Raw genomic sequence first — 109751 nt, 5'->3', positions numbered from 1 at the left:
TTGTTTCGTAACATAAAGCTTGCAAAATTATATGAAAAATCATGAACATGCTTATACAATTTTATAAGAACTAACCTAGAACCAAGGACAAACCTACATGCATGTAAGGGGGCAATTGCCCCCCTAATTTTATTATTTTTTTAATACAAAAATACCTTATTATTTTTTTCCTTTCTCACTAATGTTCATGAGCTTAACTTCCCAAAAAAAAATAAATAATAATAATAATAAAAAATAATTGTTCATGATTTGACCCGGAGCTGTAAGTAAACAATTACTACTAAATACTAATCGTGTGCAGTTCAATCTTTGCCAACCTAATTATTATCTTTCATTTATTTTCTTGTTTGGGCATTGAAATGAAAGAGAAGAATTTTACAAACAGGTCAGGATGGCCGAGTGGTCTAAGGCGCCAGACTCAAGTTCTGGTCCTCGTGAGAGGGCGTGGGTTCAAATCCCACTTCTGACATTATTTTCCTTTTTTCTTGTGTCTGCTAGTTATGGACTTAAGCAAAAGAAATGTCATTGAACAATTGAATATTTTAAACTTGAAATAATTTTCTGCCTTTTTATTTTTTTTTATTTTTTATGGTTAGATGCAATGTCAGTGTTCAATCATTTACATAAATTAAAAAAAATGTCCTTGTGCAATGAATTAATAATCCCCATCACGAAATGGCACATATATGCCATTCTGAACGTGAGGAGGTATTATGCATTGTTACCCTTTCAACAGTAACAACAGCGACCAATAGCCAACATTTCCGACATGCAAAAACACAGCAATTTCTTTGGTCCCCATGACTAACTTGTCTGCACAGTCTTGCTTGTGTTCCAAGGTAAGCTCTCAGCAGTAGAAATTTCTCTCATGAGACAAAATGTTCATTATCATCCTGTTAATTGTGAGACTATATATGACACATAGTGAGTCTTAGTGACTGTTTTCATATTGCCTTGAATCTTAGAAACTCTTTTCTCAAGTGATATAAATAGAGAGATTGGGTAAAGATCTAACCTTTGATAATATTTATAGATAAATTATATAGATGTACCAATTGATGTGACAATTATTTAATGGAATACATAAAGATGAGAGAGAGTTCATTCTTATCTTTTACTGAACAAGAGTTCTTGTTGGATTCTATTCATAGAAATCCCAGCAAAAATTGCTCCATTTCTGCATCATTATTCTTATATTAAGTGATTGTTCTCGAATTCAAACTTATATTCTCATGCTACATTACCTTTTATAAAAAAAAAATATAAATAAGATTGAACTTTTCTCATTGCATCAAGTAATGAATGCTTATATATCTAATTACGATCTGGACCATTTTTGTTTGTGATGAATGGTAACTTAGGAATATGTTCATGGACAAAATATTTGATGCTATGGTATGAATCAAGCAATCTTATCCCTAGCTAGCCCCAAACTCAGACAATTAGCAATCCATGGGGTCCAAACATGCACTTGGAAGTTTGAGTCTTGTCTGAACCCTCCACATAGGCTAGAACACAGTCAAATGAGAATGCAGATATGTTCATCTCTAAAGGTTAGTGTTTAACACAAAATTAGATGGTTGGTTTAAAAAATATAGCGATGTAATTTATCTCTAGGAATAATGCTTTTACGCCAAAGAATTTGAATAATTCAATGAATATACTCGATTCTCAATGGATATGGGGCTCTCCATATCTTTCAAACTCGGCGACTTTAAAATCACTATCGCATCTCTTATTGCATGGCCCTCCGTCATGAGTTATGACTCACATATAGCCACATTATATGAAGCACCATTGAACCTACAAATTAAAGGGTGTTGACATATGTTGTGGGTCGCGACAAAGAATGGAAGGACAGTAGCGGGGACAAGTAGGATGTCTGAGTGGGCTGGTCCCCTCAACCTAAGCTAACCTCTTAGCTACAATAGAAACACAAATTAATGTGGTACTCATAGTATATAAAAACAAAGAGGTGATCCTATCAACAATGTTTTTTTCTCCTATCAAATGTTGTCCATGTCCCCCCTGTTGTCTTGCTTGTTCACTTGTGACCAATTCAGGATTCTCTCTCTCCCTTTCTCAATAATACATGAATTTCTCTTGTTTGTGGAATTCTCACATCTCGATCAATAGCAATATTTCTTAACAAAGAGCAGCAAAAACAGTAATTAAAGGAATACTGCACCAACAACAATAATACGCAACGTGTCTGGATCCTTTGCTGTAACGAAGTCTTGTTGTAGTGTGTTGAAACATAGAATAAACATGTTAAAAATGAGTTTAAATGTGTTGAAAAACGCTACATTACATCATAATAATAAAAGAAACTTCACCAAGTTTATCCCTTTCACAACCATGTTTTGCAAATAATAATTCATTGGTTTAGATGTCACTTCGGCTGACCTCCAGTATATAAAATGGTCGGAGCAGATGGCGTGGTCCTTCAGCAAAAAATGGGATTTCACGTCCTACTCAAGCTGTGGACCTGGCATCAAAACAAGGTGAGTAGCTCCTTAAAATGGCACAAAAATTCACACAAAAGAACAAAAAGAGAAAATGAGAGCCATGTGAGGGCCCTTCAAAGTCCAATATTACCACCAGGCGAGGCTACAACAAGCCAAGAACTCTTTCTTCATCATACCAATGCGATAAGGTCCTTATCTTTCATTAACAATCACCAAACATAACAGCGAGAATAAAAAAAAATTTTTGAGTCCTAGCCTTAAAGGGTGTATGAAACTATAGCATTTCTGCAAAAAAAAGAAAAGAAAAAAAGAAAGCATTTCATCCTCTGTTTTCAGTTTGAAATTATGAAGTTTCTGATTTATATATTGATAAACTTAGGTAACAACTAACAAGTGAACAACATTCAAATTGAGGGGTCTTGAACAAACACAATTGAAAAGTTAAATAAAATAAAAGGACAGAGAGAGAGAGAGAGAAAGAGAGAGAGAGAGTTCTCTTTACAAAAGATAAGACAAGTATAATCAAATTTATATTTTAATATCAGAATCTCCACAGCTCAGATTTTTGTAGCTTATCTTTGTTTTAAAAGACAAAAATTTACATATAAAACTGTGAAAAGAAAAAGAACAAAAGGACATAGAAATGGTTCTGGCTCACATCATCTTGATCTCTTCTGATGCATCCTCTCGTTTTTCTGAAAATTGAGGGGGAAAACGGTAAAAATAAAACTTTAAAAAATTCATCACTAATAATCAGACGATTGTGAGAACGAATATAGCATAAACATACCAATTGATCTTTTGCAGTGGAGAATTGCCTCGTAAATTGAGCTCTCGATATCACACCAATCACCTGTAGAACAAGACGGACCTTGTTGTGGAGATGCTTGTGGTGAATTACTCCAGCTCTGAACTTCCATCAACACCCTCGCAGTATTGCTAATGCCACACTTTTTGCTCTCCATATTGCATAAATCACTAGCAGAATATGATGTACTCAGTCGACGTGGAGATGGTTGTGGTGTACTGCTCCAGCTCTTCACTTCCCACTCTTTCCTATCAATGTCATCAACTCTAATACACTTCCTTGATCCTAGCTTCCTCCACAAAGGCTTGAGAAATCCAAAATACTTCTGCAATATTAACGTTGATGATTTTCGCCACTTTTTGAGGGAATGATAACGGATGATCATATTGGATTGAGTAACAGGTTTCGAAGGAAGTGAAGATAAAGGTGTGGTAGGAACTGAATTTGATGGACTGAAGGATTTGATATTTGAGGGCATGATGTGTCCATTAGAGAAAATTTCGTCGGCATGGACCAAAGCTGCAGGAGGCTCACAGATGGGAATGTCAAAGTAGAAATTTTGGTCTTCTTCGATGTATGTATTTGATGTTGTCATCTTAAATTTAGCTTCTTCGGAGGTGGCTTCAGTGTAGCAGTTGGCAGATGTTCTGAGGAGTTTATCTACGCCATCAAATGAAGTTTTTCTGTTTATCAACCACCTATATGAAAAGCTTTCAATGGCAGGAGGTTGTGAGGTTTCCATGGTTGGTTAGCAAATGTTGACTTGAGAGAGAAAATGAAAAAACAAAATGGTTATATAGTCACTAGTGGAATGGGACTGACATGAGTAGGAGATAGAACGACCATAATATCATGAATATCAATTACTGCAATGTTTTTCCATTCAATCAAGTCAAGCAGTGACAAATGTAACACCCACCCCAAAAAAAAAAAAAAAACTGATATATATAAAATTGAAAATGATGTTCTAGAAGTATAAATAATATATAGATTAATTTTATATAGGAATTGAATGAGGTGCAAGAATAGGTTCCGAAATAAATTTTCTATGTTAAAGATATTTTTAATGTAGCATCTAATTTTTTTAATACCAATATTAAAAGGCCAATTTGACAAAATAGTGAGCTGTGAAGCGTGCTTCAAACAGTGATATTCCGTACTTATAATATTGCAGCTATATCTTCTCTTCAGGGGATGAAACACAAAACAAATAAGAAAAACAAAGAGGCTTAAATTCAATTAATTAAATTTTAAAGGTCGGCTAGAGAGCGTCAGCAAGTCATAATATTTTCAATTTGCAGGACCAAGGAGTGTTCACACTAAAATGAATGAGCAGATTAAAAAAAAAAATCTAATTTTAGTTGACTAAACAGAGTTTGGGCTGTCTCAAATCCTAATGTTTGGTAAAAGTTCTAAATTTGCATGGAAGACAAAGTGACCTCATTACTTGGTAAAACTGACCTCATAAGTTCGCATTACAGCTCCTATATATATACATATTAAAAAAAAAAAAAAAGGTTTACAAGAAAAGTGAACCCACTATGTTTTGTGCTTTTTTAGTCTCAGGTGTAAATCATTATACAAGCGCACATATGCATTTTATGTCTTGTGTCCTATAATGCAATACATCAGTTAAAGAATACAACCGAAATAGAGAAAAAATCACAAATTATCCAAGGAAATTTCAGGCTTTTACATCCACTAACTCTGTAGTGGTTGCAAGTTTGAATCGTCATAAGGTTTGCCAAGAGAAGGTCTTGTTCTTTTCACTGAATATGCAAATAACTAATTATCAAAATATAAAAGAAAAAGAACAAAAGAAGCAGACAGCGGTCCCCTAGCTGGTCGGAAATAGAAGTGGACATCATAATGTCATTCAAGAACATGCACAAGAATTTATTTCTTCTCATAAATCTAGAACTAAAGCCTTCTGTTGGATGCATTATGTGTGTGAGTGCGTGTTTGAGGCTTTGAGCACACCGTGGTGCTAAAGATTCCAAACTTGTGCATGCTAACCGTTATGCAAGAAGTTCCATAAGCTTATGTAATTAATTGAGAAGGGAATTGAAGGTTTGTTTCAATCAATACAAAGGTGACACTATAATATACTTCAGTCATCTCAAACAACAAGCAGAGGAAAACCAACTCACCAGTTATATCGTCTTCCTAGAATGGCAATGGCATTCCTCTGTACCACCTAGAGGTTTGCGAAGTTGTTCATCAAAAATCAGATATGGATCGTAACTGATTGAAGAATCTAAATCAAACAACGTAAACTGTCAGCTGTTGATAATAAGCAGCATTACACAAGACCCTAGCATTTGATCAAAATAATAACAACAAATTCAATCTACAATGGCTTGATGAGAAGTTATAAAGTGACAGCAAGGTTCTGTAAAGCTATTTTAAGGCCATCATTAAGAAAAAGTGGATATAAAATGCCTTTTAAATAAAATGAATGTCGTTAAGCATATACCTTAGTTTGCTAGCAAGGACATGATGCTCCCATCTGATCCTTGTTTAGCCTTGGTCTGGTCTCAGTCACCTTCTTGTTTGTTTTCTTTTATTGCCCAAAATGACCTGTTATTTGGTTTTGAACCACATATATATATTTAATACATATTTAAAGATATATCTTGAATGAACTATATTTTGAATGCCAATGTACAATCTTCATACACCATAATCAAACAGAGCGCTCACTAGTTTCTTGATTTGTATGTCATTGAGATCCTAAAATGTTCCGAAAAAAGCTATGCACTCTACATTGTATTCGATGTTTCATATGGTTTATACATTTTTTTTACTTATAAAATCTATATATGTGCAAATACACGACCTACAAACACTATACTCCAAAAAGAAAAAGAAAAAGAAAAAGAAAAAGGCATATTTGGAATCAAGACGCCAGACAAAATCAACCACCAGCCAAAGGACAGTGTTGAGCTAAATCCTATAGTTCCTTGAACTGAATTAAAAGTTTTTAATTTTTCACCACATGTACTGTAAGGATAGCCTTAAACGTCCATACATCAATCCACTATTACCTACCTGGCAATCTAAAGAAATCACATCTTCAGAAATATCCAAGGTGGGGTAGTACAAATACAATAGATAAAGATTTGTTTTCCACATATAGCATTGGACAACCGTTCATAACAAGTCAAAAGATTAAAATTCAAAATTTCAATTTTGAATTTTCTAAAATTTCTAACATTTGATATTACAAAATATAAAAATTGAGAGAATTGAGGAGATGTGTTTGTCAAGGAATTACAAATCTCTCATCAAAAACCAAACATGCATACACATCCACATGAAGAGAAATACTCAGACAGAATGGAACAGCAGCAGAGGAATTCACCGTTGATCATAAACAATAGACATATGGCATTGGCACTGTTGTGATTGGTAGTGACCACGGGTCATTAGAAATTCAGGGGTTTGATTAGAAATTCAAAGGTAATAATATAGCTCTCAAGTTCTCGTATTTGGAATTAAAAGAGAATAGGAAAAAAAATGCAATCCAATTTCAGATTCATTTATCGGCAGCATAGGATGGACATACTTGATGCTCCATATGAATGGCACAATTACTGGTTGAGGTTGGAGTAACAGTTTCATACTTTCAAAGATTCCAATTTTTCTTTTCTTTCTGCATAACTTGTGAGCAATAATAAAATGGAGTAATCTTGATGCATAAATGAACTAATGTCTAAATCTAGCTCTCCAAAAGACATCAAAGTTTATAATAAAATCAATGTTTTAACTCACCATTGCCAAATAAGCCCCAAACTGCACCATCATAAATAAAGGAATTACTTTATTATTTCCTTATAATGACCTGAAACTCAAAAACCTATAAACATCATTCCTAGTAAGGTTCAAGCTAACAGTCCGGGAGCACTGGAAAACATGGCACTGGCACAATAGTCTAGATTTTTTATTTACGAAAATCTTGAGACAAAGAACTTTAATGAAATAACAAAATCTTAGTATTTGTTTTAATTGCATAAATCTCTACCTTTTTAAAAGTTTTTTTCCCCCAGGTCTTACAATATTCTATATCATCAAAAGAACGACATTTTCCAGATAAATGTACTTGTCCAACATGTTTTCGATACCATTGAGCAACAACAGGTTAATTTAGGAATCTATGTTATAATATGCAAAGTAAGACTGAATTCAAGAACATATTACCTCACAATGGCATTTGCTTGAATCCTTCTACACAATGCTTGATTGATCCAATTCAACACTCCAGAAAGTCTTTAGATGGCTTGCATAAAGCTGGACATGAGGGAGTCTGAAGAAGACCTTTTATTTTTAAAACTTTCCATGACTGTGAAATAGAAAACAATCTGAATCTAGATAATGTGAGAAAAGTAAGAAATCACACTTTTACACGCACATTTCACAAAATGAAGCCTTGAACTCTGAGGAGAGGTTGTACCATTGGACTAATGACTCGTTGGTAAGAAGTCACACTTTGAACAATAAAATTAAATAATAAAAACAGTTAACCCTAGAATTGAGTCTGATGTCCTATTCTAAATCCAAATAGCACATAAAACAATTCTAATCAATACCCTATATTTTTTTTCCTTGTAAATCAATACCCTATTTCATTGCCGATGAAATTTTTGTTTTGGTAATTATATATTATTAGTTTTGGGAAGAATTTTTTTTTGAAATGAAGAGCCTTTGTATTCTTGAATCCTTTAGATTTAAACTTGGGATTCACAGCCAAATACATGTCAGTTTGCTTCGTCTGCGAGAAATTCTTTTTCCTTCTTTTCGAAATCCAAATTCACTCCCTAATAACATTCAAGTTTCGAACTGTAAATTCACTCCTAACATTTTTTTTTCTCAGCAACCAAACAGTGATAAACAGCAAAAAGCAATACGAAGAAAAGGGCGTAAAAAGCGTTGAACTTTAACCTGGGCAAATTAATTGGGAACTAAAACGAAAAACCGGTAATAGAACAAAGAAAGAACTGATCCTCTGTTTGGCTGCTCGGAAAATGGATTACAAGAAAAGAAAAATAAGATTTTTTCCCTAGACAAAGCCACTCATTTGAATTAAGCACAGTTGAGTAGAGGTCTTCGTTCGATCGTGATCAGAGAAAGCAAAGAAGCTTGATCTGTAACTGGGTAGCAAATAGCAATATTAGCCGTTCTAGAGACGACGCCGTTTTCCAATTTTATTTATTTATTTATTGTTCTGTGACCAATTCCAAACAAGGAAACAACCTATTTTGGAGTGCCCACATTTGATCACCTCCAAATCCGCAATTGCAAGAATCTCATACAATTGGCCCATATAATAAATTTATATAGAATTTTTGTTAATAATGACATGTCTCGTAGTGTTCCAATCAGTTCAAAATAAGAGGACCTTTAATTGATACTTGATTTCAAAACAAAAAACCTTATAAAAATGTTGTGCCTACAATTTATTACCCTTCTATAATCTTTCCAAAATTTTGCATTTTTGCACTCAAAATTCTGAAATGAATCATTTTAGTAGTAACATAGGAGTTTTATGGAATGGGTTCAAAACCTACCATCTATCTGAAGAAGCTTTTGAACTCTTAGGGTTGATAACAACCCTAACCAAAACTGTTTTGATGTGTTCAAAACCTATCACCCATCAAAAGAAGCTTTTCAACTCTTAAGGTTTGGTAGCAAACTAGCAACCTTAAGCAAAACAGTTCGGATGGAATTGACTTGTTCAAAACCTAGGATTCTATTGTCAAGAGTTTAGGTTCGGTGGACATAAACTAAGAGACAATGATTCCATTTTGTAAGTTCTGCCGTCTACTCAAAGAAAACACCATTGATAAAAATCCTGAGACATAATTCCATTGAAGCTAAGCCACACTTTTAAGCATAAGCACAAAATACTAGTAGTTAGAGTAGGGACACCATTTCTCTTATAAAAGCATGCCTCCATAGCAGTACTCTCAGCACAGAAAAAACCATAGTTTTTAAGTGTATAAGCACCTAGCTAGCCTGCATTAGAATGGCTAATCTATCTGCAATATCCATATCATTGCTATCTTTAGTAATGTTGATGCTTTCGAGGGGTTGCAATGCCGGTGAAATTGCTATTTATTGGGGTCAAGATGGAAACGAAGGCACACTAGCAAAGACTTGCGCCACCGGGAATTATGAATATGTGAACATTGCTTTTCTGGCAACTTTTGGCGATGGTCAGGCTCCGCTGATCAACCTTGCTGGTCATTGCAATCCCTCCAGCAATGGCTGCATCGGATTGAGTTCTGATATCAAATCATGTCAAGCAAAAGGAGTAAAAGTGATCCTTTCTATTGGAGGAGGAGCCGGGAGCTACTCTCTTACCTCTGCTGATGATGCTTGGCAAGTCGCGACTTACCTTTGGGACAACTTCTTGGGGGGAAAAGCATCTTCGCGGCCTCTTGGTGATGCTGTTTTGGATGGAATTGACTTTGATATTGAATTAGGAACGGATCAACACTGGGATGATTTAGCGAGGTTTCTTTCTGCATATAGTTATAAGGGCAAGAAAGTGTACTTAACAGCAGCCCCTCAGTGCCCTTTTCCTGATGCATTGGTGGGAGGTGCCCTTAAGACAGGTCTTTTTGACTATGTTTGGGTACAATTCTATAACAACCCTCCTTGCCAGTACAGTTCTGGTGATGCTAGTGACCTTCAAAGTGCATGGAACCAGTGGACTTCTGATATCCCAGCCACCAAGATCTTTTTAGGCCTACCTGCAGCTCCTGAGGCAGCGGGAAGTGGCTTCATTCCTACGAATGATCTCACTTCACAAGTGCTTCCTGCAATCAAGGCTTCCGACAAGTATGGAGGAGTGATGCTGTGGTCAAAATTTTATGATGATCAAACGGGATACAGTTCTTCTATTAAGAGTGATGTTTGAAAGTCTAAACCATTCTCTATTAGCTGCTTGCGAATAAATTTTTTGTCGTATGATTTCTGTACTTATAGATGTACTTAAACTCTCTACTTGTATAACAGTTCCCTATAAACTTATGTTGAAGTTTTTGTATTATTTCTACATGTCTCCATTTTTTCTGTTTTCCAAAAATGCAATGCTAATAACCATCAAGATGGATAAAAAAGATAAGCAGACTTGCCGTCTCATGAGGATCTCAGAATTATAGGGTAACCACTGAAAAGGATGAAAACTCTTAAGCAAGAGCAATCCATTAATCTCACATATAGCGATGAAAGAGCAAAAGTTTCCAATGATCCAAGTTTAAGTCTAAGGAGAGCTTTCCCGTTATCAAGCCCTGTTCATCAAAGCATGGTGCATTTAAATCTAACCTATTGCGAAATTTAAGAAATAGCATAAAAGCATGGATTAGTTATGAATGGTTGGTTTCATCTAGTAATCAAACTGTATCCAATAATTTTGTAAAGCAGATATAATTCCAAGCATGTGGCACAGAATTGTCTTGAAAGTTCAACATCTCATTGGTACAAAAATCAATTAGTAAATGTTCTTGTGAATTAAGTGTAAGGATATGAACTCTGACGGTCAACCCCAAACAAAGTTTCCATGGAATTATAATGGAGTCTCTACCTAAATCAGAGAAGAGATCAGCTCATCTTAAATATATTTAAGACCACCAAAATACTAGTTGGTAGAAAAAATTAAAGTTTGTGCTTCCGAAAAAAATATTAGTTACGCAAACTTTTTCATGCACTGAGTTTGCCCATATAATAAATTTATATAGAATTTTCATACAAAATGACATGTCTTGTATGGTTCCAATCACTCCAAAACAAGAGACCCTCTAATACAATACTTGATTTCAAAACAAGAGACCTTTTTTGAAAATTGTGTGTCTAAAATTTACCCTTTTATAGTCTGTCCAAAATTTTGCATTTTTGCACTCAAAATCCTGAACTAAAGAAATTTAGTAGTAACATAGGAGTTTATGGAATGTGGCTCAAAACCTATCAGCTATTAGAAGAAGCTTTTGAACTCTAAGGGTTGGTAGAAACCCTAAGCAAAACAGTTTGGATGGAATTGAATTGTTCAAAACCTATCATCTATCATAAGAAGCTTTTGAACTCTTAAGGGTTGGTAGAAACCCTAAGCAAAACAGTTTGGAAGGAATTGACTTGTTCAAAACCTATCATCTATCATAGAGAGGGTGTGTAGAAACAAAGTTTAGGTCCAGTGGACAGAAACTAAATGACAATGATTCCATTTTGTAAGTCCTAACCTGCCGTCTGCTTAAAGAGAACACCATTGATTAAAATTTTGAGACACTGAGTTATAACTGCATTGAAGCTAAGTCACCCTTTTAAGCATACGCACAAAATAGTAGTAGTTAGAGTAGGCATACCCATCTCCTATAAAAGTATGCCTCTATGGCAGTCTTAGCACATCTGTAACAATTATATTCAAGTGAGTGTATCAACACCTAGCAAGCCTGCATTACAATGGCTAATCTATCTGCAATACTCATGTCATTGCTATCTTTGGTAATGTTGATGCTTTTTAGAGGTTGTAATGCTGGTGGAATTGCTATCTATTGGGGTCAAAATGGAAATGAAGGCACATTAGCAGAGACTTGTGCCACCGGGAATTATGATTTCGTGAACCTGGCTTTTCTGGCAACTTTTGGCAATGGTCAGACTCCGGTGATCAACCTTGCTGGTCATTGCGATCCATCCAGTAATGGCTGCATTGGATTGAGTTCCGATATAAAATCATGTCAAGCAGAAGGAGTAAAAGTGATACTTTCTATTGGAGGAGGGGCCGGGAGCTACTCTCTTACCTCTGCTGAAGATGCTAGGCAAGTCGCAACTTACCTTTGGGACAACTTCTTGGGGGGACAAGCATCTTCGCGCCCTCTTGGTGATGCTGTTTTGGATGGAATTGACTTTGATATTGAACTAGGAACGGATCAACACTGGGACGATTTAGCGAGGTTTCTTTCTGCATATAGCAATCAGGGTAAGAAGGTATACTTAACAGCAGCCCCTCAGTGCCCTTTTCCTGATGCATGGGTGGGAGCTGCCCTTAAGACGGGTCTTTTTGACTATGTTTGGGTACAATTCTTTAACAACCCTCCTTGCCAGTACAGTTCTGCTGATGTAAGTAACCTTGAAAGTGCATGGAACCAGTGGACTTCTGATATCCCAGCCACCAAGATCTTTTTAGGCCTACCTGCAGCTCCTGATGCAGCGGGAAGTGGCTTCATTCCTGTCGATGATCTTACTTCACAAGTGCTTCCTGCAATCAAGAGTTCTGCCAAGTATGGAGGAGTCATGCTGTGGTCCAAATTTTATGATGATCAAACAGGATACAGTTCTTCCATTAAGAGTGATGTCTGAAAGTCTAAAACCATTCTCTATTAGCTGCTTGGGAATAAATTATTTGTCATAATATTTGTATACGTATATATGTATGTAAACTCTGCTTGGAAAACACTTACATAATCTTATGTGGAACTATTTGAATTATTGCTACATGTCCCCCCATTGCTCCTGTTTTCCAGAAATCCAATGCTAATAACCATCAAGATTGAGAAAATATGTTTAAATGTAACATCTATCGATGAAAACTCACTGAAAAGGATGAAAACTCCCAAGCAAGAGCAATCCATTAAATCTAACATATAGCAATGAAAGAGCAAAAGTTTGAAGTCTAAAGAGAGCTATTGCCAAATCTAAAAAATAGCATAAAAGCATTGGTTAGTTATGAGTGGTTGGTTTCATCTAATAATCAAAATGTATTCTAGAGATTTATAAGTAAAGATAAATTCCATGGCCTCAAATCCAACTCACAAAATTTTCTTTTGGTTTATGGTAGATATAATTCCAAGCACGTGGGACGTGGCACATAATTGTCTTCAAAGTTCTAGATCTTCGTTGGTACTAAAATCGAGTAGTAATTGTTTTTGTGAATTATTTGAAAGGCTCTGAACTCAGACCGTCAACTCCAAACTAAGTTTCCAAGGAATTTTAATGGAGCCTTTACCTAAATCAGAGAACCAAGATCAGCTCATCTTATACATGTTCAAGACCACCAAAATACTAGTTATTTGAAGAAATTTAAGTTTGTGCTTCTGAAAAAGATTAGTTGTACTATTGTGCTCCTTTTACGTTCTGGCAGCCAAAGTGACAGAGGTAAAGAAAATAATATTTGGAATCACATGGAAAACATTTCATGGCAAGATCAAATTTTACCATGGCCTTGTATAATTTCTGAACCACTCTTTATTGGATATCTCTTCAAATGGGCAACAAGATCAAATTTTATTCTATCCTAGATAAAGTTGACCAGTCTTGCATTAGTTTATCCCTAACATGCTATGCCAACAAGTTGCATTGTAGTTAACATATTACAGATAGGGCTAAAAGAAATAGGACTGTCATCTTATTTGAAAAACATTCCAAATATTCTTTTCCACATGGTCGTTAATTAGGAGAATAAGAGAGCACTCTCAAATCTCTATATGACCTCATTGCAAAATTTTCTCTTTTGCTCATGTATTCTTGGCAATCTTACAGATTAACTCAGATTTAATATCACATTTTTGTGTTTTACTTCAGCAAGTATTTTTTTCTTTCTTTCTTTTTTTTTTTTTTTTTGGTTGACATTGAAGCATATTATTATGCTAGAGCTATGAAGCTTGCCTAATTATAAAAGAAAATGAAAGGGCTTTTAAAACAAATTTCATCATGCATCTTTAAATTTGATTTTGTTAGTTTCACCTTTCCTCCTCCATCTCTGTCAATAACCAAGCATTTTGATTTTCTTTCTTTCTTTCTTTCTTTCTTTCTTTCTTTTATTTTTATTTTTACTAAATCTATGCACCATTTTTTTTTATAACTAAATTTATGCACAGAAAAAGGTGAAAAATTTACCTTGTTTAATGACTACAAGGTGTAAAAGATTAGTAGAAATGAAATTGGAGAGAGCTAGATATACGCTGTTTTGGCAAATTCTTAACTAGGTTAAGCTTTTGTGCAAGTTGTTGATTAACATTGTATTGTCTCAGAGCCTTAATTTTGTCATGGTTCAAGTGTCTTTCTTTACATTTACACTCTGTTCTATTTGTCTGACATGTGCTAGAGGTCATGATAGCTTAATTTTATATGCACTTGTTGGCTCATTATATGTTTCCCAATGGTTTTAAGCTTTTGGCATAAATGGTTGTGTACAACAAGAAGAGACAGAATATATCTCTTATATAAATGAAATGTATCTACAGAAACCTATTTAAAACATGCATTGACCCACTGTATATAAGAACACATACTAAAGACAGCAGTGATAGGGACTGTTTTAGCTCTAAACATCCACTTTCATGATGTTAACCATATCCTGAGTGCATGTCATAAATAGATAGAGGTCAATATACAACTAGAAAAGAGCCAATAGCAATAATATATATATTAAAAAAATAATAATCTTTCCACACCCCGTATACGCAATACCACTTATGATTGAGATTTAAATCTAAAAAACTGGAATTAATTTTAAGCTACGCACCAAATTAGGATAAACAAAAACATGTAAACATCATAGCAGGATTGCCCTCTCCTATAAAAAGCAAATAATCTAGCACTGATGGTAACAAGATCAACAAAGCTTGAGTGAATTCTATACCAATTGTCAGCAAAATGGCATTTAAATCTGCTATTTCACTAGCATTCCTACTTTCAGTAATGCTAATACTAGTGGTAGGTTCAAATGCCGGTGGAATTGCTATCTACTGGGGTCAGAATGGAAATGAGGGCACCTTGGCCGAGACTTGTGCCACTGGCAACTATGAATTTGTCAATCTTGCATTCCTTCCAACATTTGGCAATGGACAGACTCCAATGATCAACCTTGCCGGTCACTGTGATCCCTACAGCAATGGCTGCACTAGTCTGAGTTCGGACATTAAATCATGCCAAGCAAAAGGCATCAAGGTAATGCTGTCCATTGGGGGAGGGGCCGGGAGCTACTACCTCACTTCCTCCGCGGATGCTAGGCAAGTTGCCACTTACCTTTGGAACAACTTCTTGGGAGGACATTCGTCCTCTCGCCCACTAGGTGCAGCTGTTTTGGATGGAATAGACTTTGACATTGAGGGAGGAACCAACCAACATTGGGATGACCTTGCAAGGTTCCTTTCAGGATATTCTAAAAAGGGTAAGAAGGTGTACTTGACTGCAGCTCCTCAGTGTCCCTTCCCGGATGCTTGGGTTGGAGGAGCCCTTAAGACAGGACTTTTCGACTATGTTTGGGTTCAATTCTATAACAATCCTCCCTGCCAATACAGTTCAGGAAGTATTGGTAATCTTGAGGATGCCTGGAAGCAATGGACTTCTGATATTCCGGCCACGAAAATTTTCTTAGGACTGCCTGCAGCTCCCGAGGCAGCTGGAAGTGGATTCATTCCGGTAGGAGACCTCACTTCTAAAGTGCTTCCAGCCATTAAAGGTTCTTCCAAGTATGGAGGTGTGATGCTGTGGTCTAAATACTATGATGACCAAACAGGATATAGTTCCTCCATTAAAAGCCATGTCTAGAAACTTTATTTAGTCATTGCATTATTGTGTGTGTACAACACATACCTCATGTAATGTCACTATCTATTTTATGTGTATTTATTTCATCTATAAATTTATGACATATGCAGTCAACCTATATAAATTTATGAGCTTGTGAGCTTGTGAAGTTCTCTTGCCTAATTACAGAATACAAGCCTGAGCAGAGCAAACATCAATCACTTTTAGCATATATGAAATTAGGACATGACCCTACCATATATTTTACATTACATAGTGCTTAGGCAAATTATTACAACCTTGTTTGATTATTATTTTTAATTTTTTTTACCATGCAAGAAACTCACACACCAAAAATAAAAATAAAAATAAAATTCACCTATTCACCCCTAATAATTTGCAGGCATATGATCAAATGGGCTTTTGGACAATGCTAAATCTTAGCATCAACCAACTCATAGAATTGTCATTAATTGCTTGATTAATCAGTTGCTTCTTAATTGATATCTTGGTGGCATGGAGCAATTATCCATTTTAGTAGGGGCTGAAGATGCAATTATGATCTGGATTAATTCAGACTTAACTTGAAGATCCATACCCCACACATTTATATACATATACAACTTGAAACTCCTTACCCTACACATTATATATATATGTACATCAATATACACCATTCATTTAATATTCATTTTTTGAAGACCATTTCAATTATTGTTACTATTTTACTTGTTGGTGAATGAGGTAATCTAATTTGAATACATTTAGAAGTACATTTGCATAATTCAAACTGAAAGGAAGATATTAGATATTTTTATCCAGCTCAGGTGCCAATTGAAGTTATATAATAAGATCTCTGCTATGTTTTTTTGTGTGTACATAGCAGGTTTCTTCTTATTTAAATCATCAAAACACAAAGTATACAGACCCCAAAAAAGGAAATAAAAACTAAGAGCAGAAAAATCAACTTTACATTAAAAATAACCAAAATAATCCTATTATAGTACAGTATCTTCCAAAGCAGGTTTCTAATTAAAGAACGGACAAAAGGCACAGCATTGGGAATTACATTTAACGTTTGTCATTTACACCCATGACAGTTATACTAGATGCTTATTATGCACAAACAATTAAAATAAATAATTAAAATAATAGACTACTCCAAAACAGGGCATTTAAGGCCTTTCTATACTAACATATGAAGATGTGGGAAATGAGTTGATTAAATCAAATTAGAATACCAAACCTAACAATTAGAATAGTCATTCTACCTGCATGTTTGGGCACAAGAACAGCATAGCTCGCAAAATTCCAGCTAGATATACTAATTAAAACTTTAGCGGACTAAGTTCAAGTAAGTATCTCGATTCGAGAAAGTATATCATATCCCGGTACTTGACATGTGATACCCTTTTTAATGAAAACTCTTCATTTCTTTTTAAAACTCTCCCTCTCCTCTATTATAAAAGAAAATAAAGAGCTTTTATTAAAAGAGTATCACGTGTCAAAATACCTAGAGTAGTTTATACATTCTCAATTATAGAGATACCCTCCTATAAAGAGTACCACATATCAAATTACAAGAGCAGCGTCCTTTCGGATCAACAATATTTTTAGGATCATTTTTCCCGAAATTAACTATACTTAAAAAAACTCCCCAATACTCTGTTGGTCTTAACCAGGCCTCTGCAAAATTCTCTGAATCTATGCCAATCCATCTTATGTACTATAACAACAGTATGTCATTCCCACCATTGAAATTTGGTTTCGGTCCATAGTGAATTTGGTACTGGTCTGTGCATCCCACCAAGTAAATTAATTGTTCCTTTCCCAACATAGCAAACTAGGTGTTTCTATGTATCTCTCTCCAAAGTTGGCCTCCATGCATCCACCTTGTATATCAAACTTGGTATCAATTTCCCAATATGAAAGCAAACAAAGCAATAAAAAAAAAAAAAGGCAATCAAACAAAAAGGGAAAGGAAGAAAAAAAACACAGATTTTTGTTTCCAATCCCAAATTCTCTAAATAAGCTCAAGGAAATATAAAAAACACTTTATAAGTTTTTTAATTTAATAAATAGTTATTTAATTTTGCTGAAAATCTAAGTGAAAGAGAGTCGAAGAATTACAAAGTACAAAATTTTAACAAATATTAACAGTTGAGAGAAAAAAACTGAGGTAATTAAAAGAAACTTATATTAACAGTTGTATTTATTTGGTATTTAATGTAATACACAAAGCATAAATAATTTATTAATATATATATATATATATATATATAACACTGACATAAAAAAACTTGTATTGACTAATATTTATTACCAGGCATAAATAATTCATTAATATATATTAATAAAAAACTAATATTAAAGAAATTTGTATTAACCAATGCAAGAGTAGATGTATTTATTTGGTAATTTATATAATACACTAAGCATAATTACTTAATTTAATTAAATATATAATTAATGAGATATGAAGTCTCTTCTTCTATTTACTCTGTTTGGTAGGAAATAAAAAAATTGGATGGAAGGGACAGAAAAATGGATGGATGAGACATCCCTAGAGATGTATATTTCTTCTTTTTGTTTGGTTGGATAAAAAAGAAGAGAATAAAATCATAATTTACCATGTTTGTTGTTGATAGAGAAGAAAAGAGAAAGTTTTAATTATTTTTACCATTATATTTAATAATATTTATTATATTATAATTTATAAAGGATAATATTGTAAAACTTGTATAATTTAGGATAGTATTTAATTTAAAATTTATATAATAGTTTACTTGTCTATCACCTTTTCTTCCGACCATTTTGGAGATAAAAATTTGTAAAGGTGGAATGATGAGTCAAAATTTATATTCTTCTTTATTTCTCTATATCATCTCTAACGAACAAACGAAGTTTCATTTCTTTCTATATTTTCTCTACACCTCTTCATTCCTACATAATATAGCCGCCCTACAAGAGTAAAAAAAGTAAAAAATAAAAAGATAAAAAAATTTTTATGTGATTTTTGTAAAGATATAAATCAACCGTCTTGAATCTTGATTCGAAGTTAATTTGGGTTAATTTATGCAAGTTGATTATATGAATTATTATTCTTTTCTAATCTACAGTTGATTATTTTACTCACTTTTTAACCAACTTTAAATAATTGTGCAATAACTAAGCGAAATCTCTTATGAATTTCTCCATTTAGGAGACGAAATCTCCTAATAACATTCATTATTTCATTTAAAAAAAACATTATATATAACATAAGTATTTTTTTTACGGACTAGAATATTTGTTTGATTGAATGAAAACCAAATAACCAACTAATGCAAATTATGCAGGTATTAAGCAAAAAAAGAAATCTTTACACACGAGTGAAAAAATAAAATTGTCAATACTTTAGTCCTTTTTTAACCAACTTTGAATAAATGTACAATAGCTAAAAATGAAATCTCTCTTAATTTACTATGTCAAAGCGAAAAAAATCTACATCCATTATACCATTTGATAAAAGACTAGATAAGTTATTTTTTTTCTAAACTTTTGACGGTCTAGCACGCATTCTTTTTATCAAGTTGTTTGGTTGAACCGAAAAGAAAGGCAAACCAATGAAAAAGTAGTCATGCAAATGAAAATCTTTACACAGAGGAGAAAGTAATCATGAAAAAAAAATATCTTTATACCACTGTACGAGAAAAAGTTAAAGAGAGAAAAAAAAAAAAAATTATTTTTCTATTTTTGATACTTTTGTCATTTTAATAAGTTACGAATAAATATAAAGAACTGATATTTACACGGAACACTTGTACTGAATTAAAAATTAGTTATTTATACTAAATATAAGTAAAGGGTTCTATTTTCTTATTTATTGTATAATTAACAAATTAAAAAGATAAATTTAGCAATCTAGTACCATTATTCGGTGCAAAAATTACCTCTTTTATACACCTTTTTTATTTTTTTGGGACAGAGATAGTATTTTTATTTTTTTATTTTGACAAATAATAACAGAAAAACAATGGAGATAGAGGGATTGATCGACCCACCACGAGGTAGACTTTTTTTTTTTCTATTTTTGGTTAATGGGGTTAAGACTTCGTTTTCAGTCGGTCGTCCGTCTAGAAGTGTTGCATGAGTCACGATCAACTTTGGTAAGTATTGTTGTGCACCGTTGGATAAAATTCCGATGACACACCCAATCTCCGGATTGGATCGTACGTTAATCTCCGTAATAGACCACCAAAAGACGACATTAAAGTCAAGAAAACTCGTTTTAAAGAACGAACACCTTCGCCACTTGTTCCTAAAATATGTAGCCGATGTTATAATGACTTTTAAGAGCAGATAGCTACACAATTTGCGCGTCGATATTTCTATATCACCTGTGTTGGATCTTCATCACCGCCGTTAATATCTGCCTATCAACCAAGTGACTCACATGTGATTGTGCCCAGACTACCCTCTTCATTCGTTCGTACCATCTTCGCGTTGGGACAGTAATTTACAAGATTACCCTTTTCTACACCGTTATCTTGTCATGTTTGGACAGTAATTTACAAGGTTTCAAAGACAGTCAACCGCAAGTGACTCTAGTTCACCCTGGTGTTTCTTAGCCCAGTCCATCCTGGTGTTTCTTAGCCCAGTCCACAAACGGCTGTTCTCTAAAAACGTGTAGCCGATTCGCTGTCAACACAACTTCAAAACTTCTGGATTATATATATACACGCCAACAACACATGGTGTTTTCACATCAAGCCGCTCTCTCTCCTCTCTCTCTTACAACTTATTTTAAGTTCTCTTGCTTTCATCAGAATCACCCCCAACAATATCTATCTCTTTGTGGGTAATTTGATTTGATTCATAAGTTTTGGTTTGGCTTTGATACTTTGGTTTGATTTATTTGAAAATACATACATATATATATATATATATATATATATATATATATATATATTGTGGGTGTGTGTGTGATATTTGTTTTTGACAATGGTGGGTGAAGAGAGAAAGTACATTTCAATTGAAGAGCTGAAAGAGCACAACAAAGCTGGTGATTTGTGGATCTCAATCCAGAGCAAGGTCTACAACGTGACGGATTGGGCGAAAGAGCATCCGGGTGGGGATATTCCTCTCCTGAATCTGGCTGGGCAGGACGTGACTGATGCGTTCATTGCTTTCCATCCAGGTACGGCATGGCAATATCTTGACAAGTTCTTTACTGGGTATCATTTGAGTGATTTTGTGGTCTCTGAGGTGTCCAAAGATTACAGAAGACTTGCTTCTGAGTTTGCCAAATCTGGTATGTTTGAAAAGAAAGGACATGGTGTGATCTATTCGTTTTGCTTTGTTGCTTTGATGCTTGCTGCAACTGTTTATGGTATATTGTGTTCAAATAGCTTCTGGGTTCATATGATCTGTGGTGGGTTGTTGGGTTTTTCATGGATTCAAGTTACTTATGTGGGTCATGATTCTGGGCATTATCAAGTAATGATTAACAGTAGATGTAATAGATTTGCACAAATCCTTACTGGGAATTGCCTTACCGGAATCAGCATTGCTTGGTGGAAGTGGACACATAATGCCCACCACATCTCTTGCAATAGTCTTGATTATGACCCTGATCTTCAACACCTGCCTGTTTTCGCGGTGTCTACAAAATTCTTTGATTCGATCTCGTCTGTCTTTTATGGTAGGGAGTTGACATTTGATCCACTGGCTAGGTTCCTAGTGAGCTATCAGCATTGGACATTTTATCCGGTGATGATTGTTTCTAGGTTTAATCTTTATCTACAAACTTTCTTGTTGTTGTTCTCCAAGAGGAAGGTGCCTGACAGAGCTTTGAACATATGTGGAATCCTTGTGTTTTGGACTTGGTTTCCTCTTCTTGTTATGTGCCTACCCAATTGGACGGAGAGGGTGTTGTTCGTGCTGGCGAGCTTTGCGGTTACCTCAATTCAACATATTCAATTTACTTTGAACCATTTTTCTGCTGATGTTTATGTTGGATCGCCTAAGGGGACCGACTGGTTTGAGAAACAGACGGGTGGGACAATTGACATCTCATGCTCGAGATGGATGGATTGGTTCCATGGTGGGTTGCAATTCCAGCTAGAGCACCATTTGTTCCCCCGATTGCCCCGATGCCATCTGAGAAAGGTCTCTCCTATTGTAAGGGAACTTTGCAAGAAGCACAATTTGCCTTACAGGAGTTTTTCCTTCTTTGAGGCCAATGTGAGGACAATCCAGACTCTTAGGGCTGCGGCCCTGCAGGCTGATGATCTCACCAAACCTCCGAAGAATTTGCTCTGGGAAGCTTTTAATACTCATGGATAAGGTCTTGATATGGCCTGGTAAGATGTCACTTTTGCCTTTGTTTGAGACCACCATATTTTATGGGGGTCATTTAGTTTGTTTCATTTGGTCAGGACACTTGGTATGTAGTTGTTATTCCATAGTGGCCTTTTTTTTGTTGCAATCTGTTGTTATATTTCACAATCTGCCTCTGATTCAATATCTGATCGGGATATGTTTATTTATATCTTTGACATGAGCTAGTGCACAGGGGTTAACTACATGATAAATAATATTTCATTCTTCTTGGACTTGAGTATATATGTTAATCTTCAGGCAAATCTTTCCTAGTTGATGAATTGAGGTGCATAGTTTCACAAGGATTTGTTTATATATCGTTGGGGAAAAATTAGAGTATATATCATTTTTTTACTAAATTAAAAGAGATATGATGAGACAAGGGAGGGAGATGATCAACATCTGTCATTTATCTTCATCGTATATGTGAATGAATTTTGTATGCATGGAGCTAATCGCTTGAGTAGTTATGTGTCTGCACACACACAAAAGCACAGAGATAAGAATGCATTGCATATGGATGGATTTGTTATACTGCAGCTCTAAATTCCTCTGCCTGCAGCTGTAAATTGTGATTCAGATTATAAGCATGGCCTTGTTGGAAATGCTATAATCAATGACATTATCGTACATGGATCATGAAGTCACATCTCCATTCTTTTTGGAAGCCCAACGGCTGGAAGCACTTTTGAGGTTCCAGAGAGCAGAGGCCCTTAATTTAGCCATACCCCTTTTAAAGTACTCACTGCTTTTTATTAAATATGGTATTAATATTAGCTAAAATTTGTACAAGCCAACAATATGTACTACTTTATTGAAAGAAAATACACGTGGAAGGTATAGAAGCTCTGTAGCTTAGACTTTTATCACACGGAGCAAATTTTAGACATTGCTTTTGGGAAAAAGAATACATGTGGAAGGTATAGAAGCTCTGTAGCTTAGACTTTTATCACATGGAGCACATTTTAGACATGGCTTTTGACGGAAGAACTTTCACCAGTTTGATTGGAACATAGCATAACCCTGCATACTTGGCAGAGCCCTTAATGGCTGGAAACACTTCGAAGTGGGATCGGCCACGGAATGAAGCCAGTTCTAGCTGCATAAGGAGCAGCAGGTAGTCCCAGGAAAAGTTTGGTAGCTGGAATAGCAGAAGTCCATTGCTTCCATGCATCTTTGAGATTGTCAAGATTGCTGGTGGAGTACTAGCAAGGAGGGTGGTCTATAATTGGACCCAAACTTATTAAAAAACACATCTTAAGGGTGCCTCCAATACAAACATGAGGTAATGGGCATTGAGGGGCCGCAGTAAGGTAAACCTTCTTGCCATGTTTTCTATATCTAGCAAGGTACCCCGTACCTGGCAAGCTCATCCCGAGTGTACCCCTCCAATATCAACATCCACAAGGTTTTGTTAACAATTTAGATTCCTCCTCATTTTGCAGATTTACTTCTTGTGGAGTTGTGGTTCTGCTCTGCCCTGCTGATCTGCAAATTGGATTTGGCTGATGTATTCTGTTGGCTGATGTTTCTTGTTGCCTTTTGTTTTGGTTCTAGCTTAGTTTCTATAATTGGTTTAGATTTGCTTGGTGTTTTCTTTGGTTGTTTGCTTGGCTGGTAGTTTAATATATCAATTGGGTTAGTTATTGTTGTTACTTGGGTAGTTGTTTTGGAGGTCTTGCCTCTTGGATCCTTGGTTTTTGTACACTTTCCATCTATATGAATTAATTTATAAAATCATAGTTCCCTGTCAGCATCACTTCATTAATGAGAGGAGAGCTGGCAGACTTGTTTCCTTAAATACCATTGCCTGCTAGGATTCAATTATCTATTGAATTGAAATTCAGTGTCCTATTCTTTTTCTTGCTCAACATGCTAAGTGAGTGGCTGAACAGTCCCTTAGCCCCACATTATTCTTCCAGCATTGCTTTGAGATTTCTGTTGTCTCTCTTAGCTGTTGTCCATTTGGGTTGTGACCTATCAAAATCTTATTGGTAAAGTCATAACTCAGGAAGTGGTTATATAAGGGAGCTATTGAATGTGAATATTTGCCTGCAAAACTTGTAATAACTCCGCAAACAGAAAAGTTCTTAAATTGGTTTCTTTGAAAGACGGAAATTATTTTAGGTGTTAAACACAGTTTTATCAGAATGAGAATGTCATAGTTGATGTTCCAAATGAATTTCTGAATATGATTGGAATATGCTTTTAGCATAACTAGTAATTTTATACACATTATTGAATATCCCTAGGCAATTAGCATGACAAGCATGGTTTCGTCTGAACTCCGCCCTTGTCGTTATCTTGCCTCGTATAGTGATTTATATGCAACAGGAATTGTGATTCAGTAGGCTCAAAAAAGTGTTAAGAAGGGAAAATTTGCTTGTTGCTTTAACAGAGCTTAACTTGTATAAATGCATATAACAGTGCAATTTGTTACTGTAGGAGACATTTTTTTATTGCTCTTGATCTTTATAATTGATCACTGATTTTATGACCAGGTGACAACTTCCATAATTGGGACATGGGGTGAAAAGGGCAGTAACAGGGTTTGGAAAGGCTAACTTCAATACAAACTTTATAGTCCAAATTATATTGCACAGAGTAGCCAATGATTAACAATAAAATTTCACTTCAAATGAAGAAACTAGAGGCTAGTTTATATATATTTATATGTATGTATAGATATATGCATGTGTAAATGTGTGTGTGGGATATTCTGAAGTTCTGCCTGCATCATATACATATGTAACAATACACGGGTTAAAGAACCAAAACAATGATGGAGTAGTAAAATATAGTTTAGAGCCGTTGGTCAACTGGCTAGACAACTCTGTCTGATAGAGACTCCCTTTGAACAGAAGCAGCATCAGCAGGGGACAAGCTTGGTCACACCATCAACAAGCTCCCATAGTGAATTTCTAAGTCACCCCAGTAGAAGCCGACTGCAATCCCCTGTCACAACTAAAATTGAATAATTTTTTCTGCAGCACTTTTTTTCTGGCTTCCTCATAGCTCAACTGAAAAAGTTATAGACCATCCTGCTGATCAAAATTGTAAATGCTTTATTGGATTAAGCCTACTTGTATATTTCATCTCATCAGTTTGTAATGAACTTGGCACTTCTTGGATCTGTCACAAACTGAATACCATTTGTGCTCTGTATCCATTGGAATTGTAGCCAATATGCTTAGCAAATACCAATTGGGTAATTTATGTTTCCTTAAGAACATGTCTCAGTAAAAAAATAAAAAATAAAAAATAAAAAGGGGGACAAAATGACAGCTAGGGATGACATGTAATCTGATCTGAAACAATTTCGACAGTTAAATTACTAACATCAAAGAGTAGAAGTATCCCCCATGTCGGCTCCAATCACATCAAATAATTGAATCAATCTTCACTAAAAACAGTTAGTATCAAATTAGTCTACCTCAACTTTCACTCACATCAAATAATCCTATTAATTCATCCCAATATCAATTTGTCACGGAGGGTCCAAAAGCGACTTGTCTAGTTGTCACGTTGGTATACAGATGATTAGATATGTGAAATATGCTCTCCAACTACCTTCTTTTATTGATCACAATCACAATAAATACGACGTCATTTTCACTTGCTATTAACTCCAGAAAAATTAAGTTACCAACGCACTCCTCGAGATTGCTTCTACTACACACACTCTAGCTATCTCTCTCTCTCTAACCTCCCAACTCAAAATCTAACACAGCCATTGATATATATATATCTATATATATATATAATAACTATTGTCAATTGTTCTAAATATTGCAGTTAGGGTTTCTATGAATCTCAGTGGTTGACCATTTCAGAATTTTCACAAGGCGGCCTTGATTGCGTGTGTGTGAGACAGTGAGAGAAGAGAGAGAGAGAGAGATGGAAATGGAGAAACCACGACCTGACGTTCCGGCGATGACCTTCGACGAGGTGTCCATGGAGCATAGTAAGAGCTTCGTCAAAGCCTTGCAGGTTTCAGATCTCTTCGTTGCGCTCTCTTCCTGTCTTTCACTCACTCCATACATATAAATTATTTTCTAAGTGCTGCTGAGAAACCTGAGGAAAAAGGAACTGAAATGAAACTTTTGAATCTTACATCACATGTTGGCTTATTAGCTAAAAATTGGAAAGAATGGCCTCAACGTAGCAAAGGCATTGTTGAATAGGGGCTTTTGTTTTCTCTGGTTTCCGAAAAATGCAAGTTCTGTGATTTTAAAAGCCGAATTTCATTTCTTATGCTACATCTTCTCAGCTACCAAATTGAAATTTACTGTTGATTGATAATGCTTCAGTGCATTGCATGTTTATAGTTCTGAATATAAAATACATTGAACTGAGTAAATTACTTCACTATGATTTTTGTGTATGTGTGTGTGTGATTGCTATTCTTTGCATTCTTATTTTCTTTTTCTCAATGCTATTTGTGATGATCTTTATGGAAATTTGATTTAGTTTTTCCCAGAAATTATGGACTATACTTTTATCCCTTAAGTTCGAGGTGGACCTTCTCAAGTCAGTATGTAATAATGTTGAAATTCAGAACTGTTTTATGTTTTTGGACTGGTACAAGGATGCATATTGCTTAAGGACCTAGTTTTTTGGGCTGTTAGCTATCAATTCCTAAGTTCCTTTACAAGCTATAGATAATTGGATATTTTGGTTCTAAGATATTAATGTTTTATGGATGATAATATTTGATAAATTTACCAATTTTAACTTAACAAAAATGAGTTCGTCACTCTTTTTTGCATAAACGAGGAGAAAAGGTTATGATAGCAAAACCACATGATAGGTACTATAACAAGCTGCTAATTTTAGTGCAATCTATTAAGTTGGATATTGTTAATACTATGAAGCATCTTTTTGAAATATATGACAAGAAAAAAAAAAAATCATATGTTTAGTATTTTATTCCAATGCAATGTAACTTTACCCTTTCAATTTGACCAATTAATTTTATAAGTTGTTGGAATCTATTCTTATTCTTGATTGTACAATGCTCGTGCTCACATATGTTTTGCTGCCCTGCATTTTCCTTAATGTTTCTCTTTTATGAGAAGTATGCAGTTTGATGGTGAATTGTTGCACTGATTCCAATCTGAACCATAATTTTTAACTTTCAGGAGCTGAAGAACTTAAGGCCTCAACTTTATTCTGCTGCTGAGTACTGTGAGAAGTCTTATCTCCACAGTGAACAGAAAGAGATGTAAGGCTTCTGCAATTAACTATGAATTACTACATGTAATTATTCCATTATTTGATGGTTGTAGCAAATCACAGCAAACTTCTGAGTTGTTCTCCATTAGTTTTATAAGAGAAATCCGAGTGATTATACACCCTTGTGCTGTGTAGGCTATAGAAGCATTAGGGAATTGATTGATGTTTTCACAATTTAATAACGATGTAGCTTTAACATCATATAAAAAATGAAAAATGAATATTCAATTTTTTTTATGTTTCATATCGTATACATTTGTTCTGGAAATTGAATGTTGGGGTTTTAAATATGTGGCTCTTACCTAGATGATCAAGTTTCCGAACCATTAGGAGTGGTGGGTTTTAACCATATAATTCAAATTGGTATGTAGCAGTAAAAATGATTTTGGAAAAAAAAAATGCCCAAAGGTTAATGAATATACAAGTACCACTACTACGTTGGATTCCTTCCTTTGTTTGCAATCAAGCTGTTCATTAAAATAATTTGTAAAATCCTGTGAGTGTGTATTCATGCTCAAGATCTTACCACTAAATAGAGTTTGTTTTACACTATAATTAGGCATGTAGAACATGTTAATCTAATGTAACTGGTTGACCACATCAACCAAGCATATTTATCACCCAGGCTCCACTAGGCATCTTGATACTTGTGCTTTCAATTACCAATTCTCATATTAAGTGCAACGGCATCATGCTGGACTTTTGTACCTTCAACATTCTTTTATGCAATTGGAGTTGGTGAGACTTATATGTTAATTGATTCATTTGCATCTGTCCATTGTGTGTGGATCTTAAGCATTCTTTCTCCGTTCTTAACAAAATTTAACATGGAACTATGTATTAGGGTGTTGAATAATTTAAAAGATTATGCTGTGCGAGCCTTTGCCAATGCTATTGACCACCTTGGCACTGTCGCTTACAAGTTAACTGACCTCCTTGAGCAACAAACCTTAGATGTCGCAACAATGGAGTTAAATGTTTCATGCTTAAATCAGGTAAGTTTTTTACAATTATCTAATTGAAATATTATGTGGATAGAATGAATTTTAACATGGGTAGAATCTGAACTTAAACCTTTGTTATGTAAGCAAATTATAACATGCCAAATATACATGGATAAAGAAGGTCTCAGGCAGCACCAGTTGTTAGCAATCATCCCGAGGCATCACAAGCACTACATTTTGCCAAGTAATACCAAATTTTACTACTGCACTCTTTTAGAAGTGCTAATTGCATTATGAGACACACAACTTTCTCCCTCTTTCATTTATTTTTTATTTCTGATTTGACACCCCAAGCTAGATTCTGTCAACAAGAAGGTGCATTTTAGCCCCCACACACAGACAGATGCAAGAACTCGTCTTTATTCTTCAGGTATCTGTTTTTCTCCTTGATAGGCGTTTATAAGCTGTTAATGATGTAAGAATATTTTTGAAAACTCAGTTTACTTGATATGCTTATTTCTTATTCAACCCGTTGAATTTAGGTACCCCTGTTTCTAAAACTCTGTCTTGGCACATAGCTTCTGAAACAAAGTCCGCAGTGAAAAGGACTCCGTGTGCTTCAATAAGGCTAGTCCATGAACTTCAGCATATAATTCTGAGGAAAGAATAACTAGCTTTTGCTTGTGTATCTAATCGGTTGCTGAATATTTGTTTATCTTTGCAGCAGTGAAGACTCAAAAACTTTTGGAGAAACATCTGGGGTCTTCCATTTGTTGGGTATGCATAGATCTTACTTCCAGCTGTGCTGTTAGTTACGGTGAATGTTCATTGCAGAAAAATAAAAACTATAATGGTCCCCGCTTTCAATTTTTATGCTTGTAGATGCTGAAGAGAGTAAACGGCCAAAATCCTCAGCAGTTCATGTTCAGATGCCCAGTGGAGGGCCTGCATCGAGTGCCGTTAAGCAAACACGTGGTGTCACATGGAGGGTAATGTCGAAAGCATCAAGAACTCAGACTTGCCCAACATTCTTCTAAATGCATGCCTGATTATTTATTTATTTTTTAATAATGAATAACTAAACATGAACAAACATGCAATTGAAACTGAAGTTTATAACCCTATCCAGTCAATGTTTTGGCATGAACCTAGGAATCTACCCATTTATGAGACAAATCGATATTACACAATTTGAACAACGAATATATATATATATATACGTGTGTGTGTGTGTGTGCGAGTGTGTGTGTGTATGTATATGTGTCCTGCAATTCTACTGAAGTAGAACCTTTAAACCTAATTGTCCTAGGAGCCATTTCCATCAAGTGCATGGACTGATTGGATGTACATTAGATGTTGAAGCTTCCTCCATTTATTCATTATTCTTTCATCCGAACCTCATCCACAATAAACAGCTTTGATTTGAATGGTAAAATAACTTTCAACAGCTAAATATAGTTCCTCGATTAACACATAATAATGGGCCTGCATTTAGTTCCCTGAGCTCCGATGCAATGTGAGGCTTACTGGGCTAATAAGTTGAATCAACGCAATGAGTTGAAGATTTAAAACTGTGAAAGATACAATAGAAGCTTAATGGATGATATGCACTGTGATCTCCTATAACTCCAACTTTGCTGATTATGGATTTTCACTTGAAGCTCCATTTATATTAAAAGTTCAAATCCAGTTGGATGCATTACTCAGATTGCGCGTAACCAAACTTTGAAGAATGTATCCGTCCACAAAATGATGCTGTTTAGGTTATCCCGTCCTTCACAGTTATAGGGATCGACAGTCATCAGTAGGAGAATTTGTCTCCAGAAGCTATTTAATGTTTCATGGAGTGAATTCTTTTGTGGGCGCATGAGTAGATACCTTATAGTTCTTTGGTTTGGATTAGTGGGGGCGGTAAAGAATTGTAGGAATGAATGAGCTATGGCTTTGATTTTGTTCTTTGTAGAATGCTTCCAGCTTTGATCCTGATTTCTGAGACACATGGAGAGGGTTTTGCAGAGAGAATAATGCAGTGAGTTGTCGATGGAGTGGCTGAGGCAACAAGGGCTATGACCTATCTTTTGAGTGGGTTTGGGAGGTGAGGGGAAGGGTTGATTGGTTGCAGCCAAGGATGGTAGAAATGATCTCCTTTGGGACTTGAGTGTGCTCCCCAGTGGGAGTATGAATGGTGGAACGGTGCAAGGCACGGCTTCGATTAGGGTGCTATGTCATTGTTTGTTGGAGCCATGGGAGCCTTTCTGCCAACAATAGGACCTGCACTAATTCTAGAGATTGTTTTTTCTTTGCATTTTCCACCGAACTGTTGGTTTATGCTGCAAAGCAGCAGTATGACAAAATGTGATAAATTGCACTAGAAAGATAGCCACAACACAATGCTTTGGTGTACATGCTATTTGGAAGATGGCTAGCTTTTCAGTTTACTGCAGTGGGTTGTGCAAGTGTTAATCTACCACATTAAAGCTTCAAATATGAGATGGGAGATTCTTGGTTGTTCTGATAAAGTTTGATATTTGGATCTTAGAAACTGTCTCTCTGTGTAGACTCCAGATGCGAAGCATATTGGTCCATGAACAATATTTCCTGGACAGGAACTCCTTGGAAAGCTTTGGAAGTGAATAACAGGCATGCTAAAGCTAAAAAATTTTGTGGAGGGGCATTACTCACATTAGTAGAAGATATCTTGGTTATAAATCTGGTACTGTTACTTGGTCTATAATTATTATAGGTTCCGACGTTAGTTAAAATTTATAGTTAAAACATTTGTGGTATTCTTGACTTTTGATAGATTCGATATATATACATATATATATATATATAGATATATATATATATATATATTTATCTGATAGATCAATTAGGAACTGGTTTACAACACTTGTGTTCCTCATTTTTATGTATTGCAAACTTTTAGCGGATTAGCTTGGTTACATGACCGGACTTGGTTGATGCACTTATTACTGGTACCTGTACATCATTAATGAAAGGACTTTGGTTTAGATTTTATTATTGCTGTGCATCCCACGAGTGTAGGAATAAATATATGTTTTATGCATGTTGTGTTCTAAATTACTGTTTGTCCTCCAATATCTAATCTGTCTTAAAAGACAACGAAACAGCAATCAGAAAGCTGATGATGAAGTGTTCTTTTGCAGGATTTTCAGGAGGGCAACAAACTATCAACAGGATTCAGGTCGTTTGACAACCCAACACGGCGTGAGATTGTTCGTCCACCTGTTCGTAGCAAGAGCATGCTGTCGGCTTTCTTTGTAAAACAAAGACACCAAAACTGAAGACCAGCACTGCCTATTGAATCCTCATCCAAGCAAGTTAAAGAGGCCACCCTCTGAACCTCCACCATCATGTGGGGAAGTTGCTTATGGTTGTTTCCTACACTAGTTGAGGATGACCATTTTTTAAGGTCATTCATTAGCTGATCGAATCAAATCATCCTCAATTTTTCAATCCTTTTATTTGGATGCTTAGTAGGAGGCAGGAATGTACGTACTCTGGTTGGAAAAGAGAAGTGGCAAGGGATTATCTACTCGTTAAGTGAATTGTATGTATTAGTGATGCATAAAATGCCTTAAATGGCCATTGAATTTCATATTTTGAGTTGTCTCGTGCTTTTTTAGTGTTCATATATGCACGCACATTATAGTGTTTGATAGTAATTAGTATTACTGTGAAGATGCATTATATTGAAAAAGCCTCGAAAAGGTAGGTTGTATACTTGTGTCGTCCCAACTATAATGGTTAAGAACATCTTTTAGGAATTATACGAGTGTCAACCAACCGAATGAAGGGCAACTTGTAGTCAGCTTGATTGCAGATCATATATAGGGTTTGGAATACAAATTTGAGCATTCGAACACGGTCTCTTAAACACGAGAACAACCATACTTGAGCAATAAGATACGGAGATTGTGCAACATTGCACTTGTCAACAATGACTATGGTAAATTATTCGTATGTGACTTTAATCAGTAATTATCATATGGCAGATAAACTTTCAATTTATTAAATGAAATATTAACAATGTCATTTTTTTTTTCCTGCTGGTAAAATAAATATCAACTATATATTTCCATATTCAGATTTTTGGAGGCCTTAATATATCTATTTTATTAATTTCATTGATAATATGCATGATATTTTTTATAATTATAATTTAATTTTAAAACAATATCGGTATTTATTTAATTTTCTCAGCGAGTCACTTTTAAGTTTTAAGTAACTCGCGCAGTGAATCTTCCGAGAAAAACAAAAAAAAACAAAAAAAACAACAACAACAAACCTCGCGCATTGAAGCTCTAATCTATTCGTCTTCTTCGAGATCGGAGATCGAGACTCTAGAATTTCATCACAGCTATGACAGTGTCAAATTGAGGTCAATTTCAAAATTTCTATGTTACTTCATATATCACTCTGTTTGATTATTTTCGATTGAAATAGTAACCATAAAACAATGTCATCGTCTCTACATCAAAGGCCAATGCCCAACAGTCTCTCTGAATCTAACCTATTATCTCCTCATTCTTCAACTAATTACCGAAAACCCATCACCATTTTCAACCGAACGGGCCTCTTAGTTCTTCTATCTCTACTGATAATTTTGGGAATTTTCTTTCCGTGGATTAATTTTCCTGTAAAAATCTTTACAAACTCTAGAGTTTCTGAATTGAAATGGCGTGAATACACTTTGGGGGAGGCGGTTTTGAATGTGGCGAAGAATGGGACTGTTATAGTTTGTGCTGTGAGTGAGCCCTACTTGCCCTTTTTGAATAACTGGTTGATCAGCATTGTGAGGCAAAAGCATCATGAGAAGGTTCTTGTTATCGCTGAGGACTATGCCACGCTTTACAAAGTGAACGAGAAATGGCCTAGTCATGCTGTGCTCATCCCTCCTGCACCAGATGCCCAAACTGCTCATAAGTTTGGGTCTCAGGTAAGCTTACTTGTTTGGGTCTTCTTTTGTTATGCAAATTTTAATTTAATCATCAATGTGAGGGATTGCTAGAAGCAATATTGTGACTGCGTGCACGTTTCCTTGAACTTTCGGCCAAAATAAAATTTAAGTTAATTGAATTGGATTGTTGTAAGGAGGTTTTCTTTTGTGTTTGTTACATGAATTAAAACTTGTTTTTTTAATGTGTTGATTGCTATTTGTTGCACCGGGAAATACTGGTTATGGATTTGATATATTCCAGTCTGGAATGGAGACCTAAAAAAGGGATCACCGGGTTTGTAATTATGTATCAAGTCAAGTCCCACGTAATAACCTTCTGTCTGTAGCTACTTTCAGCCAAGTTAAAGGACAGCCGATGGGAACAACCGAAAGCTGGGAATTTGGTTTCGTATTTCGTAATTCAATGGTTGGCGCGGATTTTCTAACTCAAATGCATGATTCAATTCCAACTGGAAGACCCAGTCCTGACAACTAAAATGCTATTCATAGTTGTAGGCTTGTAGCACGAGATTCCTTCTTGTCACTTTTGTTAATTCTCCATTATTTGTTAAGCTCGGTATAAATGAGGAAATTGAAATATAAGTTTTGAACAATTCTTGTAACGTCACTTTGCAGCATCTTTTTTTTTTCCGAAGTTATGTATGATGAAGTTAATCCTTCTACTTTTTCAAACAGTATTCTTTCCAGTGATTGTTTTCCTATGGTTTTCAGAGTTAAATAAATGAGAATTTTTTCCACCGGCATCTCCATTTGGGCTTTGTGGAAAGCAACTCCCAAAGAAATATTTTAACCCCACCTTAATTTTGTGATCATGAGTTGGGGCACAATAATGTACTAGGTCTGTTGTTGGCAAGTTTGCACCTTTTTTTTTCTTCTTCAAAATAAGAAAATTTACTTCCTTTTTTTCTAATTATGGGATGTCAAATTCCAAAGGTTGCATTATTTATCTTGCTTATGGTTCTTCCTTACTGTAGCTTTCTAATTATGGAGAGGATTTTCTCTCCATTCGCTGCTAGATAAGTACATTTTTTTCCTGATATATTTTACATCAACAGAGATAAACCTTAGTTTTGTTTCTTCTTAATGATTTTATAACTATATAACTAACTTTATTAGCTTATGAATATAACTTCATATAGTTTCTGTTTACAGGGATTCTTCAATTTTACATCCCGAAGGCCTCGCCACTTGCTTCACATTTTGGAGCTTGGTTATAATGTTATGTACAATGATGTTGATATGGTCTGGTTAGCAGATCCATTTCCTTATTTGCAAGGGAAGCACGATGTGTACTTCACAGATGACATGGCTGCAGTATGTAGGCACTTCTGGCTTCAAATTTACTGAAGTATAAGTTTCAAATTTGTGCCTTTTATGGTTAAGTAGAAAACACAATGGTAAATATGCTGCACATGAGCTGTCTAAAAGACAAGTTCAAAATTAACTTGCAAAAAGAAGAGAAAAAGTGGGAAAAATATTACTGTAGAAGTTATTCTTTCCTTGCGGGTGCATTCTTGGCTACCACTTTCTCTCTTTTGGGATGACCAGGTGAAACCTTTGAACCACTCCCACGATTTGCCACCTCCAGGGAAAAAGGGGCGGACTTACATTTGTAGCTGCATGATTTACCTGCGCCCAACTAATGGAGCAAAGCTAGTTATGAACAAGTGGATTGAAGAACTTCAAGCTCAGCCATGGTCCAAAGCAAAGAAATCCAATGACCAGCCTGCTTTTAACTGGGCATTAAACAAAACTGCAGGACAGGTGTGCACTATCTTGCCTTTTCATTACATTGCCTTTAATTATCACATGAAAATATTTATGGGAGTGGAACTTCAATTTTATCGTTACAAACAACCTCTGAGAAGGCCTGTGAGGATTCACCTCAATGGTCGCCATGAGGCTAGCTTCAAATATATGACATAAAGGCTTAATGCAGGATTAATCATAAGTATCTGAGACATATGTTATATACATTAGCATGAGGTATATGCCTCATCCGTTAGGTTAAGATAGGTTCTACACACAAGAGTACATGGTGTAATAATATTTTTCTTTCACAATCTCTCTCTCTACCCCTCTTTATTCTTTTGGGACTAGTAGTGGCCGTATAGGGTGAATATTACGTAGTTGCTTGCATTATGAGGTAGTTTTCCACCCATGTAATTGCTGAATTCCTATTTCCAAGCTAATGAAGGGGACTCGTATTTTTCTCGCTAAACTCATTGGAGAAATTAAATCTTTTCCATTTGGTGGTGACAATTTGTCCAGCACTTCACTGTCGGTGGTGAGACTCCATTCCCTTGGTTGAGAAAAACCATGATTGGATTTCTGATTGCCCTCTCCTCCTTCCATTTCTTTTTCTTGATCTTCTCCCATTCTTTTATTCCTTTCGCTGTGAGGTTCACAACAAATGTTTTGTGGAGTCTCTATTTAAGCTTTTGACTTTTCAAACACAAGTTGGAAGTACTTCTGTTCAATTGAGGTTATGCGTAGAAAGGTGTTGGAAGATGTACTTTGTTCAATTGGTATTGTCCATACTAGTAGGGGTGGGCAATTAATCCGTGAATCTGATCCGAGCGGTTCGGATTGCTACACCTATGGATCGGTGGTGGATTCAAAAAAATTGAATCCCTAGCTCACAGATCGGGTCACGGATTGGACTATTAAAAACAGATCCGATCCATGAGTCCGATCCGATCCATGAGATATATATATATATATATATATATATATATATATATATATATATATATGCAAGAAATGTATTAGTTAATGATCATTTAATGGATTCTAAGAATGTATTAGTTAATGATCATTTAAAGATATGAATTAATATTAATAAGTTGAAATTTTATCTATTGGGCTATGGTTAAAAAATAAACAATATTGGACTATCTAGGAAAAACCCCAATCCGCTCCGTCATTCCACGGATTGGTGGCGGATTCAAAATTTTCTAATCCGTTGGGAGCGGATCGGATTAGGATTGATGCCTAATCCAATCCTTGGCCACCCCTAGTCCATAGAGCCTTTCTACTTCAAACTAACAACAGTTATGTTTGTCCTTATGATTGAGTTTCTGATGAAGAAACTTGAGTTCTGGTGCTTTCTTATGTCTGAGCCAAGTACCATGCCTCAATGAGCTTAGCTAGAATGTTAGAAGGTATTTAACGCGCGCGCGCGCACACAGAGAGGGTATAAAAGAGTATTTCACCAACGGTGCAGGAATTGAAGAAATAATTTACTTCACCTCTTTTCTTAGTCCTGTTTCTAAACCTCTCTAATATTTTCTACCACTCACACATTATTGGATGGCCTTCTACATTGGTGTTAGAGAACCTTTTATTTGAAGGAAAGATTCATATATATTCTGTTTCCCTCTTTTCTTTTCTTTTTTTCCTAATGATTCTGGCCCAAGGAATGGGTGAACGTTTCAAGAAAGTAGAGCAGAAGAGTCAGCCAATGGGATGCCATATATGTTGGGATTTGGCTAAACAAAATGTTTTTGAGTGCTTCCATTTTACATATTTTAATAATTAGGTTCATATTTGTTGATCTACACCTGTAGTAATTAGTTATCGGAAATTGCCGCAGGTGGATCTGTATCTGCTCCCGCAGGCAGCATTCCCAACGGGGGGGTTATACTTCAAGAACCAGACATGAGTTCATGATACCAAGAGAATGCATGTTATCATTCATAACAACTACATTACAGGTTTTGACAAAAAGATAAAGCGTTTTCATGATTTTGGCCTCTGGTTAGTTGATCATCATGCCCCGGAGTCCCCACTTGGCAGACTATAGCAAGTTGCAAAGACATTTTTCAGAATGGTAACATATAATCTGCTGATGCAGAGCGAATCATGGGTGCAATTTACTTGCTAATTAGCTCATTTTTGGGCTCACAAGCTTTGGTCAGGCATTGGAGGATGCCAATTACTGACGTCTAATCAAATTCCCCTGAACTGATAATGTTCCACTCTGTTCAAAGCTTGTCGAAATAGTCTGCACATATTGTCCCCTTTGTTTTGATGCGGATTCATTTAGCATGATGAATGAATTCCTTGTAAGTTTATTAATTAATTTATTTCCAAATGACTATTGATATTATTTTTTGAAAAAAAATCAATATTTGAAACTTCTCAAGCAAGTTATTCATTCAATTATGCCAGTCGGATTGATGACTTTCGGGTGTTCCTTCACTTGGTGCTCCAATTTTTTTTTTTGTAAAGTTAAAGCAATTGACTGATGGAGTTGGGATTCGAACCTGGATCTTTGGCCACAAGCATCACATACTCTACTATTGGGCTATCACACCACATCCTGGTTCTCCAAATTGTTACGTGCGGAGTTTTGATTATTTATTTATTTTTTCATCAAGCAGTGCGCACTTTATGTTGCACATCTTATTCTGTAATTTTTGAATGAATTTTATGTCATGTATAGCATTTCAAGGTTTTTCTAATCATTCTAAATGAAAATTTAATTATTCGTGAAATTTTCAAGCCTTTGGACCTATATGATATTGAGCAACTGATATATGTACAGTTACACACAACACATACATATATACACTACTCTTCATGTCAGTGAAGAATCATTGAAGAATACAAATTTTTCATCTGGTTGGAGGGTGTTGAATTATAACATGCGTAGCTGTTCCCTAATATTCCTAAATCCAGCCAGAGTAAGTGTACAATAATACTAAACTTGCTAGTGGTGAAGAGAGAACTGGGAAAACCCTTGCAGCCAGCAATGAGGCCTCATTTTGTAACTTTGTGAGCTTGGATTCCTTGCAAACTCAGCAGCAGGACTGTCCTATAAGGAATCTATATATATATATATATATATATATAGAGAGAGAGAGAGAGAGAGAGAGAGAGAGAGAGGGTCAGAGACTCAGAATGAACCATCAATGGTTTTTTTTAGAAACTTCCATATGACTGACCCCCACTGTGGAAGACAAGGAAGATAAAAAATAAAGAGGTAAAAGAAATTTTATTGCGTTTGCCGGGAGTCGAACCCGGGTCTATTGCTTGGAAGGCAATTATCCTAACCGTTGGACTACAAACGCATTTACTGATTTGGTAGAAAATAAAACCTAAGACAATTGGTTAACACAAATTTAAGAGGAATTCTCCAATCCTGTAAATGGGCGGTGCTATGTTAGGCAACTTGAAATAGTAACAATTGGGCTAGACTTTGGACCTTCAAATGAAGGAAAATTATAATTGCACCGAGGAGGTAAACTGATTCCTTTTATATAGTTGTCGATGTAGATATATCGTGTCACAATATTTATCTCTTCCGTTTTTTTACTTTCCTTTCTCATCTTCACTCCAAAGGGTCACAATATTTATCTCTTCCGTTTTTTTACTTTCCTTTCTCATCTTCACTCCAAAGGGTCACAATATTTATCTCTTCCGTTTTTTTACTTTCCTTTCTCATCTTCACTCCAATTTTTCTGGTCTCCTTCTCTCTAGCTCTTCAGTTTTTATCTGGCCATCCCATCCATCTTCCTCACACTACCTGATATCTTCATGTAATTGTCTAGAGATATTTAATTAATTGTTAATAATGATGTCTACTTATAAAATTTCAATAAAATCAAATTTTATTATAATGAATGAATGTTAATGGAGTCCAAAGTAGTTGTTGAGACTCTTTGTATACCTTTTTATGGTAAAATTATCTTAATAAAATTAAATTATATTGCAAAGAATGGATGTTAATAGAGTTTTGAATGTTAGTAGACTTCAAAGTGATTTTGTAGATACTAATTATTTGATTTTTGACTCTCCATATACTTGTATTATCTTTACCTTTTGGGCATCGTGATCAAATAAGGGTGACTGGACCTTAGGCGCCTAAGGCCCACGTTAATAGGAAGCCCTCAATTTTTTTTTTTTATATGTTTCCTAAAAATTTTATTTCCTTCCTATTATCAGTCCAACCAATATAAAAGCCCCAAAATTGTATTTTCTTATATTATAATTTTCAAAATTTTTTATTTGTTTATATTATAATCTTCTTAAAAATGTTATTTTCTTCTTATTATTAAATTCTGCTCAATAGAAATACCTCATTTTTTTTTTTCCTTATATTATAACCTCCTTGAAAATTTTATTTGTATGGATTATTAGACCCTAACCAATACAGATTTAATAGAGGCCAAAAAATTTGTATATATATTTTTTTTTCAGAATTTGTAAAACTTTTCATATTCTTATTTTATCTTTTTTTTTTTTGTTTTTTTTCTTTCTTATTTTTGAAATTTTTTTTTCTCATTTTTCATTAAGTATAAGTTGTAGAACTCTAAGATCAATCATGTGACAAGAAAGATTAATTGAATTGACTATATATATTAGATATTAAAAGGTCACTTTTATATTTTTCGTTTAGGTCTCAAATTATATTCAGCCGCCGGATCAATTAATCCTATTAAACTCACAAGTTTTTTTTTTTTTTTTTTTAAGTCTACATAAACAAAATAGAGATCAGATAAAAAATAAAATTAGAAGTTCAATAAGTACTTTGTGACGAGTCATCATGACCTACAGCTAAATACAATATCATTTATCTTTTTATATCACATAAATTCTGCTTAAATAATCAATCAAAAATTTCAACCTACGTAACCCTACTTTAAAATTAATTTTGTTGTCTAATATTCAATCACTGCTTCCAATCATTCTCTATTAACTAATACACATATATATATATTTTGCCACATGGAGATATCACGAACACTCACCGACTAAAAAAATATAGGTTCTAAATTTTCAGAATACATGAGTGAATTATATGTCGGTACGAATTTGAAAAAAGAAAATTACTCGTCGACCCCTACAAAGCCTCTCATCTCAATTCACCACTTCAAATAAAGGGTATTTTAGTAAATTAAAATAATACCCAAGTAAAGGGCATCCACCAATCTAAGATTGGTAGGACAGTCCTTCTACAAACAAGGAATCTATTAGATTTCCATTCCCAAATGTATAGTCTCTGCTCACAAAATCAACACAAAAAAAACGCGTATTATGATTATTATCCCTCCTATTTTTTCGTTGCCAAAACTTATCGCTCTTACATCAACTCTCACTCTCATCAAGACAAGCTTTCTATCCAACGGCCGATAACACGATTTCGCGGTCTGAGCGCTATATATATACCATATATCTATATATATAGGTTTTGTTTTTCATTTCATCCAAATTGACCACTTTATTGATCTCTTTCTATCTCTAAACAGCTGTCTTTTTGCTCAAACTCACAAGCATCTTCTTGAATTCTTTAATGGCATACCCTTAAATCATCACAACACCCTTGTAAATAAAAAAACCCATTCCTTCCTCAAAACAGCAAAAAAGCGCACGCGCGCACACAGTCACACTCTGTTCCCAGTCTTGGTTGCTCTATATTTCTGTCTTTTTTTTTTTTGAATGGTTCCATATTTCTGTCTTTACAGCAGAGACACACACATATTGTAAAAATCATTCAATAGATATTTATGGGACTAAATGGGTTCCCTTGAAAATGGGCTTTCATCGAAGAGGGATCATTATCTACTTCGTTCTTCATCAGCAACAAACAGGAGTGATAGACACTTGTTTGGTCAAAGACCCAGATCGAGATTTGCAAGATTGGTGTTATTCAAGAAGATTGATTATCTACAATGGATTTGCACAGTCGCTGTGTTCTCCTTCTTTGTGATTCTTTTTCAGATGTTTTTGCCTGGTTCGGTAATTGAAAATTCTGGGAATTTTTTGAAAGAAAGGGACACAGTTTATGGGGATTTGACCTTTTTGAAAGATATTGGTGGATTAGAGTTTGGGGAAGATATAAGGTTTGAACCTTCAAAGCTTTTGGCTAAATTTCAAAAAGAGGCTAAACAGGTTAATGTGTCTTTTGGGTATAGAAAACCGCAGCTTGCTTTGGTGAGTACAAATATATCTTTATTTGTTAGTTCATGTCACTTCTATCACAATTTGTTTCACATGGATGTATCAATTAAGCTATAGATTAAGTTTGGTTGGTGTTTTTATTTGTTTTATTTTATTTTTATATAAATGTTTTTGAGTGTTTTTATTTATTTATTTCATTCTAATTATAATGAGTAGCTTATTTGGGCAGTTTTTGGCTATTGGGTTTTTGTTGTAAGTTACAATCTGTTTAATTTTGATCTGTTCTTGTAGGTGTTTGCTGATCTGCTGGTTGATCCACAGCAGATCTTGATGGTTACTATTGCAGCTGCATTGCGGGAGATTGGCTATGAAATTAAGGTAATCTCATAGTTCTGTAAATTTCATGCTGGGTAATCTCATAGTTCTGTAAATTTCATGCTTTTTAAGTTCGAATTCAGGCATTAAGGGAGTTAAATTGAATTGCTTTGAATTTCCACTCAAGCTTTTATTCATTCTTTTCTCATTGGTGGTACTGCTTTTATTTGAAATGCATCTTACTTCATTCGCCTGGAATATCTTGTACTGCACTTCATTGATTATGCTTTCTCTTTGAGAGTACTCGTGCAATTAACAGTGTTGAAAAGATGGAGATGACAGACTTTTTTGGGCTCACATGTCAATATGTCTTAATACATAAAATCAATGATTTTAATGGGGAATGGTTTCCAATATGAACATGCCAATCAACTTGTAGAAAAGGGATCATTCAATAGGAATGGAATATACATGTGTGCGTGTTGTTTTCGGATATAATATTTATCTAAAATAAATAAATCAAGAAAAGTTTGCCGGAGAATAAGGAGGACCAAAGAAGTCCTCCTGCAAAATAGTTTTAAGTTCAGCTGGGATACAGAAACCTAGTTTAGAGGCCCTTTAGAACATGAACTAGCCACCCAACGGGCATCCCAATTTCCTTCACCCTTATGAAGGGGATCCTTACCTCACTAGATCAGAGGCTAATTATATACTTGCAGTCACTTTCTTACAATGGCATTGAACAGGTTTAGACAAGAGCCGTCAACGAAATCGAGGGACAAACTACTGAAAAGCAGCTTTGGAATCCCACCCACTAGATCGCCAGAGTTGAACACAACTCTACAAGTGATCCTCTAGTTGTTGAGATAAATGAATCATTGTAGTTGATCTTTCTTGGGTTCTTAAATGGGGTTGATGATATATAATAATAATAATAAGAGTTTCTCTAGCAGCCTTTCATTTGCATTGGCACCCTTTTAAAACATATTCCTAAGTCTCTCAAAAGGTGGAAAGACCCAAATACTTTGCTTCCTCCCCAAGTGATTTTGCGCCGCTGGGTACAAATGGCTTAACTTCAGAGATCTGATACCAATTTGTGAAAGTTAAACAGTTGATCTTAAGCGTCTCCATAAATTTGAGATTTTAAGGAGGTTTCTACTTCCATTCTCATTTTTGGGAAATGGAAAATTATACTGACCTCTTCTGAAGTAGTTGACAATTTCGTACACCATTTGTCTAATTTCTAAAATAAAACTGGTCTCCTTTGGCTTTGTTTAGGCTGATGGAAAGTTTTAAACTAACATAGATTGTGATGATAAGGTAAGATTGATTGAATGTGGTTTGACTGAGCTCATGGCCTTAAAGAGAAATGGTGAGGCAGGTTTTGCGTAGTCAACCCCAAAATAGTTGGGAAAAGGCTTCATTGAATTGAGTTGGTATAATTTTTTTCATGAAACATTCACTCAATGAGATAAATGAAATAGTCTTATCATAGTCTGTTTTTATCTTTCTGCAGGTTTACTCACTTGAAGATGGTCCTGTGCATGATGTTTGGACAAATATTGGAGTGCCAGTAGACATCACCAAAACCAGAGGAAAGACGGAGCTCATTGTAGATTGGCTAAAGTATGTCTATCATTTTCTATTTTTCATTCATCATGAACATCTTCACTAAAATTAATCCCCAAAGTTTTTGAAATAGAATCATCCTTTCCTGCTAGAACAACAGTCTATCAGTTGTTTTGCTGTTTATATAGGGTGTTCTTGTGTGGTTGTCCAAATAAAAAATTTGCTTCTTCCTAAATATATCTTTGATGTTTAGAATTTGCCCTCTTATAAGACCTTAAAGTTGACATGACATGACATGACATCTTTGACGTTTAGAATTTGTCATCTTATAGAAGCAATCAATCTAGTTCTTTTCTGATTATGGTATATGCTTTTTGCAGCTATGATGGCATACTTGTGAACTCTCTGGAAGCCAGAGGATTTATTTCCTGGTAAGCTTTATCATTTATCTATAACTAGATAAAATCCCTCATGTATGAGGATTGTTGTAAAGCATAAAATGGAAGCGAAGGGAAATTAAACGAGTAGAACACAGATATTACGTGGTTTAGCCACTAGGGCCTACATTCACGGTACAAATAGCCCAAAGGGCTCCATCACTTTTATAATACTCTCTCAATTCATATACATTACAATGGTGGAGGCTCCTATATACAGGAGAATAAATTATGAGAATTGAAAGAATTAGAAAATAGGAAACAAAGAGGATTTTTCTCCACTGATTCCTCTAGTAACACCAAATCTTCAATAATAGGAAACAACATCAATTACTGAAAGATTTTTCTCCACTGATTCCTCCATTAAATCTTCAATACTCCCCCTCAAGTTAGAGCATGAATGCCTAACTTGCCATTGAGATGACGAGTAACAACAAGTGTGAATGATGAAGTGAGAAGAGAGAAAACGAAAAACAATGCTACCGAACACACCGGCAGCCCAAACAAGTTAACAAAAAATTGCCAGAGGTACGGCAAAGGCGAGGACAATGCTACCGAACACACCGGCGGCCCAAACAAGTAGATAAAACTGCTAGAGATACGGCAATGACAAAGACAATGCTACCGAATACACCGGTAGCCTAAACAAGTCAATAAAAACTGCCGGAGACACGGTAAGGGCGAAGAACATTATTGCCGAACAAACCAGCAGCCCAAACAAGTCACAAATAACACCGAGAAACCCTTAGAAACATTTCAGATGCTAAGGGAATACCCCAAAATAGGGTTCTGAACCTAGGAAGAGAAATCAGGCTCTGATACCATGTTGTAAAGCATAAAACGGAAGCGAAAGGAAATTAAACGAGTAGAACACACAGATATTACGTGGTTCAGCCACTAGGTCCTACATCCACGTTACAAAGAGCCCAAAGGGCTACATCACTTTTATAATACTCTCTCAATTCATATACAATACAATGGTGGAGGCTCGGAGAATAAATTATGAGAATGGAAAGAATTAGAAAATAGGAAACAAGGAGGATTTTTCTCCACTGATTCCTCTAGTAACACAAAATCTTCAATAATAGGAAACAACATCAATTGCTGAAAGATTTTTATCCACTGATTCCTCCATTAAATCTTCAATAAGGATGAATTTTTGCTATACCTGGATTTGATAGTTATGCTTTTTGGTACACCCAAACGATTTCATGCAATAACTCGAATTGGACCTATAATTGATTTCTTGACAGTTGGTAAGCATCTTTAAGTAAATTCTCGCATATGCTTCTGTAGAAGTTCATTCAGCTATGAGCCTTGAATTTTGATTTGATATTCATACAACAAATTTGATTATGATCTGATTCAATGGCTTTATTGCCTTGAATTTTGTGTCGACTAATTATTATGCGCCTTGCAATGCATCTGATGTTTTGAGGACTTATTTGAGCTGAAAGCATAATATATTCCTTGGGAAGGCTTGCCTGAAGGCTGGGAACTTTAACTTCTATACAATTCAAGGAAGGATGATGTAGTTCAGGTTGAAGGTGCTGCACTACTCCCTGGAAGAGGGGGATGGTGTGCGGTGTGGTGTGGTGGAGGGGTGTTAAAGTGGTATGGTTTGAGGTGGTGAAAAGGAAATGTTGGCGTAAGACTAATACGGCCCCAAATAGATTAGGTTGACAAAACAAGGTTCATGTAGCTAACCTCGAATATTGAGGAATGGGCATATGTTAAATTTTATGGATTAAGTATAAGTTTAATGATCCTGTCACTTAGTATCTTCTATTTCTTTCTCCACAATCTGGGTCTCTCTCTCTCACACACACCCATTTGTCCCATTATGGACTCAAAGCCTAGGAGGAGATACTACTTGGGTTAAGCCATTGGTGCACCTCTTAAGTTTTTGTATTTTAGTTTTTCTTGCATAAGTGATCAGTTCCCTTTGTAATCTGCATAACTGATCTCATGGACTAAAACATTTTGAATTGGAGATGCAATTTCATTGAACTGCTTTTCTGGGTACTAAAGTCTTCATTCTCCAATTTTTTTAGGGATTTAATACTCATCAATTGACTGGAGTCCAATTTATTCCTATATGGCATTGGATATCCTATAAACCGTTCCATTTTTTTTTTCCTAGTTGCACCCCGCAAAGAGGAATTGTTTGCACCTAGCAGGAATCGATCCTGTGACCTGATGCTTCATGAGGCACCAGGCCCAAGCCTTATCCAACTCCTCGGGGTTAAAACCGTTCCATTTAGGTAGCTGCTTCCTGATACTGCACAGGGTTTTTGGCTGAAGGTTTGAACTTCCAAGTCTACGTGGACTTGTGGAGTATGTTGCTTATACCTCTAATTGGTTTAATAGTGCAGATTCTGCTGTAATGAGATATCTAACCTTGAATGTCTCTGAGCTGTTCCAGGTTGGTTTTAGTTGATTGCTAGCTCCATCAAGTGACAAGAGGGTGCGACGTTATATTATGTGAATATTGGTATACAATATTGACGAATACTTTAAAATGTTACATAAAGCTTGTGGATTGTTCAGAGAGTTTTTCGCTTAACTGAGCTCAAGAATAATGTTGTTGGCGTCTAATGGCTCTTCCTGTTCAAAGTGAGGCAAGGCATGCTCCTTGATTATTTGGGATGGCCTTGTAAGATTAATCTTGCTTTGAGAATGTCAGCATGCTCTTTTATTATTGTGGTTCTAATATAGAGCTTACCGAGTTGATGAAAATGGGACTTTTTTGGTTGGACAAGTTCCTAGCATGACACTGTTAATCCATCACGGGCCATAGTAATTAGAATGACTTGGTTGCTGTACTCACCATAGTTGTTTGGCTTAGCATGCCTTGTAAACTTTGTTGCTGTCAATGTGACATGGAGGGAAAACTCCCGATGTTGATGTATATCTTTGAGATAATTTCATCTTTTGTAAAGGGTATTCAAAGGGTGAGAAACTGGCTATTGCTTAGAGTGAGCTATTTGGATCTATATTTTTTTGCTTTTGGTTGCATTATTCTAAGGCTGCCACTTAATGTGTTGTTCAGAAACTGGTGTGGAAACTTTTTCATATTTGTTATACATACAATATGGGAACTCTTAGATGCTTTTGCTTGTCAATCTAGTCACTCAAGTGACAATTTCCTGTATTTTTTTATTTTTTATTTTTTATTTTTCCATTGTCTTCTTTCTTCATACTATTCTATAATTTGCTGCAGTTGCAAAGCAATTTTATTATGATTTAATTTGTTTATGTGTTTGTTCGTAATATTAGCTAATAGGTTGGAATTGTTTCTGTTGATGAAATCCTTCTCAATTAATAGAATGATTTTATGTGTTACAGTCTTATGCAGGTACCTTTCAAGTCTCTACCTGTAATATGGACTATCCATGAAAGAACCCTTGCGACTCGTTTGAGACAATACATGTCAAATGGACAGGTTGAGCTTGTAAATGATTGGAAAAAAAGCTTCAGCCGTGCTACTGTTGTTGCCTTCCCAAACTATGTCCTGCCGGTAATATTTATTAGGCAAGCTTTTTGGTATGTTTTGTTAATTTTATACTGGTTATAGGGTGCATAGAAAGGTGATTTGGGTATAACTCACAATGCATTCAGCTAAAATATCCTTGTTAGAATTAACATGATTGGAGGGTGATTATTATTATCTTCGTTTTTTTTTTTTTCCCTATCAAATTATTTACAAATTTGGAGAATGATGTGCGATCCAAAAGTTCTCTAAAAGAATACGTGCAAATTGGTGACAACTATCCGATCATGTTGATTTTGTACAAAGGATGCATTTTGGTTGTGAATTGCTTAAGCCTGCATCAACTCCTATGTTAACAGTACTATAATTGACTTGGTACTTACTGGTGCTTCAAAGATGCATAATTTGGTGCTTAGTGTAGTTATTGGATCTCTCTGTATTTTTGTCAGATGTTTTACTCTGCCTTTGATGCTGGAAACTACTTTGTTATTCCCGGTACTCCAGCTGAAGCATGGGAAGCGGATAATTTTCTGGCTTTACATAAAGAGAGTCCTCGTGTGAAGATGGATTATGGGCTTGATGACTTCATTATTGCGATTGTGGGAAGTCAATTTTTGTACAGCGGTCTGTGGCTGGAGCATGCCCTTGTTTTACAGGCTCTATTACCACTTTTTGCTGATTTTCCATCTGATAACTCTTCCAATTCTCAGCTCAAAGTCATTATCTTAAGTGGTGATTCGGCTGGTAACTACAGTGTGGCTGTAGAGGTAAAAGCTTAGTTAATATCTGCAGATCCTTGGTCTTGGTTCATTTTCATGGACTTGGTTGTTCTACTTTCTTATTGATTAACCCTGATTTAACATATATCATTTTCCCATAGGCCATTGCCTTGAACTTAAGGTACCCAAGGGACATCGTGAAGCACGTTGCTGTTGATGAAGATGCAGATAGTGTTCTAAGCATGGCTGATCTTGTGATATATGGGTCCTTCCTTGAAGAGCAATCTTTCCCTAACATTTTGACAAAAGCCATGTGCTTTGGGAAACCAGTCATAGCCCCAGATCTCTCCATGATCAGGAAATATGTATGCTTCATAATGCTGCTTTCTCTTAACGGACACATATGTCAATAAGTTATAATATATTTTCCTTAGATCTAACAGAATTCTGGGCAGAAAAAAGAACATTTGAGAACTCACCTCATGGACAAGTTTGTTCCAAGCTACTTGGGGCTGGCTATGTTGCATTACGTTCCTCCATTCAACCCTATGTATCTTCTATCAAATTGCAAACCATCATGTCTTATTCACAGTTTTGACCATAGTCCTCTTGTAAAGTGATCCCCTATCAGGCTTAGGAGCCTTGAGAAGTTCTGATTCTCTTTTGAGTGGATCTTTTTCTAAACCATATAGCTAAGACTGTCTCACAGGTTATTATTTGGCTCAAGGGATCTCATCTGTGGGAACTCTTAGAGTTGGGTCATTAATCTCTAATATATGTCACCTGTGAGGCTGTGAGCGAAAAATGATATGGGAAGGCCATTGTTGATTACTAAGACATCATTAAACTTCCTGGTTGTGACACATTTATTATTCTTATTTAGACTTCTGAATTTGTATTTTTATTTTTTTATTTTAAAGGAAGCTAATGACTGCATTGGCTATAAAATTAGGTTGATGACAGGGTGAATGGTTACCTTTTCCCGAAGAAGACTATTAAGGTTCTAACAAAGATCATATTGGAAGTGGTTTCAAAAGGAAAATTATCACCTCTAGCTCGCAATATTGCATCGATTGGAAAACGTACTGCTAAAGACCTAATGGTATTAGAATCCATTGAAGGCTATACTTCTCTGTTAGAAAATGTTCTCAAGCTCCCATCGGAAGCTGCACGTTCCAAGGCTGTCACTGAAATCCCTCAGAAGTTGAAAGAAGAATGGCGGTGGGATCTATTCAAAACAATTGCAGCTTCAACATATCCAAATAGAACTTTGAGAAGTTACAGTTTTTTAGACAAGGTTGAAAGACAATGGAACAATACTCAAACAGAGAGTTCTGGCTCTGTGACTGATGAAACATTCTTATATGATATCTGGGTGGAACAAAAATATATTGACACAGCTAAGACTAGGAAGAGAAGAGAAGACGAAGAGGTAAGTGATGTAGCCATGTAGGGAGTAATCTACTTTCAATAAATTTGGATCAAACAGTTTCTGGGCACTGCCTCTCCTATGTTTTGACCTTTGTGGAAAATCATGTTCTTAATTCGATGCAGTTGAAGGACAGGACTGATCAACCTCGGGGAACATGGGAGGAAGTATATCGAAATGCCAAGAGGACTGACCGGTCAAAGAATGATTTGCATGAAAGGGATGACGGCGACCTTGAAAGGACAGGTCAACCATTATGCATCTATGAAACTTACATTGGAGAAGGAACTTGGCCTTTTTTGCACCGTACTTCACTCTATCGAGGACTTGGACTGGTATGTCATCAAGCTCATTTGTCATCCTCTATCGTTTTCCCCAATAAGTATAATGTTCTGTAAGATGGTACCATGGTGATATGGATTATCTTCTTCTTACATGATAAGGCTCTTGCATATATATATATATATATATTTAATTTATTGATTGCTGTGATTTTAATATATATCATTGTCAGGCAGTATTCACTGGAAAATAATGTGTGAAATTAACTGTACCAGGGAATCTTCTTCAGAGCAGGTTTCCATTGCATGAATCTTTTCTTTCTTTATAGTTGCGATCCCATCCGCTCTTCAAAAAGTTGACAATTAGTTTGTGAAGTTAAGCAATACACTTTGGTACGTTGTAAATAAACCAAGCTAACAGATACGATATTGGCTCGTGTTCTTAAGTAAACAATCCAAGCTCAAGCATTTTCTACCAGCTCATTTATTCATTAAATGAGCGGAGCTTGAGCAATGGTGGTTCCCTCATTCTTGTGGATTCATGCCTCTTTTATTTTATTTTTTATTTTATTATTATTATTAAAAAAAGAGAGCCTACTACAAACAGCAGCTGGTTCTTATTGCATTTACCAAGAGCTGAACCTGTATAAAATGAAGAAGTGGCTGTAAATAAAGGCTAATCTTGAAAAAAAGATGATAGGTTGATTCTTAGTCTCTAATTCTTCTTCCACTGCTATGCTTACACCAACGTCAATATCAACAACGGAGTACTAAGAAGGTCAAAAAAACCCAATCAAATCTTGGATTTGAACCAACCCTTCTGCAATTCTAAGGATAGGAGACGATGAGCTATTCTTTCTTTAATCTAATTTGAGTAATAAACTGACTTTCACGTTTAGATGCTGAATTCTAAGTACGGTTAGGTTTTGTGCGCCCTATCTTTCGCTCTGCTCATGAGGGTCTCTTTCGTTCAGATCAAACAGGAGATGCAGCAATTCCTAATGCTTCCTCAGCCGCTCCAAAAGTTCCTGTCAAAGTAGACCCACATGCCAGACTAGAATTAGGACACTACAGGGGCATGTGAACAGGTGCAAAACCTACGAAGAAGTTTGGTATCATTTATTCGTAAAAATTAATAAAATATAGTAAAATATAAAAACCGTATGTTTCACAAGCTTGTGAATCGAGTCAAGCTCACTCACAATAGACACCTATAATGAGATAAGGCTTTGTTTTCAGCATGTCATGAACCTTAGTCGAGTCTAAACCGAGCTGGAAAATGAACGAACTGATCCTTAAAAGTCTCGAGCTCGGTTTGCTTGCCTCGATTCATTTGCGAACCTAAACTTCAAAGTCTCTTGTGAATTGTGATTTCTGGGTCAATCTGTATGTAATTCTATAGTTCGGAGGATTCTTTTTATTACTCATCATTTTTTAATAAAGAGAAATTTGAAGCAATAATAGCTTAATTAATTTAACTTTTCTTAAAAATGAAAATAAAAAATTGCTTGGCTTATTTCAAGAACTACATAATTTTCATGTGCAATGTGATTCATATGCTAATTAGTGTATTGACCTTGTGACATATATAACCATGAGTTAGATTTCCCCTTAGTAGTTATTCTACTCATTTCAATAACGGTGATAGATAAAAAAAGCAACTCTCAATCTAACATGGATGCATGGACTTGTTGATTGTAGTCCACCAAAGGTAGACGACGTGGGGCAGATGACATTGATGCACCTTCCCGTCTTCCGCTTCTGAACAATCCTTATTACCGTGATGCCCTCGCTGAATATGGAGCCTTCTTTGCAATTGCTAACCGGATTGACCGTATACACAAAAATGCTTGGATAGGATTCCAGTCTTGGAGAGCAACAGCAAGGAAGGTATAAGATTGCTCTTGTTCCGTATCTCTTTAGGTTATTTCCTAAATCTGCCTCAAATTACTTATATTTTTCTCCATCAGAATCTCATGCATTCTCCATCTCATGCATGTTGATGTAATGGACCATGTGATAATTGAATAAAACAATAGGCAGCACAGGGCCTACGAACCAAGACCAGTTGCAATGATAAAAAGTCCACTGCTCTACACCAAAACAAGAGGAGCTTCTTATTCTACTTCTACAATTTACTACTACAGTTCATTATGAATAAGAACGCTAGAGATTCTTTTTATTAATATATTTGATGAATGTTCTCAAATACTTGTTAAAACCTACTACTGTTCATGTAGGGAAATTTTTTGGTTAAAAATTTGGCCATGAGTTAAGTGTGTTATTCAAAAAGAAGGAAGTTGTTATATTTTTAGTAGTTTGACTGAATATACATAGGATATTTATTTTTTTATTTTTTTGTGTGGAAATTTGAAGCAATTTTCTGAATAATTAAGAAAATCTAAATTTTTGTTTTTTCCAAAGCCTGCCAATTGGCTCATTTATATGGGAATTTTGGATAGGTCCAGATTTAGAATTTGAAGTCTTGTAACTTGCGAGTTGCAATTTAAACACCAGTCCTGCAGCATTTACTGAAATACCGAAGTTCTAGAACATTTGAAGACTTGTAACTTGCGAGTTGCAACTTCAAAACCTGTCCTGCAACATTTACTGAAATTCCGAAGTTCTAAAACATGTTAATGTTATTAACCTCTAGTGCATTTCAACTTATCATTTGGTTTTAAATATTGTAGTTTTTAAAACCAAAAAGTAAGAGAGATTAGAAACATATAAGTTGTAATGGGAAAACCGCCCCATCGGTTTTAATTTATTCCAGACATTCTGAACCTCCAGCTTTTAATTATTCCTTTGTCTAGAGTGCAGAAATTGAAAATTACCAACTGAACAATATACAGTTACATTTATGCTTGTGCATTAAACATATTATGATTCATAGTAACGTCCGGGTATAAGCAGGAATCTTTGTCAAGGACTGCTGAAAATGCGCTGTTAGACGCTATCCAAGCACGAAGGCATGGTGACACACTCTACTTTTGGGTTCGCATGGACATGGATCCTAGAAACCCATTGCAACAGGATTTTTGGTCATTCTGCAATGCAATAAATGCTGGAAATTGCAAGTAAGATTGCTAATGTCCATTTTTTTTAATCATATTCCTGCAAAAGATAAAAATAAATAAATTATCCTTTAATTTTATTCTCGATATGGATTGGAAAGTTCAACGTAATTTGTTTTGCCTAATTGATTAAAGGGTTGCCTTCTCTGAGGCTCTTAAGAAGATGTACGACATAAAGCTTGACTGGAATTCTGTCCCTCCCATGCCTATAGATGGGGATACATGGTCAGTCATGCACAGCTGGGTTTTGCCAACCCGATCCTTCCTAGAGTTCGTAATGTTTTCCAGGTTTGAATTCACCACTTGCTGTCTCTAGATAAATATTTCTGGCTTATTTTATCTCTTAAAGGGACTTATTTTCTGAGAGAGTTCTTCACTTGTAAGATAGTTGATATGGGTCGCATTCCATTTTCAGAATGTTTGTAGATGCACTGGATGCACAAATCTATGACGAGCACCATCAAAATGGGCACTGTTACCTTAGTTTATCCAAGGTAACTTGCTTTTCTTTATACCGTTGGTTTTGTATTCTTGCTAGGTGTCATTTATGTTTTTTTTGGTTCATTCTACATCTTCTGCTTAGAAATTCATGGTTGTCTATGGCCAAGTTCAATACAATAGATGGGACACTGGCTGATCATGTTTCATCGGAAGACCCTCCAAGCCCAAAAGTGACACTCTGTCATTTTTCAGTTTGGAAATTTTTGCTCAATTGACATTCTTAATTTCTTGATGGAACTTCAGGTTAATAATTGATGAGCCACTTGGAAACATGTAAAATTGAAATAATTCAATTTTGAATTTCCTTCAGAACTCAGGAAAAAAAAAAAAAAAAATTCAACTACCTAATTAGTCAATATATAATAGACCAGCCAGCATACATCACTAAATTGATAATAAGTAACACAAGTGAACCGCTTATGTCCGTAGTTGAAGCTATATGTGCAAATTGTAAAAATCAGTCTCCCTGAAACATGTAGAGCGTTTCCATATACAGTGGGAAACTAAAAGAAAGGATTTATTTCATTTTTGTGTGATTTCTAAATTGGCCCTTGGCCCTAGCATACTTTATAAGCAGCTGATTAGGAATTACTTTTGTCTTCTTTTCACATTTTAGCTTTTTTTCTCTAAGTAATGTGGTGCCATTACGTTTGTTTCATTGGAACTGCATATAATGGCACATGATTTAGCAGGATAAGCATTGCTATTCTCGGGTGCTAGAGCTACTCATTAATGTCTGGGCATACCATAGTGCAAGGCGGATGGTGTATGTCAATCCAAAGACAGGTGTAATGCAAGAACACCATGGGTTGAAGAGTCGTAGAGGTCAGATGTGGGTCAAATGGTTCTCATACACCACGCTTAAGAGCATGGATGAGGACCTGGCTGAGGAGTCGGATTCCGACCACCCTAGGAGACGGCGGTTGTGGCCAGCAACAGGTGAGGTCTACTGGCAAGGAATCTATGAGAAGGAAAGGAATCAAAAAAACCGAGAGAAAGAGAAGAAGAAGAAGCAAAGCAAGGATAAAATCTTGAGGATGAGGCAACGGAATCACCAAAAAACCATAGGAAAGTATGTGAAGCCTCCACCAGAAGCGGTGGAAGATTCAAACTCAACAGAAGCTGCAGTCAGGCTATTTTGAGATAGCATTGTTCTTATAGGTGTTGGTCATCCTTCAAATGGTCTAATTTGATCATTCATTTTTTTTTTCCTCTCTGTGAAAATATGCCCTTTCATTTTTTTATTTTTTATTTTAATTTTGTCAGACAGGATGCCTAGGTTTATTTCTGTATGTTAGAGTTTTGTATCTAGCAACTGCATCCTTCTGACATTGATACTGATTAATGGTTGAAGTGTATACTAGTATGTTTTTTTCTTCTTTATTTCGCTTATACTGTGCGTCCTCTCAAAGATGTGACATTTGGAAGGAAAAAGGTGCAGATGATTTTATACTTTGATAAACACTACTATTGTCTGAACTTTTCTCCGTATCTGGATTCACTACTTCATAAACTTGAAATAAGCCCTCCTCCCCCATACTATGGCAAATGAGATCATGGTGCTCACTTTTTTTATAGTGAAATATAGATTGTTTTACTAAGCCTTAAAAAAAATGAAATGGCATACCAAAATTTTATTTATATAGCATTGCTTGTATATTAGAAGAAAAAGAAAGGATGACATTAATTGGGAGAGAAAAAAGAAAATATTAACTATAACTACATGTCAGGAAAAAAAAAAAAAAAAAAATCCGTGTATATTTACTGTAGAATAGAATTAGATACGAATTCGAACTCCAACACCACCCTTTTATCATAAACTATCCTTATTCCTTGTTTATTCTACACAAGTAGTAGATAATTATACACTTATTTTGACCATTTAAGGATCAAACCCTACCATTTATGTGGCAAAGCTTAAATTATTGTTAATGATGAGCATATTGGTTTATTTAATGTGGTATACTTGTAGGTTCACAAGATCTACAGAGCTCTCGACTAAAGTTACTCAAGTTTAATTTGTCAAAATGAGTTGAGTCAATTCGTTTGAGCTCAGTTAATATTATTCCTTCAAATACAGTGTAGCTTGTTTTGTCTCGATCTCAAACTCAAAATTTTGTCATTGAAAAATAATTTATAAAACTAAATAATTCATAATAAAACAATTCATGTTTACGATATATATTTTTTTAATTACGCAAAAGAAACAACAAGAGTATGGGCTATACGGGCCAACAGGGCCCAAACAAACAAAAGAAAAATAAATTAATTAAGTGGGCTAAACAGGCCATTAGAGAACATAGATCTCCTTGTTCAGACACGACCCAATTGGTGAGCAACTCCCTCGGAGTCCATTCAAGTGTGAGAAATCAGTGGAAAACAGAGCAAACCCATCTCTTCTCTCCTCTCTTCTTCTCTTCCTCTTCTATAACCACCATAGCCGAAATAGCAGTAGAAGGAGACCTAGTGACCGACACCGACTGGACTGGTTGGGTTATTCAGAGTTTTTGGTGTTCAATTGAGAGAAAGACATGGGAAAAGCAAAGAAAAGCCCTAAATTCGCAGTCATGAAGAAGATGGTCACCTCTAAAGCAATTAAGCAGTAAGCTAATCTCTCTCTTTCCTCTAAATCGGTATGTGTATATATAGATACTACTATATGCTTTTTTTTGTTGCTAATTCTTAAAACAATTTTTTATTTAGATATAAAGAAGACGTTTTGAACCCTAACAAGAAAGATTTGCAGAAGGAAAAGCTCCCACGAAACATGTAAGCCCCTTCTCTGTGGCTAACATATGTATTTGTGTGTATGCATATATGTATCTATATGTACGTGTGTGATTATATTTGTATACATATGTATATAAATATATGTATTTGTGTGATGCAGACCGAATGTTTCTTCTGCTCTTTTCTTCAAGTACAACACTGCACTCGGACCACCTTACCGGGTTTTGGTCGATACCAACTTCATCAATTTCTCCATCCAGAATAAAGTAAGTGATCAGATGTTATTTTTGTATTGAATTGATTTAATTTTATGATAATTGAGGTTGGATAATAAATTTCTTTGAGTAGAATGAATGAGAAAGACTTCCACCGTTTGCTTGTAGTATTTTAATCTCTTTTCCCCAACCCCTAGCCATGTGCTCTGTTTTGTTTTCCAAAAAATGTTGGGAAAGAAAGAATACAGAATTGAACCCAAGATTTTCAATCATTTATGCGTTTGAAAAAATGTTGGTAAGGTGAACTTTGGGTCCCAGGTGTCACTTCTTGCTGCTGCAGTGTGTTGTAAGCAGATTTTGTGCGAAATATGCATCAAACCCTAAATTGCCAGTTCGGGTCAAAGTGGCCTTGGGGAAAAAGTAGCACACTAATTATGTAAATAAGTTTCTTTCTCACTTGTCTTTGTCAGAAAAGGAGGTTTGGCTTTGAATGGTGAAAGATTGATAGTAATCTTCTTGGTACAACAGCTATTTGTATTGGTTTATATTTGTTTTTTTAGGGAAAATTATGTTGATTTGGCTTTAACTTTGTCGGTTGCTATAGCTAATTTTTGCCTTTATTTTTTCCCTATTGGTTCTTAATCTGAATTTACAAATTCTGGTGTAGTTGGATTTGGAGAAAGGAATGATGGATTGCCTATACGCGAAATGTAAGTATCAGAATCACCATTTTGTACTTTATTTTTAATATTTGCTGTCGTTTACTGCATTTTTGGTGGATATTGTATCATTTATTGGTTGCATGCTTACACACCGTTATAATCACTTTGGATCGTGTGGAATAGGAGTGTTCCGATCTTTGTTACATGGGTTCTTCAAAATTATGTGAAGCACTGTGTTGGAGACACAACATTTGGACATGTATATAGAATGTCTCCGACACTTTTGGTTGTACAAGCATTTAGAGAACACATCTAGTAATTCAATTCTTTTATGTTATTACTTCAAAGCGATTGAAATGCTTATGTTGAACACTATGTCACATGAAAATGTTCTTTTACTCTTCAAAATAAAGTAAAGAAAAAATATATAGTATGATAATTAGAAGCTTTATTTAGAGACACATACCTGAGTCCACATAACTTAGGTTCCAATGATGCCCATAAAATAGGTTCCAATGATACCCATAAAATTGATTTTGTAGTTTCTTTTATCAATGCTATAAGGTTTAACCTGCCATCTGCAATCACAGTGCATATGTGGCTATGCTTAATTCTTTATCATCATCAAGTGGAAAATTCGCTTTCTTTTTTTGTTTTCTTTTTTACTCCATATTTTTATTTTACTACCTTTTGTGCTGTAAAGGTACTCCTTGTATCACTGATTGCGTGATGGCAGAGCTTGAAAAGTTAGGTCAGAAATACCGAGTTGCTTTGAGGTACTCATGTTCTTCACTCAAGAAATCTTACTTCTGAATAGTTCCTTCAGTTCTATTACTTGCTATTATATTTTCCTGTTCTTTTTAGCTATTTGAAAATTTTAAACTGTCTAATACATGAGTTAATGTTTATATTTTCCTGTTCTTTTCAGCTGGAGTATTTGAAAATAAAACTATTCTCGTACCTTTTTTCTGTTATATTAAAGACTATAATTGCTGTAAATAGGATTAAAATCGTGTTCACTCTGCAATAACTGTGCAATGATATACTTTTAATAATAAAACTTAAATGCATCTGAGGTTTGAATTATATAAAGGAAAGCACTTAAAAACTTTTTGCTGTATGTGGTGTTCGACTTTGTTTCACAACCCAATTTTTAATGCATCTGTATATGACTTGTGTGTTTTATGAATTGTACTTGTACATTGATATATTTTTATGTTAAATTTGTGTTTGTTTTTAAAATTTATTTGTGTTTAATTGTTAGTGGTTTTGTTTGGCTGTTGGGGGAAAAAATGCTTTAACTTGTCTTCTTGCACTTCATTTCATTAAGGTTTTAGAGATAAATATTTTTGGTTATGCAAAGTGCCATTAGGATTTTTAGTGTATTGCTAGTAACTAAGCCTTCTCTTTTAACTCCATTACATTTTTATCTCTTTTTGCTTTGAAATAGGATTGCAAAGGATCCTCGATTTGAAAGACTTCCTTGTATTCATAAAGGAACATATGCTGATGACTGTATCGTTGATAGAGTTACACAGGTACTATTTGGATCTAATATCTGCTATGCCTAATTTTCCTGTGCCATGGACCTCAAATTATATCAGCTTTTGGCTGCAGGTTGTATCTTTTGTTAATTTTAGGACTTCTCCACAAAGTCAACTATTCTGTAGGAGTTTACAAAGTCAACTATTCTTTAGGATTTATGTCTGATCATAGTATCAGTTTTCCAATATTTCTGTGCCTCTTTGCTTTTCTGACCTAGGGAACACACTCTTGTCCCAATCAGTGTTTGAACCTTACACCTCCCCTTTAAAGGGCTACAGATACCACTCATGTTATTAGCAGGCGGTCAGTCTTTTTTTGTACTTTCAAGTAGGATTTTATTTAATCAACTTATATGATATGAAATGACAACATTTTTATCCAGAAAAAGAAATACAAGGCAACAATTCAATGTAACATCATTTTTTTGGAGGTTTCTCTTGATTGAATTTAATTTATTGGACCCTGCCTTTTCCCATGCTTAACTTATCCTTTGGGTCTAAAAGATTTGCACTTCCTGTTGATTTAAGATTATGATATTGAAAATTAATATTCCAAAAGTTAAATTTTTTCACAGTAATTAGACTGCCGAACTGAGAATTATGTTTCATTTATTGAACTAAAATCCCAAAGAAATCTAAGGCTTTTATCAACATGATCCTGAAAAAATCCTGTAAAGTCGAAATGGAAGATAATTGTTATTGGTTCTTCAGCATGCTTTACAGACAGAGGGAGTTCAAGGAATTTTCCACCATTTGACTCATGAGAATTCCAAATTTTGTGCTGTAAATATTGTTCTCTATCATTATCTCAGCAACCATCATTGTATCGGATGCTAGCATGGCTTTAAATAATAATATTGATCCTTTTAAGTCCCATGAACTTTTATTTGTTACTTCATAGTTTTTGTGGTCTTCCATCATTCTTTCTCTATCAGTATCTCAGCAACCATCATTGTGTCAGATGCTAGCATGGTTTGAATACTAAATTTTGAACTTTTTAAGTCCCACGAACTTTTATTTATTACTTCATAATTTTTGAGGTCTTCTATCATTCCACCTCTTTTTATTTTATATCTTTTGGTGAATGGCATCTTTCTCTTGTATTTTTCTTATCTTTCTCATGTGACCAATTTTCATAAATCGTGTTGTTTAAAACAGCATAAGTGCTATATTGTTGCAACATGTGATCGAGACCTGAAGCGAAGGATCCGCAAGGTACTATAGGTTTACCAAGGCTTGATGTTGCGACGTATGATATTCTATTGGTACTTTGATTGTGATGCATGAAATTGGTGTTCTACAGGTCCCTGGAGTGCCGATTATGTACATTACTCGACACAAGTATTCAATCGAGCGGTTGCCTGAAGCAACTATTGGTGGAGGTAGGCTAGAAACTTTAGCTGCAAATAATTTATTTATTTATTTTGTGTTCATTTTTTTATTTTTATTTTTCCATGTCTCACATTTGGCTGGTATTTTGGGCGCAGCTCCAAGAATTTAATACCATGAGTGCATTAGTGTGATTTGCAGCAAGGGAAAGCTTTTATGTGGCCCTCTTGTGCTGATTATTAGGGTTCCTAACTCGATGCCCTTGTAACAATTTTGTGGTGGTTATGGAAGCCCCTGAAGCTGATATGACTAGTTACATCTCCCATTGTGCTCCCAATGGGAGATGTAACTTATTTGCAAATTTAATTCTGACTTATTTTTCTGGTGTCTCAAAAGTGTTCCTATAACCTTTCATCTATATGAGGTATAGTGATCTCTCGGTGGTGTTGCAAGTCTGTAAAATTTTCCTATTGTTATTAAGAACCTTGGCTTTTAGCGGTTAATGCTTTTCGGCTTTTCATTTGTGTTATATTTGGGACATTGTTAAGAAAAACTAACCGAATTGCAATCAAACTGGTGTATTAAGACACCCTTCTTCTGATGGATTAGAATGTTGGCTGCGAAAGTGTGAGAGTTACGAAGTTACATTACCACAAAATAGTAGTGCATACAATGGACGGAGACTATTTATTTATTTTAATTAATTTCTTAAATAAAATAAAATAAAGCATATGGAGTTCCCCACCTTATATAAAGAAAAACCACGTGACGATGAGTTCCATTAATGCTTGTGTTGGTAGGACTCTTTCCTAAATTTTTTATGATTTTTCAAAATAAAAAAAGCTCCCGACCAATTAGAATTAATAAATAAAAACATAATTTCAATAAAGAGAACCCAAGGATTGCATTCTTCTCCTATTTGAGTTTTGAACAGTGAATACTAGGACATACTATTCAAAGAAATTCTCCAGTCATTTTGTCCAAAACATTAGTCTGACAATGGTGGTGTTTGAGTTTTATTATTATTACTTCCTTTTTTGGTAGATGTTGTTTGAATTTATATTGTTTTCAATGCGTCACTCATAAAGTACGAAATCTTTGCATAATTTGATGGTTATTTGGTTCAATACTCTAAAAATTAAAATGTTTTTTTTTAATCATGCATTTCATGTTTGATTTTCATTAATGAATCTATAATTTTGTCAAAAAAAGAAAAAAAATAAAGAAAAAGAAAAGGGCTGATTGAATTGAATTATTGACCTTGAGCTAGATTTAGATTATAAAAAATTTAAAATCACATAATCAGAACTCCAGTCCATGACCCTTAGGCTCCATTTTGTTTGTGAAAAGAGAAAGTAAAAGAAATTTTTTTTTATAGGAGTAGAAAATTGTCATTTTATGATTTGAATAACATACAATTCTCTTTAAATTTTTTGTTTATGACAAAGAAATTCTCCATTTTTTTTTTCTTGCTATTTCAATCTAATTAAAATAGTTTAAAATAATCTTTTTAAAAAGACTCGTAATTTAGGAACTGGTAATTATCAAATTTTGTTTATGCGAAAAAAAAAATGACGCAGTCACCCAAATTAAATTTAGTACTTAAATAAATTGATGTTAGCATTTTAATCACAAGTATTCAAAACATGGATTATATATATATATATATATATATATAGATGTATATATGGAAGTGGGTTGGACTTGGATAACTCCAATCTTAACACGCCACGTCATCTACTACTACAGTGTTACATAGCTCTAGAATAAGCCGTGACATCTACCAGACAACCATTCTTCCTGACGTGGACAATAACAACTGCACACGTGGCAAAAAAAATTCCAGACAGTTCGTCTCTTTAAAACCCGGTAAATCTCTGCGTTCAACTGCTACCTGCTGGACAAGGAGTGATACTCCTTTTAATCGTGATGTTAGAATCTAATTTTATGATAATTAATTAATTAATTTTGTTATATTTATTTTAGGAAACTTATTTTTTTATTTATTATCATTATATATTATTAACAAGAAATGACAAAATTAGACATATTTTTAATAGAAATAAACAAAAACCAAATTGATTAGGCTTTTTTTTCTATACGCATATAAAAATTCTTTTCTATCGGTTCTGCAAGGGAATTCACAAAGCATACCAATTAAAAAAAATACATTATTTCCAATCCGTTCAACCATAGAAGGTTGAAACATAGAAGACAACGACATCTTAAAAAAATAATAAAAAAATAAAAATAAAACCAGTAACGTTTGAAAAAATAAATTCATTCCCTTTGTTACCACCAAGTCAATAAAAAAATTCCCGACAGTTCAACGTCGCAGTCTTCTTCTTCTCAACCAAGATGAAAAAAATTAATTAAAGAGAAATAAGTAAGTCCTATTTTTTTTAATGTCATCCTATACTTTATCCATTCTAATGATAAATTATGTAATAAAAATTAGGAAAACACATTAACCTTGTCCCTCATCATTGGCAGTTAAAAAATTTGCATAGATAGCCAATACTAGTTTACAATTTTAATACAATATGAGTAATACTATCAAATGAACTTCTCGTGACAAGAGTCGTGAACTTTCATTACTTAATTATTGGGATTGAAGGATTTGTTAAATGATTCATTTAACTTTTTATATCTCTCAATATATATATATATATATATATATATCTCAATCATGTAATTAAATAAGGAGAGCACTCGGCTGTTGACATGAGAAGGTTCTTTTGAAAAAAAAAAAAAAAAAACAACTCTACGAGTGTCCCACATAAGTGGATACCCAAATTAGTTTTGAAATAATGTCCACAACTTTTCCCTTATGTCTCTACCCCTTAACGAACGCTTAAGGCCAGTTTGGTAGAGTGAAAATGGGAGGAAAGGGAAGGGAAGGTGATGGAAGGGGATTAAAAATTTGTATTTGGCAAAAATTATTGGAAGGAAAGGGAAGGGAAGGGTTTGGAGGGTTAATTTGTGGCTTCAACAGTAAATTTCTTAACCTCCCAAAAATAGGAGGAAATGAAGGGAAAGGGAAGTAGAGGCTTGGTGTGTGATTTCAGATGCCAATCTTGCCCTTGATACGAGTTTTGATTGAACTGGAACAGCGGCGATGGAAACTGATAGATATATATATATATATATGTGGAAGCTTGCGAAAGATATGGGTTTTGATTGAAATGGAACAGCGGCGATATATATATATCAGTTTCCATAGCCGCTGTTCCATTTCAATCAAAACCCATATCTTTCGCAAGCTTCCATATATATATATATATATATATATCAGTTTCCATCGCCGCTGTTCCAGTTCAATCAAAACTCATATCAAGGGCAAGATTGGCATCTGAAATCACACACCAAGCCTCTACTTCCCTTTCCCTTCATTTTCTCCTATTTTTGGGAGGTTAAGAAATTTACTGTTGAAGCCACAAGTTAACCCTCCAAACCCTTTCCTTCCCTTCCTATATATATATATATATATGGAAGCTTGCGAAATTTTGATTTTCTAAACAATCTGAAATAATATACCATACGGGTTTTGAACTTTTGATTCTTGCACAGAGAGAGAGAGAGTTGAGAACGAGAATAGAGATGGAGGCGAGATTGGGGGAGGCTGAAATGATGTGCGCTAATTTTTTTTTCTTTTCTGGTGGCCCATCAGTATAGGAGACTATATGTGTGTGTGTGTATATATATATATATAATAGAGATGGAGGCGAGATTGGGGGGAAATGATTTGCCCTAATTTATTTTTTTTATTATTTTTTTTTTCTTGTGTAGTATTGGAGAATATATATATATATTTATTTATTAAAATATAAAAGGGTATAATAGTCAATTTATTAAAATAATTCCCTTTCTTTTCTTTCCTTTTCTTTTCCCAAACATGATTATTATCCTTTCCTTTCTTTTTCTTCATTAATCAACCAAACATCCTCCCCTTCCCTTTCCCTTTCCTCAAACCCACTCTACCAAACATACCCCTAGTGAATATAGGGGTTTACAATGCAAGTTGGATTGCTTCTAAATCAATTCAAGACTTCTGAAATAATTTCTTTACAGGTGGGGTGGAAGATTTACTGGCTTGGAAGGAATTTTTTTCCCAAAACCTACCGCAGCTGTTTTATTTATTTATTTATTTATATATAATTTTTTTTGAGATGCTACCATTTCTATGGTTGGTCAAGTCACTGCCTTCCTTCTATATTTCAAGCTTATATGGTTGAACGGATTGGAAATAATAATAATAATTATTATTATTTTTCTTTTGTATGCTTTGTGAATTCCCAAGCTAAATGGATGGGAAGAATTTTTTATTTTTATTTTTTATGTTTTGGGAATTTTTAATTAGCCTGGTATACACAAGTTATGGTATTACTCATATTGTATTGAAATTGTAAACTAGTATTGGCTATTCATGCAAAAAATTTCACTGCCAATGATAAGGGACAAAGTTAATGTGTTTTCCTAATTTTTATTACATAATTTATCATTGAATGGATGAAGTATGGGAGGAAATTAAAAAAACAGGACCAACTTATTTCTCTTTAATTAATTTTATTCATCTTGATTGCGAAGAAGAAGACTGTCACGGTGAACTGTTGGGAATTTTATTGACTTGGCAGTAACGATGGGAATGAATTTGTTTTTTCAAACGCTTTTGGTTTTATTTATTTATTTTTTTAGATGCATTTGTATTCTATGTTTCAACCTTCTATGATTGAAGGGATTGAAAATGATGTTTTTTTTTTAATTGGTATGCTTTGCGAATTCCCCTGGACGAATAGGAAGGAATTTTTATACGTGTATAGAAGAAAAGCCTAACCAATTTGATTTTAGTTTATTTCTATTAAAAATATGTCTAATTTTGTCTTTTTCGGTTAACAATACGGTATATAATGATAATAAAAACAGAAGCAAGTTTCCTAAAATATAAGAAGAAAAAATTAATCAATGTGAGTATATTATTTCTGCTCACCAGGGGTGTGTGTGTGCGTATATATATATATATATATATATATTTACATGGATTATATATATAAATATATAGATGCATCGAGATATATCTGGAATTTGGAAGTGGGTTGGACTTGGATAACTCCAATCTTAACACGCCACGTCATCTACTACTACTACAGTGTTACATAAGTCTAGAATAAGCCGTGACGTCTACCAGACAACCCATTCCTCCTGACGTGGACAATAACTACTGCACACGTGGCAAAAAAATCCAGACAGTTCGTCTCTTTGACACTCGGGAAATCTCTGGAAAGCCGTAGTAGAGTTACCTCCGTCTCTATCCATCTATCGATATATCATATATATATATATATGTATGAAGTCGATATACTCGTTACATTTGAAAGACGAACACCGATCAATATCACAAGAGAAGAGGCAAAGCTTTGAACATTTCAGTTTCTGGGTTTGTGGATCGATTTGCGCCGATAACTTTTTCAGTTGGATTTGAGGAACCGTTTGGCTGGATCTTATTTTTTTTCTGCGAAAACAAAATGTAAGTGATTGGCTGGACCTTTTCGATTCATTGTTTTATATTGCATTTTTTGGTTTTCGTTTGGTGTCTAAGGGCAATTTTTTTTTTAGAATATTGTTCATGAAATTTGCTGCCTTTTATGTCTTTGAGTTTTACTTGTCTTTTCTGGAGGTGTTATCATTGCATGCATTTTTCTTGTTGACACATTTTAAGTGTTTGCATTGTTATGTTTAATCAATGGGGAATTTGTGTTATTTTTTATTTGATTGATTTTATCAAATTTCCAAATTGAGTGTGAGGGAAGCTGAACTTTCTAGCAAATTGGCTTGTAAATAGAGGATTATTCAATTAACGGCCTGTAAAGTCAGAATTTTTTTCCCCCCTATTTTTTCTAATTCTAAATGACATGTAAGAGAACTAAAACTTTGGCAGTTCTATTTTGCTTGTAAACCATGGAAAAAACTGAACCCCATTTAAAACCTATTATTTAATACAATTAGGAATGAGTTTATGTTGTGTTTGGGAGTACTGAATCGGTAATTGGAGGAAATTGTGTTTAAACTTTGAACCAAATTTCTCTAATCCCAAATCTGGTGCTGATTCAGCGCCCCCCAAACATAGCATTAGTGCTTTGTAACTTTTACCATGCTATTTGTATTTATATAATTTCCGCCTCTTGCTTTGCAAAAGACATATCGAGTCATCTCCCTGTGATATTACATTAGACATGATGTTGTACTTCAAATTTGGGATGAACAATTAAGAAAGACACTTAAGGCAAACCAGGAACTTAATTATCTAAGGGAAAATTGAAAAAAACTATACTTAATTATGCATATTTTCAAATATGCCAACTTTTTCAACTATATTAGGTTTGACTCCTAACTTTATCAAACTAATTAAAAAACGTTTAAAAAACACTATTTAGACTCTTTAATGGTCCAAAATGCCCTTATCTCTTTAAAAAATGTCTAACTTCCTCCGAGTTCCTATTTCTGGCCATGAGCTCACAAGGCCCATCTCAAGACAGTAGCTTTTTTTTTTTAAAAAAAAAAAATTTTAATTCCCTTTTTCTTATATAATTATTTTCATTAATTTCTCTCTCTATATAGCTAGCTCTCTCGATCTCTTGGCACCCGTGTTGGTGAATTTAATTTCTATTCCATTTTTATTTAATTGATTAATTCTCATGATCAGTTTCTCTTTTCTGTTCACTAAAATCCTAGAATTCCCAAAAATAATATTTAAAAGTGTGAATTGTACTAATTTTTGGTACTTTTCTTGCTTCTGGTTAACTTATTTCTTGTTATTCTACAATTATTCTTGATTCATAAATATGTTATGTATTGATCATCAATTTGAATCTTAATCATTAATAGCACTAATACGTGACCTGATCAAGTTTAGCGTTATATATACATATGCGATTGAGTCAGGTAATATTCCCGACAACAGTTTTTGTTTGATTTGAGTTGCTCCGTTTTGTCTGTTAGAACTCATGGCCGGAAACAAGGGAGTTTAGGAACTTGGTGGACATTGGACTTTCTTGAAAGAGATAAGGGCATTTTGGACTATTATAGAGTCTAAATAGTGTTTTTGTACACTTTTGTAATTAGTTTGATAAAATTAGCAGTCAAACCTATTACTTTGAAAAAGTTGGCATATTTGAAAATATGCATAATTAATTAGTGTTTTTTTTAATTTTCCCATTATCTAATATCTATAACATGAAAATGCACACTATGGTGGTCATATTTTGGTGTAATGGTAATGTCTTTAGCTGATAAAGTACAAGAATCAAAGTAATATCAAGGTTAGGTCCATGTTCAGTCTTTTCCGGTACCATTCATAGTTGGAGGGACACCGTGAGTAATGCACAAAAATACACATATTTTAGTATCCATTAATGAGGAAATAAGGTATTGATTCTACCTTGTCTGCATCTGCTGTTATAATGAGCATACTAATGAATTCTTGCTATTACCATCAAGCATTGTTGCTTCTATAAATTTCAGAATACATGCTAAGAAGTTTTCCTATATCATAAATTACTCAAATCTTGTTCCATCCCGGCAACAAATATGTATTTAGTGGGATCTGTAATTGCCTTCTGAACGTCAATGTGGGGGTTGGATTCTAAAAAATATGGAAGAGAATTGCTGCAGGAACTTGTATTAGTGAGTGGGACAAGATAGAATCCATGTAGGAAGTGGATTGAGGTGTTGTGGTTTATTTCCCTGATTAAGTAGTCTAAGTTGTGTTTCGTTCAGTTTTCTTCTCAAGCTCAACCCCCCCCAAAAAAAAAAAAAAATAGTTCTCAAGGAACTATGAAATTGCTCTCTGGAAATATGTTTTTCTTAATTGAGTTTTCAGAAACACAATTTTTAAAAACTATCATCGATTATTTATTTATTGTTTTGATTAACTGAGAAAAAAATTGAACTAGAGAGGCCTACTTTTTAGTTGGCTTCTAGCTCAGTATCTCATTTTACTCTCTTTCTTGTGTGTTTTTGCACGTAAATATTAAAGGGAAAAGGAGGACATAAATTCTGGAGTGTTTTGGATTGGTTAATTCAAATCTTTTTTAGTGGTTGTATGAATTTGTTCTTTGATTGTCCCTTGAATAATTAGTTTCTTTCTCTTGTGATTTAACATTTCCAATTATTAGTTGTTTCTCTGATATAATTTATTCTTTCTGCAGCAAACATTTGCTATAGATTTCATTAATTCAACACCTGATTGCCTAGTGTGCATTAGAAGTCTTGGAGAAGTAAATTATCTGGTGGTTCTGCTTCAATAGCGTGGCAGAATGTATCCTGTTTCCAGAAGCACGGACTCATATTATCCTCACCAGAGCAATCAGATGCCTTGCGCACACCCTTATTATCCAAGCTTCGAAGCTGTTCCACCTCAAATGAAAGTGGATGTAGCCCGACCTCCAGTAACATATGAGTCCTGGCCTCAAGGTGGCTTCTATGGCTATTCCATTCCAGTGGGATGTCACGGATGTTGTAATCATAACTATCTCCCTGGTCACTATGGTTTTAGACCTCACTATCCTCCTCCACCGCCATCCCCATTTCACTATCATGGAAGTTACCCTATGTTCCCCGAAACCTATCCTCTTCACCATGCTCCTCCTCCACATTACTCAATGGAGCAGCCGAGATACGAGTATGATAAGAATGGGCCTAGAGATCACTGCTGTGGGTGTCCTAACCACTCGTGCAACAGGAAAAATTCAAACGTAAAGATCGAAGAACAGGGCCCTGATGTGGAAAAGAAAAACAGTAATTCTGTACTCCCTATTGAGTCTAACAATTATCCGTATCCAGTTGTGTATATTCCTCCTGGTTACATGAAGAACAGGGAGCACAGAAAACCTGTTGAAGTGGAGATGGAGGACAGGGAGGAGGATCCTCATGATGCAAATTCTCCCAGAAGTACGAAATCTTCTGGACAGGATCCAAGTGTCTGGAGGAGATGGTTTCCACTTGATATTAACCACCTTGGATCTCTGAAGCATGTTGGAGATGAGAAGAGAACTCAATATCAGCAAAATGAATACAGTAGTCAATTGCCATTTCCAGTATTTTGGATGCCTTATAAGCCTGGTGAAGTGGAAAGAAAAGCTCACACGGAGGACGAAGAATCCATTGAAGAAAAACCTTCCAATTTCAAGATTACTCCTGTGGCACCTCCTGACAATGAGGATGGAACAGGCCAACCTGGAGCAAGTAACAATAATTTTGGCAGCGAGGTTGGTCAAAAGATGATGGAGAGAGATGCTAATCAGAAATTGATTCCTGTGAAGCAACTGGAACAGCATGGGGAAAAGGGCATCTCAGAAGATGCCAAGGGAAAAGCCCAAGGTATTCCTGTGAAGCATATTGCAGATGGTGGTCTAAGGGAACCTTCTGAGAACAGTACAAAAAGGCAGTCCTCTTCACCAAAGGAGGCATCTAAACTACCTCCGGTCTGTCTGAGAGTTGATCCTTTGCCGAGGAGGAAAAATGGTAATGTTAGTTCAAGGTTTCCTAGTCCTCCTGGTCACAAAGGAACACGGGAGCTATCTAGAGACGGTTACAAGTCTTCCACCTATGCTCAAAAGGCTCCCAGTCCTTCTGGTGACAAAGGAACACAGGAGTTATCTAGTGACAGTTACAAGTCTACCACCTTCTCAAGTTTGAAAGAAAATACTCAAAAGGACATGCAGTGTACAAACGCTTCATTAAAGAATGCCATGGAGGCAGAGCCAAACACAAAAGAAGAAGAAGAAGTTGGGACAGCTGAGGTGACTGGGCAAGATGGAAAGGAAAATTCTAAGGCTCACCCTCTGATCCAGGTTGCTGATAATTTGCCCACTCTTTCTCATGAAGAGGTCTCGACAAACCAGAGCACTACTAAGGCCGGTGTTGATTATGGTATATGTAACCTCAAAGTGGATAAAGGGTTAGACAAGGAGGATAAAATGTCTGCTAAAGAAATTGAATTGAAAGATGCTTCATCCAAACTTCAATCAGGTGATGGTGAATTCACAGTTGGAGAGGATAAAGGAGCCATCAAGGTGAAAGAAGAGAAATATGAGGAAGCCAACAATGCAAAAAGGAAGAACTTGTCAGAAGCTGAAGCAGCTGTGATTATTCAGTCTGCAAATCGTGGTTTTGAGGTGAGAAGATGGGAACCATTGAAGAAATTGAAACAGATAGCTCATGTTCGGGAGCAGGTGACTGAAATCAGAAGTCGTATTCAAGCTATCGAGTCTTCTTCTGATAGCTACATTGATGATAGGCAGAAAGTGATCATTGGAGAACTTATAATGAACCTTCTGCTGAAACTGGACACAGTTCAGGTATGTTACTAATCTGAATCTATACGTACTAAACTTTTATATTGTCACATGTTGTCTTTTGCACTCTTATTAGATGGCAAGATTTTAGTGACTGTAGTAGCATGCTCAATTGCTCATCAATTCCATGACATGGATCTTCATGAAAGGGTCTTAACCAATAAGTTTCTAAGCTTGAATATGTTTGTAGAATCAAACAGTAAGGCACTCTGGCTTCATAGTGAGGTCATTGAAATGGTAGTTCGGATTCTATGGTGTTTTTTTTTTTTTTCATAGTACTCACACACACATGCCTCTACTAAGGCTTGAACCCTTGATGGTTATATGGTGTTTAATTTGACCTATGGTGTATCCATATTGAGGGAGTTTACGGATCATAACTGTTGTCTTCATAGATTTTCTTTTTCCTTTTTTCTTGAATTGTTATTGTGTTCAAAATATCTTATCCTTAATTTGCATTTATATTTCTCAGGGCTTGCATGCAAGTGTAAGGGACATGAGGAAATCTGTGGCGAAGGAGCTTGTAAGCCTTCAGGATAAGCTTGATTCTCTAGCTTCTCTATCTATCAGTAAATGTGAAGTATACGCCACTAAACCCATAGAAGATTCTCACACCAGCACTGCAAATAAAGATTGCATTCGAGAGCAACAAGTGGAAGCAAAAGATGAAGGACTTAAAGACTCTGCGGGTAACAATGATAAAATGGAATTGGTAGAGCCTTGTCAAGGTCATCGTCTTGGTATTATAGACACAATATCCAGCGATAAAGCTGCAGAAACGTCAGAGGTTGTGATGCTCGACAAAGAAGTATGCCAGGAGTCCGAGGATAAGGTTCATGAAATCCCACTGATGAAAGAATTAGTAGCTCCAGCAATGAAACTGAATGATGAAGAGAACGCTGAAGGTGTTGGTGTCTGTCAAGAGGTGATGTCAGAGATGCAAAACTGCAATGATTCAATGCTTGAGCAATCTGCTGAACTTCCAGCTGCTGCAGAAGAGATTCGCAATCATGTGGAGGAGAAGGGAGCTTCTTCTCTAGTTGATGACACAGTATCTGCAGACAAGGACTTGGAAATGAATCGGTTGCCAGAACTGCCACAAGGAGTACTGGACAAAGAAATTGCTGTTGAGCCCCACAGGACTGAACAGATTGAAAGTGGCACTTGTGAGGGCTCACAAGGTGGAGATGTTGACTCTAATATGGCAATTGATGCTACTCAACCAGATGAGGGAGCTGTAAATATGGATATGGTTGAACAGAAGGCACATGATGCATTTATGGAAGGTCTAGTCAGTGCTGAAGTGGTGGAGAAGGTTGGATCAGCTAAAGATGAAGAATTCCTCCACAATCACAAGATTGAGCCAAATGAACTGCTGGAGGAAGCAGAAAGTGAAAAAGTAAGTTCGAGTGAGCCTATGGAAGTTGCCAAGGGAGAGGAAGATAAGGTTGGATCAAAGAAAGCTGACGAACTTGGGGATACCAAGCTTGACGTTGAGAAATTCCTAGTGTCATCACTAGGAGATGTCAGTAATCTTGAAGGGCTTGGGGAAGTTTCAAATCCAGAGGAATGTTGGCCAGGGCTCTCATTATTGGCTAACAATATTCATGATGGAGAACGGAGAGAAGACAATCAGAAATCTTTGGGGTTGGAAGCGTCTAGACTAGATGAATCTCAACCTCAGTTAGCAAGGCCGGACAACAAAATCAATGATGGTGAATGTGAAGACATCCATGGATTAACTTCTCTAGGGGATGAAAAGCTCATTGCGGAAACTGGAGAATCTAATGAGGATCCAAAAATAGCAATGGGAAAGGAGAATCAAAAGCTACTCGAATCAATTGGTAGAAGAAACGAAACAACTGACCAGCCTCATGGGACAGAAACAGCTGAAGAAGTCTTGGTGTCCACTCCATCTGGAGCAGAACTACTATCTGTTGGAACAGATAAGATGATTGACGAATCTTGTGGAACTGAATTTGACAAAGAAGAGGTCTTAGTGGCAACATCTGGTGAAGAACAAGCTACAGGAGGAAAGTTTTCTCCCATGTCACCAACACTTAAACAGGTTCCCGTTAGAAATGACATGGGGTTGGAAAATGACAGAAAGTTGATCGAAGAGAACGAGAGGTTGAGGGAGATGATGGAGAAGTTGATTGAGGCAGGGAAACAACAGTTAACTACCATATCCGACCTTACTGGAAGAGTTAAGGACTTGGAGAAAAAATTGTCAAGGAAGAAGAAATCGAAGACTAGACGATCAAGAGTTGCAACATCTAGATCTTCCTGTCTTAAACCGTCTAACAACTCTTTAGGAGGTACTGCTGTAGGTTTTGCCATGTAAGTGTATTGTTCTTGTTGTGTCTTTCCTTGGATATAATGTCGATGTGTTACTGTAATATAGGGTCGAGTATTGTTGTATCTGAATAATGTACTGCTTCATATATATATTTGGTGAAATGCATATCTGATACTCTTTTAACGTGCAGTATTTATTCCATTTCTTTCTTGATCAGTTGAATGTTGAGCTGCATTTGTTGCATTTGTTTGCCTGATCCAGGTATATGCACATATTAGATTGTCCTGAGATTTAAGCTATTTTTTTTTTTTTTTCGGAAAGTGATTTGAGCTTCTTTTTCTCAGCAATAAGTGGTTTCATGCCTTACACTCACAATTCTTTATCTGTGGATCTGCTTAAACTCTTCTTTCTATTTTTCTGACAAGGGTTTTTATATATCTGGATTTAGTGAAATAAAGAGAAATTGTGTCATGTTGAAAGATGTGGTATTGAAATTTCTCAAATATGGTGAAGTAGGTCAATCTAATTTGAGATGATTGTGTGGAAAGGTTATTCACTTACTCATCTTATGTCAATAGTAAGGGTTGAGACTGAAACATCTCTCTAGCGTGTGTGTTTTTGCCAGTAAAACCACCCAGTATCCACTATTTTTTGGTCTGAGAACCTTAAAACAGCATTTTTCTGATTACTGCAATTGTCACAATGATTTTTCTTGAATGCCCTGTTTTGTGCATGAACATGTTAAATAGACTTGGCACAAGATTTTGCTGTTGCCTGCTACCTTAAAAGGTTCACAGTAGGAGAGAGAACATGTATGTCCAATATAGATTAGTATTTTATAATATGAAATTTAACTCTCAAGTAACATTAGGATCAATCATGTCTGTTCTAACACTCTGATGTCTTTACATGTATTGTAAGCTTGTAACTTCACCACTATTACATATCAATATATATACTACCAAAAAATGAACATGTATAAATCGGGAATCATAAATTTTTGCTTTTGTTGTTTCGACTTTGGGAAACGATATCAGCATTCCAAAAAAGTCTCTTAACATTGCACTTCATTTGATATTTAGATTAATAAATGGAGTGCAAGTCTTGTTTTAGAGTATATCATATTCTAAGTTTTCATAAATATGATATTGCATTCCTTGGATAAGAACTTGGATCCTCTCCTGTTTAGAGGATCGTGTGCACCACCAGTGTAACACAGTATCTATGCAGCAATTTTTAAAAAATTATATAACGTATTTATATTGGATATATAACACTTATACAACATATTATATTGTATTATAATATTATAACATCACTTAATAAATTGAGGATTTAATATATTTACATAATTGTTGCATTGTGGAGAATGTAGTGCGGAACATTGTTGGTGGGCCGGTCTAAGGACTGTTTGTCCAACAGGAACAACACAAAGTTTTATTGGGCGAATCAATTAATCTTGATGAAATCTGAAGTGAGCTCGACCCAATATCAATGTTGTCTCAAATATGTGTTTGGGATAGGTTTGAAATTTTGGTCTTTTGAAGCCCAAGCTTACAATAGCTTCTCTCTCAACTACAGAATCTAATATTCTAATGCAATCTGTATCCAGAGAGAGGGAGAGAGAGAGAGAGGGTGAGTGAAACAGTGGACGCGGGAGACAGAGCAGAGAGATTGAGGAAGCACAGAGAACGGAATACTGGCGGGTGTACCAATGCCAGCACAAATGACGACGTGATTGATTGATGTCAGCCAAATCAGACGGTGACAAAAGCGACGGTGATCTGCATGCAAATCACGAGGTAAATAATAATACTTGTGATGCTATCGATGATATTCGATACGATCTCTGATTTGGGGTGTGGCTGTCCCTGTTTATATCTCCGCGAGTTTTGCGCCGATTCTGCACACCCCGTGTACGTTAGCCTTAGCTAGCCCTCACTGCTTGCTTTGAATTTGACTTGACGTTTGGCCCTTTGACACGTCCCATGTATCTCAATTTCAAAACCATGTGCTCCAGGCAAAATTATTGCATTTTGTGGAGTACTGATAATTAATGTCCTACTCCTTTCAATCGGATACGCGAATAACTTCTCATCCTCACGGTGGATTTGTATGTTCTGTACGCCAATCTTTATAGAGGTTTTTTTTATTTTATTTTTTTCTCTAGGGGTTTTTTTGATTTGACTAGATAGTAGGCGGGGTGGAGGTGGAAATTAAATTTATGGACACCGCGTAAAAAAAAAAATAATTATTATTATTATGATAATAAATATAAATTTTATAAATTAAGAAATACACAAGAAAAATTATTCAAAATAATATATCAATTAATGAATAATTTTAAAAAGAAAAATAGTTAATAAAAAAATTTTAAAAGGAAAAAGAAATGAGAGAATTTTGAAAGGAAAAAAAATTGGAGTTTGATTCAAAAAGAAAATTTTGATATTTTTTAAAAGAAATTAAATGAATTTAAAGAGTAAAAAAGAAAAAAATATATATAAAATTTAAGAAATAATTTTAAAAAATAAAAATTTTATGGAGGTATTACATAAATTTTTTCATATATACATATAAAAATATATAAATTTAGTATATATATTGTAGTAAGCAAAGTCAGGTGAGAGAAGCACGTGCCTCCTGGCCATACACTTGCCCCACTCCCTTATAGTAGCTGATATGTGTTGTTTTTATTTTTAATGTCCTACCACTCCTAAATATGTCTAATTTTTTGTTAGATCCAATACAAAAATGATGGTATTGGTAGTTATGTTTTTCTCTCTCTTCTCTTCCTCCTACTCTTGGACGGACTCTTCCCACCACTCTTGGATTGATAAAACAATACAAAAGAATGAACAATGCTTCATTCCTGGCTTTCCTTTCCTTCCTTTCCTCCAATCAAGCATGGCTCCTCTCATCCCTCCCTTCTCAACCCTTCCCTCTAGCCCAACATACCATAAATGTAGAGACTTCATTACCCTTTTCTTTAAATATAGACTCACTTTGGTAAATATTGCGGGTAAATTTACTTTCATAATGGTACCTAGGGTAATTTTTTTACAAAAGTAAGGCTATAAACATCGAGACTATTTTAACCCACTTCTTTAAATGTAACCCTACTTTTTTACTTGTCAATAAATGTATCCTCACTTTGGTAAAAAAAAATTACATTCAGTGTCATTGTAAAGTAAGGGCACACTTTACTTTCACTTTCACCATGACTGTATCCTCACTTTGGTAAAAAAAAAAAAAAAAAAAATTTACCGTCAGTGTCATTGTAAAGTAAGGGCACACTTTACTTTCACTTTCACCATGACACTGATCATAATTTTTTGCCAAAATAAGGGTATTTATAACACAGTGAAAAGAAGTAAAAAAAAAAAATTAAGGGTATTTAAGAAATAAAAAACAAATTAAAAAATAAAAAGCAACAGGGGAATTTCTATCCATAGTCACCATAGCAAACCTCAATGTTTTATTTTTGTGTATATATGGTGAATAATATGTATTGATAAATTTATGAGATTGACTGTGGTGACCAATAATTCAACAGGTTTATTCTTGTATGTAATAAGTATCCATATAAGGGCCTAAATGAACCCGGGATGAATGATTATCCTCTGAATGATTATAATAAAAGTCGGACTCTTTATTTATGAAGAATTGGAGGGTCGGGGTGAGTAGTCGGGTGCGGGTTAGTTACAAGTTTAAAGGATAGATAGTTGCAAGGGTTTCAAGTCACAAAAAAATAATAATAATAATAATGGAACGGATCAACGATGAGTTGAAAAATTGCAACAGTCAGCAAATCAATTTATTTTTCATCTTTTGTTATGGCACAATAGCTTTCAACTATGAGATGGATTATTGTCATGGTTAAATAATTGTTTTGATTTATTCGGCAGATCTTAGGGTCTAAAATCAGGATCATTTGAGTATTTGTTAAATCATTGATTTTAAAACTCACTCTTAAGATTATATCTACGCTTGTATTTAATTTTATGATGACCAGTAAATCCAAACACTTGATATTGTTATTATGTGATTAAACAAAATTAATTGAGGAGGGAAATGAAAGTATTAATTAAGCATTTGAAATGATGACATTTAATCATTTGCTAATTACGCGTGTAGGGGTTATTATGTAAATTAACAAAGTGGCCTAACCATTCTCTAATTGCAATTCAGTCATTATTATATAGTGATATTAATTTTGATTAATGGGTTGAATTTTAGGTCATGAGATGTTCGGGCCAATTGATGAATCTATTGTAGCTAAAGAGTGATTGCTTAATTTATGATCCTCACTTCTAGCCTACAATATTAGAGTAGTAGGCCCAATGATGTGTAGATAGTGTATGAGTTGTCGAACTCGAGAAGGTGAATGGAAGATGTTAAAGGCGCGCCTAAGCTCTAAAAAAATCACAGGCTCGCTCAGCTAGAGTGCCTCAACTTACTATAAGCTAGGCCCCTTCAATCGGGCTCACATAAAGCCCTCAGGCTCGTACTTTTTAGTAGGCTCCGGGCTCAAAAAAGGCCTATCTTGTATTTTTTTAATTATTTATTAATATCATTTTCTTTTTTACTTAATTACTACTAAATTAAAGGGTTCTATATTATATATAGTATTTTTTAACCCTATGAAATATTTGACAAAATTCATAAATTTATGGTTCACCACTTACGTTAAGTGCAATTACTACTTGATTATAAATATATATAATAATATATGTTTAAGTATGCATTATTATATACACGCGTCTTATTTTGATATAGCTTGCGCCTTATACTGCGCTTAGGCTCCAGAAGGTCTTTGACGCCTTAATGCTCCTTAAGCCTTTAACAACTTATTATAAAGTCTTTATGAACTCATTTTAGGGTATGCATATAATTCATCATCTCAAGAGAGCCTTTATATATATATCTCTCTCTCTATATATATATATTCACATATATACATTTTCTCTCTACGCATTTGGTTTCCACAAATCAAAAGGCTTAGATAACTCTAATGGGGTCATTGAAGTGAAGAGCATTTGGGTGGAGAATCAAGGTTGGAGAAAGAGTTAAAAAAAAGAAGAGATCAAATTGTTGTAAGCTTTTAAAAATCACCTCCAGTGATTGGCCTACAAGGGTAAGAACACCATTCAAGTTTTTGAAAATGGTTTACTTTAAATTCTCACGTCAACTAACATATTCTTAATCAAACTAATTATGTGCATATTTTATCTGAGTTTGGGGTTCAAAATGTGGTTTATGAGAGTTTTCTTATGATTAAACATTAGCTTGTTTAATTAAGAAAAATGATAAGTAATTAATTTGAGAGTGGAACATATCTCCTCCACTCACATTAATATAGTCAAATGTATCTGACTTTTGAACTTTGTATTACAACACTAATTTTAAGCTTATGCTAGATTATGTTTGCTTGATTTTGTAGAGGTTGACACCTTAGTTTGCTTATCCACTCCATATAAATGATTTCTTTAAATATAGACCAAAAAAATGTTATGTGATTATATTTTGGACTGTGAGCAATTTTAGGATTTAGGCATTTGGTTTGAATAATTCCTTCGTATAGTTTCCTCATTTCTAGAATCTTTTGGGGGTTGAGAGTAAGTTTGACCAAAGAAGTTAGTTATCAAAGTAAATCTAGAAAGTTAAATGTAATTCAATTATCATGGTAATTCTTAATTGACACATGATTCAACATGTGGAGGTATTTTCTACAATATTTCACATTTAATGTAAGCTTTACACATTTATTTAATTTGGATTGGTGAGGTGTCAAAGCATCACTTTCAGATGTTTGGTTAACATCTCTCTCAATGTTTCATGTTTGAAATGTATATGGTGGGTTTTCAAAACATATTGATATAATAAACATATATAACAAGACAAAGCATAAACATATTTTTCTGAACTAGTTTTGGGGAGGAATATTGAAAGTGATGCATGACTTAATGTGCATGAGATGGAAAGAGGTGTTCTAGTGGGGCTGTCACTACCTATTGCTTTTAGTCCTCTTTAGTACATTCACTTTGATACCAAATGTTTAAGGTCAATGCCCCATATTCTGACAATGTTGCGTGCATTATTTAAAATAAAGAACTTTATAAATTTCATATGGTTTTATATATATTATATGCATTAGTGAAAGGGTAAATTAATATTTATATTCCGTTGTGTTTTATATTGCTTGTGTTTTATTGAGATTAGCATTGGATCGCATATCCTATTGGACATGTTCTATTCCTTCTCTTGTTTTATATACTATGGAGGCTTCTGACCTAGACAAGAAAAGAGAGACAAAAAAAAATAAAGCAACATGCTGTGCGTAGATTGAAATGTCTTATTTACCTTTTAATAATGCACAAATAGGTCATCTTATTAAATAAACATTTGCAGTGGGGTAGGTCAACATATGCAATACTTGTGGCCACTTGAATCTTGATTTTTATTGAGCAATTTACCTAATAGTGACCTAATTGTAGTTGAGATTCTCTGTTGTAACAACACTTTGATGTACAAAGTGTTTGCAGATATTTTTCATAGTACAACATGATACTATTATAACGAGACTTCGTGCTTATTGAAGATGTAGAAGTGTAACCATAAGTACAAATTTATAAGGCAAATCTTTGTCAATAAATTAAATGACAACCCTTGCTTATATCACCAATTGTATGGAGAAACATATCAAAAGTAGATTTGAAAAGTTGATTTGACTTCCTACTCATCTTACACCCTGCACTAGTTAAATTATTTTTAAAAATTGTTAACTATGTTAATCACAATCTACATATATGCTTTTCATCCAAAGTATAGAAGTTGGTATTGACTCGATGACAACTTTCCCAAACCAATGATCCACTATGATCTACACAATGTACCAAATGTGTTGAGATTTGTAGATCCAAAAATTGTGCTTAATTTAGAGTTTTTAGGTTTTTTAATTTGTCATTGATACCGAAAAAAAAAAACAAAAAAAAGAAGAAGAATATTCTCATTGATAAACTAACATTAGTACATATACTTCATATATTATTATCTTTATGCTTGTGCATACATATCTCTTGACTTTACTACTATATATAAAAATTATTTTGCCTTTCCATTTTCATGTTCATTGAGAATTTGCAAGAAATTGGGAGGATTGAATCATAATGATTCTACACCTAAATCACCATGCATTTACTCGATTGTTATATTGTTTTGATGATTTAATACTTACCAGGAAATAGTAGAGTTTTATATTCAAATTTATTTGTTTTTGGTATAGTCAAGCATGTTAAGTTAATTATACAAACATTAAAGGTTTATCGATGAATCAATATTGCAAACAGGGTTAAAAGTACTCATAGAAGATCGATGAAATCATTTATGAATTTGGGTATTTTTTTATTTTAATTATTTGGTTTGTTATTGCGAATCACTTGGTGCCCAATTAAAAATTACAGAGTTATGTAGTATTCTTTTGAATTGTGAGGATAATTTCATCCCAAGAAAAAAGAAAAAAGAAAAAAGAAAAAGAAAAAGGAGGTTTGGAAAATTTGGAAATTGAAGATCGATGGATGGAACTTGAGTTGAGATTCAGTTAGCCACCAATCTCTGAAATGGGACCTGGTTAGGTAAAGAAGGGCTATTGGTCATAGTGCATTAAAATAACAAGAAATGGACCACCACTATTTTCTTCCACCATCTAAAAAAAATGTGAGAAGAAAAAGTAGAGTGTCCAATTTGGCCTTTAGGGCAACCTTGGTAGAGTTAGTAAAGTAAATACCCTATTCTCTTTTTCTTTTCCTACTCATAAAGAAAAGAAGTTCAGAGAATTCAAAGAAACTTGAAGAAAAGAAGGTAGTAGACCTTGTTAGAGTTAGGAAAGTATATACCCTATTCTCTTTTTCTTTTCCTGCTCATAAAGAAAAGAAGTTTAGAGAAATAAAAGAAATTTGAAGGAAAGAAAGTAATAGAAGAAAGGAATTCAACCATATACAAACTAAAATAAAGTTGAGCAATTCTACCTCAACCCATAACAATGTGATATGTATGAGTGTACTTACGTATTTTTTAATATTTTAAAAATAATATGAATACGTACAATAAATGATAGACGATCGATAAAGTTCCTAAGAAGATGTAAGAATTAACAAAATAAAAAGAGTGTTAACCGTTTATTTAGTTACTTAAAAAATAAGAAAAGAATTAAATTAAAAGTAAAATAAAACAATAGGAATTAGGAGAGGAAAAAAAAAAAAAAAAAAAAGGTAAAAAATATGAAAGGTGTGTTGAGTAGGACAGCATTAGTGTCCTTTTGATTGTGGCCAAAATCCCAATGCTCTCTCTCTTCCTCCCCCATTAAAATCCATTAATCCCTTGAAAAACACCACTCCCTCTCTCTCTCTCTCCCTCTCTCTCCAGCAGAGTATTTGGAAACCGCCTTTCTATTTGATTCCACTACCTGTCGCTTTTGTTTCCACATCAAAGCAACAAAAAAGGATAAAGAAAGAAAGAAAAAGAAAATTTAAGAAGCTCATACCCTCTCTATACATGCGGTGTGTTGCATAGGAAACATTTATCGCTTAGTCCAAAACCGACCCATTTCAGAACCCTTCGCCATTTGTTTGGAATAATCTGTAAGACAACAATTTTATATATCTTCAATGTTCATACTATCTGAAACAAGGGCTACACTCGGTGTTCATCATATTTTTTTCCCATTTTGCTCCAAATCTTGAGCTTTCTCAACCCATCTCGCCAGTTCAGCTGGAAAAGGGTAGACACCACTCATCTCTGTTTGCATTAAAGGTATGTTACTGGGTTTATTTCATTTATTTAAGTGTTCTTTCTGTCTCTGAGAAAATGCTTTGTGGGTTTCTCATTTGATCTATTTGTGTTTCAATTTGTTGTGTTCTTTTAGTTATTATTGCATTAGTCTTTTGCTTGATTGAAAGCTCAATATGGTCCATCTGTTACCTAACATAAAATTATTTTATTATTTTTCATCACAAACCTCTTTAGGGTTTGGTGCTGTGAACTATGAAATTGATTTTTATTTTTAAATAATAATAACAGGGCTTGTGTTTGAATTAATAGACTCGTGGTGGCAATAAATCTGGTCAAATGTGTGTTTTTTTTTTTTTTTTTTTTTTTATATAATATTTTTGTATTGTGCTCTTTGAATGTTTTTCCCTCTTTGGTTACTGATGTACTTAATGTGATCTGAATTTACATAAGCTCTCAAATCCATAAATAGTAATGCATATGTTTTTTTTTTTTCTTCTTAATCTCATAGTCATATTACCTCCATCTCTGTATTCAGGTAGTTTCATCTCATATTAAAGATAATACCTGTTTCTCTTGAATCTCTGTTCATTTCTCTTGTTTGAGATAGAAAATTTTCTTCATTAATCTTATAAACCATTGTTATCTGAACTTTTGTTTGGGTGAAGTCCTGCAATTTGGTTGCTTTTAAGGTTGTATTGGTTGAATTTGTTTTTTTAATTTTTGTGGGGATGTTGTTATGCTTATTTATCTAGTACAATCTTTATGTATATGTATCTGAAAGTGATTTAATTATTGAATCTGAAAGCAATTACTGCTTTAATCATAAGCTCACTGGACAATTTGTATTGTGTATTCATTTATTATATGTATTCCATTCTGACCTTTGAATGTGGAAGGAGGCAGCATGACTTTGGTTTTCTTAATTTGATTATGTTAATAATTTTGTGATTCTAGTTAGATGATAGGCTTATATTGAGTAACAAGAGTGAATATATCTGCTCTTTTTTAATTTGGCTTACTTTCTTAAGCTTCTGGAATAATTTATTTGAATTGGACATGCATGGCATCCTTTTCCTTATTTTGGATATGTTGCCAGGTTATTTGAGTTGGATTGGTCAAGTCCCGGGGTTTGATATCTTCTAATGATTCAGGATAATTTCAAGTGATCCTATTTTCATCATGAGCTTATTATTTAATGACATTAACCTCCCATGAGATGACTTACCTGTATGATTTCAGGTCAAGTCCACGGGTTTGAATTTTTCTATTTTGTTAAGATTGTTTCAGCTCTTCTTGATTATGGAGGGGGAGACATCATGGTTCAGTCACTGCCTTGATGACATTCCGAGAGATGTCAGGGCCTATGATTCATTTCAAGAGCTCAGAGATGAAGGCAACGAAGAAGTTACAACAGTTTCTGTGGATTTAATTCTGCCTGATGACTTGTTGGAGCGTATTCTATCCTGTCTTCCCATTCCAAGCATTATTAGAGCAGCTTGTGTGTGTAAAAGATGGCATGACATCGTTAGTTCAAGAAGGTTTTTGTGGAACTTCTCTCATGTCATACCACAAAAGCCTTGGTATTTTATGTTTACAAGCTCTGATGAACCAAATGGTTATGCCTATGATCCCATAATTCGAAAGTGGTACAACATTGAAATCCCCTGCATTGAGAAGTCCAATTGGTTCATCTCTTCATCATGTGGCTTAGTTTCCATCATGGACAATGATAGTAGAAGCAAGCTATATGTCTGTAACCCAATCACCAAATGCTTCAAGAAGCTGGAGGAGCCTCCAGGTTTTAAATTTTCTGATTACAGTGCGCTGGCAATATCAGTTGACAGAATATCTCATGGTTACAATGTCTCGATTGTGAAATCTAAGCAAGTTCCAGGAAACTTTTTTCAGTGGAATCTCTCAATTCATATATATTTCTCAGATACTATGATGTGGTTGACCCCATTGACAGAGGTTCTGACAGGGTGGAGAGCAGGTGATGAGAGTGTGATATGTGATGGAATTTTGTACTTCTTGATTTACTCCACTGGGGGTCGCATGCCTGAGAGTCGCCATGGCCTAATCAGTTATAACCTCACAAGCCACTCATCCCATGATTTGTTAATAAAAAGTTTTATCCCAGTGCCCTGTTCTCTTACATGTGGCCGTCTGATGAACCTCAAGGAGAAATTGGTAATGGTGGGAGGGATTGGAAAACAAGATCGGCCCGACATAATCAAGGGGATTGGCATCTGGATTCTTAATGGGAAGGAATGGAAAGAGATTGCCCGTATGCCTCATAAGCTTTTTCAAGGATTTGGGGAGTTTGATGATGTTTTTGCTAGCAGTGGTACAGATAACTTCGTATACATCCAGAGCTACGGCTCACCTGTTCTTCTTGTTTTTGACATGAATAAGAAGCAATGGAAATGGTCACAAAAATGCCCAGTGGCAAAGAGATTCCCGCTTCAGCTCTTTACTGGTTTTTGCTTTGAACCTAGGCTTGGCATCATTCCCTGATTTTTTTTCCTCAATAGGATGTGATGGTATTGACAAATTCTTTTTGCACTCCCTGCTTCTTCTTCTTTTGCCTTTTATCTTTTCAGTTATTATGAAGTCCATATTTGTAAAGGTTTATAGAAAACATATGATCTGCTCATTGCGAATATTATTCATTCTTTGCGTTTAGAAATGCATGGATTGATAGAAGTACAAGACTGTTTCTCTGGCTTTTCCTTGCACTACTGTTTCATTTTTTTTTTTTTGTGCTTTTAAAGATGTAAAAGTTGTTGCTTATTAATGTTTTAGTTGGTTCCATTTATACTTTCTAGTTTCTACACTATCAATGATTTATAATTTCCTTATGTTTTTTTTATTTATTTATAAAAATAAGTGGTTTCAGTTGTATATAAAGAAGCTGTGTAAAAGTAAGACTTTTCAATCCCATAATGCATCAGTATCCTATGGCAAGTATATCATTCCTCTTCATGCATGAATACTTACATTCCTGAATCTTCTCATTTTTTTTCTTTCAAACTGCTGTTTTTTGCAGCCCTTTGGCTAGAAAATTTCGGGATGCGCTCGGGTACAAAAAACTGATCATAATTCATTTTATGGTTCTGCATATCTTTTCTTAGGGATCATTGTTTGGTGCAACAGAAAATGTTCAACCATTTAGACTAGATACATCTGGATCGTCACATAGATGGTGAAAAATAGCCATAATATTGTTTCTGTTGTGTTAAACTATCCATAAATGTATCAATGGTGCTGGAAATTTGTGATGAGTAGGAGTATTGTTCTGTGATGTGGTTTGTCAGCAGATTGAATAGTGATGTTCTAGTGGGCTTGTTCTCCAACTGAATGATTGGTGGGCTAATTTGGGCCTCAAGTTTAATTATTCGGGTTGGATCTACATCCGTAATCCAAAAATCTCAAGGCCTGTTCCGGCTCGATGTGCAGCCCTTTGAGATATAAAATTGGTAAGGAAGATTGCTTTATTTGGGCTGGATCTTCATCCTGTCCTAGCATTGTCGAAAGATTGAGCAAAGCCCATTGTTACCGTAGCCCAAAGGATGATTGCTTTGGCTACGATTTTCTGGGCCCACGGTACCATGCTGGTTTTTATTTTAATAGGATTTACCAGGTTGCATGTGACAAGACAAAAACGAAAGGCATCAATCATGGACCATGCGTATCAAATGCTAACAAAAAGTTATTGTGAGCAGCGAATATCATGCTTTTAAGAACCACCAGTACATGTGTAACGTGAATGTCTTAAATTTGACTCCGGAGAGAGAATAGGGCTTGAAATGGAGCGAGTTTGGCCCGAGATTCGATTTCTCTGAACTCTATGTTTTAATGAGTTCAGATTTTAGTTTTGAATCCAAATTAAAGACGCAACGAATATGGATATTTATTGAAAGTTTTATCACAGATTTGAACAGGGTGTGGATTCGAATAATGCGTAAATAGATTGGTATTTATCCGGACCAAATAAATCACCTTTACACCATTTGGATCTTGTTCAAAATATGCAGGTTGAATATGGATCATGTCCATAAGATTAGATTTAAATTCGGATCCAGACATTAATATATATATATATATATATATCTTAACATGAATCCGTTCCATTTCAAGTTTACTCCAGAGATTAAAATTGACAAATGACATTGGAATTCGTCCCTTGTCGGAAAAAAAATTTGTCACACCCAAAATAATCACAATCACAAAAAAAGAAATTAAAATTCTCATCATTGAGTCACATGTAAACAAAAAACAAAGATGGGGCTAAATGGATGAAATGAATTTTGATGGGAAGTTGTATCACGGACTTAACAGATTAGGGACATGGGTAATGCTTAAATAGGTAACCTGCCCATGAATAAGAAGACATCTTACAATGTCCTTTAAAAATTAGTTAGACAACATACGAGCAAGTAAATTAAAATTCAACCTTGAATTTTAATATGGTAGTTAGTTAGACCCAATCTTCAATTGTGTGTCAGTGTCACCCAGAGAATTAAGTGAGATGTGCTGGTGATTGCTCTGGTCTGCAAGGATATAAAGACAATACTCTCATCATTGGCTATGCTGGATACAAATATGGAAATTTGATAACGTTGTATCAAAAACAATTGGACCACATGTTTTATCCTCTTTAATCCCAAGTAAAACTCTGAATGACAGTGAAGAAAGGATCTTATATTTTATTAGCATGAATTTTTTTTTTTTTAAATTATAAAAAATTACTCAATAACATGAAACTTATAAACTTGGTATTTTTTTTGTGAAGAAAAAGTGTATGAAAAAATTAAGTGGTTATAAAAAGTAATTTTTCTTCAAAATTTTCATTTCTTGCTGATCAAACACCTATTCAGAAAATTTTCATTTTCTTCTTTTTTAATTTTTTTTAATTTTTACTATTTCCATCTAACCAGACAGAGCCTCTACAATATTTTGAAGAAAAGTGAACAAAAATCAACAAGCTGGCAATGGAATAAAAGAACGATTGACATAAATTTTATCATTTTCTTTTTTTATTTTATTTTTTTTTTTATTTATTATTTTCATCTGACCAAATAAAGCCCAGACAACATTTTGAAGAAAACTGAATAACAATTAACCAGTTGGCAATGAAATGACTGAGAGATTGACAGAAATTTCACTACTTAATAACCTCTGTGTTTTGGGTGCTGTGGGGGGTTTCTATGGTTAGGAGCACAACAAATGTTGTTCTTTCACATGGTAGTAGCTATGGTAATTAAATTCATATTCTATGGACCACACAACTTTTGGTTTGGTCTGGTCCTATTCTGACAAACCATATTGGACCATCTATACCGTTTTGTCTTCAACATTAGAATTTGTTGCTCCCACTAAAGAGACTAAAGCAAAGGTCCCTAGCCACAAATACAATAGTACAATACCCCGTATAATGTGTCTATGCATTAGGGATGGGATCATGGGACTAACCCAATAAATCTAATTTCTGTCCGAATTGGCTTTAAATTTTAGAATCTAAACTCATTTTGGGCGAAATTTGAGCAAATGTTTTAGTAACAATAGAAATTCAAAAATTCCAAAGAACTCCAAATATAAGAATAATTTATAACTTTTGTATTTAAAATTAGATTATTTATGGTATTATCAACCATGAATTCATCCTATGAGATTATATTATTGCTATAAGATCAAATTATACATAATTTTTTATATTTTTATTATATCTTTAGATTATTTAGGCATGTGAACATAACATTTTATTTTCTTTTAATGCTTATTTGCAGTAGGTTATTAAAATTTGAGATGATCTAAGAAATTCAAAAAATTTGTAAAACCTATTAAGTATAATGCGGCGGTTTCTCAGAAATTGGACTTAGGGCAGATTAAAGATTTAGAACCTTAATTTTGATATAGGCTAAACCCTTACCTGCCCTAGATGTCCATGTCTCCCCCCTATTCTGTATTCTTTCAGTTGTAACAAATCTATAAGGTAACGGTATTGTAATAATTTTCAGCAACTTCAAATTTATTTTTAGACATTTATTCTAAACTTCAAGACATTGAATCATATTTTAACAATCTCAAAATCTACTTTAAATATTATTATTTTTTATTTTAATACATTTAAATTGTATTTTAATAAATTTATTTTATGTATTAAAATATAAAATAAATGTGTTGGAACACCGAAATTAAATTCACTGTGAAATGCTACAACAAAATCAATTTGGCAAAGGGCAGATGATCTTTTCTTCTTGACCGTCGGTGGGTGTTACCTGTCACAGTGTCACGCCTTCATATAAACCGAATGATTAAAAAGCTTAACATACCCTTTTAATCTTCCCCAAATATGCAGTGGCCATAATTAATTAACACCCCTAAGTTAAATAGTATAATCAATCACTCTCTAGCTACTACTACCTAGTACTAACTTTTTGACGAAGCATGGCTGCATCTGCGTAGGAGGGAGAGAGAGAGAGAGAGAGAGGGAGACAGCGAGCCAACATGGAAGGAGGAAATACATGTTGGTGAGAGAGAAAGAGATGAATTTTTTTATCATAAAGAAGAGAGATACATGTGGTTGATAGAGTAAAAACAATTTCGATTTTTGGAGAGAGAGAGAAATGAAAGTTCAAGTAGAAAGAGGGAGGGAGATAGTGAGGGATGGGTGATAGATGGAAGCAACTTAGAGTTTGAAATTGAGAGAAATGAGAAAATTAAATACAAGCACCCAAATGAAGACTTGGGTTTGAAAATTGAAATTTAGAGAGAGAGAGAGAGAGAGAGAGAGAGATGGAGAGAGAAGAAAAAGTTAGAGAGAGAGGGGGGAAAAAGCAGGAATTCATGGGGATAAAGTTGAAACGCGGGGTTTTGGTAGGGAAAAGATTGGGTACTTGTACACCATCACCGAAATGGAGACTTGGGTTTACTCAACCTGATGGTCCTATCAGGGAAGATCTCACCTTGCCCATCACCACCGCTTTCTCTGCTAGAAAACTCGGTGCCAACCTCTGGGAGGTTTTGCCCCACCTCAAGGTCCTCAAAATGAGCAAAGGTGGTGCCAGGTTTAGCCACCACCACCGCCACAAAGATAAGGGTTTCGAGCTTCCTAATAGGGTGGTTGAAACTCCTGATACTCCTCTAGACCAGGTACTACTACTGGATCAACTTTAATTTTGTGATTATATTGGTGCTATGATTGATTGGTTCACATTTGAATCACAAATTTGTTAACGTTTGATTATGGTTTTTTAAGTACAAATGTTTATGTTTTTTAGGGAAATTTTATTTTGTGGTTTGGGTTTTTACTCTGCTGTCTTACATTCTTGTTAATTTAGTTGCTTACATATATGGTCCAAGAGGATAGTTGTAGTGGTAGTGATGTTACGCTCATATTTAGTTTTGGTGGTTTCTAATTCGATTGAAAAGTTATTTTTTTGGATTTATTTGGTCTTCTTATTGTTTGGGGAGTTGTAGATTCATAGAGAATTCAGTAGTTGTTTTTTGTTATTTTAAATTTTCTTCCATAGAAATAATAGGACTGATTCAAATTAAGTTTTAGAGTAAGAAACATTTTAATATGATGTATGATTTTATTTATTTCGAGACATATCTTGCAACAAAAATGATAAGAATATATTTTTGTTTTTGGACACTTAAACTTGGTGGATTATGTATGTTGGCCCTCAAGGAAAGATTCTTGGATCCACCACTGATTATTAGGCTATGACCCATTCAAGAAGTGTTCCATACTTCCATGTAGGGAACATTTCATGATACGAGGGTGTTCTTCACTTTTTGGTGCCCATGAAACTTACCCTCATGGATGGACATTTCCCACTTGAGCTGATCTTTCCCCCATTGCTTGTTCCAGCCAGCAAGTGCAGGTAGCTGGAGAAGACATGTTGCGGCATCATTGATTCAACACCATCGACTGGTTGAAAGAAATGGTTGTGCTCTACAGCCCGTATCTCCCACAAGTTATGGTAGCTCATTGGAGGTAATCTCTCTCTCTCTCTCAACCTGAAAGCCAAACCATGTTGAAAGTTTTTGTGTGGTATAGAATACAATTATGATGGCTACCACGAGAACAGGAGGAATGCCAAAGCAACAATATCTTTGGTTTTATCCTGTCAAAACAATGTTCCTTTAAAAAAAAAAAAAAAAAAAAAAATCTAATCTAAGAAGCCTTTATTTTGTTTCGCTTTTTCCATAGCATGTCCTGTTTGGAATGTTTTATTTTGTGTCAGGGAGAATTCCTTAAGAATAAAAAATAAATAAACTATTTGATGCAGTATCTATCATGAAATTACTTATATATATATATATTTGTGTCTTGTTCTACATGCTATTTTTTTAAAGTTGTTTAATATATATGGTTCAACTCTGCTGCATTGCTCTTAGTGTGTATCCTTTGAACAACCAATATTAGGCTCGAGAAAACAAAGAGGGTTGTGTTGGATAACTGGCAACTAGTGTAGAACCTCTCCTGAATATGTATCCTGAGATTATTCGAACAAATATTTGGGCACTAAGTGACCCCAAATAGTTAGCACTAGGTAGTTCTATACTTTGTCCCTTAATTAAAATTGTCATTTGTTTTCTCAAGTATTTTGATTTTTGGTTTTTTGATTTTTGATTTTCTTTTTGGGATGGGTGGCTGTCTGCAGGCCCGCATATTCCTGTCTTAAAGTAAATCATACTGTAATGAGCCTATATTGATGATAGTCATTCCATTCCATAAAATTTATATTTTGATGAATTGGGATTTTGGGATCACCAGAAGGGCCATTACCCAATGTTTTGTTCCCCTAATCAAGGATGCTTGGAGGGAGAGACTAGACTTTAAATTTGGCATAATATGTGCAAAGTGAATGACCTCAGACTCAAATCCTTGTTCTTGGGACATTAATGAAATTATTTGGAGTAAATAAATTCTGGTACAACATGATGAAAGCTTTATTATCAGCCTGCAACCTCAATTAGCATGAGGATTTTTTTGTGATTTTCACATATCAAGGGTATTCGTCAATTAGTTTTCTAGATCTAAAAGGTTTACTTGTTTACTCTTAAGATAACCTCCTTAATAGATTGCTACTTTTCTTCTTTGCATGACCTAAAAGGTTATTTAAATCAAAATAATTAGCTTGTAAGAATCCTCCCAAGTTATGCAATCTTCTTGTTTTGCCTATTTATAGGACTGTAACTTCTCTTTTGAGGAAATGAAGGAGTTGGAGGTGAGACTGAATAAACCTTCTTCTTTTGTGATTTCACAACAATTTAGATTAAAAGGTGTGACTCTTCTTGTTCTGTGGAAGTGAGATGTCATGACAAATTTTCTCTTTCTTTAATTTATCAAAACCTATCACCCTTATCCAGTCACATACCAAAAATTTGTCCTACATCAATTCAGTATAGGAACGTAGGTTGATAGAGCTGCGGTGTAAAAACTAAAATGCGTCAACTGACTCAAAAGTTACCTTTATAATTGTAATTACAGCAGCAAGGATGCCATTTATCTGACTAGATTGTTATGTTGGACTTTCTGCATCATTCATTCCAATTATAAGAAGAATTGTGGTGTAGTTTCTGTTCATGAATTCTTATTTGTGAGTGCATCTCATTTTAAGTCTTATATATCAGTTATCTTAACTCTTGAGCATTGTAACTAATCGCATGCCTATAAATAAAGTGATGGCCTCACCATTAGATATTCCTATTTGGGTGATTGTGAGAAGAAATGAATGGCCATGATCTGACAAATTTGGACGTTTTTTGGGAATTGTTAAGATTTCTCTGACCATTTTTGTTAAACAAATGTTTCTGCTGGTCTGGATGGTCTATTATAACTGATGATGTTTATGGGGAATAAATTCTTTATCAAGGTCAATGTACTCATATTAGATACAATATTCACTGAATTTGGATTTGTTTACTGCTCTGGTTATCCCATTTGTAATGCTTCCCTTCACTCAGTCCGCCAATCGAAGGCTATTTCATCTAATTTATAGCAGGTGAAGAAATTTAAACCTTTTGTTGTTTCCTCACAGGTGGCACCTTATAACCCTGCTGTCACCCCAACTAGTTCTTTGGACTTCAAGGGTCCAAGTGGGGAGTCAACTTTTAGTCTTAAAACATCCACGGAATTACTAAAAATACTTAATCGGATCTGGAGTCTTGAAGAACAGCACGCATCTAATGTATCACTAGTGAAAGCACTGAAAAGGGAACTGGATCATTCACAAGCGCAAATCAAAGAGTTGCTTCAAGAGAAGAAAACAAGACATCAGGAAATTGATGAATTGGTTAAGCAAGCATCTGAGGATAAAATTTATAGGAAGAACAAGGAACAAGACCGAATGAAAGCTGCAGTTCAATCAGTGAGGGAAGAGCTGGAAGATGAGAGGAAGTTAAGAAAGCAATCAGAAAGCCTTCATCGAAAGCTAGCTCGAGAGCTATCCGAAACAAAATCTTCCTTCTCTGCTGTTTTGAAAGAATTTGGAAGAGAGAAAAAAGCAAGAATATTGTTGGAAGACTTGTGTGATGAGTTTGCTAAAGGAATAAGAGATTATGAACACGAGGTGCGTTCCCTTAAATACAAGTCTGACAAGGATCGCTTTGGTGGGGAAAAGCCTGATCGATTGGTTCTCCATATTTCAGAAGCATGGCTAGATGAGAGGATGCAGATGAAGCTGGCAGAATCTCAGAGCAACCTTGCAGAAAAGAACCCAATTTTGGACAAATTGAGTTCCGAAATTGAAACATTTCTTCGAGCCAAGCGATCTGTTTGTTGCAGAGATAATGATGATTTATCCTCAAGAAGGCCAAAAGGAAATAGCTTACATAGACAGTCCTTGGAGTCCTTCCACTTAAAAGATGCTGCAAGTGCTCCAAATGTGGATGATGAATATTCTACCGGCAGTGATTCACATCGTTTCGAATTAAACAGGGGTTTGAGTGGAAGGCATAACAATGGTGATTCCAAACAACAAGGAGATATTGCTCCAGAAAATCTTCTTGAAGAATTAATGAAACCAAATCATACGAAGAAAAAGGTCCGCTCACGAGATACTATCAAAGGTCGTGATCCATCCGGCTTGCAAATGCAATTTGAAGAACATATGGCTGGGGCCATGTCATGTAATGGAAACAGGACTCAGCTCGTGGTTAGGGAACAGGGAGAAATGGGAAGAGAGAATTCAGTTGAAGTGAGCAATTCCCAAAATCTGGAAACGGGTGAGGTTGCACAAGAATGTTCGCTGGATAGAAAGAATAAGCAAGTCATGGTCCATGGATTGAACTCAAATCATGTGAATAATTCCTCATCACTGGAAGGCGGAAAACCGCATACTGAGAGTAAATGCATGGAAGGTTCTTGTAGTCAGCCCTTTCCAGGTCATGCTAGTCCAGTGCAACAGAGGGTGTCAAGATTCATATCTCCAGCTCCTGAGGTATCCGAATCTTCTTCAAAATTGTCCACGGGAATAAAAGAGAATACCTTGAGAGCAAAGCTGCTTGAAGCAAGGTTAGAGGGCCGGCATTATCGCTCAAAAGCATTTAAAGGTTCCTTTTAGGTTGATCGAACTGTTGTTTGCCTGCAGCAGCATCAAGCTTCTGACAGCGAACTTCTGGTATGTGAATATTGCCAAGATCCTTCTAGCTGAATTTGGAAAGACTTTTCAGTAATTTCAGCGTAGCTAGTAATTTATTTTTTCCTTTGTAATTTAGAATCACATCTGTAAATGAAAATATGTATTTTTTGTTACGTGCTTACCTAGCTAAAAAAATATTAAGTCCTAGTACTATTTGGATCAATGTGAGGCCGGCCTTGTTATGTTTATGTAGAGGTGGGTATTGTTACATGAAATTTTTGAACTTGCAATAATTTTTTTTTAAGGAGCTTGGCAGCTGCTTGTTGGTTACATGACTTGTAAATGAACCAAAAGATACAGTAGTCTCCTGTGTTGACGTAAAAGCATTTCTTTCTCTTCCCACCATGGATCTACTTGGAATTCATAACTTAAATTATGCAACACATTCTCTCTCTTCCCACCATGGATCTTCCTGGAATTTATAACTTATTATGCAACTGTGTTCCGAAGCATGAAATGCAGTATGTTGTGGTTCCCAGAATCACTTTGAGGACCAGGTTTATTTGCATGCTTTCTCGCCTTGGCCCATCTTGCTGGTTTTTCAATTTGATTGGATGATAATTCAAGTCGAACTCATTTGTTTATATCCAGATCATGAACAAGTGAGTTGCATTTTGATACAAGTGACAGTAATTGACCTGAGCTAGTTTATACAATCATTCATTTTCTAACAGGGTTTGGTGCATGTTACATATGGACATTTATTGGACTCTGAATCATTCTTAATCTGTAGCATTGTATATGTTCTTCCCTTTTAAGTACTCTCTAGTATGCATAAGTAACTATGTTGTCACTTTGCTAATTTGGTGTGATATATTTGAGAATGGTTCTCAGATCATGCTGCAGAAATAGTGGTTGGTTCATTGGTTGTTTTTGTCGATGGAATTGACTACAAATGATCAAATGAGTTGGGGTCAATGATTTCTTGTAGAGTCGTGATAGGGAGTCCGACAGTTGGACAACTTCGACTGATTGGGATTGCACTCACATCAAATCAGTCAGAATTGATTAATGTCAGACTCTATATGATTTTCCATGTTTGAACAGACTGCAAAAAGAGATACTAGAGTTTTCATCCATGGGTGGTTGTCAATAATGCAGGCGCGAGAGGAAATATTGACAGTTTTGTTCGCGTGGCCTAGGAAATTATGCAAGTAATTTTTATATATCTCTAGCAAAGTATTAACATTTGTATATTTCAAGAATGATGGACATTTAATGTGATAATCAAGTGAGCATTTGTATCTGTCTCTATGCCATTGGATTACACATGAAAGCATGCCTTCTTTGCACGGCACTTGAAGACATCTAGTTCTAGTGCCTTAGTAGCCTCCCTTATAATTTTGTTTTTTAACATCATTTGGTTGGCCATTGTTTCTCTGCCATTATAGTTTTGTTCTTTCAGTTTTGAATAACATCATAATCGAGAAAGCACCAACAATAGTTTCTTCTGGGTGCGGTGTATTAAAGACGCGAATGTAGTTGGGAAAACGGTAATAATACGTTTTAAATATTAGAATACAACAAAATAATTTTGTAATTATATTTTATAAAAGAATCGGCTGTTAAAAAAACAAAAACAAAAACAAAAAAAATAATTAGTAATTTCAGTCAGGATTGTATTAATAAAATAATAAAAAAATTATTATTAATATTTTTTTTTGTATCCATGTCCTATTTCTGAGCCCATTTCATGTCGTACTCGTGTCTCTGTCCTTCCTTCAAGCTCATACAACCATGGACTTGATGTATGAAATCCAATGGGCTATATCAGTTGAACATCCAATGTAGTAGCCCATGGGCCTTAAAAGTCCTTCTTTGGAAAAATGTCTAAAACGGCGTCGTACAGTTTGTAGTGGCAAACTAGTAAAAGGGGGTCTCTCTGGTTTGAATTGAAGAGAGATTTTCTAGAGAGAGATTGAAGAAGACCGCGGCTTCGTTTAGGTGGATGCTGCAATTACACAAGGACGTCCCAAAAGCGGCTCAGTTATACTCAGAGGACTTGGACTCCAATCTGGTCCCCTTAAACTCGCCCTCTTACAGTCCAACAGGCCTGTCTTTCTTTTATGTGTTCGAATCATTTTCTTCTGTTATTTGATACCCTTTTCTCCATCTTTGGTTTTGGTTTCATTTTCCATAAATAAAAGCAAAATAATGGATTTAATGGTATAAATTGTGTATTATTATGTGTGCTCTACACAAGTGAGCTATACCTAATTGATTACAGTTTCAAGATGATGCATAAAAGCTTGTCTGACTTCCAATTTGCCCACAAACAATGATCAATAGAATGAGGTGTTTATTCTGTCTTCATTATCATCATTCAATTATTTCTTGAAATTTTTTTATTCTTATAATTCTAAATAATATTCGTTAGTGGATTAAAGATATCAACTTTGAAGCTAATTATATTTACACATTGTTAGTGGGCCTTGGCACAACCGTGCTCCATTGTGACCCCGAGGTCACAGTTCCGAAACTAGAAATAGCCTATCCATGCAAATGTAAGACTGCGTATGTGTAACCCTCCCCACGCCCCGAAATGGCAGGACCCTTGTGCACTAAGCTAGCCCTTTTTTTAGTTTATTCATTGTTAAGGGCAGCATCGTATTTGAGTTATTACTCTGGTCATTGTACGAATGGAAACCCAACATTTATCTCTTCTTTATATAATTAGTGATTTCCGAATCCATCACAGATTCACAACAGATCCAAAAAATAAAAAAAGAGCCATTACTCAGTATTAGTCATTGTTAATTGAGGTGCTAGGAGAGCCAGATTGTCATGACTTGCTCCACTGTGTAGATACCATCCACCTTGCACACTCTTCGTGCTAACGATGATTCAACCTTTGTCTCTATATCCACGTTCTCATTCTTGGTGGCCTGAGCCTTTACCATTGCACCAAATAATTCCCTCTAGGGGGGTTCTCACATGGACAAAATTAAAATTTTCAAATTTTGTTTCCTTCCCTTTTTCCCCTTTAATTTCACACCTTGTTTTAAAGTTTCTGCTTCCAGAAATAGATAATTTTTGCTTCAAATTATTTAAATTGTATTTAAGACATTGAAGGAAGCTCCTTATTTAGTTGAGAATGCAGGACCATTACTAAGATTAGTGAAGTAATCATTAGTATGACCAAGAAATATAGATATGATGTTGAAAGGATGGAAACTGGAAGTGGGGCTATGAATATTTTATACCTTTTCTTTTATAAGTGCTATGAATATTTTATGCTTGATAGAAGACTTGTTTAAGTTTACATGTCTCCGAGGTATCTATTCTTTTTTTACTATTATACCATGTTTTGACTGTATCGAACTATGTATCTTTTGATAACCCCCAAAATCCTCTACCTTTGGTTCAAATCTAATTTCAAGTGGAGGAATACACTTATTTCAGGAGTATATAAATGCACTTGCTCATGATCATGGTTTAAATCGATTGATTTTGTTGGAAAATGAAGGTTATGACAATAAATCCAGCTTACTAATTGTAAAACGTTTAATCACTTGAATGTATCAGCTTAATCATTTGCTTATTTCTGCTGATGATTCTAATCAAAATCATTTTTTTTTTTTTTGGCACAAGAAGAATTTTTATTTTCAAATGATATCAAAGGAGGGATTTGCAGTCATTGTGCAAATTCCACTTTCTCTATAATTAATATCTTCCCTCGAAGGGAAAGAGATTCAATCTCATAATTTACGATCAATTATACCCCCGACTCAAAATTTCTTTGCCAAACTACATGAAACAGAATTTTGGAATGTCCCTAGAAAATTATTGGTAGTTGCCCAGAGTGAGAAGCAAAAATATGTTGATAAAGACGTGAAATGCGTTTTTGCTTTCAATTTATGTTCTGCTCTAGATGATCCCCATGAGTAAGCTGATTGGGATGATTTATTTTGATGAACCAACTAGACTGTTACAAACAACAAACAATAATAAGGAAAATAAAAATTATACATTTTTTTTATTAGTGGTTTATTTACATGATTAGTAGCAGTTTAATCATGTCTTCAACATTATCAATACTTAATGGCACCTTTATTATCTGGGAAGTTTTAAAAGTAAGATATTTTCAATCTATATCTATGTTGAAATATCATCTAGTTCTAATCCCTGAGATGATGCATCAGTTGGCAATAGGTATAAATGAGCACATGGCATTTCTATAGATAACCATAGCTAAATGTTCCTAGTTGGATGGATGTTTTTGCCATTACTATGATTGGATGATATTTTTGACAGATTGATTTGAAGGTTTCGCCAGCATTATTCTGAAAAAAAATTCACCCTCCCAAAGTTTTAATATAAGTTTAGATGGTCCTCACAGTTTCTAACAATCCAAGTTCCTTTCTTATAAAGCCTTGCCAGAGTGTGAGACCACACCTCACATCAGTGTACCCTATCATGCTTGAGTTGTTTGACATGGCTGAGAGCATCTCACAATCTTGGACCACTATGGTTTCTTTGTTACGCCTGGCAGATTTTCTGGCGCGTGACTTGAAAATATATCTTTGAATATTGAAATAGCTTTGCATAAAGCCCTCTTAATGATGGAAGCCATGTGCGACTTGAGTTTTATTACTTAGTTCTCCATTTGGGTAGAAGTGGCATTATTTTTTATACACCTCTACTTGGTATTTCCCCATAGCATTATTTTTTATACAATTTTACTCAATATTTTACCTTTGCATTTCTCCTGAGATGAGGTTAACCAATCAACTAATTTTGACAGATACTTATTTACATTCTGCCCCTGAAAATGCGATTATGTTTCCATTTCCTATTCTGTTAAGTGGGTTGTTTAGTATGTTGCCTTTGGTCAGATGTTGGAATGTTAGATATTTGTTTTTCCTTATCTGTGACTGGATTGGAATATAATTGATCTGAAGTAGCTGCTAATCCTAGCTTTACAGTGAACATGCCCTGCAGATGGAACACTCGTCGCTCTTGTCCTTTGCGGTGACTGACATTAACACTACAGTGTTGAGACTAATGGCTTTAGGTGCAGAGCTGGATGGTCCCATCAAATATGAGATCCAAAAGACCCAACTTCCGAGTTGCATAGTTTGTGGAAACATCAATTTTTCTCTTATTGAGCAATTATATATAGCAGTTGCCACTCAGTAGGATACTAGACATTCCCAAAATACATAATGTTCAAGAGGTGATTCATTGGTAACTGCTTATCTTTCGGTATAGTTAATAGTGTAATTCTACAGGATATTCCACTGATACTATCAAGTTTCATTATATATTGGCTCTGGCAGGTTGCAGCAATGCGAGGTGTTGATGGGCACTTGTTGGGTCTTTGCAAACCCATCAGAAAATGCCAAAAGTAAGCATGTTCATTTGTGAGCTACCACAAGAAGCAACCGCTTTTTGCAGAACTGTTGAAGAAGTTGGATAGGCAGTGAAATTACTTATTCCGGATCCATTGAATGATGGTAGTTCATTGTTCATACAAGTCAAGCCCCTCGGGTGCTCGAGCTTCGATATTTTTCTGGCAATTAGAGAAAAGCAATGTTCAAGTATATTAGCAGCTGTGTAATTTCTCAATGGTGAGTGCGTCATGGATGATCATATGGTGAAGTACATATGTAAATGGGGCTGAAATTCTCTCCCATCTACCTTTTTTTGGCTGCGATATCCGTTGGTGTACCCTTTCATCACATTTACTTTGAAATTTCACTTCTTATAATATGATTGAGCAAATTTCACTACTACAACAGTGAATTTCACCATTAGAAGTGGTGCAATTTGAAATTTCAAACGTCGTCATCTTGATAATTGAGTGATGAGTTATGTTAGACGGTGCACTGTTGAATCTGTACTGCAGTATATTGGTAATAGGGAGGATTTTGATCACAGTACATGTTCCAGAAAGAATTCACTTCAGAATTTTTTTCCTTAACCAGAATTGATCCTTATTGCTTGGCACTTATTTGTACCTTTTATTGACATCAGCTTCCATTATTAGCATATTAAGAAGTATTGTGTTTCAAGTTACTTTTGACTTTATGCTGAAAAAATAGATGTATAATGCTATATATTATATATACCATTTATGAGAATGACCTAGTTGAACCTTGTTGGTTGAGCTTTAGCTTATGTCATCTAATTGGTGAATGAATGTTCTGAAGGAGACAACAACTAGCTATTCAACAGCAGTTTGTTTCGTTAAACAGTTGTAATAATATAAATATAATGATAATACAGAGAAAGTGGCCTTTGTGGCTTGGAAAGAATGGAAGGCTTGCTAAAACAATATTTCATATAAAAGCAGAATCAACTACTTTATGAATATGGTTTTTGACTGGAGCCTTACTCAAATTTATGCCTCCAAGAATAAAGCAATCCAATTCCCAAAAAGCAAGCGATACTTCGTTGTGCAAATCTACTGATTGTTCAAGTTCAGCAATGCTATGCTCATAATGAGTGGATTCTCTGTGATCAACATGGTGCTATATTGTATGAATGGCTATAATCGCTCATACGTGTAGAAGGCCTATAAATAAAATAATTGTATGTGAATTATTAAAATCGTTTGTGTTATAACACAAAATGATCTTATACTTCACATTTACTTATAAAAAAACTATCTAGACAATCAGCTTGAATGAGGATAACTTTGATCCGTAGCGCAATAAGAACCTCATGTTAGTGATCAATGATTTCTCGTGAATTTATACACAATTATGAATAGAGCTTTTAACCAAATTGTCCCGAACTTGGACCTTCCGAAGTTCACGTGTGACCTTAGACATGTTAAACTCCCTATATACCCCTAATTCTAGATTTTTTTTATGAGTGAGGAATATTTATATCATTTCACTTTAAAAGTAGCGTGAATTTATCCTATGTCTCGTTGGATGAAAAGATGGGAGATACGAAGGATGAAACTTCCTTTATTTGTTTGGAAGAAAGCAAGTAACGAGGGATCAAGCATAAGTATCCGTTAAGTCATGCTTTTGAAAAGTTTTTTATTCATTCAAAATTGGACCGAAAGAGAGGATGGAGAGGGAAAAAAAAAACACAAGTACACTACAAATATGTAATAATAATTTTAAGAGGAAAAAAAAAAAAAGAGGCACACCTCAAATATGTAATAATAATTTTAGCCTTTAACCTTTGAAATCCTCTCATGTATAATAATGCTACAGTGAAAAAAGACATATAAAAACTCTTCATCCCATCTTTTAAACCAATATATATATATATATATATATATATATATATATATCAGCCCATCAATCTTTTCTACTATTCATTTCATTAAACCAAATAAAAAATAAAAAAAAAATATTACTTCTTTAAAAATGCACCATCTCTCTATCTCATTTTTTATTCCACCTATTTTTCCGTGGCTTCAATCACACGGAGTGTTAGAACTAAAAGGGAAATGAGTGTATAGGCTCCCTTATTACTATTGATATTAATTCTAATTATTAAGAAAAAATAAAATAAAATCGTTCCAACAAGTTTGGGAAGTAAACTAATTTGAAATTTTCATCAGTGGTGGTAGTTGTACTTCATCCCATTATAAAAGATATTTTTTTTGAAAACAGACATAAATATTAGAATTTTTTCTAATTTTTTTTTTGTGAAAGCAAAAACTTTCAAGCTGCATAAAAGGCAGTGATGTCCCTATCATTTTGAATTCCCAGACAGTTCCTTTTTCTTTTCTGGTAAAAACGGAGAATAATTAAAGAATATATACCAAAAATAACTTAATTAGTTACTACAACAGTAAGCTTACCCAATCAAATTGTAACTCGACCACCAAGAAACATACTGGAAAAATCATCACTAATGCATGGAACCCGCTATACCACAAGGATGATTTATATAGATGAGAATGACCACTTTGTTATATATAAGGATATATAAATAATTATGACCAATAATAAATTAGTATATATATAATAATTATGACCAATAAACCATAAATGCATAAAGCTTTTTTAAAGATGCTAAGAGAGCACTAAAATCGATGAGCATTGCATGATCAAGATATATATGTGAGAGGCCAATTGATCATAGAAAGCCAAGTGGGTATAGCTACCAACAAGCCATTAAATGTAAAGCAACGAGAAAAGATGCTTTTTAGCACTAAAATCACTGGTGAATGCAGAGATATTTCAGATTTTTCAGAACTAGAAATTCCATTCTCAGATTTTTATTAATTTCGCATCTTTCAAATTTAATGGACCAGATTACATCAACACTCATTTCTCACCCTATATAAGCCCCCCCTCATGCCCTCTCCCAAAACCAACCAATTCTGCATTTGGTTTCAATACATTAAGTTTCCCCCTCTCTCTCACACACACAGTCACACACACACACACTCTCTCTCTCTCTCTCTCTCAATTTTTTTTTTTTTTTTTGTAAAGATGAATGAAAGTTGTGAAGGGGGGTTATGGGAGCTCTCTGCCGCTCCAAGGAAAGAAATGAAGGTATTCCGCGGCTGCTAGTTCATGAATACCCTTGGGACTGGGTGCAGAAGGGCGAAAGCGCGCAGGCTAAGGGCGAGCATGAACTGGGAGACGAGGTTACTTTCGTCTTTCTGGCTCTGGGGTGAAGGGAGCTCCTAAGCTCCTCTCAAACATGCATGCCTTGATGGTTTGTCTATATATATATATATGTAAGTACAGTTATAACGGATAAGCTGCTAGTAGTTACTGATCTAATTAAATAATCATAATGGTAGTACATGCTTTTTATTTGGTTTTATTTTTTGTAATGTACACATAGCATCTAGGATATGATTCATCTCCAATAGGGTGGTCCAATCACAAGCATTAGAATTTGAATGCGTCGTTAGCACTAGCAACACAATCATGACTTTCTATTTACAATGAATGAATGACTATTATTATGCCCATATAGGTAGTTATAGTGATGTTAATGAACTGAATGATCGACTTTCACTATTTGTTTACAGCTGTGGATATTTCTGCATGCAAGAATATTGTTGGAAGACTTGTGTGATGAATTTGCTAAAGGAATAAAGAGATTATGAACAAGAGGTGCGTTCCCTTAAATACAAGTCTGACAAGGATCGCTTTGGTGGGGAAAAGCCTGATCCATTGGTTCTCCATATTTCAGAAGCATGGCTAGATGAGAGGATGCAGATGAAGCTGGCAGAACCTTGCAGAAAAGAACCCAATTTTGGACAAATTGAGTTCCGAAATTGAAACATTTCTTCGAGCCGAGCGATCTGTTTGTTGCAGAGATAATGATGATTTATCCTCAAGAAGGCCAAAAGGAAATAGCTTACGTAGACAGTCCTCGGAGTCCTTCCACTTAAAAGATGCTGCAAGTGCTCCAAATGTGGATGATGAATATTCTACCGGCAGTGATTCACATCGTTTTGAATTAAACAGGGATTTGAGTGGAAAGCATAACAATGGTGATTCCAAACAACACGGAGATATTGCTAATCACTGGAAGACGGAAAACTGCATACTGAGAGTAAATGCATGGAAGGTTCCTGCTAGTACAGTGCAGCAGTGGATGTCAAGATTCAGATCTCCAGCTCCTGAGGTATCCAAGATCCTTCTAGCTGAATTTGGAATGACGTTTCAGTAATTTCAGCGTACCTAGTAATTTATTTTTTCCTTTGTAATTTAGAATCACATCTGTAAATGAAAATATGTATTTTTTGTTACGTGCTTACCTAGCTAAAAAAATATTCAGTCCTAGTACTATTTGGATCAATGTGAGGCCGGCTTTGTTATGTTTATGTAGAGGTGGGTATTGTTACATGAAATTTTTGAACTTGCAATAATTTTTTTAAAGGAGCTTGGCAGCTTCTTGTTGGTTCTTCGTTTTTACATGACTTGTAAATGAACCAAAAGATACAGTAGTCTCCTATGTTGACGTAAAAGCATTTCTTTCTCTCCCACCATGTGTTCCGAAGCATGAAATGCAGGATGTTGCGGCTCCCAGAATCACTTTGAAGACCAGGTTTATTTGCATGCCTTCTCGCCTTGGCTCATCTTACTGGTTTTTCAATTTGATTGGATGATAATTCAAGTCGAACTCATTTGTTTATATCCAGATCATAAACAAGTGAGTTGCATTTTGATACAAGTGACAGTAATTGACCTGAGCTAGTTCATATAGTCATTCATTTTCTAACAGGGTTTGGTGCATGTTACATATGGACATTTATTGGACTCTGAATCATTCTTAATCTGTAGCACAGTATATCTTCTTCCCTTTTAAGTACTCTCTAGTATGCATAAGTAACTATGTTGTCACTTTGCTAATTTGGTGTGATATATTTGAGAATGGTTCTCAGATCATGCTGCAGAAATAGTGGTTGGTTCATTGGTTGTTTTTGTCGATGGAATTGACTGTTGTTGCGAAATCAAATAGAAAATACAATAAATAGATCAAACACCCACACAACATGAATACACAGATTTTCTTGGTTCACCCAAAATTTAGGGCTACGTCCAAAACTTGTAGGAATTTCACTATGATGATCAAAAACCACAGCAGATATAGAGAGATCAAAATTATTAAATACTATCACACTAGAGCAACATAATAAGTGCAAAAATTACCAAAATACCCTCCAAAAAATTTGGGATCCACAGAGTTAGGGTTCGGTATACAGTATCTATCAGATTCCACACTACCCATCATACAAATGATCAAATGAGTTGGGGTCAGTGATTTCTTGAAGAGTCATAATAAAGAGTCTGACAGTTGGACAAAATCCGACTGATTGGGGTTGCACTCACATCAAATCAATCGGAGTTAATCACTGTCGGACTATAAATGATTTTTTAAGAGAAAGTTATTTAAACAGACTTCAAAAGAGATACCAGCAGGTCAGTGGTCTAGCGGTATCAAACCCCTACTTCTCAAAGAGAGGTCAGGGGTTTGAATCTCAGTGGAGACATGAGTGTGTGAGTACCAACCAACAAATATATATATATATATCGAAATGTTCATCCATGAATAGTTGTCAATAATGCAAGCGTGAGAGGAAATATTGACAGTCATGTTTGCGTGGGCTAAGAAATTATGCAATTAATTTTTAAATATCTTGAGCAAAGTGTTAACATTTGTATATTTCAAGAATGATTGACATTTAATGCGATAATCAAGTGTTAGCATTTGTATCTGTGTCTATGCCATTGGATTACACATGAAAGCATGCCTTCTTTGCACGGCACTTAAAGAGATCCAGTTCTAGTGCCTTAGTAGCCTCCCCTATAGTTTTGTTCTTTCAATTTTGAATAACATCATAATCTAGAAAACACAAACAACATTTTTTCTTGATGCAACAGTGTGTTACGCCAATGTAATTGAGACACGAATATTGATACGTTTTAAATACTTAAATACAGTAAGATAATTTTGTAATTATATTTTATAAAAAAAAAATGGGATTCAATGTTAAAAAAAAAAAAAAAAAAAAAAAAAAAAAAAAAAAAAAAACAATAATCAGTGATTTCATTCATAATTAAATTAATAAAAAATATATATATTATTTTTATGTATCCGTGTCCCATTTCCGAGCCCATTTCATATCGTACTCATGTCTGCATCCTTGCTTTAAGCTCATACAACCATGGACTTGATGTAAGTAATCCAATGGGCTATATCACTGGATATTTAATGTAGCAGTAGTTCATGGGCCTTAAAAGTCCTTCTTTAGAAAGATGTCGTAAACGGCGTCGTACAGTTTGTAATGGCAAGCTAGGAATAGAAGGGTCTCTCTAGTTTGAATTTTTTTTTTTTCTGATCTCTCTGGTTTGAATTGAAGAGAGATTTTCTAGAGAGAGAGGTGGAGAAAAATAAGAGAGAGATTGAAGAAGATGGCGGCTTCGTTTAGGTGGATGCTACAATTATACAAGGACGTCCCAAAAGCGGCTCGGTTCTACTCAGAGGGCTTGGACTTCACCATCAATGTCTGCTCTCTTCGTTGGGCTGAACTCCAATCTGGTCCCCTTAAACTCGCCCTCTTACAGTCCAACAGGTCTGTCTTTCTCTATCTAGATCCTCTTTCTTATATGTGTTCGAATTATTTTCTTCTGTTATTTGATACCCTTTTCTCCATCTTTGGTTTTGGTTTCATTTTCCATAAATAACAGCAAAATAATGGATTTAATGGTATAAATTGTGTATTATTATGTGTGCTCTACACAAGTGAGTTATACCTAATTTATTACAGTTTCAACATGATGCATAAAATCTTATCTGATTTCCAATTTTCCCACAAACAATGATCAATAGAATGGGGTGTTTATTCGTATTCATTATCATCATTCAATTATTTCTTGAAATTTTTTAATTCTTATAACTCTAAATAATACCATTTGTTAGTGGATTTAAAGATGTCAACTTTGAAGCTAATTATATTTACACATTGTTAGTGGGCCTTGGCACAACCCTGCTCCTTTATGACCCATAGGTCACAGTTTCGAAACTAGAAATTGCCTCCCCATGTAAATGTAAGATTGCGTATGTGTAACCCTCCCCAGGCCCCGAAATGGCAGGGCCCTCATGCACTGAGCTAGCCCTTTTTTTAGTTTATTCATTGTTAAAGGGCAGCATCGTATTTGAGTTATTACTCTGGTCATTGTACGAATGGAAACCCAACATTTATCTTTTCTTTGTATAATTAGTGATTTCTGAATCCATCACAGATTCTCAACAGATCCAAAAAATAAAAAAGAGCCATTACTCAGTATTAGTCATTGTTAATTGAGGTGCTAGGAGAGCCAGATTGTCATGACTTGCTCCACTGTGTAGATACTATCCAACTTGCACACTCTCCGTGCTAACAATGATTCAACCTTCGTCTCTATGTCCATGTTCTCATTCTTAGTGGCCTGAGCCTCTACCATTGCACCAAATTATTCCCCCTAGGGGGGTCCTCACATGGTCAAAATTAAAATTTTAAAATTTTGTTTCCTTCCCTTTCTCCCCCTTAATTTCACACCTTGTTTTAAAGTTTCTGCTTCCAGAAATAGATAATTTTTGCTTCAACTTATTTTAAATTGTATTTAAAACATTGAAGGAAGCTCCTTCTTTAGTTGAGAATGCAGGACCATTACCAAGATTAGTGAAGTAATCATTAGTATGACCAAGAAATATAGATATGACGTTGAAAGGATGGAAACTGGAAGTGGGGCTATGAATATTTTATGCTTGATAGAAGACTTGTTGAAGTTTACCTGTCTCCGAGGTATCTATTCTTTTTTTACTATTATACCTTGTTTTAACTGTATCGCACTACATATCTTTTGATAACCCCCAAAATCCTCTACCTTTGGTTCAAATCCAATTTCAAGTGGAGGAATACACTTATTTCAGGAGTATATAAATGCACTTGCTCGTGATCATGGTTTAAATAGATTGATTTTGTTGGAAAATGAAGGTTATGACAATAAATCCATCTTACTAAGTGTAAAACGTTTAATCACTTGAATGTATCAACATAATCATTTGCTTATTTTTGCTGATGATTCTAACCAAATTTTTTTTTTTTGGCACAAGAATTTTATTTTCAAATAATATCATAGGAGGGATTTGCAGTCCTTGTGCAAATTCCACTTTCTCTAAGATTAATATCTTCCCTTGAAGGGAAAGAGATTCAATGTCATAGTTTACGATCAATTGTACCCCGACTCAAAATTTCCTCGCCAAACTACATGAAACAGATTTTTGAAATGTCCCTAGAAAATTATTGCTAGTTGCCCGAAGTGAGAAGCAAAAATATTTTGAAAAAGACGTGAAATGCGTTTTTGCTTTCAGTTTATGTTCTGCCCTAGATGAATCCCATGAGTAAGCCTATTGGGATGATTTATTTTGATGAACCAACTAGACTGTTACAAACAACAAACAATAGTAACGAAAATAAAAATTATACATTTTTTTATTAGTGGTTTATTTACATGATTAGTAGCAGTTTAATCATCTCTTCAACATTATCAATACTTAATGGCACCTTTATTATCTGGGAAGTTTTAAAAGTAAGTTCTTTTCAATCTATATCTATGTTGAAACATCATCTAGTTCTAAGCCCGGAGATGATGCATCAGTTGGCAATAGGTATAAATGAGCACATGGCATTTCTATAGATAACCATAGCTAAATGTTCTTAGTTGGATGGATGTTTTTGCCATTACTATGATTGGATGATATTTTTGACAGATTGATTTGAAGGTTTCGCCAGCATTATTCTGAAAAAAAATTCACCCTCCCAAAGTTTTAATATAAGTTTAGATGGTCCTCACAGTTTCTAACAATCCAAGTTCCTTTCTTATAAAGCCTTGACGGAGTGTGAGACCACACCTCACATCAGTGTACCGTCCTCATGCTTGAGTTGTTTGACATGGCTGAAAGCATCCCACAATCTTGGACCACTATGGTTTCTTTGTTACGCCTGGCAGATATTCTGGCATGTGACTCGAAAATATATCTTTAAATATTGAAACAGCTTTGCATAAAGCCCTCTTAATGATGGAAGCCATGTGTGACTTGAGTTTTATTACTTAGTTCTCCATTTGGGTAGAAGTAGCGTTATTTTTTATACACCTTTACTCGGTATTTCCCCATAGCGTTTTTTTTATATACAATTTTACTCAATATTTCCCCTTTGCCTTTCTCCTGAGATAACGTTAACCAATCAACTAATTTTGACAGATACTTATTTGCATTCTGCCCCTGAAAATGCTATTATGTTTCCGGTTCCTATTCTGTTACGTGGGTTGTTTAGCATGTTGTCTTTGATCATATGTTGGAATGTTAGACATTTGTTTTTCCTTATTTGTGACTGGAGTGGAATATATTTGATCTGAAGTAGCTGCTAATCCTAGCTTTACAGTGAACATGCCATGCAGAAGGAACACTCGTCGCTCTTGCATAGTTGTTAAAGGCACGCCTAGGCTCCAAAAAAGCCCCAAGCTCGTCAAGGCTCAGCTAGAGCGCCTCAACCGACTACGGCTAAGCCCCTTCAATAAGGCTCACATAAAGCCCCCATGCTCACACTTTTTAGTAGACTTCAGGCTACAAAGAGGGCGCGCCTTGTTATTTTTAATCATTTATTCATATCATTTTCTTTTTTACTCGATGACTAGTAAATTAAACGGTTCTATATTAGATATCTTATTGTTTAACCTTCTGAAATATTTGACAAAGTTCATAAATTTATAGTTCACTACTTACATCAACTGCAATTACTGCTTGATTAGGAATATATATAATAATATATGTTAAATATGCATTATTATATACACACGCCTTACTTCGATTAGGCTCACGCCTTATACCGTGCCTTTCGCTTAGGCTCCAGAAGGCATTTGGCGCCTTAGTCAGCCTTGAGCCTTTAACAACTATGCTCTTGTCCTTTACGGTGACTGACATTCACACTACAGTGTCGAGACTATTGGCTTTAGGTGCAGAGCTGGATGGTCCCATCAAATATGAGATCCATGGTAAGGTAAAGTCCCAACTCCCGAGTTGCATAGTTTGTGTAAACAGCAATTTTCTCGTATTGAGCAATTATATATAGCAGTTGCCACTCAGTAGGATACTAAACATTCCCAAAATACATAATGTTCAACAGGTGATTGGTAACTGCTTATCTTTCGTTATGGTTAATAGTGTAATTCTAGAGGATATTCCGCTGATACTATCAAGTTTTATTACATATACTATTTTTAACTGGAAATTCTGAAGAAGCCTCATTATATATTGGCTCTGGCAGGTTGCGGCCATGCGGGGTGTTGATGGGCACTTTTTGGGTCGTTACGAATCTGAAAATGCCAAAAGTGAGCATGTTCCTTTGTGAGCTACCACAAGAAGCAACCGCTTTCAGCAGATCGAGCTGTTCAAGAAGTTGGATAGGCCGTGAAATTACTTATTCCGGATCCATTGAATGATGGTAGTTCATTGTTCATACAAGTCAAGCCCCTCGGGTGTTCGTGCTTCGATATTTTTCTGGCAATTAGAGAAAAGCAATGTTCAAGTATATTAGCAGCTGTGTAATTTCTCAATGGTGAGTGCGTCATGGATGATCATATGGTGAAGTACATATGTAAATGGGACTGAAATTCTCTCCCATCAACCTCTTTGTTTTTTTTTTTTTTTTTGTGATATCCAATGGTGTACCCTTTCATTACATTTACTTTGAAATTTCACTTATAATATGATTGAGCAAATTACACTACTACAACGGTGAATTTCACCATTAGAAGTGGTGAAATTTGAAATTTTAAACGTCGTCATCTTGATAATTTGAGTGATGAGTGATGTAAGACGGTGCACCGTTGAATTTATACTGCAGGATATTGGTAATAGGTAGGATTTTGATCGCGGTACATGTTCCAGAAAGAATTTTTTTCCTTCACCAGAATTGATCCTTATTGGTTGGCACTTATTTGTACCTTTTTATTGACATCAGCTTCCATTATTAGCATATTAAGAAGTATTATGTTTCAAGTTACTTTTGACTTTATGCTGAAAAAATAGATGTATAATGCTATATATTATATATTCCATTTATGAGAATGACCTTGTTGAACCTTGTTGGTTGAGCTTTAGCTTATGTCATCTATTTGGTGAATGAATGTTCTGAAGGAGACAGTAACTAGCTATTCAACAGCAGTTTGATTCGTTAAACAGTTGTAATAATATAAATATAATGATAATACAGGGAAGTGGTATTTGTGGCTTGGAAAGAATGAAAGGCACAATAAAACAATAATTCATATAAAAGCAGAATCAAACGTAAGCAGAATGAACTACTTTATGAATATGGTTTTTGACTGGAGCTTTATTCAAATTTATGCCTCCCAGAATAAAGCAATCCAATTCCCAAAAAGCAAGTGATACTTCGTTGTACAAATCTACTGATTGTTCAAGTTCAGCAATGATATGCTTATAATGAGTGGATTCTCTGCAATACAACATGGTGCTATACTATATGAACGGTTATAATTGTTCATACGTGTAAAGCGTAAGTAGATAAAGTAATTACATGTGAATTATTAAAATCGTTCGCTGTATTACAACGCAAGATGATCTCATACTTTACATTTACTTATAAAAAAGCGATCTGGACAATCAGCTTGACTAAGGATAAC

The 109751-nt window shown here is 34.9% G+C and overlaps 12 protein-coding genes, 2 non-coding genes and 2 pseudogenes across 18 annotated transcripts; 14 read left to right on the top strand and 2 right to left on the bottom strand.

Annotated features, from left to right (window-relative positions):
• Nucleotides 1–385: 385 nt before the first annotated feature.
• On the top strand, nucleotides 386–469 carry TRNAL-CAA (transfer RNA leucine (anticodon CAA)). The gene has a single exon. It is a non-coding gene; the product is annotated as a tRNA-Leu (tRNA).
• Nucleotides 470–2960: 2491 nt separating this feature from the next.
• On the bottom strand, nucleotides 2961–4171 carry LOC132298951 (probable membrane-associated kinase regulator 6). Its single transcript, XM_059795332.1, has 2 exons — nucleotides 3259–4171; nucleotides 2961–3163 (listed from the first exon to the last, which is right to left on the bottom strand). Exons 1-2 carry the CDS (start codon nucleotides 4016–4018, stop codon nucleotides 3123–3125), a joined length of 801 nt encoding a protein of 266 aa, XP_059651315.1. The 5' UTR covers nucleotides 4019–4171; the 3' UTR covers nucleotides 2961–3122.
• A 5130-nt stretch (nucleotides 4172–9301) lies between these two features.
• On the top strand, nucleotides 9302–10198 carry LOC132298589 (acidic endochitinase-like). The gene has a single exon (XM_059794990.1). It carries the CDS (start codon nucleotides 9302–9304, stop codon nucleotides 10196–10198), a length of 897 nt encoding a protein of 298 aa, XP_059650973.1.
• A 1535-nt stretch (nucleotides 10199–11733) lies between these two features.
• Nucleotides 11734–12630, top strand: LOC132298588 (hevamine-A-like). The gene has a single exon (XM_059794989.1). The coding sequence runs from the start codon at nucleotides 11734–11736 to the stop codon at nucleotides 12628–12630; it is 897 nt and encodes a 298-aa protein (XP_059650972.1).
• Nucleotides 12631–14925: 2295 nt separating this feature from the next.
• On the top strand, nucleotides 14926–15822 carry LOC132298950 (hevamine-A-like). Its single transcript, XM_059795331.1, has one exon. It carries the CDS (start codon nucleotides 14926–14928, stop codon nucleotides 15820–15822), a length of 897 nt encoding a protein of 298 aa, XP_059651314.1.
• Nucleotides 15823–20415: 4593 nt separating this feature from the next.
• LOC132298947 (delta(8)-fatty-acid desaturase-like) lies at nucleotides 20416–22407 on the top strand. Its single transcript, XM_059795330.1, has one exon. It carries the CDS (start codon nucleotides 20785–20787, stop codon nucleotides 22126–22128), a length of 1344 nt encoding a protein of 447 aa, XP_059651313.1. The 5' UTR covers nucleotides 20416–20784; the 3' UTR covers nucleotides 22129–22407.
• A 1664-nt stretch (nucleotides 22408–24071) lies between these two features.
• On the top strand, nucleotides 24072–32032 carry LOC132298949 (protein ABIL1-like; annotated as a pseudogene).
• A 407-nt stretch (nucleotides 32033–32439) lies between these two features.
• On the top strand, nucleotides 32440–37777 carry LOC132298946 (UDP-D-xylose:L-fucose alpha-1,3-D-xylosyltransferase MGP4-like). The gene is made up of 4 exons (XM_059795329.1): nucleotides 32440–33306; nucleotides 34480–34641; nucleotides 34876–35091; nucleotides 36923–37777. The coding sequence occupies exons 1-4, from the start codon at nucleotides 32827–32829 to the stop codon at nucleotides 36989–36991; spliced, it is 927 nt and encodes a 308-aa protein (XP_059651312.1). The 5' UTR covers nucleotides 32440–32826; the 3' UTR covers nucleotides 36992–37777.
• Nucleotides 37778–38330: 553 nt separating this feature from the next.
• Nucleotides 38331–38402, bottom strand: TRNAG-UCC (transfer RNA glycine (anticodon UCC)). The gene has a single exon. It is a non-coding gene; the product is annotated as a tRNA-Gly (tRNA).
• A 1919-nt stretch (nucleotides 38403–40321) lies between these two features.
• On the top strand, nucleotides 40322–54445 carry LOC132298944 (uncharacterized). 2 transcript variants are annotated; one of them, XM_059795327.1, is made up of 14 exons: nucleotides 40322–41265; nucleotides 41524–41610; nucleotides 43064–43173; nucleotides 43497–43547; nucleotides 46902–47073; nucleotides 47496–47813; nucleotides 47927–48130; nucleotides 48718–49197; nucleotides 49320–49529; nucleotides 51177–51365; nucleotides 52392–52555; nucleotides 52688–52840; nucleotides 52968–53046; nucleotides 53746–54445. In XM_059795327.1, the coding sequence occupies exons 1-14, from the start codon at nucleotides 40849–40851 to the stop codon at nucleotides 54193–54195; spliced, it is 3084 nt and encodes a 1027-aa protein (XP_059651310.1). In that variant the 5' UTR covers nucleotides 40322–40848; the 3' UTR covers nucleotides 54196–54445. The 2 variants fall into 2 exon arrangements, with proteins under 2 accessions (XP_059651310.1, XP_059651309.1); XM_059795326.1 differs by having other exon boundaries at nucleotides 53743–54445.
• A 935-nt stretch (nucleotides 54446–55380) lies between these two features.
• Nucleotides 55381–60036, top strand: LOC132298945 (uncharacterized). Its single transcript, XM_059795328.1, has 9 exons — nucleotides 55381–55655; nucleotides 55757–55822; nucleotides 55944–56049; nucleotides 56666–56708; nucleotides 57364–57436; nucleotides 58111–58198; nucleotides 59363–59419; nucleotides 59508–59586; nucleotides 59692–60036. The coding sequence occupies exons 1-9, from the start codon at nucleotides 55585–55587 to the stop codon at nucleotides 59703–59705; spliced, it is 597 nt and encodes a 198-aa protein (XP_059651311.1). The 5' UTR covers nucleotides 55381–55584; the 3' UTR covers nucleotides 59706–60036.
• Nucleotides 60037–64872: 4836 nt separating this feature from the next.
• Nucleotides 64873–72656, top strand: LOC132298943 (BAG family molecular chaperone regulator 6-like). Its single transcript, XM_059795325.1, has 3 exons — nucleotides 64873–65057; nucleotides 67738–69888; nucleotides 70358–72656. The coding sequence occupies exons 2-3, from the start codon at nucleotides 67846–67848 to the stop codon at nucleotides 72227–72229; spliced, it is 3915 nt and encodes a 1304-aa protein (XP_059651308.1). The 5' UTR covers nucleotides 64873–65057; nucleotides 67738–67845; the 3' UTR covers nucleotides 72230–72656.
• A 7798-nt stretch (nucleotides 72657–80454) lies between these two features.
• On the top strand, nucleotides 80455–83791 carry LOC132298942 (F-box/kelch-repeat protein At3g61590-like). 4 transcript variants are annotated; one of them, XM_059795324.1, is made up of 2 exons: nucleotides 80455–80992; nucleotides 82259–83791. In XM_059795324.1, exon 2 carries the CDS (start codon nucleotides 82271–82273, stop codon nucleotides 83486–83488), a length of 1218 nt encoding a protein of 405 aa, XP_059651307.1. In that variant the 5' UTR covers nucleotides 80455–80992; nucleotides 82259–82270; the 3' UTR covers nucleotides 83489–83791. The 4 variants fall into 4 exon arrangements, with proteins under 4 accessions (XP_059651307.1, XP_059651306.1, XP_059651303.1 ...); XM_059795323.1 differs by having other exon boundaries at nucleotides 82249–83791; XM_059795320.1 differs by having other exon boundaries at nucleotides 80456–80992; nucleotides 82211–83791.
• Nucleotides 83792–87343: 3552 nt separating this feature from the next.
• LOC132298941 (uncharacterized protein At5g41620-like) lies at nucleotides 87344–92898 on the top strand. Its single transcript, XM_059795319.1, has 3 exons — nucleotides 87344–88126; nucleotides 88851–88976; nucleotides 91027–92898. The coding sequence occupies exons 1-3, from the start codon at nucleotides 87770–87772 to the stop codon at nucleotides 92548–92550; spliced, it is 2007 nt and encodes a 668-aa protein (XP_059651302.1). The 5' UTR covers nucleotides 87344–87769; the 3' UTR covers nucleotides 92551–92898.
• Nucleotides 92899–94454: 1556 nt separating this feature from the next.
• LOC132300924 (uncharacterized) lies at nucleotides 94455–98646 on the top strand (annotated as a pseudogene).
• A 5831-nt stretch (nucleotides 98647–104477) lies between these two features.
• On the top strand, nucleotides 104478–108457 carry LOC132300923 (uncharacterized). The gene is made up of 3 exons (XM_059798231.1): nucleotides 104478–104638; nucleotides 107953–108106; nucleotides 108374–108457. Exons 1-3 carry the CDS (start codon nucleotides 104478–104480, stop codon nucleotides 108455–108457), a joined length of 399 nt encoding a protein of 132 aa, XP_059654214.1.
• Nucleotides 108458–109751: the final 1294 nt, after the last annotated feature.

This window comes from Cornus florida, unplaced genomic scaffold (assembly GCF_030987335.1).
Source record: "Cornus florida cultivar Cherokee Brave unplaced genomic scaffold, ASM3098733v1 CherokeeBrave_3.0.0_Hap2_Chr03, whole genome shotgun sequence".
In the NCBI taxonomy this organism is placed as follows: domain Eukaryota; kingdom Viridiplantae; phylum Streptophyta; class Magnoliopsida; order Cornales; family Cornaceae; genus Cornus; species Cornus florida.
The sequence above is the reverse complement of the archived record's forward strand: the minus strand, read 5'-3'. Positions and strand labels throughout refer to the sequence as shown.

Bases quoted from the DNA above. Each gene is read 5' to 3' on its own strand.
- LOC132298951 (XM_059795332.1), bottom strand. From the start codon at position 4,018: ATGGAAACCTCACAACCTCCTGCCATTGAAAGCTTTTCATATAGGTGG. The intron at 3,164-3,258 runs GTATGTTTATGC...CTCAATTTTCAG, and splicing joins CCACTGCAAAAGATCAATTG to AAAAACGAGAGGATGCATCA.
- LOC132298589 (XM_059794990.1), top strand. From the start codon at position 9,302: ATGGCTAATCTATCTGCAATATCCATATCATTGCTATCTTTAGTAATG.
- LOC132298588 (XM_059794989.1), top strand. From the start codon at position 11,734: ATGGCTAATCTATCTGCAATACTCATGTCATTGCTATCTTTGGTAATG.
- LOC132298950 (XM_059795331.1), top strand. From the start codon at position 14,926: ATGGCATTTAAATCTGCTATTTCACTAGCATTCCTACTTTCAGTAATG.
- LOC132298947 (XM_059795330.1), top strand. From the start codon at position 20,785: ATGGTGGGTGAAGAGAGAAAGTACATTTCAATTGAAGAGCTGAAAGAG.
- LOC132298946 (XM_059795329.1), top strand. From the start codon at position 32,827: ATGTCATCGTCTCTACATCAAAGGCCAATGCCCAACAGTCTCTCTGAA. The intron at 33,307-34,479 runs GTAAGCTTACTT...TTCTGTTTACAG, and splicing joins CTCATAAGTTTGGGTCTCAG to GGATTCTTCAATTTTACATC. The intron at 35,092-36,922 runs GTGTGCACTATC...AAATTGCCGCAG, and splicing joins TAAACAAAACTGCAGGACAG to GTGGATCTGTATCTGCTCCC.
- LOC132298944 (XM_059795326.1), top strand. From the start codon at position 40,849: ATGGGTTCCCTTGAAAATGGGCTTTCATCGAAGAGGGATCATTATCTA. The intron at 41,266-41,523 runs GTGAGTACAAAT...CTGTTCTTGTAG, and splicing joins GAAAACCGCAGCTTGCTTTG to GTGTTTGCTGATCTGCTGGT. The intron at 41,611-43,063 runs GTAATCTCATAG...ATCTTTCTGCAG, and splicing joins AGATTGGCTATGAAATTAAG to GTTTACTCACTTGAAGATGG.
- LOC132298945 (XM_059795328.1), top strand. From the start codon at position 55,585: ATGGGAAAAGCAAAGAAAAGCCCTAAATTCGCAGTCATGAAGAAGATG. The intron at 56,709-57,363 runs GTAAGTATCAGA...TGTGCTGTAAAG, and splicing joins GGATTGCCTATACGCGAAAT to GTACTCCTTGTATCACTGAT. The intron at 57,437-58,110 runs GTACTCATGTTC...GCTTTGAAATAG, and splicing joins AAATACCGAGTTGCTTTGAG to GATTGCAAAGGATCCTCGAT.
- LOC132298943 (XM_059795325.1), top strand. From the start codon at position 67,846: ATGTATCCTGTTTCCAGAAGCACGGACTCATATTATCCTCACCAGAGC. The intron at 69,889-70,357 runs GTATGTTACTAA...TATATTTCTCAG, and splicing joins TGAAACTGGACACAGTTCAG to GGCTTGCATGCAAGTGTAAG.
- LOC132298942 (XM_059795324.1), top strand. From the start codon at position 82,271: ATGGAGGGGGAGACATCATGGTTCAGTCACTGCCTTGATGACATTCCG.
- LOC132298941 (XM_059795319.1), top strand. From the start codon at position 87,770: ATGGAGAGAGAAGAAAAAGTTAGAGAGAGAGGGGGGAAAAAGCAGGAA. The intron at 88,127-88,850 runs GTACTACTACTG...TGCTTGTTCCAG, and splicing joins CTGATACTCCTCTAGACCAG to CCAGCAAGTGCAGGTAGCTG. The intron at 88,977-91,026 runs GTAATCTCTCTC...GTTTCCTCACAG, and splicing joins GTTATGGTAGCTCATTGGAG to GTGGCACCTTATAACCCTGC.
- LOC132300923 (XM_059798231.1), top strand. From the start codon at position 104,478: ATGGCGGCTTCGTTTAGGTGGATGCTACAATTATACAAGGACGTCCCA. The intron at 104,639-107,952 runs GTCTGTCTTTCT...CCTTTCGCTTAG, and splicing joins GCCCTCTTACAGTCCAACAG to GCTCCAGAAGGCATTTGGCG. The intron at 108,107-108,373 runs GTAAAGTCCCAA...TGGCTCTGGCAG, and splicing joins AATATGAGATCCATGGTAAG to GTTGCGGCCATGCGGGGTGT.